At 48.4% G+C, this 120203-nt stretch overlaps 9 protein-coding genes across 9 annotated transcripts; 1 reads left to right on the forward strand and 8 right to left on the reverse strand.

Moving 5' to 3' along the window:
* Positions 1–22848: 22848 nt before the first annotated feature.
* Positions 22849–37019, reverse strand: MYBL2 (MYB proto-oncogene like 2; the record flags this gene model as incomplete). Its single annotated transcript, XM_079543230.1, has 14 exons — positions 22849–22977; positions 25052–25198; positions 25908–26024; positions 26585–26698; positions 27331–27430; positions 28399–28538; positions 30303–30689; positions 31487–31756; positions 32488–32644; positions 32803–33023; positions 34740–34832; positions 35207–35278; positions 36411–36504; positions 37000–37019. 14 exons carry the CDS (start codon positions 37017–37019, stop codon positions 22849–22851), a joined length of 2061 nt encoding a protein of 686 aa, XP_079399356.1.
* Positions 37020–38037: 1018 nt separating this feature from the next.
* Positions 38038–38715, forward strand: LOC306952654 (uncharacterized protein; the record flags this gene model as incomplete). The annotated part of the gene is made up of 1 exon (XM_079543381.1): positions 38038–38715. One exon carries the CDS (start codon positions 38038–38040, stop codon positions 38713–38715), a length of 678 nt encoding a protein of 225 aa, XP_079399507.1.
* Positions 38716–41494: 2779 nt separating this feature from the next.
* On the reverse strand, positions 41495–52070 carry IFT52 (intraflagellar transport 52; the record flags this gene model as incomplete). Its single annotated transcript, XM_079543183.1, has 13 exons — positions 41495–41536; positions 42081–42226; positions 42714–42822; positions 43945–44032; positions 45143–45297; positions 46053–46121; positions 46736–46822; positions 48640–48766; positions 49619–49690; positions 49777–49852; positions 50606–50735; positions 51558–51645; positions 51952–52070. The coding sequence occupies 13 exons, from the start codon at positions 52068–52070 to the stop codon at positions 41495–41497; spliced, it is 1308 nt and encodes a 435-aa protein (XP_079399309.1).
* A 1323-nt stretch (positions 52071–53393) lies between these two features.
* On the reverse strand, positions 53394–58667 carry LOC306952838 (serine/threonine-protein kinase Sgk2-like; the record flags this gene model as incomplete). The annotated part of the gene is made up of 10 exons (XM_079543610.1): positions 53394–53549; positions 53938–54027; positions 54435–54590; positions 54851–54946; positions 55482–55568; positions 56116–56152; positions 56614–56726; positions 57535–57666; positions 58290–58364; positions 58647–58667. The coding sequence occupies 10 exons, from the start codon at positions 58665–58667 to the stop codon at positions 53394–53396; spliced, it is 963 nt and encodes a 320-aa protein (XP_079399736.1).
* Positions 58668–59393: 726 nt separating this feature from the next.
* Positions 59394–69969, reverse strand: LOC306952512 (intraflagellar transport protein 52 homolog; the record flags this gene model as incomplete). The annotated part of the gene is made up of 13 exons (XM_079543224.1): positions 59394–59435; positions 59980–60125; positions 60613–60721; positions 61844–61931; positions 63042–63196; positions 63952–64020; positions 64635–64721; positions 66538–66664; positions 67518–67589; positions 67676–67751; positions 68505–68634; positions 69457–69544; positions 69851–69969. 13 exons carry the CDS (start codon positions 69967–69969, stop codon positions 59394–59396), a joined length of 1308 nt encoding a protein of 435 aa, XP_079399350.1.
* Positions 69970–71292: 1323 nt separating this feature from the next.
* On the reverse strand, positions 71293–76566 carry LOC306952841 (serine/threonine-protein kinase Sgk2-like; the record flags this gene model as incomplete). The annotated part of the gene is made up of 10 exons (XM_079543613.1): positions 71293–71448; positions 71837–71926; positions 72334–72489; positions 72750–72845; positions 73381–73467; positions 74015–74051; positions 74513–74625; positions 75434–75565; positions 76189–76263; positions 76546–76566. 10 exons carry the CDS (start codon positions 76564–76566, stop codon positions 71293–71295), a joined length of 963 nt encoding a protein of 320 aa, XP_079399739.1.
* A 730-nt stretch (positions 76567–77296) lies between these two features.
* LOC306952564 (intraflagellar transport protein 52 homolog) lies at positions 77297–87877 on the reverse strand (the record flags this gene model as incomplete). The annotated part of the gene is made up of 13 exons (XM_079543279.1): positions 77297–77338; positions 77883–78028; positions 78516–78624; positions 79747–79834; positions 80950–81104; positions 81860–81928; positions 82543–82629; positions 84446–84572; positions 85426–85497; positions 85584–85659; positions 86413–86542; positions 87365–87452; positions 87759–87877. 13 exons carry the CDS (start codon positions 87875–87877, stop codon positions 77297–77299), a joined length of 1308 nt encoding a protein of 435 aa, XP_079399405.1.
* Positions 87878–89200: 1323 nt separating this feature from the next.
* On the reverse strand, positions 89201–100390 carry LOC306952751 (serine/threonine-protein kinase Sgk2-like; the record flags this gene model as incomplete). Its single annotated transcript, XM_079543504.1, has 14 exons — positions 89201–89356; positions 89745–89834; positions 90242–90397; positions 90658–90753; positions 91289–91375; positions 91923–91959; positions 92421–92533; positions 93342–93473; positions 93767–93850; positions 94415–94472; positions 95018–95067; positions 95556–95613; positions 96540–96609; positions 100354–100390. The coding sequence occupies 14 exons, from the start codon at positions 100388–100390 to the stop codon at positions 89201–89203; spliced, it is 1224 nt and encodes a 407-aa protein (XP_079399630.1).
* A 4505-nt stretch (positions 100391–104895) lies between these two features.
* SLC32A1 (solute carrier family 32 member 1) lies at positions 104896–107199 on the reverse strand (the record flags this gene model as incomplete). Its single annotated transcript, XM_079543531.1, has 2 exons — positions 104896–106083; positions 106822–107199. 2 exons carry the CDS (start codon positions 107197–107199, stop codon positions 104896–104898), a joined length of 1566 nt encoding a protein of 521 aa, XP_079399657.1.
* Positions 107200–120203: the final 13004 nt, after the last annotated feature.

Below are 120203 nucleotides of genomic sequence, written 5' to 3' on the forward strand. Positions count from 1 at the left end.
CCAGCATTTCATCCTATCCACATCTGCAGCCTTAGGTTTTAATTTGATATAATAGACCAGATGATGTTGGGCAGAGACAGAGTATGACACAAGCAGTCATTCAGCTTGCACAAACATACCACACAGCTGAGGTTAGCTTAACTTGAATTAAGCCAAGTGGAAGCTGAAGGATTAGAAAGCACATGCCAGGCAGGGATGAGGCAGTGCTGAGCAGACAGCGAGGAACCACAGCAGGAGAACTGCTTTGTCAACAGGCATTCTTTCTATCTCCCTCAGATTAAAAGTTATGATCATATTTATCTTGCATTGATTTAGATATGTTACGGACACAATAAAAGTGGAGTCTCGCATTGAGATATGAATTCACCACCTTAGAGCTGCGTTGTGTTACATATCAGTGTCTTGCACTACATGGCGATGCACCATCATTTTTGGGCTGTACCCTGAGTACTCCCCCCAGGATGAGTAAGGCTGAGGACGTTTGCTCATCGTACTTACATGGGGTGTGCAGTGCCTGGCCACAGGTGTGAGCATCCCAGAGTGAGCCCGCATGTTTGATATGGCAATAACGGCTCAGAAGATAATGAACACATCTTTTCAGTTCCTACATATTTGATAGTGATGTTACAACATCAGCAATTTTCAGTTTTTCCTCCTCTCCCATTTGAATAGCTTTCCCTCACACAGCTGCTGAAAGTTTGCCTCAGAAACCTCCAGACACCCTATGCACAGCTCTACAGACATCCGCCTCCAGATCCAAATCCTCCTTGAACCCATGGTCCTCCTGCTCTGCCCTCAACAATGACTGGTTGGTACAGCTCAAACTCAGCCTGTTTGTATGTAAGGCCAAAAATAGTCTTTGCTGAGCTTTTCTGCCTCTAACCCTACAATCTCCAGGCTGGCAGCACAAGCGTTCCCCTGGGCTTCAGCTGCAGCCTGAGACCCTAAGCTCACTGCTGGCTCTTGGCTCTCCAGGAGGTGTTACAGTGCTGGGAAGAGAAAATCAGCTCTTTGCCAAGCACACCAAGGCTGGCTCTAGCAGCAATGCCACCAGCTGTACCTCTTGGGGCCGTCGTCAAAATGGCCTGAATTACCATTTTACCTCGTTCTATTCTTGCAGGAGAAGAGGGCCTCAGCTGGAAGCTGACAGCTCACAGCAGAGATATTGCTGGCTGGAAACTCCTCAGAAATGAAGGCTTTGGATCGTCCTTCCAATGGGACACGAGGTCCCATGAATGTTCAGAGCCCCCCCATCTCGCTCCCCCCTGCATGCAGGACAGCGAAATCCTGGCCCTACACTGTGTCTGGGTGCAGCAAGGATGCAGCTGGAGGATCAAGAAGCCAAACAGGTGGTGTGTCAGTGTGCTTTGTCTTGCCAAGATGGAAAAACAAAGCAAAGCGCGACAAAGCACAAATACAAGAAAATTCAATAATGTTTTTTCTTTTTTTTTCTTACTGAATGCCAGTGGGCTCACTTTTATTTGATACTTCAGACATTTACATATAAATTGCTTCATAATGCTTCCGCCCTCCTCCTCCGTAGGACTGGCTGTTAATGAGCTGCACAAAAGGTCGGAGCTGCACTGCATGCTGCTGGGGGCTCCTGCCTGCTGAGCCAAGCCCTGCTTCCCTTTGGTTTGGGCTCTAGTGGCATGAATGGCATGGGGACTAACAGGGGTAACCAGGCCTGGTGTGGTGAGCAGAGCAGGAGGGGTTTGAGGGAGCCCCTGGGCTTCACAGCTGGCTGATAACCCTGAGATAAGGGAGAGAGCCAGGCCAGCCTCCAGGTGCCACAGAGGGGAGGCTGGTGGATGGAAGACAGCACAGCAGAAGGGGAGGCTGTGGTGCAGAACTGACCTAATTTCTGCCATCTCCCTGGGACGTGTTTGTCTCAGGGACCAGATAAGGCTCCCTGTGATCAAAGACTTGTGCTAAAGTCAGCTTTTGTCCACGAATTATGGCTGCAAGCATGGGATGGGAGAAGCAGCAGGAATGGGCTGGGGAGAAATGCCATTGTAGGCAATCAGCTCCAGCAACAAGGGAAAAATGAAACAAGAGCCCTAAACATTAAAAATAGCAGTGGATCCTCATTGTGGAATCTAAGCTAGTGATTGTCCTGGAGGGGGGTGGCTATGCCTGGCAGGAAACTACCATATAAAAGCACCTTCTTGGCAGGGATGAGTTGGCCATTCAGATCCTGAGACTGATGCCTCCCCGCACCACCCGTGGTCTCATGGCAAAGTCCCACTCTGTACCTTAAGAAGGTGCAATAACTGGTGGTTGGGAAGGTGAGGCCATGTTGCCCCCCAGCTCCAGGACCCCATGGTGTTGGTTGGTGCACGTCCTATCTCAGGGCCTGCTGGTGGCCCACAGCTTCCAAAGAAGGCACGAGATGGGGAAATCCAACACTTAGGAATTTCCCTACGCTCCATCTAATGCTGCCTATTTCCACTTCACCGCCCCTACATGTGTGACGTGGGGCCAGCACCAGCACATCACTCATCTACGAGTCCCATCCCAGCTCTCTGAGCACCATGGAACATCAACAAACCCCCTACCAAAGGAAACAGAAACCTGCCCTTCGATGGAGAGGTTTCAGGGAACTTCTGCACAGAGTCGGACTGCTCACGGTCATGTGCCATAAAAACACAGTGCTGCAACACATCCACAGGAAACACATCACAGCAGACTGAGAATATTTGCAGAAGGACTGTATTGCTGCAACACCTTTCTAATCTAGTGCTGAAGATACCCTACACATTTGGTGAAGAAGTCTGAACTACACGAAATTAAAAACAAAACCCTTCATGGCAGGGCAGCAAAGGAGAGAGAGCAGAATACATCTTCCACAGGGAACAGCTGGACAAAGGGAAAAAGTGACAAAAGTGACAAAAGGCAGCTGGTATCTCACATAGAGAAGGTGTTTCTGCTAAACCACATCCCAGATGCAACTGGCCTCTGCTGAGGCAGCTATCAGCAGCATCACACCACCGAGGCTCCATCAGATCCCTGCAGCACCCCTTGGTGGGAGGTGAGCACCCCAAAAGCGGGCTGTGGTGGTGTCTCGCTCCAATTTATAGGAGGGAGATGGGGTTCTTTTAGTATCTGTATACCCGGAGTGAGATTAAGAAACAACAGTTCATATGCTGTTCCGACCAGTTTATTACAAAACCTAACTAGGGAGACGGGGAAGGGAAGGAGGGCGATAGAAAAGACGGGAAAGAAGCAAGAGTTGCATAAAGCGGGGATAGTCACCAGCAGGATCCAGCAGCCTCCTGTTGCACGGCGTTTGAAGGTCCGGGGCAGATGCAGCAGGGAGGGGGAGCAGCAGCATGGCCGGCCTTGGGCAGCAAGCAGGCAGCGGAGGCAGTCGCGGAGCCAAGCCTTGAGGAAGCAGCAGAGCTCAGGCAGCAACCCAGGAGAGTTCGACAACATGCACGTGTCGCCTCACGAGGAAATCTGACGGTCAGGAATCCTACCCTCGTGGTTTTCGGTTCCTCTTTTATCCTCCTTGTTCTCCTGCCTAGGTGACAAGGATGGGCCTTAAGCAAGAGTCGTCGAGCACCCCCTGAGATGGCCATCATCCTGAGATAGGTCCGCACAAAGGAGCACTTCACAGCTATTTAGCTGCAGCTCATCTCGCTCTCGTTGCCCCTGCCCTTGTCCGACTGCGTCCCCCACACAAAGGATCTCACAACCTTTGCCCCGGTCTTGCCCGCATTTGTTCATCTGTGTCCTTCAGACAAAGGATTTCACAATCCTTGCTCGGGACTTGAGCAAGTCCAGCTGTGTCCCCAGCAAGCTTTGAGACACAGAAGTTAACAGAATAATCTCTTACAGGTGGGAGCACCAGCGAACAGCAAATCACCGCTGGACAAAGTGAGAAATATCTCATGCATCGCCACCAATGTAGTGCAGTTTGGAGGATAACGTTGTCCAAGGAGAGAATTAATCATTCTTTTGGACAAGAAGGGAACAAACAGCCTGAGCCATAGATTCTCTAAGCTGGCGAGTGCAAAGTCCCACTTTTTGCTAGCAGTAACAGACCATTGCAGTTAATATCTGCAGCCCATCAGCTCCTGCACTCAAAGCCAGTGCCTGCAGGGGCAGCAAGAACTCCCCAGCTTTAGGCTCTCCTAAAGCCAACTCCACGACCCTGAGGGTCTGTTCCCTGTCAAATGTCCCCATACAGGTGACTGAATGCACTTAAGCAGAGCACCTCCGTGGCTGCAGCATCTGGCACCCAGGCTGATATATGGCCAAAAAGCACTTTGCTCGTCCTTTAAGTTCCCAGTAATCTGCTGCATTTATTTCAATTGGCACTCCTGGCAAGCGCTCTTGGAAAGTGGCTGGGAAGGTGTAATTACATTACTATCCTGGGTGTGCGTATGGCCTAAGGGATTTCTCATCATACAGACCAAAAGAAAAAAAAAAAAAAAAGGAAAAATATAACAGCGAGAGAAAAGCAACAGCCACGAACTTCTCATGATTCACATCAGATTACGGCCATGGTGTGCCCCAGGAGGGTCTCCCTATGCAAGCACTGTGCTCACCCCTAGAGCAGCCATGGAGGGGACAGAGAGGGGGCAGTGCCAAGCAGTGCTGCCCTCTGTCCCAGGCACAGCCATGCTCCCACCCCAACTCTCCCTAGCTGCTGGCTGCACTGGGCAGAGCTGACTTTTACAGCACAATTTGTTCTTCTGTTATGGTCATTTTCCATACTAACTTTATACGGCATCAAAAGCCCTTTCATATGTTAAACTCTAATTCGTGTGCTAATACCTAACTTATCGTAAGGTAATTTTTTTTTTTTTTAATTTATTATTCAGCCTTCAGCTGGGAAGGAACAGGCAGGCAGTGCGGGGGCTCAGGCACCGTGCACAGCAGGTGAATGGGACAGAGTTGGTGAATGCACCCTGCGCCTCGGGTGTGAGCTGCTCCATTCTGCTGCTGGGAGGAGAGGCTGAGAGCTGAGGCTGCTCTGCCTGGAGCAGGGGGTCCCATCCACATCCATGGATCCCTGCAGGAAGCTGAAAGGTCAGAGCCAGGCTCTCTGCACAGCAGGGCCAGGACCAGGGGCACTGGGCACAACTGGAGCACTGTCCATGGGAGGTTCCTTTGCAGCAGCAGCCCCTGCCTGTTTGTGGTGAAGTGAGAGCTGAGCAGGAGCAGAACCTGACAATGAGAGCAGCTCAGCCTGTGCCAGTTTTCTTTAAGCATCTATTTTCTCTCAGGGAAGCAGGTGCATTCCCTACCCTTGCAGCACAAGCAGCCGAAGGCAGACAGAGGTGTGATGGCTTTGAAACGGCGATGCTGCTCCAGCATCACAATTCCAGCACATCTGCTAATTATGCCAAACGACTTCACCTCGCTGCTGGCTTCTGAGCCATGCACATTGCATGAAGTGAGAGCTGGCAGCTGGGGGGAGAGGGGGTCACCCTGCACAGGGACAGCACAGGGCTGGGGTTACCCATCACCCTGCCAGCTCCCCGCTGCCCCAGTAGGTGACACCCCTGGAAAAGCAAGGACTATTCCTTCCCCCTGCAAACCATCGTTGGCATTCCTTCCCTGCTCCCCAGTCCTCTTCCCAATTAACCCTTTTTCTCAAATCTAGCACTTAACATCCCAAGCCCTCCAGGGGATTCCGCACACACGAATTCTCAGTTCTCCATCTCACTTTTTTAGCATTAAAAGCTATCATTTGTTCCAATGATAGGAACAAACTCCGCTAGGCAAAATGAAGCTGTTATTCCCTCCAGCTAAACTCCAAATTTATTTCATAATCCTTAGATAAAAGCTTCAAAGTCAGAATATTCATCACCAAACCAGGCTCCACGAGCAGCCGGGCAGCAATGGAACGGAGCAGATTTGACACAAGGGATGTTGCTACAGAAATTAGCCTGTCATAGGATTACAAGGACTAAGTGCTATTGGGTGACAAGGTGTGATATGTTAATATTAAATTATCTCACCAGTAAAAAAAAAAAAAGAGAAAAAAAAAAGAAGGAAAAAAGGCACTGATGAAGCTCACATTTATTAACAGCCTTGAATATGATATTAAAAGATCGCAGATAAGCTAGTTTATTTCTGTGCTGGAGATCAAATTGAAAGAATTCTCCAGGAGGGATTTCTTTGAATGAAGCATTACAACAATAAAACAAAAAAGGGCCTTTAATAAATGTTGCGGGACTAAGGAAGCCTGAACAACCCCAGCCTAATCTCCCCAGGGAGGGTTCATTAACCCTTCTTTCCCTCTCTTGTTGCATCAAAACAGGGATTAAATAGCATTTCAGTACAAAATAATACTCTGTATGTACCAAATGCTCTCTCTATAGAGAGAAGATTAACTCCACTGCTGCGTGACACACGCCTGGGATGGGATGCTAACAAAGCTGGCTGGCACGAAATAGAAACCACGAGCACAAAGCTTAAGTGATTTGTCCAAGTCACCAGCACCAGCCAGATAACAATAGGGCCATGGAGCGTTGAGAGTTTGCTTAAAAATTTGATTTGTTGTAGTCAGGCAGCAACAAATAACAGTGACACCCAACCCACATCCGTTCTGTGCCCACACTGCCACATCCATCACGCGCCGGCCCCGCTCAGGCGCTCGGTGTTGAAGGCAGCAATGAGAGCTAAAGCGAGGGAGGGATGAATGGGGGCGCTGGGGTGGTGGGATTGATGGAGCCGGCAGGATTTTGGGGGGCGGGCATGGAGCAGCCTGTGTCTCTCTTCATCTTCCAGCCATGAGCTGCCAGTGCCCCGCAGCTCTGCTCCCAGCACTGGCTCTTGCTTTGTGACACTGTTTTTTCCTTGTTCTGCCCCCAGCAACCACATGGAAATAGTGCCTGCATCCCTCTGTGTGGATAAAGGAACACCAGGGACCTTCCCATGCCTTCTGCCCCCCCAGCACTGACACCATGCAGAGGCACCAACGAGCCTGTCCTGCCAGCACCTGAATTATCCACATCTTTTAATATCCAGCCACATCACACTTCCCTGCCCTGCTGCAACAGGTGCAGAAGTGCAGCTTGGATGCACTTCCAAAACAGCTCCCAACCTGGATCTGGCCATCTCAGGCTGATGGAGCTGCCTGCTCTGAAATCACACTGTCAGGAATGAGAATTTTCCTCCCTGGTTACAGCTGATTTTCTAGCAGTGAGATGGTTGTATTCTTTCTGTACAAAGCATTATCCTTCCTTTTTTCTTCAATATTCTCTCTGTAAAATCTTTTGTGACCCACATCAGTATAAAAATGCAACCGAGGGATGCTGAGCAAGGCTACATATACACTGGGGTATTTGGAGGCAAACATAGCACTGGCACTTAGCAAATATTAAATAACCATCATTAATTATTGATCACAACCCCAGCTAGTCAAGTTTCACCCCTATGCGTTCTGCCATAGCATCAGACCCCTTTGATAGAGCCTATGAGGAGGGAAGCTGCTGCCCCTCCACGTCTGCACACCCACAGCCTCAGAGCTGCAGGAAAGTCTGCAATAGCAGCGGGGTGAGAAGGTCTGCAGTCCCTCTGGACGGTGTGAGCCTAATGCACTGCCTGGCCCTGCTGGGCGCTTTGGTTGTGCAAACAGGAATGGGTCCGAGAGCACAGCTGTGTGCAGCCCCACACCTGACTGTGGGGATGGCAGACCTGCTGCTGGCCTCGTCTCACAAGCAATTTGTAAAGGTGTAATACAAGGAAACTCTAGCTCACCGTCCTGACGCCAGCTGACTGCCTGCTCCCTTTACAGGGATGTTAAATCCTGTTATTAAATGCAAGCCATTATCAGTGTGTCATGGGCGCCTCTTGATGAAGCTGTATACCTGTGCAGACAGCTAGCCCATGCTTGCTTATTTACTATTCATTATAAATGCTCTGGATTGATCTCCCTCATCTTTACCTCTCTGCAGTTGCAAGATTTTTTATCCCCACCTGATGCCAGAGCTGAGCTTTGTTCCACACTCCTGGGACACACAGGTGTGCAAAGCTCTATTGCTGTCCTAAGAGTTTCCCATGTTAATTACTGCCGTGGGTGTGCAGAACTGTGAGCAAACCACAACCCACTGGCTGCTTTTACCTCAGATTTAGGGGCACATCTCATACCTTGCCCTGGAGGTGACTTTGCAGCTGATACCAGAGCAGAGGCAGGACTGCCCCAGGAACACACACCATTTGGGATGGCAAGGGAAAAATCTGTTTGTATCTCAACAAACCTCACATCCATGTGGCTTTTTCTCCAGCAAAGTCAAAAGCTTTACAAAAAAAAAAACACACAGAAATCAGAGCAGATGGAGCCTTACCGGGACTGGAGCTGCACAGTGTTGCACTGGGACAAGCAGCAAGCCTGCTACCTTCCTTTGAGCTTCCCTTTGCTGCAGGAAGAATGGCATACACACTGCTAGTACTAAGAGCAGCGTTTCTGGGAGCTTTGATAACTCTGCAAATAGAAAATAGTTCACATGTTTTATGCAATTCCATCCCCCAGACAATTTTTGAGCCCTCATCCAAACAAAGCATCCACGTTTCCTATAATGACATTCATGCGCTCTCCCACAACCTTTTGGAAAATGTGCATTTCAGTGATTCTTTCTTGTCAGAAGCAATAAGGTGAATTCCAGTGGTAAAACCCATCCACCAGAGCTCCCCAGTTTGCATGGGATGGAGCTAAAGCCCTGCAGGCTTTCAAATAACTCAGCAAATAGGTTTCCCCGTCCCACTGGCACTCCTGCCCACAGCCCATGGCTTGGTTCACTTTGCCCCAGGAGTGTCAGGTAAGGAGCTCCCAGGGCATATCCTAGTGACATATCCATCCATCTTAAAATGTGCTTAAGAAATGCCCCAGCGTCCTTTAGGCACCTTGGTGGAGAATATTACAAAATACAAATACATCCTCATCCCTCCACCAAGCCACCCAGCAGGAGCAGCAGGCACAGTGGCTTTCTGCAACCACACAGCTTTTCTGACCAGCCACTGACCAACCCAATGGATCCCAACAAACCTGTAGGGGATCTGCTCCCTTGCTATGCACTGGCCACGCTGAGCCCCATCCCCACTCATTACTACCCATGAGATCAAGCAAAAATTTATGAAAGAAGCTTGATTATTTCCCAGGAGGGAACACAAGCAGATTTTCAGCCTGGTTCAACCCTGAGGCCTTACCTTCCACCCCAGAAGTAATGCCCTGGGCTGGATGCAGCCTTGCAGGTATGCAAGGAGCAGACTTGCTAGCTCCCGTGCTACAGCCATGCCTCCTTCTGGTGAGCAGTGGACACATAAGTCTCCACAGCACTCCTTATGTCTGGGTCTCTTGATGAAGCTCAGTGTCTCCTTGAAACAATCATACCCCATCCCCACAGGGAGGAGGATGCTTGGGCACAGGCACAGCAGAGAGGAGATGGGGCAGGACTCATGGACCACTTGCAGTCTTGCACTCCTGCACAGCAGGCCAAGCATGAACAGTAACCATCCCTCTTTTCTCCTCATGACTGTGTTTTCCATGCTGTCCACTGTCCCACCTTGCACCCCCCAGATCTCCCAGCATCCATCATCATGGGACATTCAATGTGCCAAGCATTAGAAATGAGGAAAAGAAGATTCCAAGCAGGGCCTCATGAAAAGGAAGGAGGAAACTGTGCTTATGTTCATATCCCCACATTTCACAGATCTACCATTACCTCACGGTTTAAGGCAGATCCTTTTGCTGCCTGACTCAAGGGATGTGGGAATAGGCAGAAAATGGGATTTAGAGAGCAAAGCTGCTAGCAGGGATAACTGAGAGCAGAACGAGGAACGCTGCGATGCTGCCTTCACCAGCCTTTCTCACCAAAGCAGCAGGGACGAGGGAGGGTTTGGGGCTATGCAGACAGCATAACCCCTGCCCTCCTGTCCCCATATCCCTGCTCAGCACACACCCCACAGAGCCGGAGCCCTGCTGAGCCCACACAGCGCAGGAGAGCAGGGCAGAGCCTGGCACCGCACGGCTCTTCTCTCCCAGAGACATCGATCATTTCTGCGATCAGCACCTCGTTGGAGAAACTGAAAAATCCATTATTACAGGATTCCAAAACAAAAATAACCAGAAAGGGGAAAGAAAAATTAATTCAGAAGCTGTCCTGCTCTCAACCTTGCGCGTTGGGTCAGTGCCATCTAGAGGCGGTGAAGCAGCAGAGTGCCTGTGAGCACCCAGCATCCACACAGCACCCGCTGGCCATGTGGGCCCAGTACTGTGTGACCCCAGAGAGGCATCGTGTCCTCGTGCATCACACACGTAGCTCCTGGGGGCACAGACACACAGGACAGTGACTGTTTCCTGCGGCCCCAGCTCTTGGTGTATCCCACGTCATCTGTGTGGCTCCATTAACGCAGCGGCTAACCAGTGCCTCAGGCCAGAGGAATATTTCAGCATTTCATTTTCATTCCAAATTAGACTGAATCAGCTAAATAGGATTCATTCCCTCCCTTCCTCCCTCCACACCCCCACAAATGGAAAGTTGAGGAAAAATGTGAAATGAGAAAAAAAATATCACATTCTTCTCCTCGTTGGGTTCCAGGCTGGGGCTGTGCCTGCCTGTGTCACCCTGTTTTGCAGCAGTTAAGCTAGCCATACCTGCACACTTTTAACCAGCCTTGGTTAAAGGCTTAGGAATGCTTCCCCAGCACCTTCTGGCACCACACAGTTCCTGCATGCTGCTCTGGCCTTCCCTGACAAGCCCCGGTGTGTCTGCACCAGGCAAGGTCCAGTTCTGTTGATGTTGTTCTCCCCATAATTCCATTGCCTAACTGCAATGGAAGCTGTCCTCCTCACCCAGGTCCGTGTCTACACGTATCAGGCAGCGTTTGTTCCCACAAAGACATCACACCCAAAGACAGGCTGTGCTCTTTGATGAAGATCTCACTTTCATTTCAGCATGGTATGCTTTGACACAAAGGGAAGCTGCACAGAAAGAGAGAGGCCTTTGCTGACAACACCTGTGGGGAAAAGGGGCCAGAGAAGATTAAGCATGGACCTTTTCACCTTACAAATTTATTGCACTTGAGCTTGCATCATCTCACCAGCTTCATCTACTTGTACCTGTCGATGAATCAGCCATGGGTCAGCACATGTAACCCTGATTCATGCAAAGTGAACCCCAGGCCATCCCTCCAAGGGAACACAGAAACTCCAGTGACTTTGGAGCTGGGAATGAAATTGGAAATCAAAAGGTTTTGGGACTCTGTAATCACTATAGCAAGGCTTTATTAAGCAAATTATTATCAAGCAAGTAAATAAACCAGCAGGAATCAAAGCAATGATCAATAGAGCAGCTCAATGCAGGGCAGACTGAGTGCATGCAATCCTGTAAGGCTGCTGCCACTAAAACAATGAACTCTCCAAAACCCACTGGTCCTTCATCTCTCCAGGATGTTTTTTCACTCATTAAGATCTCCCATCTCTGAGCTGGTCCTGTTTGCTGCAGTTGAGCAGGACAGTAGCATCCTCATTTGGTCCCTTGCTGCCAGGCAGGGGCTTTGCTACCCATCAGCAAAACCCAGCCAGTGGTCACAGCCCCCAGGCCCAACCCAAACCCCTCTGTGGGGCACAGTACCAGTGCTGGTATTAGTACTGGTTTATGGGACTGATGACCAGACTGCCAGGATGATCAAATCCCAATACTTGTTAACAAAGAATAGCAGAAGAGATGCATCTCCATCATGGTAAAGAAGCATCATGGTCTACTCTAATATTAAAAAAATTAAAACCAAAATACACTTCTTTATACCAACCACCAGCAGTGATCCCAACAGCAGAGGGTCGCCATCTGTCCAACATCCACCCCAATTTCCCACCGCACCAGCCCCGCTGTAATGAGCTGGGGATTACTGCAGCCTTCTGAAGTACAAGGCTCAGATACCATCCCTCCTGTTACACACTCTGAGTCTCCTACTGCTGCAGATGTTTTCCCCCAACAACCCACCACCAATGAACAGGAATTAGAGGGGAAAAAAAAAAAAAATGAAATCAGCACTAAGCAAATGAAAAGCAGACTCTGTTGGAAGAGGTTTTGTTTTTGCAGCAGCACAAGGACAAGATGATACTCAGTGAAATCATCTTACAGTGAATTTTGCACTGACTGGTGGTGAGGACATCCTCCATGGTTGCACATGCAGCAATAGGGTCCTGCAGGTCCAACCCTTCTCCCATCACATCCTCACAGTGGCACCAGCTGACAGCGCAGCTGTCAAATGACTTTTTGCCCCTGTGGAGATGAGACACTGTTACAGGCTTGGAAAAGGAGTGCAAAAAGGAAGAAATTGCCAAATACTTCCCTAGCATCATACCACTTCCATGTGTGGCCAGCCCTGGGGATGTGCAGTGATGCTGCCATCAGCTGCCAGCTCTGACTGCTAGAATTCATTTTTTATTTGGTTTTATTCACCTCCACACACCTAGACACAAGCCTGAGATTTACAGCTCATACACAGCAAAACAGGAAGTTTCCTCATCTCCATTTAAGATATTTGCAATCATGCTTTGTGATCTGCTCCATTATGAAATACTGGTCTCCAGTAGGCTGATACGGGAGAAACAATTTCCTAGCAGGTGGAGGAGCCCAGCCAACCCCCTCAGCACCTTGCTCAGGGATGCAGTGCAGCCCCTGCCTGCAGCCCATCTGTGCATCGCCCTGCTCCTCTGCCTCACAGCCTTGGCCAAACACACCTTGCTTCTGCTACAGGAAGCCCTTGCATCTGATTTATTGAATGCAGCAAGGAGGGGGAGTTAAAACAGCAAGGCTGCCCAGAGGCAAGCCCAGTAGCATCAGCTGCATCCTTCAGCAGCCTCTGTCCCTGCCATCCCAAAAAGCCTGTGGCTTGCTTGGAGTGGGTGAGTGAATCTGGGGCAGCTTGCAGCTATGCAGAAGCCCAAGGAAGGTGCACTGCACTGATGCAGCTTTGTGCAAACTCCCCAAACACCTGCATCTTAATTACTTTGGAGAGCTAATCGCTGACACTATAAAGGTAGCTAAGCTAGCCAGGGTCTATTTTGTACCTTCCTTGCTCCTTTTGCCAGCGTTTCCTTTCAAAGCAAGCCAAAAAGCCAAAAAGATTCCCTTTAATACACTTGATAGGAATTTGACACGAATGGTGGGCTCTTTCATCTGCTGCACCTTCAGAAAAGGACGGAGATAAAAAGATGAAAGGGAAAGGAAGCCTCACACCCTTATGCACCATGCTGAGACCTGCTGTGTGCCCCACGTGCCTCACATCCCAGCTTCATCTCCTGCTCTCATAGGGAAGGCAGTGCCACACCAGCACCCTGTGCTCTATTCATCACCTCAGCATTCCCACAAGGGAACAGGGAAGAGTAGAGCAGGAACTGGGAGACAACAGTGAGCCCTGCAGGTCCCAGCCTAGCACACTGACACCCCAGGTCTCCATCACGTTGATTGGGAGTAAGGAGAAACCCTCTGAAGGAATGTTTTTCGGTGAAACAAAGAAACTGTGCTTCCACTGAAAAGTGAAAAAAGTCTGTTTTGATTTGGAGATCTTTTGCTATCGTAAGTGAAGCAGCAAAGCAAATAGATTTCATTTAGGTTTTATCATTACGACTCACTCTGACATTTACATTGTATTCAAGTTTTAATATTAATAAGACACTACTGCATAGTATTTAATACAGAAAAAATTAAATAGATATCTAAGTTAATATTTCACATGCTAAAATTCAAATGGCAAAATCCCTTTGCTCTGTTAAAGATGAAAGCATCCAGTGTTAATTAAAATTTATCTGATGCTACCAGGGCTCTACATCAAATAAATCCCCTGGAAACAAGTGGTGGTGATGCCAGCAGTGTTCACGAGAGCATCTCAGGGGCCCTTGGTGGACACAGGGCCAGTTGGAAGCAGTTCTCATCTCACACTGCTGTGCAACACCACAGCAAGCACAAGGAAGGGATGGAGCCTGATGGGTGTAACAGCCAGCAGGAAGGGGAGGTTGGTGTTGAACCTGTCCTGCTGGCAGCATCACTGGAAGCCCCCCAAAGCCCTGCCCAGAGCCCATCCAGCTCCCATCCTGCAGAGGACTCCCCAGGGATGGGTCACTGCATCTCTGCGCCCTGCCTACTTCAGGTCATTCCGGGAGCCCACCGGTATCCCCGTGCCCTCAGGCACCCACTGCTGCCTGGCCCTGTCCCATCAGGTGGAGTGAACATAATGGGGCCTGGCCTTCAGCCTGCAGGGCTTTAATAGTCTTTGTAGTGGCTGTGTCTGCATTTCAAAGCAGCTCCACTTAATAGGGCTTTGTCTGGAAGCTGCAGCCATATAATAGGGTTTGAATTTAAACCAGGGGTGTTTAACAGGATCTGATGGTTGTACAAGTATCTAATTGGAGCTAATCTTTATAATCCTCCTTTCCTCCCCCTTTTCCAGCCTTTCCTCTCTGCCACTCCTCCCTCATTCCAAAGCAGAGGGCCTGTTCCCTGCCTCAGCCTGAGCCCACAGCAGCTGTCCCACAGCCACCCCAGGCTCCAGGCATCCCCTCTGGATCCCCCTCTGGGATATCCGCATCAGCACCCAGCTCCTGCTGTGCATCCCCTGTTCTCACTCAATGCTCTTCAGGAGCTCGCTCAGCCTCATAGCAGGGACAGCTGTCATACAGGACACTTCACACCCAGCCCCTGGGGTGACCAAGGAAGCCCACTCCAGAACCAGACATCCTCCTGCCTTCCAGGGATCCTGCACAATTAATTCACTGTCATTTACTTGCAGCTGAATTGTGCCCCAGTGCTACCCCAAGATTTATGCTCCGCATGAGCCTTATTGACAGACAGCAGGGTTGAAAGGTTAGAGAAGCAATATTTTCAGAATTTGCATAAAACAAGGGCATTTTGTAATTTAGCCGATGTAGATTTGGACAAGATGAAATTGTTGGCCATTTTATAATTAGATGGCTAATCATAAAATAACCTTTGCAAGTCGTCAAAAACCATTATTATACAAATTAATTCCTGCTCCATACTAAACTTATTTTACCCTTGTCTTTGAGGATCAGAGGCAGTAAAAAGATCTTTTCAGTAGAATTCATTTGCAGCCAGCCCCACGTTGTTACTGTACTTTATGGATCACAAGTGCTTAATCAATACTGCAGCGCTTTCAGGAATGATGTTCTTGCCTGTGTCTTTCTGGAGCTGGAATTGTTTGGCCAGCTGCTCACAAATCTTTTGACAGGGATTCATTGTTTTGAGATCCCCTCATCTGCAGCACAGGGCAGAGCCATCGGCTGGGCTGCAAGGAACAGGAAGTTTATTGGCATAAAAAGAGACATCCTGGCATACGGCTGGAATCGCTGCTCTTGGTTGGACTTGGCAGGTGAACGAATGGCCCTGGGAAGCCATTAAGAGCAGAGCAGCTGGAAGATTGTTCCTTCAGCAAATGAAAACAAAGCCATTTCTTCCCAAACATCAGTTTGCCTCTGCATTGTTTTTTTTTTTTCCCCTACTCCCAAATTCATTTCCCATTAGAGGGGTGGTTGCATCGCTCCATGGATGCAGATGAAGAACACAGGGTCCAGGGTCCCTGATGTGAACTATTTCTCTGCCAAACTCTTCCTGTACCATATTTTACCAAAAGAACAGAGGAAGATATCAGTGGAAGATCTAACAGCCCCTCCTTTAACCCCAGTCCTCCCACTTGGAGCCCACACTAAGCAGGATGCACTCATTCACACCTCCTCCTGAAGTATGTTCAAGTGTTGCCCAGTTGATGGCAGTCAGCTGTTACTTCCCAGGAAACAATTCCCACTTTTTCTGAGACAAAGACAGTGATCCTTCTCTCCACCTTAGCTAAAGCCAATAGAGAAGCCCCTGTGGGTAGCAGGGCATGCAGCCCCACTAGAAGCAGGCCAATGTCCTAGCAAAGCTCACCTGGGAAGGTGCCCCACCTGCCCTGTCTGGGCAGACCTCCAGGCTCCATCACACTTCCCTGACCATGCCAAAAGCACAGGATCATTTGTTGTGACCTGTGGTCTGAGGCTGCCCGTGAGCTCAGACAGGCTGACATTGCATCTGATTCCTATTACTCACGGTTTGGGTGACACGGAACATTAACACACTCTGTGGCACCACGGGTTGATGTGCAATGCCAGGGGCACTTTTCCTAACAGAGCAATTCAGGATTTAAATGACAGCATTTTCCAATCACTTTCTCCCCACTCAATCACTTTCAGCCCTTTGCTGAACTGTCTTTTGCAAAGATGGGGATGCAGAAAGGAGAGATTTACTTGATTTCTTATCAGTGATGCCTAGAACAGCTCGGACTCACAAACAAGCCAAGTGACCACCTCTAAATTTACCAGCAATGCCAGGCAAAATCCAGCACAGAACCCAGCCACTGCTAAGGTCTTCTTCACACAGGGCCGCCGTCAACATAACCCTTCATTTTACACCTACACTGAAAGCATAAGGCAAGCGTATTTCTAGCAACATCCTCCTGTTGCATTACCCAACTTTGAAGTAACTCGTGTCAGAGCCCACCTCTGCTGTTCCCTTCACAGGGAGGAAGCAACAAAAGCAACATCCCTGACTTGCTCCAAGGCTGTGCTTCTGCACATCTCAGGCTTGCTAGGAAGCGCTTGCACTTCTAAGGCCACGTATTTATAACACGTTCATGCTGGAGCCTGTGCCTCACCTCCCTGTTTTATTTTTAATCTTCATTTCATGGAGCTCAAGCAATTCTTTCAAGGTTCCTGTGAATGATCTTTATCCCTTTTGCAGCTCATTCCGTTCTGTGAACAAAATCCCTGGGTGGCCCTGGATGAAGAAGAGAAAAAGGATGACATTTGAAATGGAATAAGAAATTGAAAACAGAACATACTTTTTTTTTCTTTTTAAGAAAATTCACAACTCTAAATCTAGCAAGCTGTAAACATGCATGTTTGGCATTTGTAGATCCCCAAATCTTTTGTAGGGAAAGATAAAAAGTGAATAAATAAATAGGAAAAATGGGTTTGTCTGCATTTCATAGGCAAAGGAAGTAAGATCCTAACCAGGGAAAGGGATGAATTTTATCCTGGTTGAAATAACCTCAACAAGGCAAAGCCAGCCTCCCTTGTATTCTTTCCAGGCCAACTGGAACATGTAAATTACAACACAAACATCAGTTCTGACCTCTTGCAAGGTGAGACAAAAGAGCTGTTTGTGAAAGGTGGAGCAGAGGTGTCTCTTACTGATACGCAGGACAAGGAGGAAACAATATCCCACTTCACATGGAGCCCTAGAAGAGGCTGCACAGGGCAGGGGGCATGGCCCCGAGCTGCCAGAGTTCAAGGAGCTGTTGGAGGATGCTCTCAGACATCGGGTTTGGGTAATCCCATGTAGAGCCAAGGGTTGGACTCTGTAATCCTTGTGGGTCCCTTCCAACTCAGGGAAGTCTGTGATTCCATGATTCATACAAAAAGCACTCCAAGAAGAGATCCTGAGGTACACCTCTGTAACAAATGACTGAGACCCATTTATATCTCTTTTCCAGGCTCCAAGGAATCACTTTTACATTAGATTTTTGGGGTATTTCTTCTATTTCGATCCTCTATTTCTACAGCAGCAAAGACCAACCCAGCAGCCTGCCCAGCACTAACCCATCAGCTGCATTCTGCCTGTCAGCAGCATCTCTTCCTCAGGCCTCACAGTGCTTCATGAGTCAGGCAGTCCCCCTACTCAGGCTGCCAGATCCATTAGCTGGAAGGGAAGGATAACACTCACCCTCATTGCCTGAAATCAGGTCAGTCTCCCTTTTGATGGGACAGGATATTCGCCCTCTCCTTTGGGACAGTGTTTGGTCTTTCACGTCTGCTTCAGACCTGTCACACGGGCAGGACACAACCAGCAGAGCTTGTCACTGAGATGTGCAGCTGGCTGTCTGGGGACAATGAAAGAGTCAGAAAATCTCCTTAGATCAGAGAAAGACAAATGCGGAGGTTGAGCAAACTCAGGAGCAGCCCTGGCACAAGGCAGGGAGGGGAGGAGAAGGGGATGGTGGTGCACACCCAGCACCCATCAGGGCTGGGAACAGCACCTGCTGGAGCCAGCCAGGAGCTGCAGGGCAGGATCCTGAGGCAGGAGGGCTCTGCAGATTGTGGGGATCACTGGGCTGAAATTAACCAGTAAAGAAAACTTAGCAACAGTTAGAGAAAACACTCATTTTGTGCATTTCTGCTTCTGCGTGTCCTGAGAAATAGCACTTTCAGACATTAGGTTTTGGACTTAATTCAAACCCGGATTTATACTAGTGCTGAGAACAGACAAACACATCAGCAGAACTGAACCTAAAATTATTACTTTTCCCTACCTCCAGAAGTGTCACAGAAGCTACAGAGGCAGCTGTTCATTAGGAGAAGCAGAAGACTTTGGTTTGGACGGGAAGAAGGGCCAAAGTGCAGCACGAAGGTCCATTCCAATTGCTCCACTGGGACTTCTGTTTCAACACTGGGCCATAACCAATTTAATTGCAATTTTAAAAAATGCAAAACCAGTCCGTGCCTCTCCATTTGGGTACCTGAGGTCTGCCCAGGGATGGCCCACACCACGCCAGGCCTGCTGGTACCTGAGGGGTGCATTGTTCTCAGAGGGAGAAAAGGATTTCTGTCTAGATTTAGCAGGGCTTAAGACTGATGAGGACAGCTTTCCCCTTGACTTTCCACCAACAGACTGCAGCTCACATAAGACATGCAGACTGACCCAGCAGACATGAGAAATAGCAACGTCCTCAGTCCAGAAACAGGGGAAAAAATGTGCTTCCAAAGCACAATTAGTTCTGTGTCCAGCTCCAGCCAGTTCTTCATGCAAGCGGTCTCCAACCTTCTCAAAATCTCAGCTAGTCCTCAGCATGTATCTACTGCCCTAAAACCATCCATCTCCTAAGCCTCTAAACACATGAATTAGAATGCTAAAAATAAAAATACACGTGGTAAGTTTTACAAGGTCAGCGCTGAGCAACTGCTTGCTAAACAGCCCAAGCAAGGCAGGAGGAGAGGCACACTGCTGCTCTGAGAAATCCTGGGGTCAAAGCCACGAGATGCGAAGCCCCAGCAGCCCCTCACTGCACCCAGGTTTTTCCCCTATCATGAGGTCTCACATAAGCCCAGTGCAGCTTCCCTTCCTGCACACAGCTAGGATAAAGCTTATGAAACATCACCACAGCAGCTGCAAGTGTAACAAGCTCAAGTTCAGCCACCAACAGAAAACTTTCTTTTTCCCGCAGGAAAATTTCAGGATCAAATTCAGGTAATTCCTGAAACAGGAATTCCTTTGCATTCCTCTACAGCTGTGTGAAGGGTCAGAGCTCCCTGCAGATGCCCAGCCAATGTCCCTCCCCACAGCCTGCTGCTTGCACAGCGCTTTAGCACCATCAGCTGTGAGAACAAGGCAGAGAAACTGAGCTCTCCTGCCAGTAGAACAGGGCCTGGATGCAACAGCCCTCTGAGGGACACCTGCACGATGCATGGGCCATGCTGCCCAGCCAGGCACCAGCCCAGGTCCATCCCAAAAGGGACCTTGCCAAAAAAGAAAAGAAAAATCCTTGGGTGCCACTTCTCCCCCTTCCCCTCTTTCCTTTTCCCCCTCCTTACTACAATATTTTTGCTTTTCTCAGCTAGGCATGACGTCCCCATTGCAGTTTCAGCATTGTCATCACCCCAGGAGTATCCGTGGGGATGTGGCACTAAGATGTGGGCAGTGGGCACAGTGGGGGTGGGCTTGGATTGGACTGGGTCATCCTGGTGGTCTTTTCCAACCTTCATTCTATGATCCTATGATTCAGGAGCTCTAGCTCCAGAATTCCTCTCTCACCCCTGCTAAAATTGATCCATTTCCAATGCCTGGACTCAAACAAGAGCAATCTGCTTCAAATTAGGAATGCAAAACACAAAACAAAGCTGAGAAGTAATAATAACAACAACAATAAAATATCCAACAACCTGGGGTTTTCTGCAGCTTTCCTCACAGCAGGGCTGCAGAGGGGATTTCTCTCCAGCGCATCATAAGCACAGCAGCCCCTGGGACGCCTTCTTCCTCATCTTTTGCTTAAAGTTAAACCTCCAGGTCTCTCTGGGAGCACTGTCAGCACTGCTTAGGACAGCACTGGAACCCCATTTCCCCATGCCCAGGTTCCCCAGCTCCAGCCAGAGGGTCCAGGGCCCCTACAGCCATGGTGAGCTGAACGAGATTTTACTGGAAATAAACTGGAGTATCTGAATTATGAATTAAAAAGCAAGTCTAGCTATTTTTCCCCAGCAGCAGAACAGTGCCTATTCCTGTCCTCAAGCCCAAGGATGGACAAGCCAGGTTGGTAATATCCTCAGAAGGAGCTCCATTTTCTAATTAAAAGCTAATTGTCTTTTTCCTCATTAACCGTGCTAACCTTGCTCATTTTCTTTTCTATTTTTCTGCCCCTCAATCTTTCTTAATAAGCAATCTGCAATGTGGGACACCCAGCTCTATCTGGATTTACAACATTAGAGTAGCAGTTAATACTTCTCAGCCTCATAATCCTTTAATTTAGGGGCAGCTCAAACATATGCACTGGGATCGTGCACTGATTTATCCTGCAGCGGAGCCGCAACACCCGCTCAGGACTCAGCTCATATCAGTGCAGGAACTCAAATACAATTTAGTATTTATTTATTTTAGTGCCAAGAGCACTAAACCCAGAGAGCAGCGTCCTCTTGTCCCACAGAGGAAAGCCAGAAGCCACACAGGGATGGCAGAGCTCAGGGCATGTGGAGGAGTCGTTGAGACGAGGCAGTCCTCACGGCAAGCAATTCTGGGGATGATCTCCATCAAAACTCAGTACCCTGAGGGCTCAGAATAAAATAAGAATCAACACGGGATGCATCCAACACAATTAGGGAAAAAATATCCCGGGAGGTATCCAAAGGCTGCCTTCCACCACTGAAGCCAAAGGAGGGAGAGTTTTACAACGATTTCTCTTAAAATAACAACAGAATTGAAACTGCTACAGCCAGGCTTTCAGACAAGTGGTCCCAGCCGTATTTCCAAAGCAAACACTGCAGCACAGAGAAACAGAAATAAAAATGACTTCATGGATTTGCTTTGGCCCAGCGCTTGTAGAAAAGAAAAATGAGCCAGCCTTCGAAAACTCCCTTGTTTCCCAAGATCCAAGGTCTTATTAACAAGTTTGTTGGTAGGGATTTTTTGGCTCTGTATTTCTGCTATAAAACGCAGCCCGAAACAAAATGCACACAGCACTCCTGTTTGCCTGCCCTGTAAAGGGACTGCAGCGTCCTCCACTGAAGAGGCTCAGGGGTGCAAGGATGCTCACCCTGCACTTTGCTGTGCTGCCAACCACCAGAGGCAAGCCTGCCACCATGGCTTTGCTGGATTAAAGAGGTTGGCACATAGCAACAGAGCTTGTTTGCAGAGCCACTCATGCACCAGTCATGGCCAGTGAGATGCTCTTCATTTTCCAGCACCTTTCCAATTGCAAACAGTTGCATGTTGCTCCAATCACTGCATTTCACTTTTGGCTACGTAAAACAGGGCTCCAAATCACCATATTGCACCAAAGTGGCTGCACACGCAGTTTTGACTCCTAAAGGAAGTAGGACAGAACAGGCTCTGCTATACAAGTTGCTATTTTCCAGCCCATGCTCACAGCAGCACCCCATCCCTTCCCCGTGCCTTCCCACAAAGTGGCCAAAGCCATTCCTAAACTAGCAAACTATTGAGGGGAATAGGAAAACCATCCCTCCTCCCCTAACTTGGGAAAGCTAACAGAGAAAGCCCTACAACTTGCCACGAAATAAGAGATTCCACATGAAAACAAGTTGCCTGATGAGCTATCCTGTCTTTCCCACCTCTGCATCAAACCCTGTGCCCATCTGCTCATCATTTGACCCCAGTGTATCTCAAACGTCACCTACAAAAAACAGCATTACCCCTTGGGTCCAGACTAGGCCCATGCTTAAACATTAATCCCCTCCAGTTATTAATAGCACTTTGTTCAGCTGGATCGGCCTCCTCCACCCAAGGAACACTGACTCAGGAGCCAAGGTCTGCACTGCAGGGGCTCCTCAAGGCCAGAGGCTCACAGCAGATGTCCAAGAGGGCTGCAGCCATGCTGACCTGCCTCAGAAATGCTGCAGTACACAGCATGCTCTGCTGCTTCTTGCCACCCCGGCACAGCACTGCCTCCCTGTGCACATTGTGAGGCCCCAGGCAGAGTCAAAGCAAGTCTGAATAACAGGGTGTTGTTAGCACCATTGTTTATTTCCAAAGGGAGCAAGTCCCTGGGAAGAAGCACCAGCTGCTCCCATTGTGCAGCAGGCAGTACAAACAGCCCTGCAGGGCTGGCCAGCTCCAAATGCAAACCACTCCAAAACACATCTCTCATGACAGCACTTCATCTTCACCCTAGAGGCAAGGAGGAACCACCATCCCCTGCAAAAAGCCAGATGAGGAGATGCATGGGAACCTTAACAAGAGCCATTCCCAAAGTACCAGAGCAGCCAGCATGAAATCCAGCAGCCTTCAAAGTCTGTTTCCAGTGCCTGATATGCATGCTTGAAGGCGAATCAGCTTCCTGTGGCTGCAGAACCCAGGTCTTGCTGAGTGCTCTTGCTGTCAGTTCTCCACCCCTCCCTCATTTGCTTTTCCACAGGGATTCCAGAACTTGTATCCAACATTTTAGCCAACAGTTAACTCAATTTATTACAATACAGATCTAACCTGGGAATAGAAAGGAAAAATTCACCCCTACACGCTATGGCCTTGCAGAGGACTTTTTCCCCCCCAGCTTTCCCTCCTCTTCTTTTATAAGAAAATTTAAAACATAAAATAAAAAGAGCAGAACAATCCTTCACGATAAGATTAAGGTCCTTGATGTGTGACTTTGTTTCAGCATGCCCAAGAACTGTCGTGCTTTCTCCTGCATGAAGAGTTGGTCTCGGGTTCCACCACAGGCCACCGCCTTCCAAGCCTTGGTCATCTATGGAGAGAAAAGAAAGAATACGTACAACACAGCCCAGGGAGAGGAAGGTGCTGGGGACCAGTGAAATAAACATGATATTGACATACTGTTTTAAAACAATGTGCATAAATAAATAAGAACTATCTGCTCCCGGGAAAAACAAAAATCTCTAGCTTGGGGTGCTATGTTCAGCAGTTTCCAGTTAAGTGTCCCATTGCAGAACCACCCATAGGCCTCTTTAGGGCTTTCTCCAGCTTGTCTTGGGACCAAAACCCCAGAGAACAAGCCCACTAAGCTTCACTGTGCTGAACAGAGCCTGGAGGGATGAAAGGAATTCAACAGCAGCTTACTTCTGATTTACTTCTGGTTTACTTCTGATCAGCTCAACGCCCATGGAAGCTGCTCAGCCCCAGACCTTGAAGGGTTGGATTGGTCAGAAAGACCATCCATCCTTAGCAGTAATTTAGTGCCTGTGGCTTCAACAGGAAGAGCTGAAAAAAATCAGGTGTGCTTCAGTCACTGAGTAAAGCAAGAGCCCCGGTGACATGCTTTGCTATGCTAGGAAAACCTCTGCAAATCTTCTGATAAATGCAGCAAAACAATACATACTGCCCTCAACTGGAAGTACTCGTTTATGTGTATGGCAAAGAACTGGAGCATGATGTGCACTATTTGCTAACAGTAACGCCCCATGCAGACACAGCATGGCTTCGGGGATAATTTAGGTTCAGCTCACAGCTAAGTGAGCATCCTTAATCTATAGCTGCCACTGCTAGCAGCACTAGTCCAGTACAACAAATCCCAAGAGTCCAGCAACACCACAGGCAGCCCTGCTGTTTTTGGGCTAGGGGATTTCTCAGCACATCTGTACTCTGCCACCACACAAGCTGACTTACTGCAACCCTCAAGTCATTTCCAGAGCTTTATTGATATGGATCTATTAGCACCCAGAGCAACACAGCTCTACCTAGGACAGGAGAAATGGAAGTGTTTAAGTGGGGTCTATTTTGAGAAGGGGAAGGAATTACACTGGCTGAGGAGCACTTATTTGTCAGGAAGAGCTTTCACAACAGACAGCTCTAATCCAGAGACAGATGCTCTGTTTATCTGAAGATGGAACAAGCCAAGGCTGCTCTGTAGAGACTTTCCTTGCATCTGAAAACACCTCTGTGCTAGCCCTCAGCTCTGGTTTCACTCCTCACCTAGGAAAATGTGTATTATATAAGCATACCTTTATATATATAGGTATATCATCCTACCAGAGAATTGCCATGACTCAGCCCAGACAAATACCTGCAAAAATCATGCCCTTCTCCAAGGCACCCCACCAAATGAAGGAAGGATCAGATTCTTTTAATGCACTGTCTGAAACTACATCAACTAGTGAAGATTTTACGAAGAACACAACCATTTATGTCCCAAAGGTTAAATAATTCTAAGATCAACAGACCTTAAAAGCACCAATCTCAGCAGAGGTTACGAGTTATGCTTGAAAGGCAAGTAAACATCATCCACTGGAGCACGGTAATGCCACTGTTCAGGTAAATGGCAGGACAAAGGCAGCCCATGCTGTCTGTGGCACACAGGTTTCATTACAACCTAGAAATACTCCTCACAGGGGTGAGAAATGCCTCCTTGGTACTCACATTGTGCCTCACAGTATTGTTACAGTCAGAGAAACAAAGAAGATTAATCTACTGTTGTCCACCCAAGGAGCGATTCCTAAAAAAGAAGTTTACTCCACTGCTGGGTTAGTCTAAATCCCTTGATGGGCTGAGACAGGACACAGATTCCCAGGAAGAAATCCAGGGCCAAATAGGCCCTGCAGGCCACAGCTCTGATGAGCCACGGGGCTTTGAGCCCCAGTGGAAGGGCAGGTTTGTGAGAAAAGCAGAGGGAGCTGCAGTGTGACACTGCTAGATCAGCATCTCCAAAACTGAGTGCCAAGACAGCCCTGAGAGCATACAGATGTCCACACAGGAGCACACTATGTTCCTCTTGAGCTTGACCCCCATAACTCTCCTCCCAAAGAAGAACAGAGGCAGCACTACCAGCTGATGTGCTGCTGGCAAGGAATAGCTGCAGGGCTTACTGGTGCCGGTGGTCTGAAATGGCTTGGCATTTTCCTGTAGGACATTTTCTCTGACTGCACTTGTACAAAGGCTCTGTTGAGCAAGCCAGAGTCGTTCTTCCTGTTTGAGGAGGAAAGGTTCAAGGTTCTCGACAGGAAATTCACAGGCTGCAGAAAGAAAGAAAACAATATAAAGGAAAAAGTCAATTTGCACTAACAGTGCTGATACTTCTCCTGGCCAAAAGGTCAACTAACAAATCTCAGCACTTCATCCACATGTTATAAGGCAATCGCAGGTGGCAAAGTCACCACTGCTTTGCATAAGATTTCTTTGGAAAGCTTACTAACCAAAACAGACTAGCTGACAAAAAAAAAAAAAAAAAAAGCAGAAATGACTATAATATAAGAAATAAGTAATTGCTGTGCTAAAACACAGCCTTTGTCTTCTGAGATGAAGGTGCTTCTCACCCCTGCAACCAGCCAAGGAAACCTCCAAGAATGAGAACACATACGGCTTCTCCTATCCCACAGGTAGGAAAGCAGCTGGGTAGCAGTCAAATCACAAAGGAATTTGCATCTCCTTCTGCAGGCAGCTTTTTCACATGAATTTCTGTTCATCCAGACTCTTTGGCCTTCAGGCTGTGATTCAGCCTACACCATGCCTGAACTTTGGATCCTACAGCCCTTGTATTAAATTGCTAATGTTAAAAACAAAACAGAATCTATTTCTGCTGTTCTGAAGGGTTAGAGGTCCCATACTTGCTAAAGACAGAAAGCAGCAGCAGAGGTGCCAGCACCACACACAGCTCAGCAGCCAAGTTTGCCTTTCAGCCCTGCTGCAGTCAGTTCTATCCCTGCTGATTGCAGCACCCCTCACCTGGGTTCTTTTGAAACAGATAGTTTTGGGGAGGGCTGCCATATTTTGCGTCATATCTTCGTCCACAATATCCAGGGCCAGTGACTTCCGGACCTTCTTGATGGGACTCCTGCGCAACTGTGGAACACAAATACAAGTGTGAGCATGAATCAACTCAGTGAACTCCCATCCTAAGGACCAAGGGTGCATACCGAGCCCACAAATCCCCCTACCTGCATTGCACTAGCACCTCGAAAAGACATGCTGCTGCCTTCCCCACCACACAGCACAGCAGCTTCTAGCGCTCCCCCCGCTGGCACTAAGAGCCACTGATTTAGAAGGGGAAACTCCTTCCAGCAGAAGGGAAGGTCACATCACCTGGGCCTGCTGGGCCTACTGAGCCACGAGACTTTTTGCACCAGACTACAGCCTGTGGGGAGCGCAGCTTGCCACAGATACTTCAGGTCTGACAGTATCTGCTGGCACAGCCCTGAGTTCTGCATAAACCAGGCCGCAGCCGGCAGTATTTTAAGCAGGCCTTAACCTCAGGCATACAAGCAGATTCACTCACTAAAAGGCAGCAACCACATACTGAAAAACTTTTTGGCATAAATAGCAGGATGAACACAGCCAGCAAAAACACCCCTCAACAGCACAGGACAGCCCAAAAAAAGATACTGAAAGCAAAACCAGTTTACCCCTTGTTTCCTTTTCTGTTTCTCAGGCTTCACGTCATCCTCAATAATAAGTTCAATGCCAGCTTCACTTCGGAGCACCTCTTTCAAGTCTTCTTCCAGGTGAGGAGTCTGTGGCTGATGCAAGAAGGGGAAAGAGCACAAGACTGTCATAATTTGTACACCAGGCAGATTTAAAATTCCCTCAGTGGATAATAGGGCCAGGGTAACCCACAGGAGCTCACAGTGGAAAGACAAACATTACAAAGTATTTACTTTCCAGCAGGAAAAAACATTACAAGATTTCTGTTAGCCTGACAGATTTACTGGATCTCCAGGCAAGGGAGACGCTTAGCAGTTGAACCCCCAGGTGTGCCATCAAGAGACCAGTATGCACTGAAGGCACAGTATACTGAAACTGCCATCCTCACAGCACCCACATTAAGTCCACATTAGAAATCTAGGGATGCAGTGTTTCCTTGCTTTCCTCAAGGTCAAGAATAACCAAGCACTGAGGCCATATTCAAAGGCTGCTTGGAGTTTGGGGTATTTTTTGGTTTTGGTTTTTTTTTGACTACTTTGCAGAGGAGATAGAAATCCTGTGGCTATTTACCATGATATATGTAGGACAAGGTCTCCCTCCCCATCATCTCAGCCCAGCACTACCAAACTCTACCATGTTGCTATTCAAATAACGGCTGGCTCACAGCTCTGCTGCAAACTACCCCACACACCACCACCAGCAAGCAACAGACCTGTTCAGTACATACCAAAGGCCTAATTGGTCCATATTTTTCCAGAGCATTTTTGAAAGGTGTTGGGGTATGTGGAGTGTTGTCCACCACGTATTTCTGATCTGGTGTGACAAACCTGCCAGTAGAGAAGTAGAAAAGATTAAGGATCAGACATGCTGTACATCACAAAGTAAGCCCCAACCTTCCACTCGCACTATACGGACTGCCTGCAGAGTCTCACACGGTGACAGCAGAAGCCATATGTCTGGGTAGGGCATTCCTGGGGCATAAGCAGGGCCAAAGGCTACCAAGAAACCTTTAGTAGGGAAAATATCTCAGAAATGCCAACTATGCTTCTCCACTCTGTCAACTACCAAGCACCCTTCTCAGAAAGTGATACAACACCTGCAATACTGGCAAGACAGATCCCTGCAGGCCAGTGCTACTCCACAGTGCTTCTGCTAGCAGAGCTCCTCATGGCCAGCCAGAGCTTTGTGATCAGTGGAAATCCCAGCACAATTACACTTGGAGCAGCCAAGCCAGCTTACACCAATGGGATGTGGTTGCTGCTCTGGGCCACATCAGTTTTGCTAGCACAGCCAGCACCTCCACAAACTGTGCTGCATCAGCATAGCGACATGCAGAGACAGGCCTGCCAACAGGACACTCCCTGTGCAGGACACGCTCTCTCACCTGGCTGGGATGATGCCTCAAGATCATGCCCTGGACTGCCCCACAAGTCAGAGGGTGCAGATCTAAAGGGATGGATCTGAACAGCCTTTGTTGAGCTGCTTCCCAGCTGGCAGAGGGCTCACAGCATCATAACGCTTCCCAAAGACGTGCACAGGAGGCATCAGCCGACCAAGCAGCTGAGCACAACAGCAGTCATTTGGCTGAGGTCCCAACCAGATGGGACACTTGTTCCCTGCAGCAAACAGAGAAGCTGTCTTTGGGTGCCACACCAATTTAAGGAAATCCCCCAGCCTGCCTTGTCACTCTCAGTTGTGCCAGCTCTGGGGAAGTTTTGTTTGACTCGAATCAAACTGCTGTGTGAAAAAGGACACTGCTCAGGTTGGGATGGGAAAGAAGAAATACAGGACTTACGCTGAGTTTTTCTGGAGCAGAGGAGTCTTGTCCCTGTGCAGAGGGGTGGTGACAATCACCTTCTGACTGCACACAGGCGTGGAGGTAAGGGATGGGTTCTCCAGTTCTAGTGTATCTTGTTTGGTCCAAAAGTTTAAGAACTGCACGACATAGGTCAGAAAGAGGAAAACAGTCAGTCCCAAACTTTCCAACATGGTATCATCAGTCAGAATCTTTTTTTTTTTTTTTTTTTAAAACAAAAAAGAAAAGAAGGGGGGGGGGTGGGGGGGGGGGGGAGGGAAAACCCTCCCATACTGAATGGCACTCACTGGAGGATCTGCCTCAGTAAGACCAAGGGTGACCTTTGTCAAAATCAAGTGGCAGAAGGGGGATTCATCCTAGCATCAGCTGGGATGGCTCTTACTGAGATAGTCCATTAGGTGGACTAAGGCATCAAAGAAGGTGCCTCACACCTACAAAGTTCTTTCCCAAGAGGTAAGCAGATACAACCAGTCAGCTACAAGATGGGAGGGAAGTCTCTGCTCACACTGGTACAGATAAGGCCTAGCTGTGTGGTGAAGGAGCAGTACCACCAGCACAACAAAAAGCCTGCTCTGAGTTCTAGTAACTCTTCAAGTAACACAGACTATTGACTGTAATAAATAAATGAGCTGTTTGTGTTACATTCAACTGATGGCATGGGTTCAGTCTGAGACTGATCTCTCAGGTGACTGTGGAATCACAGAATTGTAGGGGTTGGAAGGGATCTATCAAGATCATTGAGTCCATCCCAGCTGATAAAGCAGGTTCTCTACAGTAGATTATACAAGAAAGCACCCAGGCAGGTTTTGAATATCCCCAGAGAAGGAGTCTCTACAACTTCTTTGGGCAGCCTGTTTCACAGCACTGTCACTCTTAAAGAAATTTTACTCACATGGAACTTCCCATGTTCTCAATTCTAGGCCTCTCAGCTTCTCATGGCAGAACTGCACTACTCAGGTTTCACTTTGAATCCCCAGTTCTCGATGGCCTTGCATTCAAGGTTGATCTGAATCTGGGTATCAGAGTGGCTCATTGTGCTCTACCACGTGTCACTGAGGGCAGCAGAAACACCAGAAATACAAAGTCCTGGAAGGTTCAGCTAGTGGCACAGGAAGAGTGTGTGAACGACAGAGTAGCTGTGGAAGCTTTGCTAGCTGACACAGCAGTGCAACAGGATTTATCTTGTCTTATTGACAGAACTTCACTGTGTCAAGGTAGGAGTCAGGGGGTCTGAATGCTGCAGCACTTCAGTAAGGTGTTTGTTGTGAGACCAGGTATGGATGCTACTACAGTCATGGTAAACGTGGGAAAGTCCTAAGATTAATTTGTAACAGAGACAAGGCCCGTGAGCACATCCCTGTGCCATCAACTCACAGATGTGCACCAGCAGCTGCTGTCCAGACAGATGACTGTGCTAAAAATAAGAAAGGAAAGCCACATGCACTGTCACATCACTGCTATCCCATGCCAGGGCAGCAATGCCCACACACGGTACCCTGGACAAGGAAGCACTGTGCTCTCTCCTGCAGTGGGCAGGTGCAGATCTGCATAGCAGTGCTCCTTCCTCATAGCAGGCACGTGGCCCCATCCATCATACAGGGTAACTTGGCCTGTGCTGCAAGCACTCCTGCTGAGGGAACCATAGCTGCTGCTCTCACAGAAAGAGCAGCACTGAAGACAAGCAGTGCCAGAACCCAGCTCTGCACCTTCTTTTACCAGAAACACACATACCCTATGCACTGGAACTGCCTAATGCAAGAGAAGAGAAACACAAAGATGGCAGAGCTGATGAGATTACAGCATTAAGGCACAGCATTGACATACTTATAGTTCACAAACAAAGCCAAGCAGAGGAGCCCAGGCTGGCCTGCTCCATTCTGTACCTGAGATGGAGAGAAGGGCAGTGTCTTGACAGGTGTGCTCTTGGGCGTCATGCTGTTGCAGGCGTCAAGGAAGGAGAGGCTGGTGCTGGGGGCATTCTCCGTGACTGGGGAGAGGGAGATTTTCCTCTTCTTTTGCCTCTTCAACACAGAGGGCGGCGTGCCAAAGCTCACCTCCGCATGTGGCGAGATGGGGATGAGTTCCCCCTTGCTGCTCTTGCTCAGGTCAGAGATAGTGTGGCCATCCAGGCGGTACTCAGTCACGTTGGGCAGGGATGGCGTTGGTTTGCTGGGCGTTTGCTGCACCGGGCTGTTGCTGCTGCTGCCGCTGCTAGCAGACGGTTCCTCAGGCAGGTCAAACTGGGTCAGGTCACACCACCCATCCGGGTCCTGCATACAAGAGAAGCCATCAGCAACGGCCCAGGAAAGAAAGCTGAGCAGCTGACTGGTGCAAATACAAAGGTTAACTGCAAGGTGAAAAAAGCAGGTGTGCAGACTGCACTGCCTTTTGCAAGGAGCCTAGCTACAGAAGAAATCAAGCTCTCTTTTCTCTGCAGTCAACACAGCTGAGAGTCAGACCACAGACCTGATCCAGCTGAAAGCTGTTTGTGCATAGGGTGTTTTTTTCTTTTTACGCTAGGTTGGTTTCCCAGTTCAGTTCACAGCACAGCTGCAGCACACAGCTGCATCCACACAGAGGGAGCAAAACAGAAATGGTTGGGGACAGAGTCTGAAAAAGGTGACTGTTGCCAAACTTGGTCACACCAACATGGGTGGATGGATACAGGGCTACTCTGTAAAGCACACTGTTGTAAACAGATGAAAAATAGCCAGAACCATTCGCAGCTCAACCCCATCAGTACAGGTACCATTCAAACAGGCCTCTAAGGACCCACAAATTGGCCACTAAGCCTCGGGCACAAAGTCCTTCTTTACATATCTGAAGTGAATATTTCACAGATAATCAGCTCATGAACCAGGTTGCACAGATATTTCCCTTTGTTGGCTGCTAAGTGTTCTGTGGATGAATCAAACTGGAGGCTAAACTAAAGGAATCCACACAACTCTCCTTATACCTATGGTGATAAGCAAGGTGACCCAGCAAGTTCACTCAGTGGAACAGTGGTGGAAATCAGGTCCCGTAAGTCTCCCACCACTAGCTGGAGGAGCAAAGGTGTGCTACTTACAGATTCAATCATGTCCAGAGCTTCATTTAATGCTGGGACAGACGTAGGACACAAATAATTGGCAGCTTCCACGACCCATTTGTACGGAGACGCGACAGATGCTGAGGCATCCTCAGGCACCGCATCATCTGCGGTTCCTTCCCCGTTGTGCTCGGCCAGGTCAGCAGCTGGCAACTCTGACGGTAGCTCCTGCAAACCTGTCACCTCCTCATCGCTGACATCCTCCTCCTTTATTTCAGAGATATCGACTGGCCAGTTTGGCACAACGGTCTTCACACAAATAAGAAAGAAAGTGCAGCCATTAGCAGAAACCAAGCAAACAAGATCAAGTCCTAGGCCATGAGCACTGATCCTTCAGCCCACTCGCTCCTCCTGCTTTCCCAACAGCCATTTGGATTGTCTCACAATCCTGTTCTCCCTCATTGCTCTGTGGCATACACCACCTGAAGGAGCCCATGCAAATAAAGAGAAGGACTATTTAACTGAAGATGTCTCTCAACAGTATCCGGAAGGAAGTGGAACAAAGGCTGGGCAGGTAGCAATAACTCTACACTTCCTCTGAAGAGCCTGCCTTTGAAAGTGTCATGCTGTCTTCATACAGTAAGTATGTGTACTTTTCCTGCTTTCCATTTTAAAGGAAGGGAACTCAGTACCTCTTCATCATCCCCCCCCTCACTGCACAGCCTGAAGCAACCTCTCCCCTGCTAGCAACAGCATAATGGATCCCCCCAAAATTTTCAGACTCCAATACAGACTTGACACTGGGGTTAGCAAGATAACAATAGCAGGCTGCTGTCTTCCCTTTGGGTAACACACTTGGGCACACATACCTCTAACTCCTGGAGGGAGAGATCTCCCAAGAGTCAGTGTCTTGGAGAAGGCACAGACTCTTTATATAAACCCGAAGGCAGTGTTAGAGGCAGCAGCAGGGTGACAGAGCAGCTCTGATGCACATTAGCAGAGCAGAGACAGACCCAACTGCCCACATACTTGTGCAGTACCTGGCTCCCGGCTCTTGTTCCACTTTGGCTCTCACTGTCATCCACTTCCACGAGCAAATACAGTGGCTGGGACTCCTTTGTTTCATTGAGGAAGCCTCCCGTGTCCACTTTGCGCTTGATGGTGGAGTTCCAGTGATTCTTCACAGCATTGTCAGTCCTACAGAGAAAGCAGAAGAAAATAAAAAGTTGTTATTATCAGCAGCCTTAAAGCACAGCTAACAGCTGTGAGCTCCCCAGCTTCGTCCTGTGAGACCAACACATAAATCTCCACAAGCCACCCAGCTCTGACGGTACCAGTGAGCGAAGACACCCTACCTCCCAGGCAGCAGTTTGGCAATCTCAGCCCAGCGATTCCCCAGGACCTTGTGGGCCTCGAAAATGATGCGATCCTCCTCCTCTGTCCACGAGGATTTCTTCACCTCAGGGTTCAGGTGGTTATGCCAACGTTCCCGGCACTGCTTTCCTAAGCGTCCTTTCAGGTGCTTGGCTATCAGAGTCCATTGTTTGGTGCCATATTTTTTAACCAGTTCTATTACCTTTGAAGAAAATAAGAAGGAAATAAGGAAATGGAGCAAAGGAGAAGGTCAGTACAGGCATTGCTTTGCATTTCACCTGTGTTGGAACCAGGTACAGGCAGACAGAGAAGGATCCATTAAGGCAAAAAAGCTGGAGGGATGCAGCACTGACACGTGACAATGTCACTGACAGGTGAAAAGTGTTTCTGTGAGCAACAATTCAACCGAATGCCTGGAAGAAGCAGTTTTCATGCAGAAATTTTGCCACCTGACACCTATGGATGCAGATGATGGCTCACAGAGGGCTGGGACAGAGATGGGCAGGTGCAGTGAGGAACAAGTCGGAGCAAAGCATCAAGTCCCATGTGCTCCAAGACTCCTCTGCTTTCCTCTCTTCCCAAGAACTGCATGGCTGCATGGACAGAGTTCCCACCGTGCCTGCAGGTGGGAACTCTGCCTGCTGGAACAGCATGGCACAGCCTTCCTTTAACAGAGGGTCCAACTCCCTGGAGAAGACACAAATTGCAGATCCATGCCCCACTAAGGTCAGAACACGTGGTGCAAGCACTAAAGCAGAAATGAGCAAAATTCACTTAAAAGCCATCTGCTTTGCAATTTCCTTTTCACCAAGGGATTTGACACGTCTGCCTGAAACCCAGTGCAAATGCTTCCAGGCAGGTAAGGAATCTTTTTTGATTGGCCTGAAATACATCCATGCAACATAGCAATGTAACATAACATGCTGCCTGCAGCATTTAGCCTGCCAAAATCTCAGAGAGGGGCCAGATGACTCCAAAAGACTATTTTCACTCTGTCCAGCAGTGCTTAGCTGAAAGGTGCACGTAGCAGGTGCATCACAGATCCTGCTCACAGGGCTCTTGATCTATAGCTAACATTCCAACTGCTGACTGACTGCCTAGGGCAGACAAACGGGCCACAGATATCCATGTCCAGGGACCTGGAGAGTTTGCAGCACAAAGCTATCCACGGTTTCAGAAAGCTGGAGCCTGGCTTGGCTATGATGGCAATGGGCATCAGGACTAGGTTGGCTGGCAATCAGGACATAAAACGACAAGGGGAAAATAGGCAGCAACTGTTCTGTTGTAGGAAGGTAGGGAATTGTTATAAGCCTCCTCAGGAAGTGTTTGACATAACACAGATGGAAAGCCCAGAAGGCAGAAGGAATTACAGTGGGTGCAAAATGGAAAGAAATAGGTGAGCAGGGATGTTACAGGGAATCTGACAAACTAAGAAATTTCACAGCAGAACACACATGACTAGGAATTAATTTCAACTCTTCTTAAGGATGTCTGAGCTGCTTGCTCTCAGCTCACTCTGGAACCAGCAGTGTCTCGGAACTCACAGCTCATCTGTCAATCCACCGCAGCACGGAAAAAGACAGATTTATTTTTGGTTAGGTTCATCATGGCCAGGTCAGACAGAGAACCACAGGCAGATGGATGAATTAATTCCCATTTCTGCTCTCTTCCTTGCTAGCTTACAGCACTGTCAGCAGTACAGTGTGAAAGAGTGTTCAGCTGAAGATGCCTAGGCCTGCTTCTGCTTTTCATGACCATGGCTGCATTAGGCTGCTCAGAACAGGTCAAGAGTGGAGATTTTGTGAGTACCCACAACTGGAAAGAACTACCTACAGTCTGTAAGACCAGAGAGTCTGACACCTCCACTTTGACAGAGGGTCACAGCCCCATGCTCAGATCCTGTCCTTGCCTGACTTACCTTTTGGTCCTCCTCTTTGGTCCAAGGGCCCTTAACCAAGTCTGGATTCAACACCCTCAGCCAACGGTACTGACACTGCTGGTCACTGCGGTTCTGGGGAAAGGAATCAGAGCAGACATACATTAGACTGGAGGCTCCAAAAACACAGCAGTCCTCACACACACAGTCTGCCCATGGAAAAACTACACAGAGAATGCATACTATGGCTATAGTAGAGGGTATTGGGTATAGAATACAGAGACAGGAACCTCAGTGTCTCACTCCAGCTCCCAACAAACTCACACATGAACTCCTCTAAGCAAGAAGGATGTGTCACCCTGCCCTAGAGAGCACTAAATTTGTTCAACAGTAGCAGCTACAGAACAAAGTCCCACCATACAAGGTGTTGCATAGAGACAGTCAGCAACCTGAGCACAAGAATCAGCATGCAAACACTACAATTCCCAACCAGGCAAAGGGGCACTTACAGGAAAGTGACTGGCCAGGAACTTCCAGTCATTCTGCCCATAATGTCTTACTAACATCTTCAGCTGCTCATCCTGCAAAGAACAAAGACATCCACTGAGCAAAATGTGCCACAATTACCCCAGGGCTAACAACATCAAGAGAACAATCTAGATATTTTTTTAACTGTTAAGCTTTTTATATCTGCATTACAAGGAAGAGGGTATATGAGTCCTTCAACAGTGCCCCACTGCACAGAGGCCAGCTGGAACACTTTTGACTCAGAGCTCTGTACTAGGGCAAGTTCCTGGTGTGTGCATGATGAGAGCAGAGTACAAAACAAACTTAGTTGCTGTGATCACATTCAAGCTCACACTGAGCTCTGTTCCAAAGTAGTTTGGTTCAAACTACATAGCCAGAGCTACCTGCTTATCCAGCCCCAGTATGCCCCTGACCAGGCAGCTCATCTCCCAACTCACATAGTGCCTTCACCTGGCCAAAGAAACAGACTGTTCTAAGTACACTGCTACTAACCAGGCAGCCTGCTGCCTTCTTACACTGACAGCTCTACAGCACTTCTCTCACAAGCCCTGCACACAGGTTTTCCTGCTCTTACACCTCGCACAAAGCCTGCTATGGGCTTCCTTGCCTGTGGGCACGGAAATGAAACACCTTGTGGGTGGGCAAACAAAGGTAAGAAATAATTCATTGCCCAACATAAGCCCGAGATTTTGATCTCTGCACAAAGGCCGCTCTTACTCCATATTCAGAGTCCAAGGGAAATGAAACGCTTTGTAGCTTTCACAGAATAAGAAAAAAGGACTTTGGAGGGAATAGAACTAGGGCAGAAAACATGCCAGCTCATTTCAGACTCTTTGCCACAGTCCTAATGGCCCCAACACTGTCCAATTTGACTACAGAAGAGTGCATCTGCACTGCATGAACCAGCTCCAAGCCTCCGCCACACTCTAGCACCTGCTGCAGGCAGCTGACACCTCGCTGTCAGCCCAGATGCTGAAGCGGTGAGAGCTCTTCACTCCCCAGGCTTCAAACTCACCTGACCTTCCTCCCGTCAAGGCCTCAGCAAAACAGACAAAGGGCCTTTCCCAGCAATAAGACACCATGAGTGGGTGTTGTGGCAGCAGGCGAGGATGAGCTGCTCATCCTAAAGGCCTACCAAACTCCACCCACAGCCCTATCAGCAGCGTGCACCCTGCCCTCACTCACCTCCTCCTGCGTCCACTTGACCTTGCACCTGCCATCCCGCTGCTCAGGCACATCCGAGTCAGTATCCTGGCAGTGCAGCTCATCCTGGTCCTCACTGCAGAGCAACAGACAGAGTGTTATCCCATTTCCTCTGGGAGAAGCAGAGCAGAGGGAGCTGCCCCCCCAACCAACACACACACGCAGACCCTCCCTCAGCCTCCCCGCAGCCCCTTCAGCTCCAGGACCCACTGCGCGTTTGCCAGTCTCACAGTGACACTGAGAATGGACGCTCCTTCGGTTCCAGCCCATCAGCGCGAGCTCCGTGAACCCAGCCCCGCTCCATCCTCCTCCATCCAGCTCCCCAGCGTCCTCCCTCACTGCATTGGCACAGCGGGCCCGGGGCCGGACAGCTCTGAACCGCCGGGCCCAGCCCGAGGGCAGCGCGAAGAGGCGGGCGGCGGGACGGCAGCTCTGGGCCGGGCTCCGCCACCCCATCCACACCTCTCGGGAACACCGAGAGCGTGACCGCGAGACCCAACGGGCCGCAACCTCCCCCCACCATCCCCAGCGAGAAGCCGTCGGGCCGCCCCCGCGCCGGGGAGCCACTCACCCGCGGCTGCGGCGCGCCATGGCGGCGGGGCCGAGCGGCGGTGGCGGCAGTTTCCTATCTCGCGCCAACAGCTGCCCCCCCTCGCGCTGGGCCGGGCCGCGCATGCGCACAGCGCCGGCGCCCGCACAAAGAGGCGCGCGCGGGAGGGAGACCTGACGCCTGTGCCCCGCCCGAGCCGAGGGTGAACCCGCAGCGCAGCGGGCCGTAACCGTGCTAACGGAACGAGCGGAACTAACGGGAACTAACGCGCGGCGTTCCCAAATGAACTGAACGAGGGAACCAGCCCGTTAATTAACTGCCGGCACCATAAAAGCACTTTAAGCAGGGGTAAAGGAAGGGCTGCGATCCTGAAAGAAACCTATAGGCATTGAAGGCAAGTAGTGCTCTTCTTATTTCCCAGATATTGCTCCATTTAGAATCTCAGAATGGCCAGGGTTGGAAGGGACCTCAAAGATCATGAATCTCCAACCCCCAGGTGCTACTTAAAGATTTATTTAAGAAGTGTCTGGGCCTCTTGAGTGTTTCCCTTTGGGATGATCACATAACTGTCCTGAGTAAACCTGTGTGCTCTCTGCTTTTGCTCTTAAAGGGCTCTGTGATGTGATTTCTGATGCTGTGTGTCCCCAGGTCATCCTGGCATAGCTGTGTCTGTAAGGCCTCTGTGCTGCACGTAGTGGGATGCAGCCTGGCTCCACCTGGGATAAATGCTCTACTGACCTCAGGAATGGGAATAAAGCCTCTCTGATGGCCACCCCAGGTGTCCCCTGCAGCAGGAATGCTTTAAGGCTCCTCACACCCAGGAGAACAAAGCTAATAGCACTATGCAGATCGAGTGAGCACAAACCTAGGGATGCTACCTTGTCCCCCTGCCTAACAAGAGGTCTGAAAAGTCATTTCCTGGTGCTGCAGTGCGGGTCCTGTGCCCCATTAGCAGATGGGGCAGGAAGGTGCCCTGCCTGGGTCTGAGGGGCTGCTAGTGGGGGTAGCCTTTAAATTGTGTGCTCCAACAGGGACTCCTGGCTCCTCCAGCCTTGTGCCATGCTGTCCTCCCAGAAGCACAGCATCCTGACCATTAAGGACCTCCTGGACAACGGATTCGTGACAGGGGCCTCTGGGCACACCCACTTCTCTCCTGTGTGCAGTTACTACCTGAACTCCAGTAGTGCCCCAAAGCAGAGTGCCTGGGAGCTGCTGGCAGATGCGGACACCATGAGGGGCAGCCCTGTGTGTATGGTGGCACAACCCATGGACAGCGGAGTGAGGGCCGGCCTGAGCTCCTCAGACCTCAGCTTCCTCTCCTTCTGCAGGAGCCCCTTCGGCCCTGCTGCATTCGACCTGCCAGCTGTGCCCTGTGAGCTGCCTGCTGGGCCTGGATTCTTGCTGGATGTGACATCGAGGAACACCTCCACACCATGCAAAGCTAGGAGGAGCCTCCAGGAGAGAGCACTGTCCCATAGCCCCGAGCTGCTGAGTGACCTGCTGTCCCCTGGCAAGCCCCCAGCAGCCAGGTGGGAGATCTCAGAAATAAAGCCTCCCCTGGACACCAGCCTGCCCTTCGATATGAGCTTCCTGGGCTGCTCCAAGCCAGACATATCACCGCTGGGCACCCCTGTAGTGCTCCCTGTGTCCTGGCCCAGGAGACACGTGGCTCTGTCCCATGAGGCCCAGCTGGGCGATACAGAGCTGGACTCTGCGCTCCTGTGCCAGGCCCCGTGATGCCTCAGCCCTGGCAGTGGTCACAGCTGCATGTTGTGGGGTAACAGTGAGGTTTTTCTCCTCAGCGGGATGTGACTGTGGTGGGAAGCTGACGGCAGAGCCCCATGCTCTGCAGCCCACAGCCTCCAGCCCAGCTCCCCGCTCCTATCCTACTGCTGTCTTTTCTATTAAGGAAATAAAGCTTTCAACTTCCCCCTCTGTGCCTTTCCGCAGGCCGGGCCTCATTCAGCGCCCTCCAACCCCCTGGGCTCGTTCTGACTGACGGAGCGTGAAGGCCCTCGGCCGGCCCCGCGCCACCCCGCCCCAACATGGCCGGCCCGGCCCCGCTCCCGGCCGCGCTGCTGCCCGTCCCGCGCCGTTACCTGCCCCGCGGCCCCGGCGGCCGTGCGAGAAGAAAAGCCGCATCCTGCCCTCCCCGGCTCTGCTATGCGGGAGCCGGGCGGCTGCCTGGCCCGCGGGTATCTGCGGGGCCGGGGCTCGGGATCCCTCTTCTGGCACGTGGGGAGAAGCACAGGCAGAGCGCGGGGCTGCAGGGGCTGCCAGCTGTGAGCTGTTTGAGATTTTTTTTGCTGTTCGAACTTAAGTTTGTACTTCAGCTTTGAGCCTGGCAGAGCGCTCCCACCGCACTCCTGCAGCTGCTGGAGCTGCTCTTCCTACCTCGCGCTTCCACTCATTTTTGTCTCTAAAGTTACTTGCTAACACCAGCTTTCAGGGCATTTACAGGTTGCAGAAGAAACACTATTGCTTCTCTCAGGGATGAAAGGAGAAGTGGTAAAATACTACATGAGAGTAAAAGGGAAAGTAACCTGTTAAGCCCAGTTACCTTTGCTGGGTGCCTTCATTTCTGATGGCTAGCTTCACTTACTGAAAGCCTTCAATGCATCAAACTCCTTCCAGCTTCTGTCAGTCAGCTTACATGTATTTTATTTCCTCGCCCAAAGCAGTATTTCTGTTCATGGGAAGCGTTTAAACTGTTATTCTAAGGGCCAAAGGGAAGTTTTGAAAGACAGAGTGCAGCTATTGCCTCTGCACACAGTTCATAGCAGACATTCTGGCCAAAACAACCTCCATTCAGTGGGGGGGGGGGGGGGGGGAGGAAAGCTGTTCTTTTACTTCAGCTGTCAGCATGGCACAAGAGACAAACAGCAAACAGGGAGCTGCTTGTATTCTCTAGCTGCTCAGATGACTTCTTTCTAAAAATCATGTTACAACATCAGGAACAGGTGACAAAAACGACTCTGAAAAGGGGCACAGAGGGAGAGTGTATTTACAGTTTGCAGTCTAAACACCAAAAGAACAGCACAAACCACGTCTATAATTAGCAAGATCACACAGTTGTTTGGTTCAGCTGTAGTTGGTGCCGGTTGACTGATTGGTATTGATACTGCGGGGGAAAGATAAGGCTTATTATGTAAATCCAGAGCTGGAACATACAAAGTGCTTCTGTGAGTGAAAATCACAACCATATTATTAAAGAAAAATCATTGAAAGAGGAAAAAATGAAAATCCTGAAACATGCTGCTATGATAAAGGATTGTCCGTAAAGCATACAGATGCAAAGCATACCGTATAATACCTTCTGCCAGTATTACGTTGGCACATCTCAGCTGGTTAGTAGCTTGCTAGGTGCACTGGGAAAACAGCTTTAGGAAAGCATCCTAAACATGAAACAGTGTAAAATGATTGGTTTTGTGTTGTTTTGGTTGTTTTTTCTTTCCTTGGACGGGAGGAGGATAAGACAAATCTTTTAGAAAAGCAGCTGCTTTTACATTAAAAAACATGGCAGATAAAGATAAGGCACAAGTGCACAAAGGCCTTACAAAGTGCTCGAGCGGGGCAAAAATCCAGTTTTACAGTCGGGGTGTCTGATGAAACACAGAACTCTTCAAATATCAAAGGGCAACCTCAGAGAGTTGTTAAAAATCTCCAGCAACACTGACACACAGTGTTAATGATAGTGACAGATCTGTTCCTCTCACTGCTTATAGCCTTGGCTATATTGTCACCATGCACTGAGCTTCGATACTTCATGGATGATGAATTCCATGCGAGTTTCCATTCCTGTGCAATACCTGGTTTAACGTCTCCCCGAGTTTCCTGCACAGTATCAGCCTTTCCTAATAGAGATCCATTAAATCTTAACTTTTTAATCCCAACACCATTCGCGACGTCCTTCCAACCTTCAACAAGGCAGCAGTCTGTAGCATCATCACTGTCTGATTTCAACTCTTCCCCTCCCTGGAAAGAAACCTTCTGCTCCTACAGTTACAAACCTACCTCGCCTTGGTTCGTTTTTGCAGAGATCCAAAAGGAGACTGCCTTGGGGTGCTACAGTAATATATTTTCAGCATCTCCTATATTTACTGCTGTATTTTCTTTTTCCAGTTCACCAACCAGAGTAATGATCTTTCTCACAGTGCAATTAAGGACTACATGTATGCCAAAAGGGCCCACAGTAAAACTTAGTAGAAGAAAATAAATACCAGAGCAAGAAATGACCAAACTTAGATTTTCTTAGCGTAAGATTTTTTTATATATATATATATATATATATGGAACAAAACTGCAGTTTCAATAAAGAAACAGAAAAACAGGAAATAACCTGGAAAATGCAAACATTTCCTCAAAAGGCACTAGTTATCCCAACTGCTACATGTAACCGATCCGTACATTCAGTGAAATACTCAGACAGTCTCAATCAATGCACTGAACACAGAGGTTGAAGAAAATTGCTAAGCATATTTTTAACAGATCCTCTCCATCCGGGGAAAGCCAGGTCTCAGTTACCATTCTGGGCTTCACTTGCGTCCGTATCACGTTGCTTAGGGAAGAGGAAAGGAGGAACAAAATCAGAACAAAACATTTCATTGTACAGATTGCATACTATCGTTTGTAGAACTAGTGTCAGATTTTGACCTTAACGAGCTATTTGAGACACTTGTTAGTAAAAACAGCTGGTCTGCCTATAAGCGTAAAGTACTTCTTCACTGTCAATTTGAACACAATACTCCTTGTAAGTAACAATGCAGGTTTCACATCCACATCGTTGCGTTAGCAAGCACAGGAGCACCCATGAGGGCACGCTGCTTCTACATGTTGTGCATGTCAATGAGTGGAATTACTCAAACTACACTATCAGTACCCCCCAATTAAAATAAATGGGAGACTTAGTAAATTGAGCTCTACGCAATCTATACCACTGTAAGTATTCTGTATCAGACACCAGGCGTCGACTTTATTGTCCATCAAGTGCCTTTACGCACTGCTGTATCTCCTCCCTGTGACAAGAGCAGCTGCTACAAGGATGTATCATCCTAGTGCTGGCAGTATCAACAATTCACTTGTAACTCTGTTATTAAAAATACCTGATTCCGTTTCTTAAATTCAACCACTTGGAAGAAGACGTACTCCAGAATATGTTTGGCATCCCGCTTCTCCTCTGGGAGCTTACTTGTTACTCCTAGGATATCACCACACTTTTGTATATAAAACTCCAGGTCATCATCAGTACCTAAACAAGCATCGCAAGCAAAGAGGCAGGTGAGCATCACACATCTGTACCAGCAGGGCAAAAACGTACTGCCAATCTCCATTCATTTCTGGCATCCTGGGGATACAAACAGGTTCACAGAACTAGTCATCATGTATTCCTGCAGCCAGTACGTTCTCATCTGGTCAGTACTAGACACTGAACTGCTGACTTCAAAAGCCATTCCCCAGAAGAATAGAAAGGGAGGCCAGCAAGTCTCTAAAATAACAGCAGGCTTACAAATCAAAGCCCATTTGGAAGAGGAAAAGACAGGGAGAGGAAGAGGAAGATATGCTGCTGCTAACCGATGTGTCGAGCTGTAAGTCACGAACCAGCTTCCAACACTCAAAGCATACTTGGCCCAGGATTACAAAAGTGCATTTCCATAAATTACGACCAGGTTAAACACCTATTTTCTTACAAAAACTTGCATATACACGTGTGAAAAAAATCAGTCTGCTCTGCTTACATTTGTTTGTAATCTCTGCAAGACGAGCTTTCTCAGAGGAAAATATTTCATCCAAGTCAAACAGCTCCAGAGGAGGAGGAGGCAAGTCTCTGAAAATAGGTGGAAAAACCTGGAAGAGAATTGAGAGAGCGTGTTTTATTGACAATTATTTTCCTTATGCTTCAAAAATCTCCAAGGCAACAGTTTTAGACTGCACTTCAATAAACCTTTTATTGAATCAGAAGCAACTCCAAAGCCCAGAGTACAAACGTACATCCTTTTAAAAATCTCACGTGTGGTTTGCAAAAATAACTCAATATTTCAAGAGTTTAGTCTCCAGAATGCCAGAATTATCTCCTAGAACAACTACAGATGCTATATTTGCAGTTTGTTCTTACTTTTGTTCCAAGACATCCAGGTGATTCCATTTAGTACTGAGATAGTCGAGGTACTAAACAGACCATAACAACTCGCCTTGAAGCATTTCTCTGCTAATTTGGATGAGGGTATTTTCTTTTTCATGCAGTCACCACATGTGCCACAACTGTGACTCTGCATTTAACAGGGCTGACAAGTGCTTAAAAGAGCACTCTATTTCTAAATGAACCTGTTTTTAAAGAGCACTGCAAGAGATATTACTTCCAGTTGACCCCTGCAACTAGCTGTAAGGTATCACAGTCACATTTCTTCAGTGGTCAAACCAAAGCACAAGCCACAGTGCCAGAGCTCAGACATAAAACTAAGTGTGACACCACTGAAGCTCACGGTGTTGGTGCCAGTCCAAATCTCTGCAAGTAAAAGTTTGGCCAGCCCTTGCTGTAGAAGACCAACACTTTATTTTCTTCTTCCCCCGAAAATGCAGAAGGTCAGAGAACAGCGGAACTGACTGGCTCCCCCCCAGCAGTACAATTCTATTGATCACAACACCACTATTTTCTGAAACACCACTTTCTGTTTCCACAGCAAAAGCAAAAACCCAAAGCCCTACAGGGCCAGGAGCAGCTACACAAGTGATTATACATGCAAGGCATTCGTAGAGATTTAGAGAGTTTCTGTACCGTACCAGATGCCACACTTCCAAGTTCTGCTGACTAAAATTACAAGTGTAAAAAAGCTACTTCTTAGGAGTCAAATATGTGGCAAGATCAGTATTCCTCTCCCTTTTCTTTCTTGAAAGAAACGCAGAAACAACACACAGTGTGTCCATATGAAACAAAAACCCTCCAGGTCCCGTGTCAGCAAGAATACTTACAGCTGGCTGCAAGGGAGGCAGTGGAATCTCAAGTTGAGGCTCAATGAGTCGGAGAGGTTCGTGCTTCACATTCAACTCTTCGTAAGCTCTGCAGTAAGCACAAACCAAACCAAAACAAAACAAAAACCCAAAGTATGAGGAAAGAAATAACACAATGTGTGCTTGCGTGCATTAAGGACTATAGAAGTGAATTTTCCACAAAGACACAAAGGTCAACATTTTGCAGAAAGGAACGGCACAAAAAAAATGGACGCCCATTGTTCAAAGGAACCCAGAGCACTACATATGAGTGAGAGCTGACTTTGAAAGCAAGCAAACTGAAGTTATGGCAGAGCAGACAATGACAGATGGACATGTAGAATGACAAAACAGAAGGAAGTCACAGCTCTCCATTATTCAAACAACTTTTGAAGGGATGGACGCACAAAGGAAAAAGCGATCCAGTCCAAAAGGAGCTGACTGGGGATTTCAGCAGTTCTTCAGAGAGTTCCTAACAAAAGCCATTTAAAAAATTATTTGCTATGGGATCAGAAGGGACATTCCAGTACGAATTCACATCTAGGGAAAATAGAAAAAACACAGAGTAAGAAGGAGATGTCCATCAAGCAGTGGAGTTTCACGAAGTCTGTGCCAAGCCTGCTATCATTCAACATGTTCTTACACGATCTGAGTAGCATAAGTTAGATGGGGCAAAGCTGCTAGCGATAGAAAAGTGATGAAACCAAGCAGCAGATAAATCTTCAGGCAGAGAATTTGCTGGGAAATGCAAAGATGAAAAAAACAGAGCTTCAGTAAATGCCAAGTAATAATACATGAATGGAAAAACAACCAGCTCTCAGACAGTATCTCCTCTTATCCCTCCAGAAAGTACCCAACATCACTGCATGCAGTTCTACAAAAAGTACCAGTTCCTTGAGGCAACAACTGATAGAAGAAGTAAAAAAGAATGTCAGAAACTACGGCAAAATTCATATCAAAGAGAAAACCTGTGAAACCAGAAAAAGAAACAAACCTGCAGAACAAGAAAAGACCCCACTATCACCCTAAGAGCTCTGGTATATCCATAGTCAGAATGCGGTACGCAGTTCAGGTTCTTCTGCTAAGTGGTCACAATAAGCACAAAATAAGCAGAAAATGGAGAAAGAAAAAGAAAAAGAATGTAGCACAGGAAGAAATGAATGAGTTCAGAGCTGCTGACTTGAGAACTGCAGGGAGGGCGGTTGTGTCCAGCTCATACAGGGACGTATCAAACAGCTGTGTGAAGTCTCTTGGGCTCTCATCTCCTCCTTGCAGACAGACCCGCGGTTGCTCAGACAGTGCAGCTATATTTGGGAGCAAGGTATAGTCTGAAATCTGAACACACACACAGACACGCACATTATTAAGAAGACCAAACCAATTACAGTCTCTTACTAGTTTACACCTCTCCTAACGCCATCCAGAAATAATTACCCCATTCTCCACCAGGCACGACCCCTTGCAGTGCAGCTTACACCAGAAAACTGCAGACTCCATTCTTAGCTGCACCCTGTTCACAGCTTCACAGACGCTGTATCTGAATTTGTCAGTTCTTGTTAAAATCAAGAGACAGCTTAACACTCAACCATGCAGGACTCTTTCTTTTCGTACACACAGTCTACAATTTTGTCATGTGTATTTCTAAATAAAAATAATATCTGCATATGCAGATATAAAAAAAAAAATAACCACAACTAAAATTGATACAAAGGCTGATGTTTAACCAGAAAAACAAAATCTGTCTTTGCTTCACACATTTCTCTTGACTGAAGGCTCAAAGCTGAAGCACAAACTTGTTAAGTTTGAACAGCAAAAAAATCTCCAACAGCCAAACTGGGAAAGGTCTTTCACAGCCAGCTTCAGGAATAAGCACCAACCCCAGACTGAAATAGATATATTTTTTTATTCGCCATTTTCTCTCCTAGTCTGTCTAGGAATTCTTCACCTTCTATCCAAAATAAAGGGTCTGTAACAACAACAACAGCAGCATTCATCTGGCTGTTAGCTATTCTGCACTAAGTCACGGTTTGGCAAAACCAGCACTGCTGGACCTCTCTGTTATTTACTGCCTTCTGAAGGATCTCTCTTACCTCAGGGTCTTCCATGTCCACCTGGTTTAAACGAATATCTGATGTTGTGAGCCACTGCAAAAGCACATCCTGGAAAAGGGGAGAACTTTATTAAAATCAGGAAGGCCCAAGTTCATTCATATTAAATCTAATAACGCACAGCAAAAAAAGAAGTAAAGTGGGTAATAAATCAAAGAAAATCTAGAGAGAAAAGACAAACTTGGATTTTTATTTGCTCATGGAAGCAGTGATTCAGAACAAGAAGCACACCCTGTGTGAGATGTGTGCTTTCAGGAAAACCCTCTTCTTACAAATAAGGGCGCTACGCACTACACTTGGACAGCACACTACAACCCATCAGGAGCCACATATACAAAGGTTTATTATTAATCACGAACCAAAAATCAAGCACTCAAGAAGCTAAGAAGTAACAGACCACAAAAGACCGACTGATCAATTTTAATAACAACGAGTGCTCAACAGGAGTAGGAAACGCTTCTCAGAGTCCTGAAGCATAAGCAATACGCTGTACTGTTACAAACTCCTTTCTGTTGGTTGTGCTGTGACAAAGCCTCCAGGATGTTAGCTGTTAGCAATGGGTGAGACTCACACCGCATCACTTTCACAGCTTTCTTGGCCAAGAGGAAGCTATTCAGCTCAAACTCCTTTATAACCCCGTGAAATACACACACTTTTTCACTTACCATGATCTTACCATTTTCTTCTTTATCTAAGTATTGATCGCTGAACATGTGGCAAGATCCCAGTGCTGCCATCTTTCCACCTTGGCTCTATTGAGAAGGAGCACAATATTAAAAAAAAACATCCCTAGTTGCAGTTTTGGAGGCAATTGTTAACGGCATCCAATTGCAAAGCAATTGAAACAAATGAGAAATGTTGGAATAAGCATCAAAGGCAGTTTCAAACATGGAAAGCTCACAAGAGCGCAGCATTCTTTATAAGAGCACATGCTCTGCAGGCTCATAAATTCAGTACAATACTGATCTTTTTGAACATTAGAAAGACAAAAAATCCCGTATCGTCAACAATAGCTGCACTTGTGTTCTTTTGGCAGTAAAAAGAACACTTCTATTGATGAAGCAAAAAAATAAGTTCAAAAAATGGAAACCTAAAGGACAGCAACATGCATGCATGTCAGCACAGCACGTGAGTACATCAGCCAACAGAAGAGTTTGATAACTTCATTGCTTCTAATATGAAATGCAAAATATTCAGGCTCCTTTATTTCTCTTCAGCCAAATCGAACGTGCATAAAAAGGCATCCAGGAAACAACTTTGGTGTTCTTCTCTATCCAGATTACCCCTCCTGCCCTCCACGAGGGCACACATAAGAAACAGGAAGCTTTCAACAGACCCAGACACCACGTGTGCTTCCTGCACCAGCTGTGGAGCTCAAGGCATAACACAGCCATACAGACTGCTGCAATGGCACTGAAGATACTCAGAGCTCCAGTCTGCCTAACAAACTGCTGATATTCTCCACATTTTGCAAACAAAGCTCAACTTGAATTCTAAATGTTTGATTCCAAACAGAGTAACCAGACAGCATCCCCTGCTCTTACTTTCCACTCCTTCAATTTTGGTTGCTGTTCTTTACCGCATCTCCTCTTTGCTTCAATAGATCCTGTTTTCCTTCTGGCACCTTGCTCTGCTCTGCCTGAGAAAGAAGCTCTGTCTCCCGCTTCATCTTCTATCTTTTTTTTTACAGTTTCTGCAAGCTAGACAGGAAAAATGACGCCATCTATTTGAATTCACACGGCAGTGTTACGATGCAGGAACAACTACCCGGCTGACATGGCACTGTTTCCATCTCAGTGACCAAGCCATGCAGAAGATCTCTGGGAGGTACAAAGAAGTTACATGGATGGCACTTGGAGCGCCGTGTATTTGCTGCATTTCTCAGAGGAAAACACACTTCTCTGCACCCACGAGGTGAAGCCCGCGGAACTTCACGCAAACAAGCACGCTCCTGAAATGAGAACACTAACCAGCAAGCCTTTGATCCCAGCGAGGCTTTACGTCACTTTGGCAAACATGTCACAAGAAGACATCTCTGCATTAATGCAAACAATTGCAAGATTATCGTGGGTGCGAGATTAGACATCAGTCTACAGGTCCATTGGATTTACGTGCACATCCTGTGTCGGGGGAAGGGATTTTATTGTATCTTATTCCAACAGTTGCACACAAAATGCAGCAGTAAGTGCACGGGTAAGTTCACTCACACTGCTGTGTTGTCTTTGATTTACGGGGTGCGTTTCAGACAAATGTGGGGAATGAAGACAGACATCGTCAGTAAAAAAATAAAGAAAAATTTCCTTCCTAAGGTACAAAAAAAAACCAACCCACAAGAGTGTTAGCAAGTTATACACACAGTAAAGAGCATGGTAATGTTCACTACCAATACTAATTCCTTATACCCATCCACTACTAGTAGTTTCCTCTTTTTTAATGAACGAGAAAGCTGCACAGATAACAGACATCTACCAGCTCTGAGCTGATGGTCCTCTTTCTTCATCCACTATTAACTAAGTAACAGTCTCATTAAATGCTCAAATTACGTGGCTTGCTTCATGCAGAATCGTACCTCGTGCTGATAGAACGCAAGAATAGGTCTCTTGAGGGGGAAGCAGACAGATCCGGTTGACAGAACAGCCACTGCTGGTTTCATCACATTTAGTGTGGCACCAAATGGATACACAAAAGTGAGAGCTCTGCAGAAAATACAGACTCCTTAAGTGCCTGCATGCATCACATAGGCTCGTCTCATCTATAAAACAGACTATCTGCCTAAGCTGAGAAGTTTAACCGTGCGCTGATGGTGGAATGCCAAGAGCCCTGTTTGAGAAACTCAGATCACCATAATGACGTTACTTTCTAGGAGGTGTTTCCTGGCTCACAATGTGTCTGGGTAAAAAGGAAAAACAAGAAAAGATTTCTGTTTGCACACTCATGTACCTGAGAGAAGAGCAGGCAAACTTAATCAGACAAATAAACACGTTAAACGTTCTTACGCTCATCATCTTCCTTGTCATCATCCACACATTTACTGTACTAGTCTATGAACTAGCAGCAAGAAAAAATAAAAACACTTGAAGTTATTTGTGGAAAAGCTGCATTATTCTCAATGTCTCTTCACTCCTCGGCAGAATAAAGCAGCACAGACAGACAGGAAGTTCAACACTGCAACACATCTACCTGATCCTCAGCTAAAACTCTCTGGAAAGAAACAGGGTTCCTCTTCTCCACAGCTAGAGCGCTCACTAACCAGAGCTCATGCCTACTCATGTTGAATCAAACTCAAATACAGAGAGAAGGGGGGGGGGGGGGGGGGAAAAATATCTGGTCAAGAAAGTAATAATTCCCCTCAAAAATCTATCTATCATTCCTGCTCTTTACTTGCTATCAAGAGTCACTGAACAGCCTTCTTTCCAGATAAAGCCTTGGGAAGCAAGAAGCTAACTGACATACATACGTTAGAAAAGCTCAACATAAATTGCTAAATAAATTCCTGCCCACGGAGGCTAAAGCTTTTCACACCAGCTGCCCCAAAGGAAAACACTTACTGTGAGTCAAGCCCGCTCCCATCTTCACCTGTTGTCTCAAGCCCTCTTTTTCTTGCAGCTTCACTGATTCCCCTACAGCAAATTGAAAGCAAAGCCTACTGAAAACACTACGGGCTAAAAGAGTTAATTGTAAAGATGCACATAGCCAAAATACCTACCTATTCAAAACTCCATCAGAGATCAGTGCTTCTTTTGGATGGTAGTACTTGTAATACACATTTCGTACAACAGCATCTCGGATAAAAAAAATGAAATAAGAGGAAATCTGTGCCTTAACTGATCACTACGCTAAACGTAGCAATGTAAATGAGTTTAGCTCTGGGCTCCCTTGAATGTTTCTTTCTAACACTGCAAAGCTGGCACGTGGCCCCCAGAAAAGTTCCTGCCAGTCTTCACTGTTGCTTCCTTCTGGACATAAAGATTTAGACCAGCACTGTATTTGCAAAATAAAACTAGGAAAAACGACCACATGTCTTCTGCGTGTTCTTAGACTAAAAAAAAGAAAAGTTAAAAGAATTCTTATCAAAGTTTTTAATACATCTCCTAAAGCGTGATGATGACCAATAGCACTGACGCACAAAAAAACAGAGAGCAAAAAAAAGGAACACAAAAAATACCAGGCTAAATGCCATCAAAGAGCCTACAAACATTTCCTGTACGCTGAGGCACACAGTTTATTTACACTTGGGCAGTGCAAAAGCTAACGGATTGCACGTTACTGGTCTCCTCCAAGAAAGTGCCACAGCTGCTTCAGGTGAGGTACGGGGATGGCCAAATTGTTACCAAGCTGCTGTGCCTGTGGAAAGCCCTCGGTGTGCCTCAGTATTACACTATAGAGCACATACAGACATCAAGAGAAACACATCCTGAAAAGATCCAAGGGCACATTTTGTGTGCAGGACCTGCAGAGCTCATACCCTACAGACTGAACTGCTCTTAGCTTTCCTAGGAAATGGAAGAATAAAAGGTGTCAGTGAGCCCCACTACCGTTATTGAAAACGATCCCGTATTCTTCTAACAGAACGTTAATGTTTGTGCCAGATCTGGGCTCGCCGCCTTCACTGAGCATCACCAGGATGGCTCCACCATCCTCCAGGAATTTCTTCAGAACCGAAAACTAAAAGACAACCAGCATCCAGAAAAAAATCGTAAGTGAAAGAAGGCAACAGCAAGACTGCAAGAATCGCAGAATGGCCTGGGCTGCAAAGGAGCACAGCGCTCATCCAGTCCCAACGCCCTGCCGTGTGCAGGTCACCACCCACCAGACCAGGCTGCCCAGAGCCACATCCAGCCTGGCCTTGAATGCCTCCAGGGATGGGGCATCCACAGCCTCCTTGGGCAACCTGTGCCAGGGCCTCACCACCCTCTGAATGAAAAGCTTCCTCCTAATATCCAACCTAAACCTCGTCTGTCTCAGTTTAAAACCATTCCCCCTTGTCCTATCACCATCCACCCTCATAAACAGCCATTCTCCCTCCTGTTTACGTGCTCCCTTCAAGTATCGGAAGAAGCTACACTGAGATGATTCTGACAACCTGCAGTGAGTTTGATGCTACGAGAAAAGCATTCAAATCTCAAGCTGTGTAAATACACGCAAAGCAGTAACGTCCAAAATCATCTACGCTGTTATCTTCTATGTTGTTTTAAGATTTGCTTAATGCACAGCCCATGTGCAAACAGGTATGGTTTTAAGTTGCGGGAGGGAAGATTTAGGTTGGATGCCAGAGGGAAGTTCTTTACAAATGATGGTGAGGTGCTGGAACAGCTGCCCAGAGAGGCTGTGGATGCCCCGTCCCTGGAGGTGTTGGAGGCTGGATGGGCAGCCTGGGCTGGTAGTAAGTGTGGAGGTTGGTGGCCCTGCCTGCGGCCGGGGGGTTGAGCTTCGTGATCCCTGAGGTCCCTTCCAGCCCTGGCCATTCTGTGACTCTGTGATTCTTACCTCAGCAGCGCTGAACTTTTCTCTTGGACCAGCTGTTATCCACAGTTTCACTCCGAGGAGCTTCTCAGACGTGATCTCACCTCTTAAGCTACAAACAGACAACAAAAAGACACGGCATTCTTGCCCGGAACCACAATATTACTAAGAACTGACAAATAAACGTTAAGCAAATCACTCCAGTCGCTTCAACCCCTTCGTTTCGGTTTACAGTTCACAACCTATCGAACACAAAGCACCGCCAGCGAGGCCCCGCGGCGCAGCCACAACCCGGACCTCACGGAGAGCAAAATCCGTGCAAACGAAGGCCCTTCCTTCTGCGCCCCCGACACCCCGAGCCGGGCAGCCGAGCTGCGCAGCACCGCCAGGACGGGGAGAGCAGCGGCCCGGCCCTCACCTCAGGATCTCCCAGTTCGCTCGGAGCCTCTTACGCCAGGCTTTGTAGCCGCTGGCGGGAGTGAAGGCTTCCCCTTTGGAAGCGTTGAAGGCGATGGCGTTCCGCGGGCACTCCGCCATACCGCACGCAACGGCTCGCGGTCGCCCGGTAACGCACCGCCCGCGCATGCGCAGCAGCCCGCGGTGTGCTGCATCTCCCAGGAAACGCTGCGGCTGGGATCGTACCGACGGCCGCCGGTAGGGGGCGCTGCGCCGTACAACCACCCCCCGTGGTGACAGACGCGGGAGAGCACAGCGGGGCGTTGACCTACCGACAGCCGCCGGCAGGGGGCGCTGCGCCGTCCAGCCACCCCCACCCCCGGCGACACAGAGGCGGGAGCGCACAGCGGTGCGTTGCGCTTTAATTGAAACCGCGTGGTGGTTGCGGCGCTGCTGCACGTACAAGAGAAACGTTCCCGTACGAGCTTCCTCAGCGCGAACAGCAGAACAGCACTCGCCCCCTTTTTCCTCCTCCCAGCAGCGGTCAGAAAAGGACTCGAGGAAAGAAAGGGGGGAAGCGGTGCTCAAGCAGTACACCGGCATTTAAATTAAGGCAGAACAAAGATCGTGCGCACATCGCGACAGGCGTCGCCAGAGCAACGCGGGCAGCGGAAGGCTTCTGTTGCTGCTGAGGAGCAGCCCTTAGGAGAGCACAGGATCCGCAGCCCTGCCAGCAGCGACTGACAGCTGCTGAGCCCAGCACGAGGCTGCTCTTTCCTCCCACCAGCAGCGCTCCCTCCCTCCACCGAGGCAGCTCTGCTTCTTCAGCGGCGTCCGTTGACCTCCTCATTTCTGCTCTGAAGTACTGAAATCCAACGAGCACCTCCAGGCAGGAGCAGGGGAACGCCTGCAGCTACGAGCTTTTTTATTGGCCCTGGGCAAAGGCTTGCTGAACTGCCCTGCTTGAACTCCAGCCTCGCTCCTGGGATCAGACTGTCCTTTTCCCAGCCATTCAGGCGAGCGCATCCTACTTCAAAAGGAAGAAGCCCACGATCTTCCCACTGCTGTGCTGTGAAGTCTCCCTTCGTTACAAGGCAGCATTAGCTCCACACCATAGAAATGACCTGTTCCAGAGATGTGGCTGTGATGTGAGTGATGGTACATATATCTTAGTCGTAAATACAACCACGGTGAATACAACCCTACCACACAGTACTGAGATAATTATTAGTGTCTCACTTTCCTTGCTACAGGAACACACACGTAGAGGCAAATCCACCAAACAGCACAAATGAAGAGCTCCGTTCCATCCCAGCCAGTTAGTGTATTAGTCCCCTGGTTTAGACCATGGGAAAGTGACATTACTATTCCTTTCAAAAACTGAAACGAGAAAAGCCACAGCAATAACAGCAAACATAAAATTGCATTCAGTTAAAACCTGGCTTCTCAAAGCCTTTATAAAATCTAGAAGTCCTCTTCAGCTGGCGCATAAGAAAATCCTAAAAAAGCATCTGAGGCACTGGAGCTGCTGGCTGCTAAGTCAGGTGTGTGGGTGATGGAGGCAGAGATCGCTTCCTGGGTGAACTCTGGGTCGAAGTGCCGCAGATCAGCTGGGCCAGCCTAAAGGGGCAGAGGGACGCATCATGTTGGGCAAGCAGACCCCAAGCAACGGGCGAGAAAGAGCATCAGGTGACCTTGCAGGAGTTAAACCTCCTCTCCCTGACCGCAAGGGAATGTAGTTCTTCTTCTCTTCAGGGCAGGTACCCAGGACTTGAGCATGGACAGTTAAAGTCCCAGTGCCCCACATGATGTTATGATGTGGAATACCGACAGCCAAAAATCACAAAACCATGACATCCATCCCTTATCACCACCCTTGCAGTGTGTAACCTGCACTTCAGCATCCCTCGCTATCAGTGAGGGACGCCTGGGGAAGAGCCTTTGACCTTGCAGCCTCAATTCCTTGTGGGCCGCCATAAGGCAGACCCCAAATTAAATACCCACTTACCACATTAGGGTTGAACGGAGGGGTAATCCTCTTGTGGTACAAGTCATCCCAGTTTATTGGGCTGAAGAATACGTGGTTCTTTATCTCGAGCTGCATGGAAAGGGGGAGGAGATGTCAGTTGCCTGCTAACGCTTCTCTCTCAGCACCTGCCAGCTAGTTTCATAGCTGTAAGCCATTGAAACAAGACTTGGAGCTGCCACATGAACCCTACGTGGACACGTAGCAAGTCCTTAATCCACGAGGGTCATAGTCCTGTAATACCTTGAAGGGATGAGATGACACCATTGCAGGTATTCTAGCTTGCCACCACATCTTGAATCATAGCGTTTCCCTTCAGGAATGAGTCAACCCCATCTACCTCTTTTAGGGAACTGGAAAGACCTACCTACGTGGAAAGCCTTTCCCAAGGCAGTGCTGTTACCATCAACATATATAAAGCTCATCATAGGAAGCCTTCTTATCCATCCTCCCTCCTAATCATAAGAGAGGCCACCTACAAAGTCTGTTTTGGCACCCAGCCTCCTCTTCCGGTCCTTGTGGAGAAGTCCATGGAGGATATCACAGGCTGCCACAGTCTTGCTTCCTTGGATCTGGAGTTGCTTGTGGAGAATGTTGTCATACATTTGAGACACATCCCGGCTATAAAAGGGAGGCTAATTTGAAAGAGAAGAGAAGCAGCCTGTCAAGTATAAGCTATGGTAAGGAACCACACATCATTGGCCAAGATGTGTCCCACAGTGAGAAGTTAAGGGCAACCTTAACTCTGCTCAAAGGGTTAAGGGCATGATTGAATCCTGCATTCAGTTACCTGCCTCAGTTGCCCATACCAAGTGCCATAGGAACATGAGGTTGACATCACTTCACACATTTGGAAAATAAGTTCTCCACTAAATAAAATGTCTTCTAAACTTACCAGTCCAAAAAGCATCTCATAGAGGACAGCTCCAAGGCACCACCAGTCTACTGTCCTGTCATACGGCTGCTTCTTTAGCACCTCAGGAGCTAAGTACTGGAAGAGTCAGAAGTAGATACTGTAGTCCACTCATACAGGAAGGGGTTCACCTTTGTAAGTATACAAACCTGGCTGCAGCTCAAGTTCAGCAAATTCATTCGGAGGAACACAGCGGCACCTTCAAATAGGCTTACAAGGATTCTCCGTTTGCCAGAGACACCCACCAACACCCAACTCCCCACAGAAAAAAAATCGCTTTCCTGGGCTACAGAGTGCTTTCTTCCTAGAAGCAGTTTGTGCAGGGATTGGCCACCCACCGAGAAAACCAGCAAACCTGCCCCACCCTGACGTATTATACTTCTAACAGACTCTTGTCATTTTGAGGTGGTTGCAGTTTCCGTACCCAGTAGGTCTATCCAAAGCAATGAAACTACTCAGAGCCCAGGTGCAACAGGGAAGCATTCATGTGGCCTGCAGGACAAGCAGCACATCAAGTCTGCTCTCACATATGACCATTTCCATGTTATCAGGCTCCCTGTATCAACGAGGCTCTCCCCCTCAGCTCATAGCAGAGCTGCAACACGGGCCATACCTCAGGAGTGCCGCAGAACGTAGAGGTAGTCTCTTCTTCCTCCATTCCTTCCTTGCAGAGTCCAAAATCTGTCAACACCACATGTCCCTGACAAAAAGAATTTCAGCCTGGCCCACTCTCTCATGAGAAACAGCAGGATTGCCAAGCCTTGGCCACCACATTTAACCCAATCTATGTTCTAGTGTCCCACTGGTCACTTGTTTTCCTTTCCCTCACCTTCTGGGTGTCCTATCATGCAAGTAGGAAGACTATGGAGAAAATAAGTAAGTATAGACATTTTCTAAAGTTTCGCTACAGCTGCACCACTGTGATGACATCCAACACTTCTGTGCCTCAGCACTGCCTTATCCCAAAGCCAGGTGGCACAGTGTCACCACCAGAGTAGCAGTGACTTACTCTTAGCACTCAAGTCCCTCCCCCCAAGCCAGGTCCCAGCTCTTGGGACCAAGCAGAGTGTTTTGCATGCGGAGTTCTGCAGAGTGTGTGCTTGCTCCCTCTTGCAAGACCTGGACAGAAACTCAGTGGTAGATAGATGCAAAAATCCACGCGATGGGATGAGCCACGGCTTGTCAAACTATAGCTCTCTGGTTACGATGCCAATGCTTTGGAAAGGCAGCACAAGAGGTGCATATACCTGGCAATCCAGGAGGATGTTCTCAGGTTTTAAATCCCTGCAAGGCAAAAAACTTTCTGAGCAGATCAGGATTTTCTAAATATCTGGCCTAAACAGCAACAGCATCAAGCGAAAGGAGGAGCTAACAAGACTTCATAAGCCAACTCACCAAGACCTTTTCAAAGTGCAAACTCCCATTGCTCTTGGGCATTAAAATATACATGTTAATGTAGAACTGCTCTCATGCAGGGTCAGATATTAATTTTCATTTCACTGTGCACGATTTGTCACAGAAATTCTTATTCCCTTAGTAAGGTCTATCCTAAATCTTGGTATGCAACTAGAGTCTTGTCCCCACTACTGGGCTGGGGGTGTTTATTGCCCAGCAGGTCCCTCACGCTGCCGAATGCCACTATGCTTCACACAGACCTAAAAACCTCCTTTCCCTCCCCAGCCCTGCACCCAGCTGGCTGGTGGATCCATCGCCCCTGCTCTCCCCAGCATGGACGTGTACCTTACCTATAGATGATGTTCAAGGAATGCAGGTAACCAATTGCACTAGCAACCTCTGCAGCATAGAATCTTGCACGGGGCTCACGGAAACAACGCTCTCTTTGCAAGTGGAAGAAGAGCTGAGACAGAGACAAGAGGATTCATGGCCACTCTAAAAGCAGAAAGTTATCTTCTGGCCCACAAGCCAGCTACTCAAGGGAAAGCTGAGTTATAGCAAGAGGCACACAAACAGCACCAAATAAGCCCAAACCAAGTAGCCTTATTTCACTACCTAAGCACCTTCCCAGGAACTGTTGCATTTGTCTTCCTCATAGCAGTCCTGCACCTAAGAAGTCATTGCCCCAAACCTGGCTATTAGACTGGCTGATCTAGTTAAGCTTCCTTGCTAGCTCTAGCTCATGAGCCAGTTATAGGTGTACACATAGTATGGTCACAAAACAGTGCTAACCTAAAAATCCCACGCGAGTCAGAACTCTGTGCAAACAAGACATCGGTGTTAATAGCACCTCCCAGCCTGTTTCAGGTAGCACTGAAAGGCACAGCTGTAGAGAGAGCAGCTGTTACAGTTCAGAAAAAGAAGCCTGGCATACTGCAGTAGCATCACATCAGCTCTAGTCTGGGACTGAGAGCTGGCACGAGCGAGTTTTCCATGAAGTTCACCAACACTGGAATTTCTCATGCTCTCCATGGGATTTTAAAGCGTCCCTAACTTTTTTCTCAGCCTACTTGTCTTGATAACCAGCTGGCACAGGTCATCCTCAGCAATATTTTCACTTATAAGTGAGATGCTTGCCAGCCCCTCCCAGCTGCTCTTTCCAACAAAGTAATGTTATGCTTCAACATCGTTATCTCCTGACAAGAAAGTTTCCGGCAATAAAACAGAATGGCTGGGAAGAACTAAACAGAAGATTTAAAGTTTGTACTCACCTCTCCTCCATTTACATAATCAAGCACAAAGTAAAGCTTCTCCGAGGTCTGGAAGGAGTAGTGGAGGCCCACAAGGAAGGGGTGCTTGACATTTTTCAGAAGCACGTTGCGTTCTGCCATGATGTGGTTTTGCTATAAAAAAGCAGGAAAGGAGACAGCTGTCCAGGACAGTCTGCTCTACAGACTCCCTGTTGTTCTGAATCCATGAGGAATCCGAGAACCCTACGGATCATATCCAGCCCCAGAGATGAAAGCACTCCCCCCTCTCTAACTTGCTTCATCGCACAGATAAATCCATGCTTACTGCGTGCATTGTTGACGTGAACACTCACTTCAGCCACCAGATGGTTCAATTGCATTACCAGGATTGCTTAGTGTATAACCAATAGATATCAAGATGTTATAATCACAATATAATCAAGAGAGTTAGGCAAAGTAGACAACGATAACAAAATGAGAATAAGCGGAAGAGCTTACCCTTCGGCTGGGCTCACCACAAAACACCAAGAGAGGGGATCTCCAGAAGAGATCCTTCCCCTCTGGTAGCCAGCTCTTCAATAGGTCTAGGAGAGGGGCAGCCTGGCTCCAACCCTTCCGGCAGCACAGTGAATTGCCTCCAGCTGTGCTCCTCTGGCTGGCTCATGGCTCGCCTCAGGTGATCAATCAGAGGTTCAGGCCGTGACTCAGCAGTTCCCATACACTTAGATACCAACCACCACTGTGTGTGTATGCATGGCCGAGGAGAGCAGACATACCTCCTTTTTCTTTAGGATGGTTTTCTTATGCAAGACTTTCACAGCATGAAAAGTCCCATCACACTTGCGTTTGGCCTTTTGGAAAAGCAGCTGCTTTTACATTAAAAAACATGGCAGATAAAGATAAGGCACAAGTGCACAAAGGCCTTACAAAGTGCTCGAGCGGGGCAAAAATCCAGTTTTACAGTCGGGGTGTCTGATGAAACACAGAACTCTTCAAATATCAAAGGGCAACCTCAGAGAGTTGTTAAAAATCTCCAGCAACACTGACACACAGTGTTAATGATAGTGACAGATCTGTTCCTCTCACTGCTTATAGCCTTGGCTATATTGTCACCATGCACTGAGCTTCGATACTTCATGGATGATGAATTCCATGCGAGTTTCCATTCCTGTGCAATACCTGGTTTAACGTCTCCCCGAGTTTCCTGCACAGTATCAGCCTTTCCTAATAGAGATCCATTAAATCTTAACTTTTTAATCCCAACACCATTCGCGACGTCCTTCCAACCTTCAACAAGGCAGCAGTCTGTAGCATCATCACTGTCTGATTTCAACTCTTCCCCTCCCTGGAAAGAAACCTTCTGCTCCTACAGTTACAAACCTACCTCGCCTTGGTTCGTTTTTGCAGAGATCCAAAAGGAGACTGCCTTGGGGTGCTACAGTAATATATTTTCAGCATCTCCTATATTTACTGCTGTATTTTCTTTTTCCAGTTCACCAACCAGAGTAATGATCTTTCTCACAGTGCAATTAAGGACTACATGTATGCCAAAAGGGCCCACAGTAAAACTTAGTAGAAGAAAATAAATACCAGAGCAAGAAATGACCAAACTTAGATTTTCTTAGCATAACATTTTTTTTTATATATATATATATGGAACAAAACTGCAGTTTCAATAAAGAAACAGAAAAACAGGAAATAACCTGGAAAATGCAAACATTTCCTCAAAAGGCACTAGTTATCCCAACTGCTACATGTAACCGATCCGTACATTCAGTGAAATACTCAGACAGTCTCAATCAATGCACTGAACACAGAGGTTGAAGAAAATTGCTAAGCATATTTTTAACAGATCCTCTCCATCCGGGGAAAGCCAGGTCTCAGTTACCATTCTGGGCTTCACTTGCGTCCGTATCACGTTGCTTAGGGAAGAGGAAAGGAGGAACAAAATCAGAACAAAACATTTCATTGTACAGATTGCATACTATCGTTTGTAGAACTAGTGTCAGATTTTGACCTTAACGAGCTATTTGAGACACTTGTTAGTAAAAACAGCTGGTCTGCCTATAAGCGTAAAGTACTTCTTCACTGTCAATTTGAACACAATACTCCTTGTAAGTAACAATGCAGGTTTCACATCCACATCGTTGCGTTAGCAAGCACAGGAGCACCCATGAGGGCACGCTGCTTCTACATGTTGTGCATGTCAATGACTGGAATTACTCAAACTACACTATCAGTACCCCCCAATTAAAATAAATGGGAGACTTAGTAAATTGAGCTCTACGCAATCTATACCACTGTAAGTATTCTGTATCAGACACCAGGCGTCGACTTTATTGTCCATCAAGTGCCTTTACGCACTGCTGTATCTCCTCCCTGTGACAAGAGCAGCTGCTACAAGGATGTATCATCCTAGTGCTGGCAGTATCAACAATTCACTTGTAACTCTGTTATTAAAAATACCTGATTCCGTTTCTTAAATTCAACCACTTGGAAGAAGACGTACTCCAGAATATGTTTGGCATCCCGCTTCTCCTCTGGGAGCTTACTTGTTACTCCTAGGATATCACCACACTTTTGTATATAAAACTCCAGGTCATCATCAGTACCTAAACAAGCATCGCAAGCAAAGAGGCAGGTGAGCATCACACATCTGTACCAGCAGGGCAAAAACGTACTGCCAATCTCCATTCATTTCTGGCATCCTGGGGATACAAACAGGTTCACAGAACTAGTCATCATGTATTCCTGCAGCCAGTACGTTCTCATCTGGTCAGTACTAGACACTGAACTGCTGACTTCAAAAGCCATTCCCCAGAAGAATAGAAAGGGAGGCCAGCAAGTCTCTAAAATAACAGCAGGCTTACAAATCAAAGCCCATTTGGAAGAGGAAAAGACAGGGAGAGGAAGAGGAAGATATGCTGCTGCTAACCGATGTGTCGAGCTGTAAGTCACGAACCAGCTTCCAACACTCAAAGCATACTTGGCCCAGGATTACAAAAGTGCATTTCCATAAATTACGACCAGGTTAAACACCTATTTTCTTACAAAAACTTGCATATACACGTGTGAAAAAAATCAGTCTGCTCTGCTTACATTTGTTTGTAATCTCTGCAAGACGAGCTTTCTCAGAGGAAAATATTTCATCCAAGTCAAACAGCTCCAGAGGAGGAGGAGGCAAGTCTCTGAAAATAGGTGGAAAAACCTGGAAGAGAATTGAGAGAGCGTGTTTTATTGACAATTATTTTCCTTATGCTTCAAAAATCTCCAAGGCAACAGTTTTAGACTGCACTTCAATAAACCTTTTATTGAATCAGAAGCAACTCCAAAGCCCAGAGTACAAACGTACATCCTTTTAAAAATCTCACGTGTGGTTTGCAAAAATAACTCAATATTTCAAGAGTTTAGTCTCCAGAATGCCAGAATTATCTCCTAGAACAACTACAGATGCTATATTTGCAGTTTGTTCTTACTTTTGTTCCAAGACATCCAGGTGATTCCATTTAGTACTGAGATAGTCGAGGTACTAAACAGACCATAACAACTCGCCTTGAAGCATTTCTCTGCTAATTTGGATGAGGGTATTTTCTTTTTCATGCAGTCACCACATGTGCCACAACTGTGACTCTGCATTTAACAGGGCTGACAAGTGCTTAAAAGAGCACTCTATTTCTAAATGAACCTGTTTTTAAAGAGCACTGCAAGAGATATTACTTCCAGTTGACCCCTGCAACTAGCTGTAAGGTATCACAGTCACATTTCTTCAGTGGTCAAACCAAAGCACAAGCCACAGTGCCAGAGCTCAGACATAAAACTAAGTGTGACACCACTGAAGCTCACGGTGTTGGTGCCAGTCCAAATCTCTGCAAGTAAAAGTTTGGCCAGCCCTTGCTGTAGAAGACCAACACTTTATTTTCTTCTTCCCCCGAAAATGCAGAAGGTCAGAGAACAGCGGAACTGACTGGCTCCCCCCCAGCAGTACAATTCTATTGATCACAACACCACTATTTTCTGAAACACCACTTTCTGTTTCCACAGCAAAAGCAAAAACCCAAAGCCCTACAGGGCCAGGAGCAGCTACACAAGTGATTATACATGCAAGGCATTCGTAGAGATTTAGAGAGTTTCTGTACCGTACCAGATGCCACACTTCCAAGTTCTGCTGACTAAAATTACAAGTGTAAAAAAGCTACTTCTTAGGAGTCAAATATGTGGCAAGATCAGTATTCCTCTCCCTTTTCTTTCTTGAAAGAAACGCAGAAACAACACACAGTGTGTCCATATGAAACAAAAACCCTCCAGGTCCCGTGTCAGCAAGAATACTTACAGCTGGCTGCAAGGGAGGCAGTGGAATCTCAAGTTGAGGCTCAATGAGTCGGAGAGGTTCGTGCTTCACATTCAACTCTTCGTAAGCTCTGCAGTAAGCACAAACCAAACCAAAACAAAACAAAAACCCAAAGTATGAGGAAAGAAATAACACAATGTGTGCTTGCGTGCATTAAGGACTATAGAAGTGAATTTTCCACAAAGACACAAAGGTCAACATTTTGCAGAAAGGAACGGCACAAAAAAAATGGACGCCCATTGTTCAAAGGAACCCAGAGCACTACATATGAGTGAGAGCTGACTTTGAAAGCAAGCAAACTGAAGTTATGGCAGAGCAGATAATGACAGATGGACATGTAGAATGACAAAACAGAAGGAAGTCACAGCTCTCCATTATTCAAACAACTTTTGAAGGGATGGACGCACAAAGGAAAAAGCGATCCAGTCCAAAAGGAGCTGACTGGGGATTTCAGCAGTTCTTCAGAGAGTTCCTAACAAAAGCCATTTAAAAAATTATTTGCTATGGGATCAGAAGGGACATTCCAGTACGAATTCACATCTAGGGAAAATAGAAAAAACACAGAGTAAGAAGGAGATGTCCATCAAGCAGTGGAGTTTCACGAAGTCTGTGCCAAGCCTGCTATCATTCAACATGTTCTTACACGATCTGAGTAGCATAAGTTAGATGGGGCAAAGCTGCTAGCGATAGAAAAGTGATGAAACCAAGCAGCAGATAAATCTTCAGGCAGAGAATTTGCTGGGAAATGCAAAGATGAAAAAAACAGAGCTTCAGTAAATGCCAAGTAATAATACATGAATGGAAAAACAACCAGCTCTCAGACAGTATCTCCTCTTATCCCTCCAGAAAGTACCCAACATCACTGCATGCAGTTCTACAAAAAGTACCAGTTCCTTGAGGCAACAACTGATAGAAGAAGTAAAAAAGAATGTCAGAAACTACGGCAAAATTCATATCAAAGAGAAAACCTGTGAAACCAGAAAAAGAAACAAACCTGCAGAACAAGAAAAGACCCCACTATCACCCTAAGAGCTCTGGTATATCCATAGTCAGAATGCGGTACGCAGTTCAGGTTCTTCTGCTAAGTGGTCACAATAAGCACAAAATAAGCAGAAAATGGAGAAAGAAAAAGAAAAAGAATGTAGCACAGGAAGAAATGAATGAGTTCAGAGCTGCTGACTTGAGAACTGCAGGGAGGGCGGTTGTGTCCAGCTCATACAGGGACGTATCAAACAGCTGTGTGAAGTCTCTTGGGCTCTCATCTCCTCCTTGCAGACAGACCCGCGGTTGCTCAGACAGTGCAGCTATATTTGGGAGCAAGGTATAGTCTGAAATCTGAACACACACACAGACACGCACATTATTAAGAAGACCAAACCAATTACAGTCTCTTACTAGTTTACACCTCCCCTAACGCCATCCAGAAATAATTACCCCATTCTCCACCAGGCACGACCCCTTGCAGTGCAGCTTACACCAGAAAACTGCAGACTCCATTCTTAGCTGCACCCTGTTCACAGCTTCACAGACGCTGTATCTGAATTTGTCAGTTCTTGTTAAAATCAAGAGACAGCTTAACACTCAACCATGCAGGACTCTTTCTTTTCGTACACACAGTCTACAATTTTGTCATGTGTATTTCTAAATAAAAATAATATCTGCATATGCAGATATAAAAAAAAAAATAACCACAACTAAAATTGATACAAAGGCTGATGTTTAACCAGAAAAACAAAATCTGTCTTTGCTTCACACATTTCTCTTGACTGAAGGCTCAAAGCTGAAGCACAAACTTGTTAAGTTTGAACAGCAAAAAAATCTCCAACAGCCAAACTGGGAAAGGTCTTTCACAGCCAGCTTCAGGAATAAGCACCAACCCCAGACTGAAATAGATATATTTTTTTATTCGCCATTTTCTCTCCTAGTCTGTCTAGGAATTCTTCACCTTCTATCCAAAATAAAGGGTCTGTAACAACAACAACAGCAGCATTCATCTGGCTGTTAGCTATTCTGCACTAAGTCACGGTTTGGCAAAACCAGCACTGCTGGACCTCTCTGTTATTTACTGCCTTCTGAAGGATCTCTCTTACCTCAGGGTCTACCATGTCCACCTGGTTTAAACGAATATCTGATGTTGTGAGCCACTGCAAAAGCACATCCTGGAAAAGGGGAGAACTTTATTAAAATCAGGAAGGCCCAAGTTCATTCATATTAAATCTAATAACGCACAGCAAAAAAAGAAGTAAAGTGGGTAATAAATCAAAGAAAATCTAGAGAGAAAAGACAAACTTGGATTTTTATTTGCTCATGGAAGCAGTGATTCAGAACAAGAAGCACACCCTGTGTGAGATGTGTGCTTTCAGGAAAACCCTCTTCTTACAAATAAGGGCGCTACGCACTACACTTGGACAGCACACTACAACCCATCAGGAGCCACATATACAAAGGTTTATTATTAATCACGAACCAAAAATCAAGCACTCAAGAAGCTAAGAAGTAACAGACCACAAAAGACCGACTGATCAATTTTAATAACAACGAGTGCTCAACAGGAGTAGGAAACGCTTCTCAGAGTCCTGAAGCATAAGCAATACGCTGTACTGTTACAAACTCCTTTCTGTTGGTTGTGCTGTGACAAAGCCTCCAGGATGTTAGCTGTTAGCAATGGGTGAGACTCACACCGCATCACTTTCACAGCTTTCTTGGCCAAGAGGAAGCTATTCAGCTCAAACTCCTTTATAACCCCGTGAAATACACACACTTTTTCACTTACCATGATCTTACCATTTTCTTCTTTATCTAAGTATTGATCGCTGAACATGTGGCAAGATCCCAGTGCTGCCATCTTTCCACCTTGGCTCTATTGAGAAGGAGCACAATATTAAAAAAAAACATTCCTAGTTGCAGTTTTGGAGGCAATTGTTAACGGCATCCAATTGCAAAGCAATTGAAACAAATGAGAAATGTTGGAATAAGCATCAAAGGCAGTTTCAAACATGGAAAGCTCTCAAGAGCGCAGCATTCTTTATAAGAGCACATGCTCTGCAGGCTCATAAATTCAGTACAATACTGATCTTTTTGAACATTAGAAAGACAAAAAATCCCGTATCGTCAACAATAGCTGCACTTGTGTTCTTTTGGCAGTAAAAAGAACACTTCTATTGATGAAGCAAAAAAATAAGTTCAAAAAATGGAAACCTAAAGGACAGCAACATGCATGCATGTCAGCACAGCACGTGAGTACATCAGCCAACAGAAGAGTTTAATAACTTCATTGCTTCTAATATGAAATGCAAAATATTCAGGCTCCTTTATTTCTCTTCAGCCAAATCGAACGTGCATAAAAAGGCATCCAGGAAACAACTTTGGTGTTCTTCTCTATCCAGATTACCCCTCCTGCCCTCCACGAGGGCACACATAAGAAACAGGAAGCTTTCAACAGACCCAGACACCACGTGTGCTTCCTGCACCAGCTGTGGAGCTCAAGGCATAACACAGCCATACAGACTGCTGCAATGGCACTGAAGATACTCAGAGCTCCAGTCTGCCTAACAAACTGCTGATATTCTCCACATTTTGCAAACAAAGCTCAACTTGAATTCTAAATGTTTGATTCCAAACAGAGTAACCAGACAGCATCCCCTGCTCTTACTTTCCACTCCTTCAATTTTGGTTGCTGTTCTTTACCGCATCTCCTCTTTGCTTCAATAGATCCTGTTTTCCTTCTGGCACCTTGCTCTGCTCTGCCTGAGAAAGAAGCTCTGTCTCCCGCTTCATCTTCTATCTTTTTTTTTACAGTTTCTGCAAGCTAGACAGGAAAAATGACGCCATCTATTTGAATTCACACGGCAGTGTTACGATGCAGGAACAACTACCCGGCTGACATGGCACTGTTTCCATCTCAGTGACCAAGCCATGCAGAAGATCTCTGGGAGGTACAAAGAAGTTACATGGATGGCACTTGGAGCGCCGTGTATTTGCTGCATTTCTCAGAGGAAAACACACTTCTCTGCACCCACGAGGTGAAGCCCGCGGAACTTCACGCAAACAAGCACGCTCCTGAAATGAGAACACTAACCAGCAAGCCTTTGATCCCAGCGAGGCTTTACGTCACTTTGGCAAACATGTCACAAGAAGACATCTCTGCATTAATGCAAACAATTGCAAGATTATCGTGGGTGCGAGATTAGACATCAGTCTACAGGTCCATTGGATTTACGTGCACATCCTGTGTCGGGGGAAGGGATTTTATTGTATCTTATTCCAACAGTTGCACACAAAATGCAGCAGTAAGTGCACGGGTAAGTTCACTCACACTGCTGTGTTGTCTTTGATTTACGGGGTGCGTTTCAGACAAATGTGGGGAATGAAGACAGACATCGTCAGTAAAAAATAAAGAAAAATTTCCTTCCTAAGGTACAAAAAAAAACCAACCCACAAGAGTGTTAGCAAGTTATACACACAGTAAAGAGCATGGTAATGTTCACTACCAATACTAATTCCTTATACCCATCCACTACTAGTAGTTTCCTCTTTTTTAATGAACGAGAAAGCTGCACAGATAACAGACATCTACCAGCTCTGAGCTGATGGTCCTCTTTCTTCATCCACTATTAACTAAGTAACAGTCTCATTAAATGCTCAAATTACGTGGCTTGCTTCATGCAGAATCGTACCTCGTGCTGATAGAACGCAAGAATAGGTCTCTTGAGGGGGAAGCAGACAGATCCGGTTGACAGAACAGCCACTGCTGGTTTCATCACATTTAGTGTGGCACCAAATGGATACACAAAAGTGAGAGCTCTGCAGAAAATACAGACTCCTTAAGTGCCTGCATGCATCACATAGGCTCGTCTCATCTATAAAACAGACTATCTGCCTAAGCTGAGAAGTTTAACCGTGCGCTGATGGTGGAATGCCAAGAGCCCTGTTTGAGAAACTCAGATCACCATAATGACGTTACTTTCTAGGAGGTGTTTCCTGGCTCACAATGTGTCTGGGTAAAAAGGAAAAACAAGAAAAGATTTCTGTTTGCACACTCATGTACCTGAGAGAAGAGCAGGCAAACTTAATCAGACAAATAAACACGTTAAACGTTCTTACGCTCATCATCTTCCTTGTCATCATCCACACATTTACTGTACTAGTCTATGAACTAGCAGCAAGAAAAAATAAAAACACTTGAAGTTATTTGTGGAAAAGCTGCATTATTCTCAATGTCTCTTCACTCCTCGGCAGAATAAAGCAGCACAGACAGACAGGAAGTTCAACACTGCAACACATCTACCTGATCCTCAGCTAAAACTCTTTGGAAAGAAACAGGGTTCCTCTTCTCCACAGCTAGAGCGCTCACTAACCAGAGCTCATGCCTACTCATGTTGAATCAAACTCAAATACAGAGAGAAGGGGGGGGGGGGGGGGGGGGGAAATATCTGGTCAAGAAAGTAATAATTCCCCTCAAAAATCTATCTATCATTCCTGCTCTTTACTTGCTATCAAGAGTCACTGAACAGCCTTCTTTCCAGATAAAGCCTTGGGAAGCAAGAAGCTAACTGACATACATACGTTAGAAAAGCTCAACATAAATTGCTAAATAAATTCCTGCCCACGGAGGCTAAAGCTTTTCACACCAGCTGCCCCAAAGGAAAACACTTACTGTGAGTCAAGCCCGCTCCCATCTTCACCTGTTGTCTCAAGCCCTCTTTTTCTTGCAGCTTCACTGATTCCCCTACAGCAAATTGAAAGCAAAGCCTACTGAAAACACTACGGGCTAAAAGAGTTAATTGTAAAGATGCACATAGCCAAAATACCTACCTATTCAAAACTCCATCAGAGATCAGTGCTTCTTTTGGATGGTAGTACTTGTAATACACATTTCGTACAACAGCATCTCGGATAAAAAAAATGAAATAAGAGGAAATCTGTGCCTTAACTGATCACTACGCTAAACGTAGCAATGTAAATGAGTTTAGCTCTGGGCTCCCTTGAATGTTTCTTTCTAACACTGCAAAGCTGGCACGTGGCCCCCAGAAAAGTTCCTGCCAGTCTTCACTGTTGCTTCCTTCTGGACATAAAGATTTAGACCAGCACTGTATTTGCAAAATAAAACTAGGAAAAACGACCACATGTCTTCTGCGTGTTCTTAGACTAAAAAAAAGAAAAGTTAAAAGAATTCTTATCAAAGTTTTTAATACATCTCCTAAAGCGTGATGATGACCAATAGCACTGACGCACAAAAAAACAGAGAGCAAAAAAAAGGAACACAAAAAATACCAGGCTAAATGCCATCAAAGAGCCTACAAACATTTCCTGTACGCTGAGGCACACAGTTTATTTACACTTGGGCAGTGCAAAAGCTAACGGATTGCACGTTACTGGTCTCCTCCAAGAAAGTGCCACAGCTGCTTCAGGTGAGGTACGGGGATGGCCAAATTGTTACCAAGCTGCTGTGCCTGTGGAAAGCCCTCGGTGTGCCTCAGTATTACACTATAGAGCACATACAGACATCAAGAGAAACACATCCTGAAAAGATCCAAGGGCACATTTTGTGTGCAGGACCTGCAGAGCTCATACCCTACAGACTGAACTGCTCTTAGCTTTCCTAGGAAATGGAAGAATAAAAGGTGTCAGTGAGCCCCACTACCGTTATTGAAAACGATCCCGTATTCTTCTAACAGAACGTTAATGTTTGTGCCAGATCTGGACTCGCCGCCTTCACTGAGCATCACCAGGATGGCTCCACCATCCTCCAGGAATTTCTTCAGAACCGAAAACTAAAAGACAACCAGCATCCAGAAAAAAATCGTAAGTGAAAGAAGGCAACAGCAAGACTGCAAGAATCGCAGAATGGCCTGGGCTGCAAAGGAGCACAGCGCTCATCCAGTCCCAACGCCCTGCCGTGTGCAGGTCACCACCCACCAGACCAGGCTGCCCAGAGCCACATCCAGCCTGGCCTTGAATGCCTCCAGGGATGGGGCATCCACAGCCTCCTTGGGCAACCTGTGCCAGGGCCTCACCACCCTCTGAATGAAAAGCTTCCTCCTAATATCCAACCTAAACCTCGTCTGTCTCAGTTTAAAACCATTCCCCCTTGTCCTATCACCATCCACCCTCATAAACAGCCATTCTCCCTCCTGTTTACGTGCTCCCTTCAAGTATCGGAAGAAGCTACACTGAGATGATTCTGACAACCTGCAGTGAGTTTGATGCTACGAGAAAAGCATTCAAATCTCAAGCTGTGTAAATACACGCAAAGCAGTAACGTCCAAAATCATCTACGCTGTTATCTTCTATGTTGTTTTAAGATTTGCTTAATGCACAGCCCATGTGCAAACAGGTATGGTTTTAAGTTGCGGGAGGGAAGATTTAGGTTGGATGCCAGAGGGAAGTTCTTTACAAATGATGGTGAGGTGCTGGAACAGCTGCCCAGAGAGGCTGTGGATGCCCCGTCCCTGGAGGTGTTGGAGGCTGGATGGGCAGCCTGGGCTGGTAGTAAGTGTGGAGGTTGGTGGCCCTGCCTGCGGCCGGGGGGTTGAGCTTCGTGATCCCTGAGGTCCCTTCCAGCCCTGGCCATTCTGTGACTCTGTGATTCTTACCTCAGCAGCGCTGAACTTTTCTCTTGGACCAGCTGTTATCCACAGTTTCACTCCGAGGAGCTTCTCAGACGTGATCTCACCTCTTAAGCTACAAACAGACAACAAAAAGACACGGCATTCTTGCCCGGAACCACAATATTACTAAGAACTGACAAATAAACGTTAAGCAAATCACTCCAGTCGCTTCAACCCCTTCGTTTCGGTTTACAGTTCACAACCTATCGAACACAAAGCACCGCCAGCGAGGCCCCGCGGCGCAGCCACAACCCGGACCTCACGGAGAGCAAAATCCGTGCAAACGAAGGCCCTTCCTTCTGCGCCCCCGACACCCCGAGCCGGGCAGCCGAGCTGCGCAGCACCGCCAGGACGGGGAGAGCAGCGGCCCGGCCCTCACCTCAGGATCTCCCAGTTCGCTCGGAGCCTCTTACGCCAGGCTTTGTAGCCGCTGGCGGGAGTGAAGGCTTCCCCTTTGGAAGCGTTGAAGGCGATGGCGTTCCGCGGGCACTCCGCCATACCGCACGCAACGGCTCGCGGTCGCCCGGTAACGCACCGCCCGCGCATGCGCAGCAGCCCGCGGTGTGCTGCATCTCCCAGGAAACGCTGCGGCTGGGATCGTACCGACGGCCGCCGGTAGGGGGCGCTGCGCCGTACAACCACCCCCCGTGGTGACAGACGCGGGAGAGCACAGCGGGGCGTTGACCTACCGACAGCCGCCGGCAGGGGGCGCTGCGCCGTCCAGCCACCCCCACCCCCGGCGACACAGAGGCGGGAGCGCACAGCGGTGCGTTGCGCTTTAATTGAAACCGCGTGGTGGTTGCGGCGCTGCTGCACGTACAAGAGAAACGTTCCCGTACGAGCTTCCTCAGCGCGAACAGCAGAACAGCACTCGCCCCCTTTTTCCTCCTCCCAGCAGCGGTCAGAAAAGGACTCGAGGAAAGAAAGGGGGGAAGCGGTGCTCAAGCAGTACACCGGCATTTAAATTAAGGCAGAACAAAGATCGTGCGCACATCGCGACAGGCGTCGCCAGAGCAACGCGGGCAGCGGAAGGCTTCTGTTGCTGCTGAGGAGCAGCCCTTAGGAGAGCACAGGATCCGCAGCCCTGCCAGCAGCGACTGACAGCTGCTGAGCCCAGCACGAGGCTGCTCTTTCCTCCCACCAGCAGCGCTCCCTCCCTCCACCGAGGCAGCTCTGCTTCTTCAGCGGCGTCCGTTGACCTCCTCATTTCTGCTCTGAAGTACTGAAATCCAACGAGCACCTCCAGGCAGGAGCAGGGGAACGCCTGCAGCTACGAGCTTTTTTATTGGCCCTGGGCAAAGGCTTGCTGAACTGCCCTGCTTGAACTCCAGCCTCGCTCCTGGGATCAGACTGTCCTTTTCCCAGCCATTCAGGTGAGCGCATCCTACTTCAAAAGGAAGAAGCCCACGATCTTCCCACTGCTGTGCTGTGAAGTCTCCCTTCGTTACAAGGCAGCATTAGCTCCACACCATAGAAATGACCTGTTCCAGAGATGTGGCTGTGATGTGAGTGATGGTACATATATCTTAGTCGTAAATACAACCACGGTGAATACAACCCTACCACACAGTACTGAGATAATTATTAGTGTCTCACTTTCCTTGCTACAGGAACACACACGTAGAGGCAAATCCACCAAACAGCACAAATGAAGAGCTCCGTTCCATCCCAGCCAGTTAGTGTATTAGTCCCCTGGTTTAGACCATGGGAAAGTGACATTACTATTCCTTTCAAAAACTGAAACGAGAAAAGCCACAGCAATAACAGCAAACATAAAATTGCATTCAGTTAAAACCTGGCTTCTCAAAGCCTTTATAAAATCTAGAAGTCCTCTTCAGCTGGCGCATAAGAAAATCCTAAAAAAGCATCTGAGGCACTGGAGCTGCTGGCTGCTAAGTCAGGTGTGTGGGTGATGGAGGCAGAGATCGCTTCCTGGGTGAACTCTGGGTCGAAGTGCCGCAGATCAGCTGGGCCAGCCTAAAGGGGCAGAGGGACGCATCATGTTGGGCAAGCAGACCCCAAGCAACGGGCGAGAAAGAGCATCAGGTGACCTTGCAGGAGTTAAACCTCCTCTCCCTGACCGCAAGGGAATGTAGTTCTTCTTCTCTTCAGGGCAGGTACCCAGGACTTGAGCATGGACAGTTAAAGTCCCAGTGCCCCACATGATGTTATGATGTGGAATACCGACAGCCAAAAATCACAAAACCATGACATCCATCCCTTATCACCACCCTTGCAGTGTGTAACCTGCACTTCAGCATCCCTCGCTATCAGTGAGGGACGCCTGGGGAAGAGCCTTTGACCTTGCAGCCTCAATTCCTTGTGGGCCGCCATAAGGCAGACCCCAAATTAAATACCCACTTACCACATTAGGGTTGAACGGAGGGGTAATCCTCTTGTGGTACAAGTCATCCCAGTTTATTGGGCTGAAGAATACGTGGTTCTTTATCTCGAGCTGCATGGAAAGGGGGAGGAGATGTCAGTTGCCTGCTAACGCTTCTCTCTCAGCACCTGCCAGCTAGTTTCATAGCTGTAAGCCATTGAAACAAGACTTGGAGCTGCCACATGAACCCTACGTGGACACGTAGCAAGTCCTTAATCCACGAGGGCCACAGTCCTGTAATACCTTGAAGGGATGAGATGACACCATTGCAGGTATTCTAGCTTGCCACCACATCTTGAATCATAGCGTTTCCCTTCAGGAATGAGTCAACCCCATCTACCTCTTTTAGGGAACTGGAAAGACCTACCTACGTGGAAAGCCTTTCCCAAGGCAGTGCTGTTACCATCAACATATATAAAGCTCATCATAGGAAGCCTTCTTATCCATCCTCCCTCCTAATCATAAGAGAGGCCACCTACAAAGTCTGTTTTGGCACCCAGCCTCCTCTTCCGGTCCTTGTGGAGAAGTCCATGGAGGATATCACAGGCTGCCACAGTCTTGCTTCCTTGGATCTGGAGTTGCTTGTGGAGAATGTTGTCATACATTTGAGACACATCCCGGCTATAAAAGGGAGGCTAATTTGAAAGAGAAGAGAAGCAGCCTGTCAAGTATAAGCTATGGTAAGGAACCACACATCATTGGCCAAGATGTGTCCCACAGTGAGAAGTTAAGGGCAACCTTAACTCTGCTCAAAGGGTTAAGGGCATGATTGAATCCTGCATTCAGTTACCTGCCTCAGTTGCCCATACCAAGTGCCATAGGAACATGAGGTTGACATCACTTCACACATTTGGAAAATAAGTTCTCCACTAAATAAAATGTCTTCTAAACTTACCAGTCCAAAAAGCATCTCATAGAGGACAGCTCCAAGGCACCACCAGTCTACTGTCCTGTCATACGGCTGCTTCTTTAGCACCTCAGGAGCTAAGTACTGGAAGAGTCAGAAGTAGATACTGTAGTCCACTCATACAGGAAGGGGTTCACCTTTGTAAGTATACAAACCTGGCTGCAGCTCAAGTTCAGCAAATTCATTCGGAGGAACACAGCGGCACCTTCAAATAGGCTTACAAGGATTCTCCGTTTGCCAGAGACACCCACCAACACCCAACTCCCCACAGAAAAAAAATCGCTTTCCTGGGCTACAGAGTGCTTTCTTCCTAGAAGCAGTTTGTGCAGGGATTGGCCACCCACCGAGAAAACCAGCAAACCTGCCCCACCCTGACGTATTATACTTCTAACAGACTCTTGTCATTTTGAGGTGGTTGCAGTTTCCGTACCCAGTAGGTCTATCCAAAGCAATGAAACTACTCAGAGCCCAGGTGCAACAGGGAAGCATTCATGTGGCCTGCAGGACAAGCAGCACATCAAGTCTGCTCTCACATATGACCATTTCCATGTTATCAGGCTCCCTGTATCAACGAGGCTCTCCCCCTCAGCTCATAGCAGAGCTGCAACACGGGCCATACCTCAGGAGTGCCGCAGAACGTAGAGGTAGTCTCTTCTTCCTCCATTCCTTCCTTGCAGAGTCCAAAATCTGTCAACACCACATGTCCCTGACAAAAAGAATTTCAGCCTGGCCCACTCTCTCATGAGAAACAGCAGGATTGCCAAGCCTTGGCCACCACATTTAACCCAATCTATGTTCTAGTGTCCCACTGGTCACTTGTTTTCCTTTCCCTCACCTTCTGGGTGTCCTATCATGCAAGTAGGAAGACTATGGAGAAAATAAGTAAGTATAGACATTTTCTAAAGTTTCGCTACAGCTGCACCACTGTGATGACATCCAACACTTCTGTGCCTCAGCACTGCCTTATCCCAAAGCCAGGTGGCACAGTGTCACCACCAGAGTAGCAGTGACTTACTCTTAGCACTCAAGTCCCTCCCCCCAAGCCAGGTCCCAGCTCTTGGGACCAAGCAGAGTGTTTTGCATGCGGAGTTCTGCAGAGTGTGTGCTTGCTCCCTCTTGCAAGACCTGGACAGAAACTCAGTGGTAGATAGATGCAAAAATCCACGCGATGGGATGAGCCACGGCTTGTCAAACTATAGCTCTCTGGTTACGATGCCAATGCTTTGGAAAGGCAGCACAAGAGGTGCATATACCTGGCAATCCAGGAGGATGTTCTCAGGTTTTAAATCCCTGCAAGGCAAAAAACTTTCTGAGCAGATCAGGATTTTCTAAATATCTGGCCTAAACAGCAACAGCATCAAGCGAAAGGAGGAGCTAACAAGACTTCATAAGCCAACTCACCAAGACCTTTTCAAAGTGCAAACTCCCATTGCTCTTGGGCATTAAAATATACATGTTAATGTAGAACTGCTCTCATGCAGGGTCAGATACTAATTTTCATTTCACTGTGCACGATTTGTCACAGAAATTCTTATTTCCTTAGTAAGGTCTATCCTAAATCTTGGTATGCAACTAGAGTCTTGTCCCCACTACTGGGCTGGGGGTGTTTATTGCCCAGCAGGTCCCTCACGCTGCCGAATGCCACTATGCTTCACACAGACCTAAAAACCTCCTTTCCCTCCCCAGCCCTGCACCCAGCTGGCTGGTGGATCCATCGCCCCTGCTCTCCCCAGCATGGACGTGTACCTTACCTATAGATGATGTTCAAGGAATGCAGGTAACCAATTGCACTAGCAACCTCTGCAGCATAGAATCTTGCACGGGGCTCACGGAAACAACGCTCTCTTTGCAAGTGGAAGAAGAGCTGAGACAGAGACAAGAGGATTCATGGCCACTCTAAAAGCAGAAAGTTATCTTCTGGCCCACAAGCCAGCTACTCAAGGGAAAGCTGAGTTATAGCAAGAGGCACACAAACAGCACCAAATAAGCCCAAACCAAGTAGCCTTATTTCACTACCTAAGCACCTTCCCAGGAACTGTTGCATTTGTCTTCCTCATAGCAGTCCTGCACCTAAGAAGTCATTGCCCCAAACCTGGCTATTAGACTGGCTGATCTAGTTAAGCTTCCTTGCTAGCTCTAGCTCATGAGCCAGTTATAGGTGTACACATAGTATGGTCACAAAACAGTGCTAACCTAAAAATCCCACGCGAGTCAGAACTCTGTGCAAACAAGACATCGGTGTTAATAGCACCTCCCAGCCTGTTTCAGGTAGCACTGAAAGGCACAGCTGTAGAGAGAGCAGCTGTTACAGTTCAGAAAAAGAAGCCTGGCATACTGCAGTAGCATCACATCAGCTCTAGTCTGGGACTGAGAGCTGGCACGAGCGAGTTTTCCATGAAGTTCACCAACACTGGAATTTCTCATGCTCTCCATGGGATTTTAAAGCGTCCCTAACTTTTTTCTCAGCCTACTTGTCTTGATAACCAGCTGGCACAGGTCATCCTCAGCAATATTTTCACTTATAAGTGAGACGCTTGCCAGCCCCTCCCAGCTGCTCTTTCCAACAAAGTAATGTTATGCTTCAACATCGTTATCTCCTGACAAGAAAGTTTCCGGCAATAAAACAGAATGGCTGGGAAGAACTAAACAGAAGATTTAAAGTTTGTACTCACCTCTCCTCCATTTACATAATCAAGCACAAAGTAAAGCTTCTCCGAGGTCTGGAAGGAGTAGTGGAGGCCCACAAGGAAGGGGTGCTTGACATTTTTCAGAAGCACGTTGCGTTCTGCCATGATGTGGTTTTGCTATAAAAAAGCAGGAAAGGAGACAGCTGTCCAGGACAGTCTGCTCTACAGACTCCCTGTTGTTCTGAATCCATGAGGAATCCGAGAACCCTACGGATCATATCCAGCCCCAGAGATGAAAGCACTCCCCCCTCTCTAACTTGCTTCATCGCACAGATAAATCCATGCTTACTGCGTGCATTGTTGACGTGAACACTCACTTCAGCCACCAGATGGTTCAATTGCATTACCAGGATTGCTTAGTGTATAACCAATAGATATCAAGATGTTATAATCACAATATAATCAAGAGAGTTAGGCAAAGTAGACAACAATAACAAAATGAGAATAAGCGGAAGAGCTTACCCTTCGGCTGGGCTCACCACAAAACACCAAGAGAGGGGATCTCCAGAAGAGATCCTTCCCCTCTGGTAGCCAGCTCTTAAATAGGTCTAGGAGAGGGGCAGCCTGGCTCCAACCCTTCCGGCAGCACAGTGAATTGCCTCCAGCTGTGCTCCTCTGGCTGGCTCATGGCTCGCCTCAGGTGATCAATCAGAGGTTCAGGCCGTGACTCAGCAGTTCCCATACACTTAGATACCAACCACCACTGTGTGTGTATGCATGGCCGAGGAGAGCAGACATACCTCCTTTTTCTTTAGGATGGTTTTCTTATGCAAGACTTTCACAGCATGAAAAGTCCCATCACACTTGCGTTTGGCCTTTTGGAAAAGCAGCTGCTTTTACATTAAAAAACATGGCAGATAAAGATAAGGCACAAGTGCACAAAGGCCTTACAAAGTGCTCGAGCGGGGCAAAAATCCAGTTTTACAGTCGGGGTGTCTGATGAAACACAGAACTCTTCAAATATCAAAGGGCAACCTCAGAGAGTTGTTAAAAATCTCCAGCAACACTGACACACAGTGTTAATGATAGTGACAGATCTGTTCCTCTCACTGCTTATAGCCTTGGCTATATTGTCACCATGCACTGAGCTTCGATACTTCATGGATGATGAATTCCATGCGAGTTTCCATTCCTGTGCAATACCTGGTTTAACGTCTCCCCGAGTTTCCTGCACAGTATCAGCCTTTCCTAATAGAGATCCATTAAATCTTAACTTTTTAATCCCAACACCATTCGCGACGTCCTTCCAACCTTCAACAAGGCAGCAGTCTGTAGCATCATCACTGTCTGATTTCAACTCTTCCCCTCCCTGGAAAGAAACCTTCTGCTCCTACAGTTACAAACCTACCTCGCCTTGGTTCGTTTTTGCAGAGATCCAAAAGGAGACTGCCTTGGGGTGCTACAGTAATATATTTTCAGCATCTCCTATATTTACTGCTGTATTTTCTTTTTCCAGTTCACCAACCAGAGTAATGATCTTTCTCACAGTGCAATTAAGGACTACATGTATGCCAAAAGGGCCCACAGTAAAACTTAGTAGAAGAAAATAAATACCAGAGCAAGAAATGACCAAACTTAGATTTTCTTAGCATAAGATTTTTTTTTATATATATATATATATATGGAACAAAACTGCAGTTTCAATAAAGAAACAGAAAAACAGGAAATAACCTGGAAAATGCAAACATTTCCTCAAAAGGCACTAGTTATCCCAACTGCTACATGTAACCGATCCGTACATTCAGTGAAATACTCAGACAGTCTCAATCAATGCACTGAACACAGAGGTTGAAGAAAATTGCTAAGCATATTTTTAACAGATCCTCTCCATCCGGGGAAAGCCAGGTCTCAGTTACCATTCTGGGCTTCACTTGCGTCCGTATCACGTTGCTTAGGGAAGAGGAAAGGAGGAACAAAATCAGAACAAAACATTTCATTGTACAGATTGCATACTATCGTTTGTAGAACTAGTGTCAGATTTTGACCTTAACGAGCTATTTGAGACACTTGTTAGTAAAAACAGCTGGTCTGCCTATAAGCGTAAAGTACTTCTTCACTGTCAATTTGAACACAATACTCCTTGTAAGTAACAATGCAGGTTTCACATCCACATCGTTGCGTTAGCAAGCACAGGAGCACCCATGAGGGCACGCTGCTTCTACATGTTGTGCATGTCAATGACTGGAATTACTCAAACTACACTATCAGTACCCCCCAATTAAAATAAATGGGAGACTTAGTAAATTGAGCTCTACGCAATCTATACCACTGTAAGTATTCTGTATCAGACACCAGGCGTCGACTTTATTGTCCATCAAGTGCCTTTACGCACTGCTGTATCTCCTCCCTGTGACAAGAGCAGCTGCTACAAGGATGTATCATCCTAGTGCTGGCAGTATCAACAATTCACTTGTAACTCTGTTATTAAAAATACCTGATTCCGTTTCTTAAATTCAACCACTTGGAAGAAGACGTACTCCAGAATATGTTTGGCATCCCGCTTCTCCTCTGGGAGCTTACTTGTTACTCCTAGGATATCACCACACTTTTGTATATAAAACTCCAGGTCATCATCAGTACCTAAACAAGCATCGCAAGCAAAGAGGCAGGTGAGCATCACACATCTGTACCAGCAGGGCAAAAACGTACTGCCAATCTCCATTCATTTCTGGCATCCTGGGGATACAAACAGGTTCACAGAACTAGTCATCATGTATTCCTGCAGCCAGTACGTTCTCATCTGGTCAGTACTAGACACTGAACTGCTGACTTCAAAAGCCATTCCCCAGAAGAATAGAAAGGGAGGCCAGCAAGTCTCTAAAATAACAGCAGGCTTACAAATCAAAGCCCATTTGGAAGAGGAAAAGACAGGGAGAGGAAGAGGAAGATATGCTGCTGCTAACCGATGTGTCGAGCTGTAAGTCACGAACCAGCTTCCAACACTCAAAGCATACTTGGCCCAGGATTACAAAAGTGCATTTCCATAAATTACGACCAGGTTAAACACCTATTTTCTTACAAAAACTTGCATATACACGTGTGAAAAAAATCAGTCTGCTCTGCTTACATTTGTTTGTAATCTCTGCAAGACGAGCTTTCTCAGAGGAAAATATTTCATCCAAGTCAAACAGCTCCAGAGGAGGAGGAGGCAAGTCTCTGAAAATAGGTGGAAAAACCTGGAAGAGAATTGAGAGAGCGTGTTTTATTGACAATTATTTTCCTTATACTTCAAAAATCTCCAAGGCAACAGTTTTAGACTGCACTTCAATAAACCTTTTATTGAATCAGAAGCAACTCCAAAGCCCAGAGTACAAACGTACATCCTTTTAAAAATCTCACGTGTGGTTTGCAAAAATAACTCAATATTTCAAGAGTTTAGTCTCCAGAATGCCAGAATTATCTCCTAGAACAACTACAGATGCTATATTTGCAGTTTGTTCTTACTTTTGTTCCAAGACATCCAGGTGATTCCATTTAGTACTGAGATAGTCGAGGTACTAAACAGACCATAACAACTCGCCTTGAAGCATTTCTCTGCTAATTTGGATGAGGGTATTTTCTTTTTCATGCAGTCACCACATGTGCCACAACTGTGACTCTGCATTTAACAGGGCTGACAAGTGCTTAAAAGAGCACTCTATTTCTAAATGAACCTGTTTTTAAAGAGCACTGCAAGAGATATTACTTCCAGTTGACCCCTGCAACTAGCTGTAAGGTATCACAGTCACATTTCTTCAGTGGTCAAACCAAAGCACAAGCCACAGTGCCAGAGCTCAGACATAAAACTAAGTGTGACACCACTGAAGCTCACGGTGTTGGTGCCAGTCCAAATCTCTGCAAGTAAAAGTTTGGCCAGCCCTTGCTGTAGAAGACCAACACTTTATTTTCTTCTTCCCCCGAAAATGCAGAAGGTCAGAGAACAGCGGAACTGACTGGCTCCCCCCCAGCAGTACAATTCTATTGATCACAACACCACTATTTTCTGAAACACCACTTTCTGTTTCCACAGCAAAAGCAAAAACCCAAAGCCCTACAGGGCCAGGAGCAGCTACACAAGTGATTATACATGCAAGGCATTCGTAGAGATTTAGAGAGTTTCTGTACCGTACCAGATGCCACACTTCCAAGTTCTGCTGACTAAAATTACAAGTGTAAAAAAGCTACTTCTTAGGAGTCAAATATGTGGCAAGATCAGTATTCCTCTCCCTTTTCTTTCTTGAAAGAAACGCAGAAACAACACACAGTGTGTCCATATGAAACAAAAACCCTCCAGGTCCCGTGTCAGCAAGAATACTTACAGCTGGCTGCAAGGGAGGCAGTGGAATCTCAAGTTGAGGCTCAATGAGTCGGAGAGGTTCGTGCTTCACATTCAACTCTTCGTAAGCTCTGCAGTAAGCACAAACCAAACCAAACCAAAACAAAACAAAAACCCAAAGTATGAGGAAAGAAATAACACAATTTGTGCTTGCGTGCATTAAGGACTATAGAAGTGAATTTTCCACAAAGACACAAAGGTCAACATTTTGCAGAAAGGAACGGCACAAAAAAAATGGACGCCCATTGTTCAAAGGAACCCAGAGCACTACATATGAGTGAGAGCTGACTTTGAAAGCAAGCAAACTGAAGTTATGGCACAGCAGACAATGACAGATGGACATGTAGAATGACAAAACAGAAGGAAGTCACAGCTCTCCATTATTCAAACAACTTTTGAAGGGATGGACGCACAAAGGAAAAAGCGATCCAGTCCAAAAGGAGCTGACTGGGGATTTCAGCAGTTCTTCAGAGAGTTCCTAACAAAAGCCATTTAAAAAATTATTTGCTATGGGATCAGAAGGGACATTCCAGTACGAATTCACATCTAGGGAAAATAGAAAAAACACAGAGTAAGAAGGAGATGTCCATCAAGCAGTGGAGTTTCACGAAGTCTGTGCCAAGCCTGCTATCATTCAACATGTTCTTACACGATCTGAGTAGCATAAGTTAGATGGGGCAAAGCTGCTAGCGATAGAAAAGTGATGAAACCAAGCAGCAGATAAATCTTCAGGCAGAGAATTTGCTGGGAAATGCAAAGATGAAAAAAACAGAGCTTCAGTAAATGCCAAGTAATAATACATGAATGGAAAAACAACCAGCTCTCAGACAGTATCTCCTCTTATCCCTCCAGAAAGTACCCAACATCACTGCATGCAGTTCTACAAAAAGTACCAGTTCCTTGAGGCAACAACTGATAGAAGAAGTAAAAAAGAATGTCAGAAACTACGGCAAAATTCATATCAAAGAGAAAACCTGTGAAACCAGAAAAAGAAACAAACCTGCAGAACAAGAAAAGACCCCACTATCACCCTAAGAGCTCTGGTATATCCATAGTCAGAATGCGGTACGCAGTTCAGGTTCTTCTGCTAAGTGGTCACAATAAGCACAAAATAAGCAGAAAATGGAGAAAGAAAAAGAAAAAGAATGTAGCACAGGAAGAAATGAATGAGTTCAGAGCTGCTGACTTGAGAACTGCAGGGAGGGCGGTTGTGTCCAGCTCATACAGGGACGTATCAAACAGCTGTGTGAAGTCTCTTGGGCTCTCATCTCCTCCTTGCAGACAGACCCGCGGTTGCTCAGACAGTGCAGCTATATTTGGGAGCAAGGTATAGTCTGAAATCTGAACACACACACAGACACGCACATTATTAAGAAGACCAAACCAATTACAGTCTCTTACTAGTTTACACCTCCCCTAACGCCATCCAGAAATAATTACCCCATTCTCCACCAGGCACGACCCCTTGCAGTGCAGCTTACACCAGAAAACTGCAGACTCCATTCTTAGCTGCACCCTGTTCACAGCTGCACAGACGCTGTATCTGAATTTGTCAGTTCTTGTTAAAATCAAGAGACAGCTTAACACTCAACCATGCAGGACTCTTTCTTTTCGTACACACAGTCTACAATTTTGTCATGTGTATTTCTGAATAAAAATAATATCTGCATATGCAGATATAAAAAAAAAAATAACCACAACTAAAATTGATACAAAGGCTGATGTTTAACCAGAAAAACAAAATGTGTCTTTGCTTCACACATTTCTCTTGACTGAAGGCTCAAAGCTGAAGCACAAACTTGTTAAGTTTGAACAGCAAAAAAATCTCCAACAGCCAAACTGGGAAAGGTCTTTCACAGCCAGCTTCAGGAATAAGCACCAACCCCAGACTGAAATAGATATATTTTTTTATTCGCCATTTTCTCTCCTAGTCTGTCTAGGAATTCTTCACCTTCTATCCAAAATAAAGGGTCTGTAACAACAACAACAGCAGCATTCATCTGGCTGTTAGCTATTCTGCACTAAGTCACGGTTTGGCAAAACCAGCACTGCTGGACCCCTCTGTTATTTACTGCCTTCTGAAGGATCTCTCTTACCTCAGGGTCTACCATGTCCACCTGGTTTAAACGAATATCTGATGTTGTGAGCCACTGCAAAAGCACATCCTGGAAAAGGGGAGAACTTTATTAAAATCAGGAAGGCCCAAGTTCATTCATATTAAATCTAATAACGCACAGCAAAAAAAGAAGTAAAGTGGGTAATAAATCAAAGAAAATCTAGAGAGAAAAGACAAACTTGGATTTTTATTTGCTCATGGAAGCAGTGATTCAGAACAAGAAGCACACCCTGTGTGAGATGTGTGCTTTCAGGAAAACCCTCTTCTTACAAATAAGGGCGCTACGCACTACACTTGGACAGCACACTACAACCCATCAGGAGCCACATATACAAAGGTTTATTATTAATCACGAACCAAAAATCAAGCACTCAAGAAGCTAAGAAGTAACAGACCACAAAAGTCCGACTGATCAATTTTAATAACAACGAGTGCTCAACAGGAGTAGGAAACGCTTCTCAGAGTCCTGAAGCATAAGCAATACGCTGTACTGTTACAAACTCCTTTCTGCTGGTTGTGCTGTGACAAAGCCTCCAGGATGTTAGCTGTTAGCAATGGGTGAGACTCACACCGCATCACTTTCACAGCTTTCTTGGCCAAGAGGAAGCTATTCAGCTCAAACTCCTTTATAACCCCGTGAAATACACACACTTTTTCACTTACCATGATCTTACCATTTTCTTCTTTATCTAAGTATTGATCGCTGAACATGTGGCAAGATCCCAGTGCTGCCATCTTTCCACCTTGGCTCTATTGAGAAGGAGCACAATATTAAAAAAAAACATTCCTAGTTGCAGTTTTGGAGGCAATTGTTAACGGCATCCAATTGCAAAGCAATTGAAACAAATGAGAAATGTTGGAATAAGCATCAAAGGCAGTTTCAAACATGGAAAGCTCACAAGAGCGCAGCATTCTTTATAAGAGCACATGCTCTGCAGGCTCATAAATTCAGTACAATACTGATCTTTTTGAACATTAGAAAGACAAAAAATCCCGTATCGTCAACAATAGCTGCACTTGTGTTCTTTTGGCAGTAAAAAGAACACTTCTATTGATGAAGCAAAAAAATAAGTTCAAAAAATGGAAACCTAAAGGACAGCAACATGCATGCATGTCAGCACAGCACGTGAGTACATCAGCCAACAGAAGAGTTTGATAACTTCATTGCTTCTAATATGAAATGCAAAATATTCAGGCTCCTTTATTTCTCTTCAGCCAAATCGAACGTGCATAAAAAGGCATCCAGGAAACAACTTTGGTGTTCTTCTCTATCCAGATTACCCCTCCTGCCCTCCACGAGGGCACACATAAGAAACAGGAAGCTTTCAACAGACCCAGACACCACGTGTGCTTCCTGCACCAGCTGTGGAGCTCAAGGCATAACACAGCCATACAGACTGCTGCAATGGCACTGAAGATACTCAGAGCTCCAGTCTGCCTAACAAACTGCTGATATTCTCCACATTTTGCAAACAAAGCTCAACTTGAATTCTAAATGTTTGATTCCAAACAGAGTAACCAGACAGCATCCCCTGCTCTTACTTTCCACTCCTTCAATTTTGGTTGCTGTTCTTTACCGCATCTCCTCTTTGCTTCAATAGATCCTGTTTTCCTTCTGGCACCTTGCTCTGCTCTGCCTGAGAAAGAAGCTCTGTCTCCCGCTTCATCTTCTATCTTTTTTTTTACAGTTTCTGCAAGCTAGACAGGAAAAATGACGCCATCTATTTGAATTCACACGGCAGTGTTACGATGCAGGAACAACTACCCGGCTGACATGGCACTGTTTCCATCTCAGTGACCAAGCCATGCAGAAGATCTCTGGGAGGTACAAAGAAGTTACATGGATGGCACTTGGAGCGCCGTGTATTTGCTGCATTTCTCAGAGGAAAACACACTTCTCTGCACCCACGAGGTGAAGCCCGCGGAACTTCACGCAAACAAGCACGCTCCTGAAATGAGAACACTAACCAGCAAGCCTTTGATCCCAGCGAGGCTTTACGTCACTTTGGCAAACATGTCACAAGAAGACATCTCTGCATTAATGCAAACAATTGCAAGATTATCGTGGGTGCGAGATTAGACATCAGTCTACAGGTCCATTGGATTTACGTGCACATCCTGTGTCGGGGGAAGGGATTTTATTGTATCTTATTCCAACAGTTGCACACAAAATGCAGCAGTAAGTGCACGGGTAAGTTCACTCACACTGCTGTGTTGTCTTTGATTTACGGGGTGCGTTTCAGACAAATGTGGGGAATGAAGACAGACATCGTCAGTAAAAAATAAAGAAAAATTTCCTTCCTAAGGTACAAAAAAAAACCAACCCACAAGAGTGTTAGCAAGTTATACACACAGTAAAGAGCATGGTAATGTTCACTACCAATACTAATTCCTTATACCCATCCACTACTAGTAGTTTCCTCTTTTTTAATGAACGAGAAAGCTGCACAGATAACAGACATCTACCAGCTCTGAGCTGATGGTCCTCTTTCTTCATCCACTATTAACTAAGTAACAGTCTCATTAAATGCTCAAATTACGTGGCTTGCTTCATGCAGAATCGTACCTCGTGCTGATAGAACGCAAGAATAGGTCTCTTGAGGGGGAAGCAGACAGATCCGGTTGACAGAACAGCCACTGCTGGTTTCATCACATTTAGTGTGGCACCAAATGGATACACAAAAGTGAGAGCTCTGCAGAAAATACAGACTCCTTAAGTGCCTGCATGCATCACATAGGCTCGTCTCATCTATAAAACAGACTATCTGCCTAAGCTGAGAAGTTTAACCGTGCGCTGATGGTGGAATGCCAAGAGCCCTGTTTGAGAAACTCAGATCACCATAATGACGTTACTTTCTAGGAGGTGTTTCCTGGCTCACAATGTGTCTGGGTAAAAAGGAAAAACAAGAAAAGATTTCTGTTTGCACACTCATGTACCTGAGAGAAGAGCAGGCAAACTTAATCAGACAAATAAACACGTTAAACGTTCTTACGCTCATCATCTTCCTTGTCATCATCCACACATTTACTGTACTAGTCTATGAACTAGCAGCAAGAAAAAATAAAAACACTTGAAGTTATTTGTGGAAAAGCTGCATTATTCTCAATGTCTCTTCACTCCTCGGCAGAATAAAGCAGCACAGACAGACAGGAAGTTCAACACTGCAACACATCTACCTGATCCTCAGCTAAAACTCTTTGGAAAGAAACAGGGTTCCTCTTCTCCACAGCTAGAGCGCTCACTAACCAGAGCTCATGCCTACTCATGTTGAATCAAACTCAAATACAGAGAGAAGGGGGGGGGGGGGGGGGGGGGAAATATCTGGTCAAGAAAGTAATAATTCCCCTCAAAAATCTATCTATCATTCCTGCTCTTTACTTGCTATCAAGAGTCACTGAACAGCCTTCTTTCCAGATAAAGCCTTGGGAAGCAAGAAGCTAACTGACATACATACGTTAGAAAAGCTCAACATAAATTGCTAAATAAATTCCTGCCCACGGAGGCTAAAGCTTTTCACACCAGCTGCCCCAAAGGAAAACACTTACTGTGAGTCAAGCCCGCTCCCATCTTCACCTGTTGTCTCAAGCCCTCTTTTTCTTGCAGCTTCACTGATTCCCCTACAGCAAATTGAAAGCAAAGCCTACTGAAAACACTACGGGCTAAAAGAGTTAATTGTAAAGATGCACATAGCCAAAATACCTACCTATTCAAAACTCCATCAGAGATCAGTGCTTCTTTTGGATGGTAGTACTTGTAATACACATTTCGTACAACAGCATCTCGGATAAAAAAAATGAAATAAGAGGAAATCTGTGCCTTAACTGATCACTACGCTAAACGTAGCAATGTAAATGAGTTTAGCTCTGGGCTCCCTTGAATGTTTCTTTCTAACACTGCAAAGCTGGCACGTGGCCCCCAGAAAAGTTCCTGCCAGTCTTCACTGTTGCTTCCTTCTGGACATAAAGATTTAGACCAGCACTGTATTTGCAAAATAAAACTAGGAAAAACGACCACATGTCTTCTGCGTGTTCTTAGACTAAAAAAAAGAAAAGTTAAAAGAATTCTTATCAAAGTTTTTAATACATCTCCTAAAGCGTGATGATGACCAATAGCACTGACGCACAAAAAAACAGAGAGCAAAAAAAAGGAACACAAAAAATACCAGGCTAAATGCCATCAAAGAGCCTACAAACATTTCCTGTACGCTGAGGCACACAGTTTATTTACACTTGGGCAGTGCAAAAGCTAACGGATTGCACGTTACTGGTCTCCTCCAAGAAAGTGCCACAGCTGCTTCAGGTGAGGTACGGGGATGGCCAAATTGTTACCAAGCTGCTGTGCCTGTGGAAAGCCCTCGGTGTGCCTCAGTATTACACTATAGAGCACATACAGACATCAAGAGAAACACATCCTGAAAAGATCCAAGGGCACATTTTGTGTGCAGGACCTGCAGAGCTCATACCCTACAGACTGAACTGCTCTTAGCTTTCCTAGGAAATGGAAGAATAAAAGGTGTCAGTGAGCCCCACTACCGTTATTGAAAACGATCCCGTATTCTTCTAACAGAACGTTAATGTTTGTGCCAGATCTGGACTCGCCGCCTTCACTGAGCATCACCAGGATGGCTCCACCATCCTCCAGGAATTTCTTCAGAACCGAAAACTAAAAGACAACCAGCATCCAGAAAAAAATCGTAAGTGAAAGAAGGCAACAGCAAGACTGCAAGAATCGCAGAATGGCCTGGGCTGCAAAGGAGCACAGCGCTCATCCAGTCCCAACGCCCTGCCGTGTGCAGGTCACCACCCACCAGACCAGGCTGCCCAGAGCCACATCCAGCCTGGCCTTGAATGCCTCCAGGGATGGGGCATCCACAGCCTCCTTGGGCAACCTGTGCCAGGGCCTCACCACCCTCTGAATGAAAAGCTTCCTCCTAATATCCAACCTAAACCTCGTCTGTCTCAGTTTAAAACCATTCCCCCTTGTCCTATCACCATCCACCCTCATAAACAGCCATTCTCCCTCCTGTTTACGTGCTCCCTTCAAGTATCGGAAGAAGCTACACTGAGATGATTCTGACAACCTGCAGTGAGTTTGATGCTACGAGAAAAGCATTCAAATCTCAAGCTGTGTAAATACACGCAAAGCAGTAACGTCCAAAATCATCTACGCTGTTATCTTCTATGTTGTTTTAAGATTTGCTTAATGCACAGCCCATGTGCAAACAGGTATGGTTTTAAGTTGCGGGAGGGAAGATTTAGGTTGGATGCCAGAGGGAAGTTCTTTACAAATGATGGTGAGGTGCTGGAACAGCTGCCCAGAGAGGCTGTGGATGCCCCGTCCCTGGAGGTGTTGGAGGCTGGATGGGCAGCCTGGGCTGGTAGTAAGTGTGGAGGTTGGTGGCCCTGCCTGCGGCCGGGGGGTTGAGCTTCGTGATCCCTGAGGTCCCTTCCAGCCCTGGCCATTCTGTGACTCTGTGATTCTTACCTCAGCAGCGCTGAACTTTTCTCTTGGACCAGCTGTTATCCACAGTTTCACTCCGAGGAGCTTCTCAGACGTGATCTCACCTCTTAAGCTACAAACAGACAACAAAAAGACACGGCATTCTTGCCCGGAACCACAATATTACTAAGAACTGACAAATAAACGTTAAGCAAATCACTCCAGTCGCTTCAACCCCTTCGTTTCGGTTTACAGTTCACAACCTATCGAACACAAAGCACCGCCAGCGAGGCCCCGCGGCGCAGCCACAACCCGGACCTCACGGAGAGCAAAATCCGTGCAAACGAAGGCCCTTCCTTCTGCGCCCCCGACACCCCGAGCCGGGCAGCCGAGCTGCGCAGCACCGCCAGGACGGGGAGAGCAGCGGCCCGGCCCTCACCTCAGGATCTCCCAGTTCGCTCGGAGCCTCTTACGCCAGGCTTTGTAGCCGCTGGCGGGAGTGAAGGCTTCCCCTTTGGAAGCGTTGAAGGCGATGGCGTTCCGCGGGCACTCCGCCATACCGCACGCAACGGCTCGCGGTCGCCCGGTAACGCACCGCCCGCGCATGCGCAGCAGCCCGCGGTGTGCTGCATCTCCCAGGAAACGCTGCGGCTGGGATCGTACCGACGGCCGCCGGTAGGGGGCGCTGCGCCGTACAACCACCCCCCGTGGTGACAGACGCGGGAGAGCACAGCGGGGCGTTGACCTACCGACAGCCGCCGGCAGGGGGCGCTGCGCCGTCCAGCCACCCCCACCCCCGGCGACACAGAGGCGGGAGCGCACAGCGGTGCGTTGCGCTTTAATTGAAACCGCGTGGTGGTTGCGGCGCTGCTGCACGTACAAGAGAAACGTTCCCGTACGAGCTTCCTCAGCGCGAACAGCAGAACAGCACTCGCCCCCTTTTTCCTCCTCCCAGCAGCGGTCAGAAAAGGACTCGAGGAAAGAAAGGGGGGAAGCGGTGCTCAAGCAGTACACCGGCATTTAAATTAAGGCAGAACAAAGATCGTGCGCACATCGCGACAGGCGTCGCCAGAGCAACGCGGGCAGCGGAAGGCTTCTGTTGCTGCTGAGGAGCAGCCCTTAGGAGAGCACAGGATCCGCAGCCCTGCCAGCAGCGACTGACAGCTGCTGAGCCCAGCACGAGGCTGCTCTTTCCTCCCACCAGCAGCGCTCCCTCCCTCCACCGAGGCAGCTCTGCTTCTTCAGCGGCGTCCGTTGACCTCCTCATTTCTGCTCTGAAGTACTGAAATCCAACGAGCACCTCCAGGCAGGAGCAGGGGAACGCCTGCAGCTACGAGCTTTTTTATTGGCCCTGGGCAAAGGCTTGCTGAACTGCCCTGCTTGAACTCCAGCCTCGCTCCTGGGATCAGACTGTCCTTTTCCCAGCCATTCAGGTGAGCGCATCCTACTTCAAAAGGAAGAAGCCCACGATCTTCCCACTGCTGTGCTGTGAAGTCTCCCTTCGTTACAAGGCAGCATTAGCTCCACACCATAGAAATGACCTGTTCCAGAGATGTGGCTGTGATGTGAGTGATGGTACATATATCTTAGTCGTAAATACAACCACGGTGAATACAACCCTACCACACAGTACTGAGATAATTATTAGTGTCTCACTTTCCTTGCTACAGGAACACACACGTAGAGGCAAATCCACCAAACAGCACAAATGAAGAGCTCCGTTCCATCCCAGCCAGTTAGTGTATTAGTCCCCTGGTTTAGACCATGGGAAAGTGACATTACTATTCCTTTCAAAAACTGAAACGAGAAAAGCCACAGCAATAACAGCAAACATAAAATTGCATTCAGTTAAAACCTGGCTTCTCAAAGCCTTTATAAAATCTAGAAGTCCTCTTCAGCTGGCGCATAAGAAAATCCTAAAAAAGCATCTGAGGCACTGGAGCTGCTGGCTGCTAAGTCAGGTGTGTGGGTGATGGAGGCAGAGATCGCTTCCTGGGTGAACTCTGGGTCGAAGTGCCGCAGATCAGCTGGGCCAGCCTAAAGGGGCAGAGGGACGCATCATGTTGGGCAAGCAGACCCCAAGCAACGGGCGAGAAAGAGCATCAGGTGACCTTGCAGGAGTTAAACCTCCTCTCCCTGACCGCAAGGGAATGTAGTTCTTCTTCTCTTCAGGGCAGGTACCCAGGACTTGAGCATGGACAGTTAAAGTCCCAGTGCCCCACATGATGTTATGATGTGGAATACCGACAGCCAAAAATCACAAAACCATGACATCCATCCCTTATCACCACCCTTGCAGTGTGTAACCTGCACTTCAGCATCCCTCGCTATCAGTGAGGGACGCCTGGGGAAGAGCCTTTGACCTTGCAGCCTCAATTCCTTGTGGGCCGCCATAAGGCAGACCCCAAATTAAATACCCACTTACCACATTAGGGTTGAACGGAGGGGTAATCCTCTTGTGGTACAAGTCATCCCAGTTTATTGGGCTGAAGAATACGTGGTTCTTTATCTCGAGCTGCATGGAAAGGGGGAGGAGATGTCAGTTGCCTGCTAACGCTTCTCTCTCAGCACCTGCCAGCTAGTTTCATAGCTGTAAGCCATTGAAACAAGACTTGGAGCTGCCACATGAACCCTACGTGGACACGTAGCAAGTCCTTAATCCACGAGGGCCACAGTCCTGTAATACCTTGAAGGGATGAGATGACACCATTGCAGGTATTCTAGCTTGCCACCACATCTTGAATCATAGCGTTTCCCTTCAGGAATGAGTCAACCCCATCTACCTCTTTTAGGGAACTGGAAAGACCTACCTACGTGGAAAGCCTTTCCCAAGGCAGTGCTGTTACCATCAACATATATAAAGCTCATCATAGGAAGCCTTCTTATCCATCCTCCCTCCTAATCATAAGAGAGGCCACCTACAAAGTCTGTTTTGGCACCCAGCCTCCTCTTCCGGTCCTTGTGGAGAAGTCCATGGAGGATATCACAGGCTGCCACAGTCTTGCTTCCTTGGATCTGGAGTTGCTTGTGGAGAATGTTGTCATACATTTGAGACACATCCCGGCTATAAAAGGGAGGCTAATTTGAAAGAGAAGAGAAGCAGCCTGTCAAGTATAAGCTATGGTAAGGAACCACACATCATTGGCCAAGATGTGTCCCACAGTGAGAAGTTAAGGGCAACCTTAACTCTGCTCAAAGGGTTAAGGGCATGATTGAATCCTGCATTCAGTTACCTGCCTCAGTTGCCCATACCAAGTGCCATAGGAACATGAGGTTGACATCACTTCACACATTTGGAAAATAAGTTCTCCACTAAATAAAATGTCTTCTAAACTTACCAGTCCAAAAAGCATCTCATAGAGGACAGCTCCAAGGCACCACCAGTCTACTGTCCTGTCATACGGCTGCTTCTTTAGCACCTCAGGAGCTAAGTACTGGAAGAGTCAGAAGTAGATACTGTAGTCCACTCATACAGGAAGGGGTTCACCTTTGTAAGTATACAAACCTGGCTGCAGCTCAAGTTCAGCAAATTCATTCGGAGGAACACAGCGGCACCTTCAAATAGGCTTACAAGGATTCTCCGTTTGCCAGAGACACCCACCAACACCCAACTCCCCACAGAAAAAAAATCGCTTTCCTGGGCTACAGAGTGCTTTCTTCCTAGAAGCAGTTTGTGCAGGGATTGGCCACCCACCGAGAAAACCAGCAAACCTGCCCCACCCTGACGTATTATACTTCTAACAGACTCTTGTCATTTTGAGGTGGTTGCAGTTTCCGTACCCAGTAGGTCTATCCAAAGCAATGAAACTACTCAGAGCCCAGGTGCAACAGGGAAGCATTCATGTGGCCTGCAGGACAAGCAGCACATCAAGTCTGCTCTCACATATGACCATTTCCATGTTATCAGGCTCCCTGTATCAACGAGGCTCTCCCCCTCAGCTCATAGCAGAGCTGCAACACGGGCCATACCTCAGGAGTGCCGCAGAACGTAGAGGTAGTCTCTTCTTCCTCCATTCCTTCCTTGCAGAGTCCAAAATCTGTCAACACCACATGTCCCTGACAAAAAGAATTTCAGCCTGGCCCACTCTCTCATGAGAAACAGCAGGATTGCCAAGCCTTGGCCACCACATTTAACCCAATCTATGTTCTAGTGTCCCACTGGTCACTTGTTTTCCTTTCCCTCACCTTCTGGGTGTCCTATCATGCAAGTAGGAAGACTATGGAGAAAATAAGTAAGTATAGACATTTTCTAAAGTTTCGCTACAGCTGCACCACTGTGATGACATCCAACACTTCTGTGCCTCAGCACTGCCTTATCCCAAAGCCAGGTGGCACAGTGTCACCACCAGAGTAGCAGTGACTTACTCTTAGCACTCAAGTCCCTCCCCCCAAGCCAGGTCCCAGCTCTTGGGACCAAGCAGAGTGTTTTGCATGCGGAGTTCTGCAGAGTGTGTGCTTGCTCCCTCTTGCAAGACCTGGACAGAAACTCAGTGGTAGATAGATGCAAAAATCCACGCGATGGGATGAGCCACGGCTTGTCAAACTATAGCTCTCTGGTTACGATGCCAATGCTTTGGAAAGGCAGCACAAGAGGTGCATATACCTGGCAATCCAGGAGGATGTTCTCAGGTTTTAAATCCCTGCAAGGCAAAAAACTTTCTGAGCAGATCAGGATTTTCTAAATATCTGGCCTAAACAGCAACAGCATCAAGCGAAAGGAGGAGCTAACAAGACTTCATAAGCCAACTCACCAAGACCTTTTCAAAGTGCAAACTCCCATTGCTCTTGGGCATTAAAATATACATGTTAATGTAGAACTGCTCTCATGCAGGGTCAGATATTAATTTTCATTTCACTGTGCACGATTTGTCACAGAAATTCTTATTCCCTTAGTAAGGTCTATCCTAAATCTTGGTATGCAACTAGAGTCTTGTCCCCACTACTGGGCTGGGGGTGTTTATTGCCCAGCAGGTCCCTCACGCTGCCGAATGCCACTATGCTTCACACAGACCTAAAAACCTCCTTTCCCTCCCCAGCCCTGCACCCAGCTGGCTGGTGGATCCATCGCCCCTGCTCTCCCCAGCATGGACGTGTACCTTACCTATAGATGATGTTCAAGGAATGCAGGTAACCAATTGCACTAGCAACCTCTGCAGCATAGAATCTTGCACGGGGCTCACGGAAACAACGCTCTCTTTGCAAGTGGAAGAAGAGCTGAGACAGAGACAAGAGGATTCATGGCCACTCTAAAAGCAGAAAGTTATCTTCTGGCCCACAAGCCAGCTACTCAAGGGAAAGCTGAGTTATAGCAAGAGGCACACAAACAGCACCAAATAAGCCCAAACCAAGTAGCCTTATTTCACTACCTAAGCACCTTCCCAGGAACTGTTGCATTTGTCTTCCTCATAGCAGTCCTGCACCTAAGAAGTCATTGCCCCAAACCTGGCTATTAGACTGGCTGATCTAGTTAAGCTTCCTTGCTAGCTCTAGCTCATGAGCCAGTTATAGGTGTACACATAGTATGGTCACAAAACAGTGCTAACCTAAAAATCCCACGCGAGTCAGAACTCTGTGCAAACAAGACATCGGTGTTAATAGCACCTCCCAGCCTGTTTCAGGTAGCACTGAAAGGCACAGCTGTAGAGAGAGCAGCTGTTACAGTTCAGAAAAAGAAGCCTGGCATACTGCAGTAGCATCACATCAGCTCTAGTCTGGGACTGAGAGCTGGCACGAGCGAGTTTTCCATGAAGTTCACCAACACTGGAATTTCTCATGCTCTCCATGGGATTTTAAAGCGTCCCTAACTTTTTTCTCAGCCTACTTGTCTTGATAACCAGCTGGCACAGGTCATCCTCAGCAATATTTTCACTTATAAGTGAGATGCTTGCCAGCCCCTCCCAGCTGCTCTTTCCAACAAAGTAATGTTATGCTTCAACATCGTTATCTCCTGACAAGAAAGTTTCCGGCAATAAAACAGAATGGCTGGGAAGAACTAAACAGAAGATTTAAAGTTTGTACTCACCTCTCCTCCATTTACATAATCAAGCACAAAGTAAAGCTTCTCCGAGGTCTGGAAGGAGTAGTGGAGGCCCACAAGGAAGGGGTGCTTGACATTTTTCAGAAGCACGTTGCGTTCTGCCATGATGTGGTTTTGCTATAAAAAAGCAGGAAAGGAGACAGCTGTCCAGGACGGTCTGCTCTACAGACTCCCTGTTGTTCTGAATCCATGAGGAATCCGAGAACCCTACGGATCATATCCAGCCCCAGAGATGAAAGTACTCCCCCCTCTCTAACTTGCTTCATCGCACAGATAAATCCATGCTTACTGCGTGCATTGTTGACGTGAACACTCACTTCAGCCACCAGATGGTTCAATTGCATTACCAGGATTGCTTAGATACCAATCACCACTGTGTGTGTATGCATGGCCGAGGAGAGCAGACATACCTCCTTTTTCTTTAGGATGGTTTTCTTATGCAAGACTTTCACAGCATAAAAAGTCCCATCACACTTGCGTTTGGCCAGGAGAACCTGCAACAGAATCATGTCATAGCTTTGAGTCCCTCCCTCCTTCCCCACTAGCTGGGCTTTTGGAAGTGATTACACAGCTTTGGAGGGTCAGGTACAAAGTTTTTAAAACCTGGCTCCAGCCTACTCTCTTCCCCCACCCAGGGGTTGCAAGTTGCCAGAAAAAGACACTCAGCATCTCCAAGTATCTTACACATTGGACAGAAAGTGGTAACAGAACATTTAGAGGCAGTCCTGTTTCAAGTTCATCACTGACATCTCACGAAGCACAGCTTTGCCTAGGCACCTTCTGCTAATTGAAGCCACCTGAGGCTCCATTACAATCATTCTTTTCAGTCAAGCGCTGCTCATCACCACCTTGAGCATGAAACACCCCACTTCTTCCTAGAGCGGCTGGGGGGGAGCTCAAAGTAAGAACGGACTGTGGAAACCACTCTCGAGTCCCATCCTGTCTCAGTCCCCCTCCAAACATGGCCAAGATCCTCAGGAGAGGTACAAGCAAAGGACAAATTCCTTCAGTTAGGGCATCTCTAAAAAGCTACGGCACACCAGCGAAAGCCTACTTACTTTTCCAAAGCTTCCTTTGCCAATAACCTTCAGGAAGTCAAAGTCTGTTGGCTTGGCACTGTTGAGCAAGAATGAAAGAAGTTAAAGTTTCTAGAAGAAAAACATGCAACAGCAGCACCTTTATCAAAGCAATCATCCTTCTGGGAGCTGAAGCATTTGTGAAAGTGACTGAAGGACACAAGACAGGTGGCCCTGCCAGCCAGCAGTCAGCAAGCAGGGGATTCAAACTACATGTCAGTGCACTGAGCAAAGGGCAAGGAGCCTCTCAGGAAGCCACCTTCTGAGGTAGCTTACCCTCCTTTGTAGAGTGAAAAATCAGTTTGGAAGCCAGTAGTAATGGGGAAAATTTCACCCTATTATCCATCAGAAGAGGGAGATGTGATTAGAGGCTGCAGGGGACGTGGACAGAGGATGATCATGGAACAGGAATGAGCTGTAGCTGAGCATCTTGAAACCTGATGCACAGTGTTAAAAGCTAAGTGATGTAGCTGTTAAATCTTTTGCAGATACCACCCTTGCAGGACACAGGGAGTGCCTGCTTCCCCCTGCCAGATCTCTTCACAGAAAGCTCCACACCCTACCTGGCTTCTGCAGGGAGCTTACTTTGGGTTAGCAGAAGGTCCAAGGTTGATGTTGTCAGTTGGTGTTGTAGGCTAGAGAGGAGAACAGCAGTTTTAGTCACAAGAACATGCTGCAGTTTGTGTTTTCCTGTCCTTTAACACAGCACCCCTTATCTTTAATAGGCATTTCAGTGAGATACGTATGAGATTGGTAAACTAAATGATGGAGAAAGGGAAGATTTATGCACTGTGGCAATATCATGCCCAAGCTGGAGGCGACCTTAAGCATAGTAGCACTGCAGGTGTGGCCTCCTTCTTCCCAGTGAGAAATTCACTACATACACATCAGACAAATACATCGCCCTCATCTCATTCTCACAGACTCTGGGGACATTATGCTTTACTCAAAAAGACTACAAGAAGGCTTCTTCCTCTTTTTTCCACCAGTATCACCCCCAGGGAAAGGGCAGAACTGGATCTGCCAGCAGGCTAACCCAGGCAATCCCTCGCCTTTCTCCTATGGTAACTTTCCCCTCTCCATCCCCATGGTAGGCATTGCCAGCTCCAAGCTGGGATCTCACCTGGGCACTGCTGTCTGGGGTCCGGGAACGATCCATTAAAATAGCAACTCGTTCAGCACTGGGGAAGAGAGCAAGGGAGCAGTGAAAACCAAATCCAATAGAAGCAGCTTCCTACCATTTACCGACCAGGTGTGATCATGCCTCCATCACAGAACATCAGCTGAGGTTCCCAGCTAACTCCTTAGAGGAGTGAGTGTGGTGGGAAGCAGGACAGTAGTGGCACATCAAACATACCAACAGGAGATGGAGGGGGGAGAGAAGCTTCACAGGTGCACAAGGAGTTTGAAAGATTACAGACTTCCTAAATACCATGGCTGGCCTTCAGTTTGGGATGGCAGCAACCGGTCAGGGCATCGATACACGGAGACCAGCAGAGCCTCAGGCACCCACCCCACTGCACAGGGATGCCACAGCCCCCAGCCCTGCAGTGCAGCCAGGTGAAGCTCCTTGGTGCCCTGGTTGGCTTAGACCTGTCCTGCTTGAGCATTGCTGGGTCCTGCCACAACAGCAGTTCCCATTAGCTTAAAGGGCTCTGCAAAAGTCAGGATTAAAGGGATGATAACAGGAAGGGGGACAAAACCAAAATCTGTTCCTTCTCCCTTGCTTCAGAAAGCGTTATTCCCCCCTTCTCTCCCCTCCCCTAAGGCTCTGAATCCCAGGCAGAGCAGCTCTGAACATTCCTCCCTCCCCACTCTCCCACCCTCTCTCTGCCTCACCCCATGCACAAAGGAGTGCTGAAGCCCCCACCAGCAACCCCCAAAATCTCACCTGTCAGCAGTGCCCCTCTCCGCCCCATACACAGACCCATGGTCACCCCACACCCAGCAGGGCAGCGCAGGGCTGGAGCTGCAGGGTGGCAGCAGGCACTGGCGGCCATCCCTGGGACAGCCCACATCCGGCCAGTGCCAGCCAGTGCCATCCACCACCAGCATCACCAGGCTGAGCTTTTAAAGGGCTCCCGGACTCAGTGGGTTCCATACTCACTATGAGCAGAGCCTGGAGCCGGATGCCTTGATGGTTTGTTCTATCCTCTCACGGCCGTGCTTGATGAATTCTACAAGGGAAGTTGGAGCACGGAGCAGATCAGCAGGCAGTGCAATCACAGGCACAGAGGCATGTTTGTTCTTCACTGACCTTGCTCCTCTCCCCACAGCCGCCTTCCTCCCCTCCCACCCACATACCAAAATAACCAGGAAATTATAGGAACCAGGACAGCTCCCTCCCAACCCACCTGGAGCCCTCAAGAGCTCCCAGGACGGGGACAGAAGCCCCAAAGCAGGTGCTCCCCTCCTCCAGGGCAGAGCAGGACCAGGGCTCCCGCAGCACCACCAAGCCCCTGCCAGCTATTCTGACCCCCGGAGGGATGAGCAATGCTCACAAGGTTGCTGCTGTGCTGAGACACATCACACACTTGGCACACGTACGGCCACTTTCATTCAGGGCTCTGCAAGTAACGATGGGCCTGAACGAGACCTTTCAGGGCCCGCAGGAGGTGAGCCAGAGCCTCAGCCAAGGGAATGAAGCCAGCGTCAGGATCCCCACCCAGGAGCAGCTGCCAGTACCCATCATCATCACCATCACCTCTGCCCTGGAGGAAGAGCAGAGCTCTGAGCACACTGCACATGGGGTGGCCTCAGGAGCTCAACCTGAGCATGGGAGTTCTCTGTTTGCTCAGCAGCAGATAACAGAAAAATTCTAAGGCTCATTCTCACCCTCTGGACAGATTAAAAACATCCACACGTGTACTTCCTCCCCTCTCTTAAAAACAAGTGCTTTTGTGGACACAAGCAAGCTGTAACACCAGAATAGTTCTACCATGGCCAAAGCAGTGGCTGCCAGAAAACACCTCCCCAAGCAAGAGGCTAGTAGGATGACACATTCTGGGAGGAAACAAGCCCAAGCCAAACTGTAGAGCCCATTCACATTACAACAGGAAATGCAAATACCCAAAGCAAACCCCATGAGGCATTTGGCAGCACCTCACCATGCAGTGAATACAGCAGCCCTGCAGCACACGCCAGAAGGGGCAGCACCCGGGCAGCTTGAGCCTGCTCCTTCCCACCGGGCACAGTCCTCGTTTCCCTGTTTGCCTCCCCAGCCCACTGAGGTTTGCTGAAGGTCACCTGAGTCATTTACTGTCTGCCCCACATGCTGGCAGACAGACTGGGATAGTGCAGGCAGCTGAGCCCTGACCCAAAGCTGGGGATAGGGTCAGTGCGGGTGACTGGGGAGCACGTGAGCAAAGCACAGAAATAACATCCATATAGCAGTACCTGCAGGAAACATGGGACATTGGGTAGGAAAGGCTGGGAGCTGCAGCAAGGCACAGCAGCGCTGCTGAACAAAGGCAGGCAGTTCCACAGGGACATGCATGTACTTCCACCCCCTCTCCCCACCCCACACCCCCATGCCCCACTCTGCTCTGCTGTTCCTCCGCTGCCAGTGGAGATGTTCAACAAGTCCCCGCTGACCACAGGCAGCACTCCATCAGGTGCATGCTCTCTGAGGCAGGAATCTCTCTGCACTGAGGCACCATGCACAGCACTAGGCAATGTCCATCCCCACGCACAGCACTAGGCAATGTCCATCCCCATCCTATTCCACTTCTGTTCAGACCCAGAGCCACTTCCACCATCAGCCTGAACTCACCTGCAAAGCCTGGCCAGCTCCTGATTGCTCAGTGGCTTAGAGCCCAATAGGCTTTTCCTTATTGCTAACAAACCCCTCTCCCCCGAAAGCACAGAGATTTCCCGCTGCACACATACGCAGAGCAACAGAATCAGAACTAGGTCAGGGAAGCACACAGGAGCTCCGGGTTATCCATGCCTGGCTGCATCACTCCCTGCACACACGGGGCAGTAGGGATGCTCCAGGCACAGGGCCATGGAGCATCACCAAGTCCTGAAGAGTTCTGTGGCACAGTGACTTACTGCACGCCGGGAGCACAAACCATGCACACCGTAGCCCTCCCCAGCTAGCATCACACCCAGCACCGAGCTGCTACTTACAGGAGCACTCGCTGCAGTGCAGTCTCTCCCCAGAAGCATCCCTCAGTAACACTCCTAGCACACAGCAGCAGCTCCCTCTTCCTACAGCAACTCTGCCAGCGGTGACCCACATTCCCATGCCAGCCCAGCATTATTTGCTACAAACACATTACCGATGCAACGCATACCTTGCGGAGAGGCAACCTCATGGACGCGTCATGTGCGGCTGCCTCCCCCCCTCCTCCTGATGTCAGCACTCTCAGCGCTGCTTCATACCTAACCCAGATTGCAAACCCACTCCCATGCTGGGAACGCAAGGCAGGATGGCCAGCGGGGCTTTGGAAGGAGCACAGGACTTAGAAGGAGCCACCAGGGCAGCCCACAGCTCCCATCCTGCACACAGCATGGGGGGATGTCCCAGTTTCAGCACAGAGCAGGAGCACAGGTGGTGGGAAGGACTTCTGCAGGCACAGTGTTCTGCTGGCAAGGAAACATTCAGCTTCCCTCTGCTACAGATCTGAAAGATAGCTGCAGGCCAGCACTGCTTCCACACTCATTAGAAGCCAGAGGAAGGTGAGAAGACAGAGGAGGAAGAAGGCTTTAAGGGCTCCTTCACTTGTGGAAGTGCTCTGAGCTGTCCCTCAGAGCTCCTCACCCAGTTATCTCCTGGGGATCCCATCTCTGATGCCTACACAGCACTGCAGAGTGGGAAGGTACAAGCTGAGCAGTCCCAGCTCCAGCTGGAGCCTACAGACAGCAGCCCTCAGGGTTCTAGAGAGAAAGCTGTGCGCAAGCCTGGAAAAACAGCAGGTGGCTGAAGCCGCAGCGCTTTGCAAAGATGAAGACAAAAAAGCTTAAAACTAAAAAAAAAAAAAACCTGCAAAAACAGACAACAAAACATCAGCCACACACCTGGGAGCACATTGCCCAGCATAGGCTGTGCTGGGAGGCACAGGAAGCATTGTGCAGGAGGTGAGCATGCAGTCCCCTCACTCCCCATCCTTGCCCCAGCCCAGCCCACCCCCAGCAGCTCTGTAGCCCCAGGGGCCTCATCCCCACACCCCAGCAGGGAGCAGCAGGGCTGCCTGCAGCATAGCATGGAGCTCATGGGCACCCTCCTTGCTCTGAGTGCCACTGGTACACTGCAGCCCTATAGAGCCAGAAAGCTCATCAGCAGCTAGCATGACCAGGCACCTGCCAGATATAGTCAGGGGCTGGAGCCCAGCTGAGGGTGATGGGCTGTGGGCTGCTGGGGTTCTGTTAGGTGCTTTAGAGCAATATTTTGCTTGTTTTAGTCAGCTGGGCATTTGGTCATGTGGTTGGGAGGAAGGTTAGAAGTGCTTGAGCCTAGAAGTTCCTTACAGAGTGCTCCTCCTGCCAGTGGTGTGTGGTTAAATGCAAATATGGACACGTGGAGAAGGAGAACCAGAGACAAAGCTCTGAGCAAAAGCAGATATTGCAGAAGGGCTGGTGTCTTCTCTCTCTCATCATTAAAAATAAAAGAGTCTCCTTCGGCTTCTGTTGTCATTTCCTATAACATCTCCTGACTGTGCCTGCAGCAGGAGCGGAACCCACCCAGCAGCAGCTCTGCCTGGTGGTGTGCACTGCCATGGGGGCTGTGGGTGCTGCAGTGCCAGCAGTGGGTGCTGCAGTGCCAGTGATGGAGGGAGCCCCAAGCTCTATGTCAGGGCTGTGCTCGCTGCTGCAGTGTGTGTGATGGGAGCAGTGCTTGGGCTGTTCCCTCCCAGCCCTCATGCTTGCTCCCACAACTGCCCTTCTCTCCCAGCCCAGAGCCTTTTCCCACCCATTACCCTTTGTCTTCCCCAGGGCGCTGGAGGAAGGCTCCATCCAGGTTTGGGCATCAGGGCAGCCGGCCCTGGGTGTCCTTAGGCAATCCCTGTGTGAAGGCAAAGAGCACATGGTGAAAGGAGGGATGATTGTGGGTGGCTGTGCTGGAGGGCACATGTGTCATATGGGCACACGTCCCTGTAGGGCCACACACCTTGTGCACCAGACACACAGACAGAACCCTTCATCCCCCACACGTTGTGTCCCCCATGGTGCGGGTGGGAACTGGCACTGAAACTCAGCTCTTAAATCGTTAACCCTTGATGCAATTAAACACTGGCCAACAGAGCTCCATGGCAGTGAAGCAGCAGGACATTGCCATGTGGCTGCTGGTCCCACTGTGACAGCGTGCCGGGCTCCTCAGCCCTGCCAGTGTCACCTCCCAGCCCTGGGGATGGGACACAGACAGGGACATCAGCCCCATGGAGGGGGCATCACCCCAAGCTGGCTGTCCCCATGTGCCCTGGGGGGATAGCAGTCACAGAGGTCCCCCTGGTGCGGGTTAGCCTGGTTTCCTAAACAGAAGAAATGAATTCCAGGTGCTGCCAGCATCACTGTCTGGGGAGCAGGGGATCACTGCCCTGGTGCCATGCAGCTTCCATCCAGGAAGGACCTCCTGCCCCATCGCGTGTTTACGCTCTGTTTTGAATTGTTTCAAGCAGCTATTGCGTAGGGAATGTGTGTGGTTAAGATAGGGCATGTTATCTTCATCTCCCTATCAGGCAATATCCATACCCATAATCATAAATTTGTCACTTGCAGAGGAAGCGCGCAGTGCCAAGCAGCTGGGATTACAGGGAAGGGCTCTGATAAGGGGAAAACAAACACTTCTGCAGAAAGCACTGTGTCAGTCTCCTTCAGACAGCAGTGAAAGGTGACCCCAGCACTCGAGGTGTCAGCAGGGGCTCTTTGGGACTGGGTTATCAGTGCTGCAGGAGGGATGAGGTGGGACAGAGTCAAGTGGGACAGGGATAGGAAAATCTTTAAAAGATCTGAGCCCATTTCTTCATCTAAGAGGATTCAACAAAGGCTGAACAGACTGTACATGGACAGTGCGGTTCTCTAAAATCCTAGAGCAGTGCAGGACTGGCCCTGAGGACAAGGGCAGAGCAGCAGTTCTGCACCGGATCGAGCAGGGCTCAGCAGCATGGTGACGGCTCTGTGAGCTGCCCCCAGAGCCTTGCTGTGCTGCCCTCATTAAGGGCACTCACGTCCCATGAGCAGCCCCTCCCAGTGCCCAAGAGAGGCTGTCCCCTTGCAGAGATGTGAATGCAGCCACCTTGAGCTCCATGAGATCAAAACTTCATCTTTGGTGCACATTAAATGCAAGAAACCTTGTCACCTCCTGCCGTATTTCCAAGGGTGAGGATGCTGTTTCTCTCCTCCCTGGAGCTGTTGTGATTCCTGGGAAATAGCCTGATTTCAGGTTGGATATTAGTAAACATTTCTTCTCCAAAAGAGTGGTGATGCAGTGATACAGCTGCCCAGGGAGGTGGTGAGGTCGCCATCCCTGGAGATGTTCAAGAAATGTGGGAATGTGGCACTGAGGGACGTGGTCAGTGGGCATGGTGGGGTGGGATGGGGTTGGACTTGATGATCTCAGTCTTTTGCAACCTTAATCATAAAATCACAGAATCATGAACTATTTGGGTAGAAAGGGGTCTTCGAGCCCATTGCATTCCAACTTCGCCTATGGATTGGCTGCCCCCATCAGAACAGGGTGCTCAGGGTCCCACCCAGCCTGGTCTTGGGCACCTCCAGGGATGGGGCACCCAATCTTCTCTGGGCAGCACTGCCAAGGCCTCTGAGTAAAGAATTTCTTCCTAACATCTGACATGAATTTCCCCTCTTTTAGTTTAAGTATCCCTATGATTTTATGATTCAGGATACCTGAGCACCCCTGCTCCCAACTGCCTCTCCTGCACCCCCGTCCTATGCCCACCAACTCACCCGGCAGTGAGGGATGAGCCCTCCACAAAAAAACCTCTGTGATTGTCCCAAGCTGGCTCAGCCCTCAGGAGAAGAAGGGAAAGTTGTGGAGAAAGCAATGCCTTTACCTGCAGCAGCGTGGGGCAGCAGTCCTGCAGCAGCAGCAGAGGCAGTGCTCCCCTCCTACCTGCCCTGGGCTTTTGTTCCAGTGATTCAGTCTGAAGGTCGAAAGAGAAGTCAAAAGGAGTGGCCTGTGGTAGGAGTAAATGATTAGCAAAGGACGGAAAGAGGTGGGTGGGAGAGGAAAATCTCTCAGTGGGGCAACCAGAGGACAGCTTGGCTCCAGAAAAGAGCAGAGGGTGAGAGCAGGAGTCACTGCTGCTCACCAGGGCACACAGCTCCCGATCCAAAATGCAGGGCAGTCTGCAGGTCTGAGGCACAAGTGCTGTGCTCGGCTGTGGGCTCCTGACTACGGGAAAGACAATGAGACCCTGGAACCTGTTCAGAAAAAGGCAAGGAAGCTGAGGAAGGTCTGGAGCACAACGGGGTCTTGTGGGGAGTGGAGGCTGAGGGAACTGGGATGGTTCGGTTTGGAGAAGAGGAGGCTGAGGGGAGACCTTATTGCTGTCTGCAACTCCCTGAAAGGAGGTTGTGGCGAGGTGGGGGTCAGCCTCTGCTCCCAGGGCTTCAAAGACACAGAGCAATAAGGAAACCTGTTCCCCCCCTGCTGCAGATAAGGCCTTTGTGCCATTCATTTTTGGAATGAGAAGGTCTGGAGGATGCTGCAGCACATGACCAGAAGCTACATATCTGCAGTCAGAAGCCATGGAGATCATCCTTTTCCATCCTTTTCTTCCATTTCTGCTACTATTCTGGGCTTTGTTTTGCTCAGCCCGTTGCATCTCTTGCTGAAAGGCTGCACATTCCCAGCAGAGCCGAATCCATGTGCTGTCACTACTGCTAGCACAGCACTGAGATGTGTGCTGGGCAGGTGGGGGCTGCCTGCACCACAGTACCACCACAGGGGCTCCACCACGGCCACAGCCATGCTGAGAGGACAGAGCCTGGGCTCGCTCTGTGAGCTGCTCATGCATTACCCGACAGAAGCACAGAGGGAAGCGCTTGAGCAGAACTGACAGCAAGACAAAGCCCAGGGGGGCTCCCAGAATAATACAGCACTTCCCGCAGCTTACGTCAGCTTGTGCCCCTAGCAGCAGCCCCTTGGCCCCTAACAAATACAAAACAAAGGGCTGTGTTGGCCCATGAACATCCAAGGACAGAGCACAGTGCGATCCCAACGGGGAATGCAGTGAGAGAAGGGCCCTGGAGCTGCAGGGTGCAAAGCAGATGTGAAGCACAGTGGCGATGCGGCAGCACCCAGCCCTCCTGCCAAGGCTGTCCCAGTGCTGGGCACAACCCATGGGAAGGGAGTTGAGCTCAGCTCAAGCCAGGGCTCCTCCAAGTCCCATATTTCAGTTTGTTCCCCCTTCCCTACCTTTGGTTGTAAGGGATTTGGGGACTGGCCCCCTCCCCTTCCCCTTCCAACACCCACAAACCTGGTGCCCAACCCTGCCCCTGCCCAGCCCAACGAAGCAGTCCAGCTCCTCAGATATGTTTTCTCTTTATTGTTTGATATATTTATGTACCACATTATATGTTAAAGATAGACTTTTTTTTTTCTGATATACATTTTTCATCTTATTTACCACAATGACACCACACATACATTGGAAACAGCTCCACGGATCTGGTAGATTGCACAGAATGAGTTTTGTCTTGGTTTTGTTCCTGCATCCTGAACGACGTCAAATCCAACAATATATATTTTTCTCTTTTCATTAATCAGAAATAATTCTTAAAATGAAACAAACAAACAACAACAACCAAAAAAAAAAAAAAAAAAATCACTGAGAAGTGGACTCCAGGTCTGTGAGTTGAACCAGAGGCAAAATGCAATCAATGGGAAGCGCCATTCCTCGTGTCAATCCAGGTGGAAGAATTAAGCAGTCTGACATCGATGTGACTACAGTGTAAACATTGCAGATGACTGCAGCGCTGGCCGTCGGCCGGAGCGTGGGTTGCTGGGCTATTCCTACAGTCTAAGTCTCATCTACGTCTGTCTCGTGGTGTATGTAAAGGAATGTTGCTGCTCCCAGCACCCGCAGCCTGTCTGCTTCCATCTGTAAACGCAACCCCATCGGGTCGGCAGCTCCTGCGGCACTGCAGTGCAGATCTGCAGGCAGTGCTGGGAGCTGTTATCCTTTACCGATGGTTCATTCATGGGGCTGAGCTTCAGGCAACCGGTGAGGAGGTTGGGATGGGGCACCGTGGATTTTCCTTCCAAATATTTGAAAGAACAGAAAAATAAATATATATATTTTTAATCTTAGCTTATTTAAAAAGACGGCAGGGCACACGTTTTCATCTCTTCTGATTTCATTTAATTTGCAGATTCTATAATGTAGGATTTGTTGGATGTAACGAAAGTAATGACTCCTCCTTGAAGGGACGCAGAATCTCACGGCTATGCAGATGTTCGATGCTATTCTCCTACTGCCACGAGCTCTGGCCCCTCCTTAGTCTTCAGCATTGGTTCTAAATGCCTCTATGAGGCCTTCTAAAGAGTGGATGAACCCGGAGACACTGCAGATCCCTCCTATAACGAAAATGGCGACGTCAAAGAAGACGTGGTGCCACAAGAGCTTCCTCCACAAGAGCTTGAGGTGGAAAAGACTGGGGAGCAGGAAGCAGAGACCCGCACCCGTGAGGCTCCCAGTGAGACCCATCAAGAGGGCAAAGTGCGGGACGTAGATAGCCATGAGCAGGGTGAACACCACCAGGGCACACCTGAGAGTGAGCCCCCAGGACTTGAGCCGCCCGTCACCTCCGTAGCAGTTGGGGAAGAACGCCCTGTTTCCATCCTGGAAAAGGGATCGCTCCAGGACCTCCACAGCTGCAAAAAACGGCAAGGGGTAGGAGAGCAAGGCTTTGGCCACCAAGAAAATGTTGACCACTGCCCTAATGGTGGATGGCAGGTTGTCTGTGATGACCTCCTTGGTCTCGTCAGCCCAGGTCAGATAGGCGACCAAGGCAAAGAGTCCTTTAAGGATGCAAGCTGCTATGTGCGTCCAGTTCATCATGCAATGGAACTCCTTGGGGTTCTGCATGTTCCCCTCCAGGGAAGGCAGAAAGATCTGGGAGGTGTAGCTGAAGACAATGATGCCAATGGAGATGGGAAACTTCTTCACATCTATGTAGAACTTGACCTTGTCCCACGCCCAGTCGCGTGCCCGGGAGAGGCAGTAGGCGATCACCAAGATGTTGATCACAAAGTGGGCCAACGTGCAGAGCAAGCTGAACTTGGAGACTGCCTTCAGGTTCTTCAAGAACGCGCAAGGCAGGAGAACGGCTGTGGCAATAATGGACCACGACTTCTGGGATACGGGCAGGTTAGGGAAGCTGTTGTACATCAGGTTCCCACTGACCACCACGTAGAGGATGCAGGTCATGACCAGTTCAATGATCTGAGCCACATTCACAATTCTGCCCCCCAGCGTGGGGAAGCGAGGCGCGCAGCACGCGTTTGCTATGTCCACGTAGGAGTCTCTCACCCTGACTATCTCCCCATCCTCATTCTCTTCGTAAAGACAGGCAATAAGGATTTTCCCAGTGTAGCAGCAAACCACCGCGGCGAAAATTATTAAAAAGAGTCCTAGGTATCCACCATGAAGGATAGCATAGGGCAGGCCCAGCACAAACATCCCCTAGAAAGAGACAAAATGGAAACCGTGTTGCTCTCCTGATGGAGGGGCCAGGCAGTGAGCAGGCGCACACCCGCTGCCTCAGCCACATGCAGTGACACCAATGGCACAGCCCACAGCCCCACAGTCACACCGTGTGCTCACGATGACATGCACACCCTTCTCCCTCCAACGTGCCGCCCACTCCGTCACACCTATCACACCTATCACACCTATCACACCTATCACACCTATCACACCCATCACACCCATCACACCCATGCACACACGCAGCATCCGCCCCAGAGCACCCACAGCAAGCAAGCACCAGCTTTTACCCAGATCTCCACCCTGTGTGTTCCCAGCACCCTCCGTGCACCAAGAACCCATCACCCTGCAGTGCCATCCTATCGCGGGGGGGACCAGCACAGACCCCTCCTCAGCCCTCCCATCCCGCATGCTGCCGTGGGGGCCAGCAGAGCAAAGCAATACAGACATTTTGTTTTGAATTTGGGGAAGGGAGATTATTGTTTTCTTTTTTTTTTTTTTTTTTCCCCTCTTTCTCCCATTTTTCTTTTTTTTCCCTATTCCCCCGCTTTCTCTTCTTCTATTTTTTTTTCTCCTTTTTTCCATTCTTTTTCTGCCGAAGGGTGTTGCACCCCGTCACTGCTGAAGGGGACGAGGGCTGAGCCCGGGGATGGGAACGGGGCTGGGATCGGGGCTCGCGTCCCGGCGCGGGTGGCAGCGGGTGCCCGGCCGTACCTGGATGGCGTTGGTGACGTTCCAGCCCGCCTCCCACGCCGTGATCTTGGGCTTGCCCTGCCCGGACAGCTCGGAACAGACCCCCGCGTCCTTGGAGGCGGAGGGCGGCAGCGGCCCGGTGCCGTCCCGCTGGTAATGGATGTCCCCCTCCAGGGGCTGCTCGCCGCCCTCCTCACCGCCTTCGGACTTGAGGATGTCCATCTGCAGCCCCTGCCGGTGCTCCATGTCCAGGTCGTCGCAGTGAGCGAAGCCCACCGCCTCCTCGTCGGTGGCCGCCTGGAAGCCCATCCTGGCGAACATGCCGCTCATCTTCGCCTGGGACTTGTTGGACACCGAGGTGGCCACGTTGGACAGCTTGCTGCGGAGGAGCGTGGCCATGGCGGCTGTCGGGCTCGGAGGGCCGTGGAGACGCAGAGACCCGACGGGGCGGGCGGGCGGCGAGGCGGAGGCCGAGACCTCGGCGCCGGGAGAAGGGCGACGGCAGCGGCGGCTGCGGGAAGCTCTGCCGAGCCGCTACCTCCGCTCCCGAGCGCAGGGCGAACGGCTGCGCTGCAGGCTGCCCTGGGGCATGCCACCGCTGCGGGAAGCCGCGGGCCCTCCCGCCCCGCTCCGCGCCGCTCCGCTCCTTTCCGCCGGTCCCTCCCGGACGGCGGCTGTCGCCGAGCTGCGGTGGTCACAGGTCTGCGGCTGTCAGCAACCGACGGCTGTCAGCGGGCGGCCGGCGCAAACCCCTGGCGGAGAGAGCCGCGTCTCCATCGCAGTGCGCCCACCTCGCGGAGAGAAGAGAGGGGAGAGGATTGCTGCATTTCTGGGGGAGGTACCAGCGGCCCCGGCCAAGCCCAGCCTCCCCCCCCCGGCACGGTGACACCCACGCCCGCCGGGTCCCGCCAGCAACGCCGCAGCGCGGCTCCCCCCGGCCCCGCAGCCCCCCGCAGCCCCCCGCAGCCCTCCGCAACCCCTGACCCGCAGCCCAGCAGCCCCGCTCCTAGCCCCTTCCCCCCGCGAACCGAGCAGCAGAGGGAATACGGCCCCACTGAAGGGGCGGACAGACGGCTCTCGACAGATTCTCAACGAATTTCGCCTCCTCGCAGCCCCTCCCTTGTCTTTTTTCCACCCAAAACCCCTCGCACCCCCATCGGAGCCCTGAGGCAGCGGGACAAGCACCGCTTCGGGAACGCAGCGGCGGCACCGACGGCTGCGGTCCCGCTCTGCTCCGCTCCGCGCCCGGGCTTCGCTCAGCCCCGCACCGCTCCGCGGGCGGCACCGGGGCGTTCCTCGGGCTCCGCTCCGTCTCGCGGAGCCATTTCCCATTTTTCCTCATAAAAATTCATTTTTCCGTTCTGCTCCCCTGAACACACATACTTATATTGAACAGAAAAGCCTTCCGCGAGTTTTCTTTGTTTAATTGTCCCCGAGGTGCGCAGCCCGCACTGCACATATCGGCCACGGCAGATCCGTGCGGGGAGGCGCGGGGGGAGCGACGGCATTTGGGGTTCGGGGCCGGTGGGAAACAGCAGCGCTGCGGCACTGCGTAGGGATCGCCGAGGTTTTGTGGATCGGGAGAAGAAAAAAAAATAAAAAAAATAAAAATAGACGTTCCCGAAGTGGAGGTGGGGGGGAGCGCCTGTTTGGTTCGCTGCTTTTCGGAGGTTACAACGAGCATTTCTGTTTTACTACAGACAACGGAAAACACAACGCTGAATGATTTCCTGATGCCGTTCTTTGGGATGAGAAGGAGGGGGCAGAGGGGAGGGCTGCGGTTGGGGTGCGGTGGGAGCTTCCAGAAAACGCCTCAAATACCGCCGCCCCCGACCCCCCCTTATTTATTTTATTTCATTCATTTATTTATTTATTTTCCTTCTGACGGAAGCAGGAGGGGAATTAGGTGCAAAGCGGATGAAATGCGTCAAAAAGAGCCGTCGCCGCAGCGGGGCTGCGCCTCACGGGGGTCTTTCGGTCGCCGTTACCCTCCGGGCCAGACCCCAATGGGAATCGCGCTGCGCCGGGGCGGGGATTAACACAAATCAGTGCACAAATAGGTCGAGAAACAAAGAAAAAGAAAAAGAAAAAAACAAAAAACAAAAAACAGGAAAAGCCGAACCATCAGACTGCGCAGATGAACACCTCGGCGTTCATGCGGAGATTTTTAGAACATTTTCGTTATTATTGTTATGATTTCTCACGTAACCTGCGATGAGTTCACTGCAAAAGATGCGAAGGAGATCGATGTTCGGGGGCCGCAGAGGGCGTCAGGGACGAAACAACGAAAATTCGCCCAACTCGCGGCGTGCTGCGGGGACATTGGGGCATTTCCCCCCTCCTCCCCACCTCTCGCCCCGCAGAGCCCCGGCCCTGCACCGCTGAGGCCCCGCACGGTGCGGAGCTGCGGTGTGCGTCGGGCTCGGGAAACCTTTTTAGAAACATCATTAAAACAATGACGATCATCATCATTATTAAAAACACCGAAAAACGTCCACGGAGCCTGAAAAACCCCGGTCCAGTGGGGGACAAACGTGTCCCAAGGCAGCGCCGGCCCGAGGGCTGGCTTCTAGGCGGGGGCGCGGGGCTTTGTGCCGCTGTTGGATACAGCGGTACCCCCACAAACGCCTCACAGCCCCGGCGTACACGTGCCGAGACACGGAGATAAACGGGGGGGTGAGGGGTGCCGGCGGGCTCAACGCTGCGGGCACAGGAGGGATGCGGGCCGCCGGGGCTCTTCTTCGACTCCGAAATTCCCCCCCGCTTCTGGGGCATCTCTGAGCCCCCCCCCCACACACACACCCTCCCCCCGCCCCGTGGGAACCGCAGCCAGGGCAGCCCCGATCGCTGCCTCGCGTCCGAAGGTGGGAGAAGGAGATTTTGTTCGGCTGCTCCTGGAAATAAAAATCGCCCCGAACTTCTGCCGGCGGCTGAAAATAGGGATAGAACGCAGCGAAAGGAGGGGAAATAAAAAAAGAAAAAGGAAGGAAAAGGAGGAGAGAGGCAGAGGAAGAGAAGAAAAGGAGAGGTACGGAGAGATGGAGAGGAGGCATTTACCTCTGCTGCTCGCAGCGCGCTGCTCCGCCGGGAGTGGGACTGGGAGGAATGGGTACGTGGGATGGGGAGATGCGGGGATGGGGGAATGGAAGGATGCGGGGATGGAGGATGCGGGGATGAGGGTGCGGGGCTGCAGCCGCGTCCCTCCTGTGCCCCCCTAATTCCTATTTAACCCAAGCAAGATCGCGGAGCCAAACCTTACCCAAAGGTTAGCGGGTCTCGGGGGAGCGTTTGAGCCGCAAATCTCAGATGGAGCTAAAAGCAGCACAGCAACGAGCTGCAGCCCCTGCTCTGCGGCTGCCGGGCGCTCCCTCTGCCTGGCGCTGGGGGCTTCGAGCGTCGTTCCCCCCGCAGAAGGGAGGGGTGTGGGGTCCCGGCACCGCTCGAGGAGCAGCCCCGGGGGAGCAGCCCGCCCGGACCCCCCGGCTGCAGGTGCAGATGGAGGAGAGACGCTGCCTTATCTGCACAGAACAGGCTCAGGGGTTGGGGCTGGGATTTCTGATTAACAAAGTGAAGGGAAAAGAGCTCCTCGTGCTTAAAAATCGTTTGAGGGAGGCAGGAAAGGCTGAGCTTAAGCAGGCTGTGCTTCTGCAGCCCTCGCTGCCAGCCCCTCTCCGAGCTGCAGCTGCGGGGCACCATGGCAGCGCAATTACCCGGGCCAGGAGGGGCTGCTCCCCGGGCCAGGCCCCCGCACCTCAAAGCATTTCATTCCTATGGCTTTCAGTGAGATGCGCTCTTCCTCAAACACAGCACATGCAAACCACGTCTGAAAATGAAATACAGCCATAAGAAAGAAAGGGATCGAAAGCAACCCCTGCATGCTCAGCCTCGCCCCGCAGCCCACGTAGGTCCTGGGTGCAGCGCCCCGATCCCCGCACACATCCTTTCCTCGTGGCACAGAACTCCATAGAAACCCCCAAGAGCAGCTGCTGGGCGTCTCAGCACTGCAAGGAGAAGGCCAGGGGGAGGAACTTCACCCTACCAAAGCCCTCCTCGGCCGCATCCCCTCCCAGACCCACCCGTGTGTCCTTAGCAAAGCAATGGCCGCAGCCCGACGCGCTCCCCTCGCCCGCAGCCGTCGCCCCCAGCTCCGCTCACTCCTCGCCCCGTCCTCCCGCAGCGCTGACAGCATAATGAAGAGCGGCACGGTGCGACTATAAAAAGGCAATTAGACAAACTGCTGGATGGGGACCAGCTCTCGTGACCTACTTAATAGCTCGGGGACTTTCGGGAGGATAGGGAAGGAAAAGCAGCGGTGGCTGTGAGGTGGTGGGGAGGGAGAGAGGATGCTTCAGCACAGCGCCCTGAGCCTCCAAGCAGCCCTGTGGCACCGAGAGAACAGCTCTGCCCCACGTTGCTCCCTCCTGACCCGGCCATCAGCACTCATGTCCACGATGGGTGATTCCTCCTCGTTTAATCGTTCGTTTGTGTTTTTTCTTTAACTGAATGCAAAATGGCTGCCTAAATTGGAGAGATGTCAAACAAAGAGATGAGGGGCCGGGATATGGGCATCACCAGTGAGCACGGCTTGGGACTGTGCCCAGGGGAGAATTCACCTGAACAATCCATGAAAACAAAATAAAGGCTCCTTTAGACTTTACTCAGCAAGACTCCAAGCTCACTATTTACAGAATAAATACAGACCTGCTTCTGATCTGTACTGTGGGAGGTGGCTGTGCAGGGATTTCTGTGATTTGCACATCCCAGCCCAGCCCCGATCAGCAGTCACATCTACAGACCAAACACTTGCTATCATCTGACCACAACACCTCCTCAACAATGCTTCCGATTAATTGGAATTAAATCTAGCCCAGGGTTTGCCTTTATTGCTGTCATGAAAACGAAGTGAAAGTCCTTGGTTACCTGCAGTGTCGAATTCCCACAAACTGTATTGTTCCCATGAGCTTAACTGCATTTCCATTGACAAAACAGGTAAACTTCATCACTGTCAAATTCAATACGTGTGTGTGAGCTGAAGGGTTTCGTAGGAACCGACTAGGATCCAGGAGAAGCATCCCTCATGCGTGCCAAGATTTTCATTTCAATTTTCATGCACAAAGCACTTCTCCTCTACAGCTGTAGAGTCAGAGCTGCTTTCCAGAAGAAATGAACACTCTCCCTGCTCCCAGATCAGCTGTTTTCCCCCGGCATGAAGTTAAGCTCTCTTGGGGATTTTATTTCCTGGTCATTTTACACAAATCAGGGCTCAGTCACGTGCTCAGTGTGTGCTTTATTTGCTTTATTTTTTTAATTCATATTATTTTAGACCTGTGCAGCTGAGCAGAGCACGGCTCTAGCAGCCTTTTGCCTTTGGGGCTCAATGTCAGCAGGGTCCACCCCCCACCCGCTCGCTTTCCCTCTCCATTTCATGCCCGCTGCTGCAATAGGCACAGCAAGCACACAGCGCAGTGCCCTCAGCTCCCGCAGCACCTCCAGCACACTGGGAACATGCAGCCCCCTGCTCTGATATTGCTGGCGGCTCAGCCGAGGGCACCAAGGGACAGCAGCGGGCACAAGCTTCTGTGCTTTCCCTTAGCAGGACCTCGCTTGGGGTTTTGGGATGGCACAGGGTGCACCAAAGCCATGCAGGGAGTGGTGGTGAATTGCGGCTCTGAGCACAGCTCTGCACCCCCTGCTGTTTCCAGATCTGCAGTCTCTGTGTGCTGATGCCATGAGTTCTGTCCTGCTAGAGGCCAAAAATACAGCCACGTAAAGGATGCAGCCAGCATTATAAGGCACCGTGCAAAGGCACTGTGGTGTCTAAGGAAAAGCAAGGAGCAAAACATGATGCAACACTGCTGAGTGCAGAGGTGAGGCTAGCGGGCTTCCAGCAGCCAAAACGGGGCTCAGCACACAGCAGAACCAGCCTGCCTGCATCTGACTGGGGATAAATACAGGGAATATAGCTACATGTCCAACTCAAGCAGTAGAGAACCACCTATTTCCTTCACGGCATGGAGAAATGAGCAGTTTGGAGCCTTCACCCATTGCTGCACGCCCGCACAGCAGAGCAGCACGCCGTACTGCAGGCTGCTGATTCCCTGCTGATTCTGGGTGCACTCACAGGGCTCACAGCTTAGAGCCCACTTGGAGCCTTTCTGTAGAAATTCTAAAACACTCCGACCTGGAAAGTTCTTCTATCAGTGTTTCAGATCAGGATCGCAGGGCCGGCATGGGCAGCTGTGTCCTCACTCAGGTTTGGGGAGGTGGGCCCACCTCTCCTCTGCCCAGAGCTGCAGTTCAGCACTGTGTTGTGTGCAGACATTCAGGTCTACATCACCGGGACAAAAAGGGCTGAACCCCAAGGCTGATTCCTTTCTAAATGCCCTTGTCTTCCAGCCTGAAAACCATCATCATCATCATCATCTTGTGGGATATATTTTTATTCTCTTCTCTCTCACACTGACTCTTTTACCATTGCAAACCCCCAGCCCCCAGCCCAGCAAAGATTCCAGCAAAACAGTGACCACACAGCGCCCTGCAGTGCTCCCCCTGCACCAAAGCAGCATTTCTGCTCTTCTCCCAGCTTCACTGGAAGGCAGGAGGCAGCCATTCGCTCCACACTCCAGAGCCACTCCTTTAGCCATATTTATGACTTTTCAGTCATTTATAACTTGGTTTAGACCTCTGGAAGTGCATTCTGGAATATTCATTTCTCGGGGGAACCCTAAGCAGGCACAAAACCCTGAAACTTGGAAGAGAAGACAGCAGTTCATAACCTCGGAGTGTTACTATTAAAAGGACAGTTCTCATAGTAAACCTTCAGGCACCATAACAGTATCTTCTTTTAATAGAAAAGTGCTTCTTAAGCAATTTAGCTAATTTGATTTATAAAAAAAAAAAAGAAAGAAAGAAATTTGGAGAGCATAAAAATCTCAGAAAAAAAAGCCAGCAGGGAAGGTAAATGTGTGATTAGCTCCCCTGCACACACGTAAATTAAGGCTGGGATAAATTAGCAGTGAGACTGAAAGCTACTGCCACTTCTGGAGCACCTGAAAACAGAGCACTGCGAGCTTGAAGGTGAGGATGTGCCAAGTGAGTGCCAAGTGAACTTTGTTCCTGTGCTGAAATGCTCCATCTTAGGATTGAGGTATTCATTAAATTGCATTGGGGCAGGCTCTCTCCCTCCCAGGCTGGCTGTGAGGGAAAGGTTCTGCCCCAGAGGGCGGTGGGCATGGCACAGAACAGGGAGTACTGGGACACAGCTCACAGCCATCGGGTTTGGGTGGTCACACGTGGAGCAGGGGGTTGGACCCCGTGATCTTTGTGAGTCTCTCCTGTCTTGGGACATTTTGTGGTTCTGTGATTCAAAGACCCTCAGGACGTGTTCCCCTCCCGCAGCCACTTTCCCACCCCAGGTGTCACTCATGACATCCCTGCTCCCAACCTGAGGGGCACTGCTAAGGCAGACAGGTGGAGGACAACATGAATTGACTCCAACAGGCAACCACAGACGGGTCTGAAGCTGCTGGATCTGACAAATTGACATTAAAATATCCTTACCTTCCTTCATTTCTCCAGATTGACTCAGACTGAGACTCTGTTCAAGGACTCCTGCTCACTGTGACTTTGCAAGTCCCTGTGTCCCACACAAGCCATAGGAGAAGCACCAGCTCTTGCTCTGAGTAAAACCTAGGGCTGGTTCAGATCGTCACCCATGGTTCCTCAGTTTTGTTTGTACTCATCGGTAAATATTTTTTTAGGTAAGTCAACCTTTATAACATTTTTTTCCATTAACTCTGCCTATTAAAAACAACCCAGAAGAAAAATAAGATGGTCACTGTGAAACCATCTCTGAAAGCAAGTGAACAGAGATTGTCAGAGGTGATGGCAACCCAAATAGGAGCATTGCTTTGGGAAGAAACTTCTGGAAGGCCCGGCTGCGAGCAGGCCAGTGCTGCAACCAAGTCATGTTTGCTGCTGGAGCTCAGGTGGTGCCCTCAGAGGTGTCCATGGAGCCGTCACCGGTGCCGAAAGAGGGGAAATGAGCCAATAATTGGCTAATCAGCGGCCTCTTACTTTTTAAATGAACCTGTAGGATTTCCCCCGATGCCCTCCCTCTCCTGTCCTCAAGCTCATCTTTCACTCTGTCATGCAATTCCCCGCTGGCCAGCCGCAGCCTGCCGCGCTCCCTTCCCATTACACACATGGCTGAGCCGAGGACGAAAGGGCCCCCGGATTCCAGCGAGAAGGTAATTAATTGACTTTCCACTCTCGTTGCTATGCGGCAAAGGTGGAAGCTGCAGCAGCCACAGTTCATTTCTAATCCTGGAAGATTGCTCATGAATGGCATCATTATGAAGACAGTCAGCTGCCAATGGGGATGCCGACTCGAACTGGGGTGCTTGAGGGACAGGAGGGATGCAGTGAGGAGCCAGGAGCTGTGGTGACACGTGTCCTTCTAACCCAGCTGCTTGTGTCAGGGGTACCATCACTTCCCAAGGCGGTGGGTAAACCCAGAGTGATTCTCACCCTGTCCAGCTCCAATGAGTGCCACCCCCTGCATGACAGCAGCACATTGCATCCACGGGCAGGCCAGGACAGCTGCCTACAGCAAAGCAATAGCACACGCTACCAACGTTTGTTAAGGGGTCATTTCTCAGCTCAAAACATCAAAAAGCATTCTCTGTAGTAGTGATGGGACAGCCCAAGATGTTAAAATTTCACTTCTAGACTTGCACGGAAAACAAATCTGTCCCCAGCAGCAGTGATGGATGACTGTACAAAAATAAACCAATTTTGGTGCCGAAAAAACTATTAACCCAGGGAACGTTTTCCTTTTGAGCTTTGTAAAGTTTACAGTAAATCTGAATACGAGGGCAACTGTTTCAGAATTTGTACAAAAGAACTTCCTATTCTTGGAGAGCTATGCATTGTGACTTGTTTTGCAAACACCTTTGCAACTCTGTTTTAATGGTGGCAAGCCCATCCACGGTGCCCAGTCTTCCACATTCGCTGTGCATCTCGGGCTGACCCCATATTGCCATTGAAGCCCTTTAAGCATAATAATTACTTCCTAGATTTAAAGAGGTTTGATAAGGGAGGTTTCTTATGGAGGCAAGGCAGGTGCCAGCAGACCCAGTGGTCTCTCAGCTGTGCAGGGAGGGCATGTCTCATTGGGACAGATGGGGCTCAAAGCCCGTGTGGGCACATCCATCCACATAAGAGCCTCTCCCTGTGCTGGAACTCAGGGAATTCACAGGATTCCTGCAGCAGTCAGCTGCTGCTCATTGACTTCTCACTTCCCTGCAGTGTGATGCCTGCAGCCCGCCAGGGCCTGATGTGCTATTTGCCTGAGAAGGTCAGAGGCAGAGCAAATATTTGCACTTCTTACATCTCATCCAAGGCTTTATAAGAATTCAAGTTGTATCTTATGAACAAAATCTGTATTTCTTTCTCTCTCTTTGTTTTCCTTTCCCCAGTTCCTTGTTATTCTTGGGTAGCTTCTTCTGATTTTCAGTGAGCGACAAATTCATTCTGCCAGTGTGAGAACACACACAAACAAGATTTGCCAGGCTCCAACCCCATGTCCTAGTGACAGCACTGAAAAGCATTATTTTAACCTCATATTTCCAAGTGGATGCATCAGCCTCAGATTTTAGTCCTATAGTACTATATGTACATGTAGTAGCTTATGTGGCCTGGAATACAAGGCAGCCTGTTTCAGAAGATGACACAGCTACCCACGGAGCAGGGGAGCACACCAAGGCTTCAGCAGCCATAGAAGCACAGGGCTGGAGCCAGGAGCCATTCACCACAGTCCCAGAGGATCACAGCACAGGCACTGCATGCACAGAGCTGCTGCCGTGCCTCAGCACCAGGAGCAGAAGCATGCAGCCTGGTCAGGGCAGAGTCATTTTCACCTTCCTGAAATCTTTACAGAGCCTAAAATCAACACCTTCCACTATTCCCTGAGCAGTGTGAATGACCTTATTCACCCCGATGTGGTGTTTACTCTGAAACCTAATGAAGGTGACTTGCTAACAGCTGTTTCTCTGAGATCCTCACAGCCCACGTGCTGCACAACCAGTGCTAGGCAGCAGTGAGGTGTGCAGCAGTAACAGAATCCCATGAAGATATTTTCAGATGTTCCCATCTGCCCTCTGCATCACCACAGATGAAGGATTTCTGCTTGCGTCGTCAACAGCATTAAATATATTTACCTTCATAATAGCTGTGCTTCCCTCTTGTCCCCCCCAGCAGTTAGCTGTCAGAGATGGGAACGCAGCTCCGAGGTGGGCTCTAGAGAGACACTGAGTAAAATCCAAAGCTGCATTTAACACCTCACACCGATTTCATCAGCTCTGGATTTACAGCCCACTATAACGTGAGGTTGTGAAGTGGGCAGGCACTCTGCTGCAGAGCACTGCTTTGGAAGAAACAACCTTATTGCCTGAGCTGTAACGAAATGGATTGTCCTTCAAAAGGGGAAGTTGACAAAATGTACGGGTATGCCCTGTACCAACAAGAGACTGCTATATGTATAAATACAGTGAATACTCCTTTTTACTTTTCCCCAGGGAAAGAGTTGTTCCTCTCTCCTCTGGGTTCCTTCTGGAGCACTGATCTGCTGCTGGGCAGGAGCTGCAGCCACTCATCCACATCCATCCACGTGCACCCTGGTGGCTCTTTGTTCAGAGAATCCTATCACTCTTCTGGGGCCAATAACGCAGAGCAGCAAGCTGACACTCACCCCTTTCAGAGCCGTAGAGCTGAGCAGATTCAGAGCACCAAACCTAAGACATTTTGCTGTGCTGTTGATATGCTGCACAGGCATTGTGGGGCCGGAGCGCCGAACACTGTGCACACACAGAGCAGGGGGTGTGATGATGTAAGATAGCGAGCCCAAAGCAGCAGGAGGCAATGAGGAATTATTCCTTGCCTTATCTCCTCTGCTCAGAGCACGTCACTGCTCCTGCCATTCCCAACACACGTCCCTGAGGATGCATCTGCCAGCACTGGCACCCGATAAGGGACGCTCCACCACCCTTGTACCCTTGTACAGCTCCTTTCCTTACACGCTTTGCACAGCCACGACGGTTCTTCTGCATTCCTTAGATCTAAGGAGATTTGGAAGAAAGCACATGCAAATTAATTCTAATTAAAATGCACGTATTGGCTGCTGGTGTCATGGCACTGAGGAGGCCAGGCACAGAGTCCTGATATTTGCACGCTGCAGTGTAAAGTGCAAGGTTATGCTGAATGCTGCATGGTGCTCAGCGGGAAGAAATGCCATAGTTATCCCAGAAGAAAATCTGTCTGCACAGAAAATCGAGCCTCTTTCCCTCCCTGTTTCCTCCTGCCCTGTATTTTAACACCAGGATTGAGTCTGTATGAAGGCACCTGGAGATGCTCCATGTAGCATGGGAGCTGCTGCTTTCTGCCCTACCTGCAGCATACACTCGGCCTGAATGCAGTCTTTGGCTTCCTCCTATAACAGTGTTATGTTGTAAATAAGAAGCAGAGCATTCTGAGGCATTATAGCCTCTTCCTCTGCACACTCCTACAGCCAGAGTGAGCTCTGTCACCACTGACTCAAACCACAAAACCAAAAAAGATGGACAGCTTACAGCTACACTGTGCTAAAGGTATACCCTATGCACATAAAGGCATCGAAATATTTACCTACTCACCCAAGTTTATTAGGAATAAGCTTAAAAAAGGCCCCACAATGGGGGTCTGGCACAGAAATCCCACCCAGCCCAGGGTGAAGCTGTGACACTGGGACGAGCTGGAGGTGCAGGTGTCAGTCAGAAGCCCACAGGCAGGGCAGTGCCCACCGTGGAACAGGGGGCACTGTCTGCCCTGCAGAAATCCCTTGGTCGGAAATAGACTACAAGCAAGTTCTGGGCATCAAGCTGGAAAAAGAAATAAAAAGAAAAGAAAAAGCTCAGGATAGGATAAATAAAATGCATCGATGAACTCTATTTGAGGATAAGGAAAAGTCACTATCATCCAGTTTAAAAATAAGAACAGTCAAAAACCTTTTCTTTTTCCCCCATGCCTCAGCATGTCTATACAAAAAAAATATAGGAATACCAAACCTTATTTTCTTCACAGGTTTTGGGGAATTTTATTTTATTTGTGCTGTATCATTGTGCGCTCAGCACCTCCTCCCAGTCACCTCAACCTGATCCCATCACAAGAGATGGCAGAATTTCTGTAGCTTTCAGTGGGACTTGGATCAGCTCCATCAGGAATTTCAGACCTTCTCCTTTTTTTTTTTTCTTTTTCCCTGTGTTTAAGAATTGGCTTATTTTCCAGCCTGCTAATGTTTTCAATTATGTGAAGCTCAATTCAATATCTCTACCTGACTGGGAGACAGCAGGAGATGGCTTTTTGTGTTCCGTGACCTAGAGCTGACTCCATTTGCTGCCTATCTGACTAACTAGTGAAGCAGAAAATGCACACAATACAGCACAATTAATGACAGAGGCTGAAAAACACACCAGATCCCAGTGGAGAGGAAGAAATTAGGCTCTTGCACAGTGACGGAGTTTGTTGATGATGTTTTCCTATTTATAACATCTTAAGGGGAGAGGGAGGGGGTGAAAAATCCTTTTTTATTTCTCGTCTAAAATTGGCTTAATTTTTTTAAATTGAGGATGATGATATTAAAATCCACACCAGCTGCGTGGCTCCACAGAGCGCCAAGGAGAGGACAATCTGTCTCTTTTGGCCAATACAGCAGGGTATTTAAATCTACGTGAAGAAAAATAAAATAATCATCATTTGCAAAGGATGGACCTTACAATTGCGTCGATCTGCCACCCATAAGCAGGACGTTATTGTGAAGATACGTAAAAGCAACACCCCAGTTTGATCCTTGTTTTTGTCTGTTCAACTAAAAGACAAGCAGTGGTGCAGGTGTGTGAAGCCAGCGTGGCCTCCATGAGGACGATGGCACTGCACTGCAGTCACTGTTTTCACTGAGACCACGAACAAGATGGCTTTTCCCTGTGGGATTTTAACTTACACCCACCTTGGGTCTCTTAACTCTTAACTTGAGACTCTTCCATACAGAACAGCTTCACACAGATCCAGCATTGGGAACACAAGCTGAGTTTGGGTGATAAAGTGGGCAGAGCCCAAGTTGTCCCAGCAGCGGGCAGTAAGGGGAAAGAGAAAGTATGTGGAGACATCTCAGTACATCACCTTTGTAAAGCAGGAACGTTGTGTTGATGTTCCCACTTCCTCTGCCCTTCTTCTTAGGACTCTCTCTATGCATATTCATTTGTTTATTTATTTTTGAGGATTAAATACTACTCCTGCAGATGCCAGTGGGACACAGTCTTTACTAATGCTTTTTAAACACGTTCAGCTTTCACACTCACACCAGCACATTG

The sequence above is a fragment of the Tetrao urogallus genome (assembly GCF_951394365.1).
Source record: "Tetrao urogallus genome assembly, chromosome: 16".
NCBI classification, from domain to species: domain Eukaryota; kingdom Metazoa; phylum Chordata; class Aves; order Galliformes; family Phasianidae; genus Tetrao; species Tetrao urogallus.